The sequence below is a fragment of the Pleurodeles waltl genome, chromosome 2_1 (genome assembly GCF_031143425.1).
Source record: "Pleurodeles waltl isolate 20211129_DDA chromosome 2_1, aPleWal1.hap1.20221129, whole genome shotgun sequence".
In the NCBI taxonomy this organism is placed as follows: Eukaryota; Metazoa; Chordata; class Amphibia; order Caudata; family Salamandridae; genus Pleurodeles; species Pleurodeles waltl.
The window spans coordinates 632,120,999-632,265,177 of record NC_090438.1 but is presented as its reverse complement, the minus strand read 5'-3'; the positions used below and the strand labels follow the sequence as shown (position 1 = coordinate 632,265,177).

The 144,179-nt window shown below is 45.1% G+C and overlaps 1 protein-coding gene across 1 annotated transcript; it reads left to right on the top strand.

Moving 5' to 3' along the window:
• The first annotated feature begins 67,796 nt into the window (after positions 1 to 67,796).
• On the top strand, positions 67,797 to 134,839 carry LOC138260102 (nucleolar protein 58-like). Its single transcript, XM_069208253.1, has 2 exons — positions 67,797 to 67,909; positions 134,308 to 134,839. The coding sequence occupies exons 1-2, from the start codon at positions 67,797 to 67,799 to the stop codon at positions 134,837 to 134,839; spliced, it is 645 nt and encodes a 214-aa protein (XP_069064354.1).
• Positions 134,840 to 144,179: the final 9,340 nt, after the last annotated feature.

Genomic DNA, 144,179 nt, shown 5'->3' with positions numbered 1-144,179 from the left:
CACCTACAATATCTGCTTCAAATATTACACTAAAACAGAGTTGATTCACTGGACGTATTTTTGTTAATTTTTATTGCACTCTATGCACCCCAGGATTTTCAACACTAATGCGTCACAGGGAATGTGACCAATTAGTGTTGGAACCAGACAGAAGCTGAAGTTCCAGCTTCTTCCCCTCCCTTTGTCTCTGAATGCTTTACTAGTAGTCAACATGTCCTGTGCCAGGCTGTTCGACTCATGTTTTGAACTTGTTTCAGATTGACCAAGTTGCGGCTCAGTGCTACTGATGGCGAAAAAATAATTAAAACACAACACAGACTTTGTGTAATTGGTACATGGGTCCGAAAAAGCATGATCAAAGCCTGAATCTTTGACTTTGTATTACTTCTTTGGAAGTAATCATTCGTAGAAAACAGCCTTATGTTACCGTTTTTTTGTGTGTAATATTGTGTGAAGTTTCTGCACGTGGCATCAAGAGGGGCCCCCACATGACACTATGGATAGGTTAAATAGCACTTGAAAAATATGAAAGACTGTTCATCAGAAACATAATAGTCAAAAACAAGCTCGCCCTACAGCACACCACGCTTGTCAGAGAGGGGCAAGACTGCGGTGGCCATAAAATACAGAAGTGCTTTAAAACATGTGCAATATAAAAACGTGGAGGAGATATGGCCTATCGGCCAGAACTTCTCACTTTACAACTGGGAAACCAAGCTCGGGTCCCTATCTCAGTTTAACATCCAAAATACGTACTCTCCTCGTGCCTCAACAACAAAAGTGTAATGTAATCTGGTTGTCATGTAAAGTGTCCTAATGCCCTTCTACCAAGTTTGTGTGTGTAAAACAGCAAACACGTTGACCGTGTTTTAAATTGTTTTTACAGTACTTTTTCAAAACGCTAACTGAAGTGAACGATATTAGTTAAAAAGGTGCACCTCAGTGAAGCCCGATGCATTTTTAATGAAGTCCCCTCCAGCTGGATTGTTCCCATGATGCAGAGGCGCATATGGATGCCAATTCTTCCCATTCGGATGTGTGCGGGGATGTTGTTCTCCCACTGATCAGAGCAATTGGTCAATAATTGCAGCACTCAGTAGAGCCTTTGTCCGCTGCAGGGATTACTCTTATCAGTGCCCCTCCCATTGTCGTGTAAGTCCTCTTTTTGTTTGGCCTCTGTAAACAGTTTTTCGAGCAGTGCCGAGCAGTCTTTAACTTGGGATTTGGTTAAATTGAGCCAGCAGGCACTTCCTGCTGATTCATTGATGTAGACGAAAGTTTTTGAGAACCTTGGAGATTTCCTTCATTTCTACGAATAGATTCAAACTCTTACCCTAAAAAGTCTCTAGAACATTGTAGTGTGACTGGAAGGCATTTCCATCCTAATTCCCATGTGTCCTTAATTTTTTGGTGTTATTTGGCGTCGAGATAAATCTTGCACCGAACCCTGGGAAACTGGGATTCTGTACAACGTTGTAGTGCTGATAACGTCTGATATATATGAAGTAGGTAGAAAAAACACACACATCAAATAAAAACATTTAAATGGAGAATAACGGGTTAATTAGAATCCGGTAACTAGTTTCATATGCTTGGTGAGAAGGCCTCAAATGACATTTCAGAAATATGTTTACAGCTCGACATTAACTTTGTGCACTCGTTACTTAGAGGCGTCTTGGAAATATCTTAAAAACAATACTATTTATAATCTAAATAAATATATAAAACATACTTAGCTAGCTATACATGTAAGTGTAAACGTGGCTGGATTCTGAGGCAGGTAAAGGCCAGAAAAGAAGTGCGTGGCCGGACAAACGATAACACGTGAACACCTGTTTTGCTCCCCAAAACAGAAAGACTAAAATCAAGTGGTCAGTTCAAGAACCAAGTTTCTATATTAGCTTCCAAGAAGCTGACAAAACTCTTAAAATACAATTAATTGTAACAACTCATTTACTTTTTTAAAAACATAATAATGTATGCAAACAATAACAGATGTGTAATCCTATGTTCTACATAGTATATGATTTGCAGCACCTACTATTCTCAGATTATGTTTAAAAAACGTTCATTAAAATCTTACAAAGAACCTAACATTCTACCTTTTGTAACACATAAGACAATAGTCTTTTAAAGAACTAATCTGCAATTATATAGTACATTAGATAAACCAATTATAGTAAAAGCCCCCTTAAATAATTGAAAAAAATAATGACAGCAACATATTTTGGATGTAAGAAATTATGATACAAAAAAATATATATTTTAAAAACAAAAAGATAAGGGGGAAGAAAATGGGTAAAAAAGCTAACCGTTTTGTACAATATACACTAAAATATTAAAATATTGTAAATAGAAAAAAGTTCCTGAGGAAGTCAAGAGCATTCCAGTAAATGCATCATTTATAGAGGCATGTATACCTCCTCAATTTAATAGGGAATGGTCCCCTGAATTATAATCACAAAAAGGTTTAGTTAAATACGGTGTCAAAGGTGGTGAAAATAAATTTGTTTTAATTGCCAAAGCTAACAAAGAGACATTTACTCTGTCTAATTTGTAAATGTGGCAGATTCCATTCCAGAAAGTGCACCTGGATTTTTATAGTGCATGTTAATTAACTGCAAAAGAATAGCTATCAATAAGTCAAGAAGTTTATAGTTACAACAGGAAGCAATGCAGTTCCCTGACAAAAGACATAACAGTATGGTAAAAAATGAGAACGGAAGAATAGAATTGAAAATCCAAATCTCTTTCATTTTTGCTCAAATTCTCACCTAAAAGTTAAAAACACAAAGGCAATGAAATAATATAAGACCTGACGACACATTCACGTTTGAAAAAGACCAACCAACAATTGCTATTATGCAGTATTTCGTTTTACATATCATAACCTATCTCATCCACTCAAAAATAAACAAAAATTGGAAATATAGACAAATATGGAAATATAGATGAAGCGTCTCACCATCTCTAAAACGAGGACTACATTTTGAGGCCATGTGCCGTAATGGCTGCCCCTTAATGGCACATGGGGTGGAACCCACCAATAACAACCGCCAGCTGTTCTTTTCAGTAAATTCGCTAATAGCCTGAATTGGGTTAAGGTAAGCTATTTAGGGCTATGTGTAAGTAGTCTTTTTGTGGTCACAAAGGGTCTGATTTGCAGAATCTGGCACTTTGCAACCGCAACCAGGCCATTTCTGATTTAGATTTCGGCAGACGGGTTACTCTGTTGCAAAGATGATGGATATACCGTCCACCGAAATATAAATCCCATAGTAAATAATGGGATTTATATTTCGGCAGACGTGATGTCTGTCACCACTCAGACGGAGTAACCCGTCCACCAAAATCTAAATCAGGTCCTAAATTGCAATTCGGTAACATATTATCGAATCACAATTTAGGTTTGCAACCAATTACCGAGTCGGTATTTGGAAGAGGCATTGTTAGGGCGTCTCTTTCAATTACAGAATCAGATTAGTATGTATTGATATTTTGTGCTGAAATCTGATTGCAAAACATTAACTCTTTGCAAAATACAAACATGTAGTGGTAAACCATTCACAAACTGTAAGGGGTTCCTTACTGACTGAAAGAAACATTTTTTAGGAGTAGCCGACTGCTACTCTTAAAAAATGTTAGTAATATTTTTTTTTACACATATATAATTTTCCTTTACAGAAAACAGAATGCGTTTAAGCATGTTGTAAGGAAATGCCTCCTTGGCATGTTTGCCCCCTGACTTTTTGCCTTTGCTGATGCTATGTTTACAATTGAAAGTGTGCTGAGGCCTGCTAACCAGGCCCCAGCACCAGTGTTCTTTCCCTAACCTGTACTTTTGTATCCACAATTGGCAGACCCTGGCATCCAGATAAGTCCCTTGTAACTGGTACTTCTAGTACCAAGGGCCCTGATGCCAAGGAAGGTCTCTAAGGGCTGCAGCATGTCTTATGCCACCCTGGAGACCTCTCACTCAGCACAGACACACTGCTTGCCAGCTTGTGTGTGCTAGTGAGGACAAAACGAGTAAGTCGACATGGCACTCCCCTCAGGGTGCCATGCCAGCCTCTCACTGCCTATGCAGTATAGGTAAGACACCCCTCTAGCCGGCCTTACAGCCCTAAGGCAGGGTGCACTATACCATAGGTGAGGGTACCAGTGCATGAGCATGGTACCCCTACAGTGTCTAAACAAAACCTTAGACATTGTAAGTGCAGGGTAGCCATAAGAGTATATGGTCTGGGAGTTTGTCAAACACGAACTCCACAGCACCATAATGGCTACACTGAAAACTGGGAAGTTTGGTATCAAACTTCTCAGCACAATAAATGCACACTGATGCCAGTGTACATTTTATTGCAAAATACACCCCAGAGGGCACCTTAGAGGTGCCCCCTGAAACTTAACCGACTATCTGTGTAGGCTGACTAGTTCCAGCAGCCTGCCACACTAGAGACATGTTGCTGGCCCCATGGGGAGAGTGCCTTTGTCACTCTGAGGCCAGTAACAAAGCCTGCACTGGGTGGAGATGCTAACACCTCCCCCAGGCAGGAGCTGTAACACCTGGCGGTGAGCCTCAAAGGCTCACCCCTTTGTCACAGCACCGCAGGACACTCCAGCTAGTGGAGTTGCCCGCCCCCTCCGGCCCGGCCCCCACTTTTGGCGGCAAGGCCGGAGAAAATAATGAGAATAACAAGGAGGAGTCACTGGCCAGTCAGGACAGCCCCTAAGGTGTCCTGAGCTGAGGTGACTCTAACTTTTAGAAATCCTCCATCTTGCAGATGGAGGATTCCCCCAATAGGATTAGGGATGTGACCCCCTCCCCTTGGGAGGAGGCACAAAGAGGGTGTACTCACCCTCAGGGCTAGTAGCCATTGGCTACTAACCCCCCAGACCTAAACACGCCCTTAAATTTAGTATTTAAGGGCTCTCCCTGAACCTAGAAATTAGATTCCTGCGACAACAAGAAGAAGGACTGCCCAGCTGAAAACCCCTGCAGAGGAAGACCAGAAGACAACAACTGCCTTGGCTCCAGAAACTCACCGGCCTGTCTCCTGCCTTCCAAAGAACTCTGCTCCAGCGACGCCTTCCAAAGGGACCAGCGACCTCTGAATCCTCTGAGGACTGCCCTGCTTCGACGACGACAAGAAACTCCTGAGGACAGCGGACCTGCTCCAAAAAGACTGCAACTTTGTTTCAAGAAGCAGCTTTAAAGAACCCTGCAACTCCCCGCAAGAAGCGTGAGACTTGCAACACTGCACCCGGCGACCCCGACTCGGCTGGTGGAGAACCAACACCTCAGGGAGGACCCCCGGACTACTCTACGACTGTGAGTACCAAAACCTGTCCCCCCTGAGCCCCCACAGCGCCGCCTGCAGAGGGAATCCCGAAGCCCCCCCTTGCCTGCCTGCAGCGCTGAAGAGATCCCTTGATCTCTCATTGACTAACATTGCGAACCCGACGCTTGTTCTAACACTGCACCCGGCCGCCCCCGCGCCGCTGAGGGTGAAATTTCTGTGTGGGCTTGTGTCCCCCCCGGTGCCCTACAAAACCCCCCTGGTCTGCCCTCCGAAGACGCGGGTACTTACCTGCAAGCAGACCGGAACCGGGGCACCCCCTTCTCTCCATTGAAGCCTATGCGTTTTGGGCACCACTTTGAACTCTGCACCTGACCGGCCCTGAGCTGCTGGTGTGGTAACTTTGGGGTTGCTCTGAACCCCCAACGGTGGGCTACCTTGGACCAAGAACTGAACCCTGTAAGTGTCTTACTTACCTGGTAAAACTAACAAAAACTTACCTCCCCCAGGAACTGTGAAAATTGCACTGTGTCCACTTTTAAAGTAGCTATTTGTGAATAACTTGAAAAGTATACATGCAATTGAAATGATTCAAAGTTCCTAATGTACTTACCTACAATACCTTTCAAACAAGATATTACATGTTAAATTTGAACCTGTGGTTCTTAAAATAAACTAAGAAAAGATATTTTTCTATACAAAACCTATTGGCTGGATTTGTCTCTGAGTGTGTGTACCTCATTTATTGTCTATGTGTATGTGCAACAAATGCTTAACACTACTCCTTGGATAAGCCTACTGCTCGACCACACTACCACAAAATAGAGCATTAGTATTATCTCTTTTTACCACTATTTTACCTCTAAGGGGAACCCTTGGACTCTGTGCATGCTATTCCTTACTTTGAAATAGCACATACAGAGCCAACTTCCTACATTGGTGGATCAGCGGTGGGGTACAAGACTTTGCATTTGCTGGACTACTCAGCCAATACCTGATCACACGACAAATTCCAAAATTGTCATTAGAAATTGATTTTTGCAATTTGAAAAGTTTTCTAAATTCTTAAAAGACCTGCTAGGGCCTTGTGTTAGATCCTGTTTAGCATTTCTTTTAGAGTTTAAAAGTTTGTAAAAGTTTGAATTAGATTCTAGAACCAGTTTTAGATTCTTAAAAAGTATTCCAACTTTTAGAAGCAAAATGTCTAGCACAGATGTGACTGTGGTGGAACTCGACACCACACCTTACCTCCATCTACAGATGAGAGAGCTAAGGTCACTCTGTAAACTAAAGAAAATAGCAATGGGCCCCAAACCTACCAAAGTACAGCTCCAGGAGCTTTTGGCAGAGTTTGAAAAGGCCAACCCCTCTGAGGATGGCAACTCAGAGGATGAAGATAGTGACTTGGAGGGAAATTCCCCCCCTCCAGTCCTACTTAGGGAGAGCAGGGCTTCTCAAGCCCTGACTCCACAAATAATAGTCAGAGATGCTGGTTCCCTCACAGGAGGGACCAACAACTCTGAAATCACTGAGGATAACTCCAGTGAAGAGGACATCCAGTTAGCCAGGATGGCCAAAAGATTGGCTTTGGAAAGACAGATCCTAGCCATAGAGAGGGAAAGACAAGAGATGGGCCTAGGACCCATCAATGGTGGAAGCAACATAAATAGGGTCAGAGATTCTCCTGACATGTTGAAAATCCCTAAAGGGATTGTAACTAAATATGAAGATGGTGATGACATCACCAAATGGTTCACAGCTTTTGAGAGGGCTTGTGTAACCAGAAAAGTGAACAAATCTCACTGGGGTGCTCTCCTTTGGGAAATGTTCACAGGAAAGTGTAGGGATAGACTCCTCACACTCTCTGGAAAAGATGCAGAATCTTATGACCTCATGAAGGGTACCCTGATTGAGGGCTTTGGATTCTCCACTGAGGAGTATAGGATTAGATTCAGGGGGGCTCAAAAATCCTCGAGCCAGACCTGGGTTGACTTTGTAGACTACTCAGTCAAAACACTAGATGGTTGGATTCAAGGCAGTGGTGTAAGTAATTATGATGGGCTGTACAATTTATTTGTGAAAGAACACCTGTTAAGTAATTGTTTCAATGATAAACTGCATCAGCATCTGGTAGACCTAGGACCAATTTCTCCCCAAGAATTGGGAAAGAAGGCGGACCATTGGGTCAAGACAAGGGTGTCCAAAACTTCCACAGGGGGTGACCAAAAGAAAGGGGTCACAAAACCTCCCCAGGGGAAGGGTGGTGAGACAGCCAAAAATAAAAATAGTCAAGAGTCTTCTACAGGCCCCCAAAAACCTGCACAGGAGGGTGGGCCCAGAGCCTCTTCACAAAACAATCCTGGGTACAAGGGTAAAAACTTTGATCCCAAAAAGGCCTGGTGTCGAAACTGTAGTCAGTCTGGACACCAAACTGGAGACAAGGCCTGTCCCAAGAAAAGTTCCACTCCAAACTCCAATCCAGGTAACACTGGAATGGCTAGTCTCCAAGTGGGATCAACAGTGTGCCCAGAGCAAATCAGGGTCCACACTGAAGCTACTCTAGTCTCTGAGGGTGGGGTGGATTTAGCCACACTAGCTGCCTGGCCTCCTAACATGCAAAAATACAGGCAGCAGCTCTTTATTAATGGGACAAGTGTAGAGGGCCTGAGGGATACAGGTGCCAGTGTCACCATGGTGACAGAGAAACTGGTTTCCCCTGGCCAATACCTGACTGGAAAAACGTATACAGTCACCAACGCTGACAATCAGACTAAAGCACATCCCATGGCAATGGTAACTTTAGAATGGGGAGGGGTCAATGGCCTGAAACAGGTGGTGGTCTCCTCAAACATCCCAGTAGACTGTCTGCTTGGAAATGACCTGGAGTCCTCAGCATGGGCTGAGGTAGAACTAAAAACCCATGCAGCCATGCTGGGTATCCCTGAACTGGTGTGTGTAAAAACAAGAGCACAATGCAAGGCACAGGGTGAAAAAGTAGAGCTGGAGTCTGGAAAAATGGCCCAGCCTACCAAGAGAAAATGAAAGTCAGTTGGGAAACCAACTGCAACACAGTCAGAAAAAGGGAACCTCACTTCCCAGGAAGAAGTTCTGCCCTCTGAGGGAACTGAGCCTTTGGAGCTTGAACCTTATCAGGTTGAGCTCTTAGGCCCAGGGGGACCCTCAAGGGAGGAGCTGTGTAAGGGACAAGAAACCTGTCCCTCTCTTGAAGGCCTTAGGCATCAAGCTGCTGAAGAGTCCAAGGGCAAGAAAAATGGAACACATAGGGTCTATTGGGAAGATGGACTCCTGTACACTGAGGCCAGAGACCCCAAACCTGGTGCCACTAGGAGAGTGGTAGTGCCTCAGTCGTTCAGAGAGTTTATTCTGACCTTAGCCCATGATATTCCCCTTGCTGGGCATTTGGGACAAACCAAGACGTGGGAGAGGTTAGTCAACCACTTCTACTGGCCCAATATGTCCCAGAAGGTTAAGGAGTTTTGCCTCTCCTGCCCCACCTGTCAATCCAGTGGTAAGACAGGTGGGCACCCAAATGCCCCCCTCATTCCACTTCCAGTGGTGGGGGTCCCCTTTGAAAGAGTGGGTGTGGACATAGTTGGTCCACTGGAACCTCCCACAGCCTCAGGAAATATGTACATCCTAGTAGTAGTGGATCATGCTACTAGGTATCCTGAAGCTATTCCCCTTAGGTCAACTACTGCCCCTGCAGTAGCCAAGGCCCTCATTGGTATCTTTACCAGAGTGGGTTTCCCTAAGGAGGTGGTGTCTGACAGAGGTACCAACTTCATGTCAGCATACCTAAAACACATGTGGAATGAGTGTGGAGTGACTTACAAATTCACTACACCATACCATCCACAAACTAATGGCTTAGTTGAGAGATTCAACAAGACATTAAAAGGCATGATCATGGGGCTCCCAGAAAAACTCAAAAGGAGATGGGATGTCCTCTTGCCATGTCTGCTTTTTGCTTACAGAGAGGTGCCACAGAAGGGAGTAGGATTCTCACCCTTTGAACTTCTGTTTGGTCACCCTGTAAGGGGACCACTTGCTCTTGTTAAAGAAGGCTGGGAGAGACCTCTTCATGAGCCTAAACAAGACATAGTGGACTATGTACTTGGCCTTCGCTCTAGAATGGCAGAGTACATGGAAAAGGCAACCAAAAACCTTGAGGCCAGCCAACAGCTCCAGAAGTTTTGGTATGACCAAAAGGCTGCAATGGTTGAGTTCCAACCAGGGCAGAAAGTCTGGGTTCTGGAGCCTGTGGCTCCCAGGGCACTCCAGGACAAATGGAGTGGCCCTTACCCAGTGCTAGAAAGGAAGAGTCAGGTCACCTACCTGGTGGACCTGGGCACAAGCAGGAGCCCCAAGAGGGTGATCCATGTGAACCGCCTTAAGCTCTTCCATGACAGGGCTGATGTAAATCTGTTGATGGTAACAGATGAGGATCAGGAGGCAGAGAGTGAACCTCTCCCTGATCTTCTGTCATCCGACCCAAAAGATGGCTCAGTAGATGGAGTGATCTACTCAGACACCCTCTCTGGCCAACAGCAAGCTGATTGTAGGAGAGTCCTACAACAGTTTCCTGAACTCTTCTCCTTAACCCCTGGTCAGACACACCTGTGTACCCATGATGTGGACACAGGAGACAGCATGCCTGTCAAAAACAAAATCTTTAGACAGTCTGACCATGTTAAGGAAAGCATCAAGGTGGAAGTCCACAAGATGCTGGAATTGGGAGTAATTGAGCGCTCTGACAGCCCCTGGGCTAGCCCAGTGGTCTTAGTCCCCAAACCTCACACCAAAGATGGAAAGAAAGAGATGAGGTTTTGTGTGGACTACAGAGGGCTCAACTCTGTCACCAAGACAGATGCTCATCCCATTCCTAGAGCTGATGAGCTCGTAGACAAATTAGGTGCTGCCAAATTCTTAAGTACCTTTGACTTGACAGCAGGGTACTGGCAAATAAAAATGGCACCTGGAGCAAAAGAGAAAACAGCATTCTCCACACCTGATGGGCATTATCAGTTTACTGTTATGCCCTTTGGTTTAAAGAATGCCCCTGCCACCTTCCAAAGGTTGGTGAATCAAGTCCTTGCTGGCTTGGAGTCCTTTAGCACAGCTTATCTTGATGATATTGCTGTCTTTAGCTCCACCTGGCAGGATCACCTGGTCCACCTGAAGAAGGTTTTGAAGGCTCTGCAATCTGCAGGCCTCTCTATCAAGGCATCCAAATGCCAGATAGGGCAGGGAACTGTGGTTTACTTGGGCCACCTTGTAGGTGGAGGCCAAGTTCAGCCACTCCAACCCAAGATCCAGACTATTCTGGACTGGGTAGCTCCAAAAACCCAGACTCAAGTCAGGGCATTCCTTGGCTTGACTGGGTATTACAGGAGGTTTGTGAAGGGATATGGATCCATTGTGACAGCCCTCACTGAACTCACCTCCAAGAAAATGCCCAAGAAAGTGAACTGGACTGTGGAATGCCAACAGGCCTTTGACACCCTGAAACAAGCAATGTGCTCAGCACCAGTTCTAAAAGCTCCAGATTATTCTAAGCAGTTCATTGTGCAGACAGATGCCTCTGAACATGGGATAGGGGCAGTTTTGTCCCAAACAAATGATGATGGCCTTGACCAGCCTGTTGCTTTCATTAGCAGGAGGTTACTCCCCAGGGAGCAGCGTTGGAGTGCCATTGAGAGGGAGGCCTTTGCTGTGGTTTGGTCCCTGAAGAAGCTGAGACCATACCTCTTTGGGACTCACTTCCTAGTTCAAACTGACCACAGACCTCTCAAATGGCTGATGCAAATGAAAGGTGAAAATCCTAAACTGTTGAGGTGGTCCATTTCCCTACAGGGAATGGACTTTATAGTGGAACACAGACCTGGGACTGCCCATGCCAATGCAGATGGCCTTTCCAGGTTCTTCCACTTAGAAAATGAAGACTCTCTTGGGAAAGGTTAGTCTCATCCTCTTTCGTTTGGGGGGGGGTTGTGTAAGGAAATGCCTCCTTGGCATGGTTGCCCCCTGACTTTTTGCCTTTGCTGATGCTATGTTTACAATTGAAAGTGTGCTGAGGCCTGCTAACCAGGCCCCAGCACCAGTGTTCTTTCCCTAACCTGTACTTTTGTATCCACAATTGGCAGACCCTGGCATCCAGATAAGTCCCTTGTAACTGGTACTTCTAGTACCAAGGGCCCTGATGCCAAGGAAGGTCTCTAAGGGCTGCAGCATGTCTTATGCCACCCTGGAGACCTCTCACTCAGCACAGACACACTGCTTGCCAGCTTGTGTGTGCTAGTGAGGACAAAACGAGTAAGTCGACATGGCACTCCCCTCAGAGTGCCATGCCAGCCTCTCACTGCCTATGCAGTATAGGTAAGACACCCCTCTAGCCGGCCTTACAGCCCTAAGGCAGGGTGCCCTATACCATAGGTGAGGGTACCAGTGCATGAGCATGGTACCCCTACAGTGTCTAAACAAAACCTTAGACATTGTAAGTGCAGGGTAGCCATAAGAGTATATGGTCTGGGAGTTTGTCAAACACGAACTCCACAGCACCATAATAGCTACACTGAAAACTGGGAAGTTTGGTATCAAACTTCTCAGCACAATAAATGCACACTGATGCCAGTGTACATTTTATTGCAAAATACACCCAGAGGGCACCTTAGAGGTGCCCCCTGAAACTTAACCGACTATCTGTGTAGGCTGACTAGTTCCAGCAGCCTGCCACACTAGAGACATGTTGCTGGCCCCATGGGGAGAGTGCCTTTGTCACTCTGAGGCCAGTAACAAAGCCTGCACTGGGTGGAGATGCTAACACCTCCCCCAGGCAGGAGCTGTAACACCTGGCGGTGAGCCTCAAAGGCTCACCCCTTTGTCACAGCACCGCAGGACACTCCAGCTAGTGGAGTTGCCCGCCCCCTCCGGCCCGGCCCCCACTTTTGGCGGCAAGGCCGGAGAAAATAATGAGAATAACAAGGAGGAGTCACTGGCCAGTCAGGACAGCCCCTAAGGTGTCCTGAGCTGAGGTGACTCTAACTTTTAGAAATCCTCCATCTTGCAGATGGAGGATTCCCCCAATAGGATTAGGGATGTGACCCCCTCCCCTTGGGAGGAGGCACAAAGAGGGTGTACTCACCCTCAGGGCTAGTAGCCATTGGCTACTAACCCCCCAGACCTAAACACGCCCTTAAATTTAGTATTTAAGGGCTCTCCCTGAACCTAGAAATTAGATTCCTGCGACAACAAGAAGAAGGACTGCCCAGCTGAAAACCCCTGCAGAGGAAGACCAGAAGACAACAACTGCCTTGGCTCCAGAAACTCACCGGCCTGTCTCCTGCCTTCCAAAGAACTCTGCTCCAGCGACGCCTTCCAAAGGGACCAGCGACCTCTGAATCCTCTGAGGACTGCCCTGCTTCGACGACGACAAGAAACTCCCGAGGACAGCGGACCTGCTCCAAAAAGACTGCAACTTTGTTTCAAGAAGCAGCTTTAAAGAACCCTGCAACTCCCCGCAAGAAGCGTGAGACTTGCAACACTGCACCCGGCGACCCCGACTCGGCTGGTGGAGAACCAACACCTCAGGGAGGACCCCCGGACTACTCTACGACTGTGAGTACCAAAACCTGTCCCCCCTGAGCCACCACAGCACCGCCTGCAGAGGGAATCCCGAGGCTTCCCCTGACCGCGACTCTCTGAAACCTAAGTCCCGACGCCTGGAAAAGACCCTGCACCCGCAGCCCCCAGGACCGGAAGGACCGGACTTTCACTGCAGAAGTGACCCCCAGGAGTCCCTCTCCCTCGCCCAAGTGGAGGTTTCCCCGAGGAAGCCCCCCCTTGCCTGCCTGCAGCGCTGAAGAGATCCCTTGATCTCTCTTTGACTAACATTGCGAACCCGACGCTTGTTCTAACACTGCACCCGGCCGCCCCCGCGCCGCTGAGGGTGAAATTTCTGTGTGGGCTTGTGTCCCCCCCGGTGCCCTACAAAACCCCCCTGGTCTGCCCTCCGAAGACGCGGGTACTTACCTGCAAGCAGACCGGAACCGGGGCACCCCCTTCTCTCCATTGAAGCCTATGCGTTTTGGGCACCACTTTGAACTCTGCACCTGACCGGCCCTGAGCTGCTGGTGTGGTAACTTTGGGGTTGCTCTGAACCCCCAACGGTGGGCTACCTTGGACCAAGAACTGAACCCTGTAAGTGTCTTACTTACCTGGTAAAACTAACAAAAACTTACCTCCCCCAGGAACTGTGAAAATTGCACTGTGTCCACTTTTAAAGTAGCTATTTGTGAATAACTTGAAAAGTATACATGCAATTGAAATGATTCAAAGTTCCTAATGTACTTACCTGCAATACCTTTCAAACAAGATATTACATGTTAAATTTGAACCTGTGGTTCTTAAAATAAACTATGAAAAGATATTTTTCTATACAAAACCTATTGGCTGGATTTGTCTCTGAGTGTGTGTACCTCATTTATTGTCTATGTGTATGTGCAACAAATGCTTAACACTACTCCTTGGATAAGCCTACTGCTCGACCACACTACCACAAAATAGAGCATTAGTATTATCTCTTTTTACCACTATTTTACCTCTAAGGGGAACCCTTGGACTCTGTGCATGCTATTCCTTACTTTGAAATAGCACATACAGAGCCAACTTCCTACATTGGTGGATCAGCGGTGGGGTACAAGACTTTGCATTTGCTGGACTACTCAGCCAATACCTGATCACACGACAAATTCCAAAATTGTCATTAGAAATTGATTTTTGCAATTTGAAAAGTTTTCTAAATTCTTAAAAGACCTGCTAGGGCCTTGTGTTAGATCCTGTTTAGCATTTCTTTTAGAGTTTAAAAGTTTGTAAAAGTTTGAATTAGATTCTAGAACCAGTTTTAGATTCTTAAAAAGTATTCCAACTTTTAGAAGCAAAATGTCTAGCACAGATGTGAATGTGGTGGAACTCGACACCACACCTTACCTCCATCTACAGATGAGAGAGCTAAGGTCCCTCTGTAAACTAAAGAAAATAGCAATGGGCCCCAAACCTACCAAAGTACAGCTCCAGGAGCTTTTGGCAGAGTTTGAAAAGGCCAACCCCTCTGAGGATGGCAACTCAGAGGATGAAGATAGTGACTTGGAGGGAAATTCCCCCCCTCCAGTCCTACTTAGGGAGAGCAGGGCTTCTCAAGCCCTGACTCCACAAATAATAGTCAGAGATGCTGGTTCCCTCACAGGAGGGACCAACAACTCTGAAATCACTGAGTATAACTCCAGTGAAGAGGACATCCAGTTAGCCAGGATGGCCAAAAGATTGGCTTTGGAAAGACAGATCCTAGCCATAGAGAGGGAAAGACAAGAGATGGGCCTAGGACCCATCAATGGTGGCAGCAACATAAATAGGGTCAGAGATTCTCCTGACATGTTGAAAATCCCTAAAGGGATTGTAACTAAATATGAAGATGGTGATGACATCACCAAATGGTTCACAGCTTTTGAGAGGGCTTGTGTAACCAGAAAAGTGAACAAATCTCACTGGGGTGCTCTCCTTTGGGAAATGTTCACAGGAAAGTGTAGGGATAGACTCCTCACACTCTCTGGAAAAGATGCAGAATCTTATGACCTCATGAAGGGTACCCTGATTGAGGGCTTTGGATTCTCCACTGAGGAGTATATGATTAGATTCAGGGGGGCTCAAAAATCCTCGAGCCAGACCTGGGTTGACTTTGTAGACTACTCAGTCAAAACACTAGATGGTTGGATTCAAGGCAGTGGTGTAAGTAATTATGATGGGCTGTACAATTTATTTGTGAAAGAACACCTGTTAAGTAATTGTTTCAATGATAAACTGCATCAGCATCTGGTAGACCTAGGACCAATTTCTCCCCAAGAATTGGGAAAGAAGGCGGACCATTGGGTCAAGACAAGGGTGTCCAAAACTTCCACAGGGGGTGACCAAAAGAAAGGGGTCACAAAACCTCCCCAGGGGAAAGGTGGTGAGACAGCCAAAAATAAAAATAGTCAAGAGTCTTCTACAGGCCCCCAAAAACCTGCACAGGAGGGTGGGCCCAGAGCCTCTTCACAAAACAATCCTGGGTACAAGGGTAAAAACTTTGATCCCAAAAAGGCCTGGTGTCGAAACTGTAGTCAGTCTGGACACCAAACTGGAGACAAGGCCTGTCCCAAGAAAAGTTCCACTCCAAACTCCAATCCAGGTAACACTGGAATGGCTAGTCTCCAAGTGGGATCAACAGTGTGCCCAGAGCAAATCAGGGTCCACACTGAAGCTACTCTAGTCTCTGAGGGTGGGGTGGATTTAGCCACACTAGCTGCCTGGCCTCCTAACATGCAAAAATACAGGCAGCAGCTCTTTATTAATGGGACAAGTGTAGAGGGCCTGAGGGATACAGGTGCCAGTGTCACCATGGTGACAGAGAAACTGGTTTCCCCTGGCCAATACCTGACTGGAAAAACTTATACAGTCACCAACGCTGACAATCAGACTAAAGCACATCCCATGGCAATGGTAACTTTAGAATGGGGAGGGGTCAATGGCCTGAAACAGGTGGTGGTCTCCTCAAACATCCCAGTAGACTGTCTGCTTGGAAATGACCTGGAGTCCTCAGCATGGGCTGAGGTAGAACTAAAAACCCATGCAGCCATGCTGGGTATCCCTGAACTGGTGTGTGTAAAAACAAGAGCACAATGCAAGGCACAGGGTGAAAAAGTAGAGCTGGAGTCTGGAAAAATGGCCCAGCCTACCAAGAGAAAAGGAAAGTCAGTTGGGAAACCAACTGCAACACAGTCAGAAAAAGGGAACCTCACTTCTCAGGAAGAAGTTCTGCCCTCTGAGGGAACTGAGCCTTTGGAGCTTGAACCTTATCAGGTTGAGCTCTTAGGCCCAGGGGGACCCTCAAGGGAGGAGCTGTGTAAGGGACAAGAAACCTGTCCCTCTCTTGAAGGCCTTATGCAGCAAGCTGCTGAAGAGTCCAAGGGCAAGAAAAATGGAACACATAGGGTCTATTGGGAAGATGGACTCCTGTACACTGAGGCCAGAGACCCCAAACCTGGTGCCACTAGGAGAGTGGTAGTGCCTCAGTCGTTCAGAGAGTTTATTCTGACCTTAGCCCATGATATTCCCCTTGCTGGGCATTTGGGACAAACCAAGACGTGGGAGAGGTTAGTCAACCACTTCTACTGGCCCAATATGTCCCAGAAGGTTAAGGAGTTTTGCCTCTCCTGCCCCACCTGTCAATCCAGTGGTAAGACAGGTGGGCACCCAAATGCCCCCCTCATTCCACTTCCAGTGGTGGGGGTCCCCTTTGAAAGAGTGGGTGTGGACATAGTTGGTCCACTGGAACCTCCCACAGCCTCAGGAAATATGTACATCCTAGTAGTAGTGGATCATGCTACTAGGTATCCTGAAGCTATTCCCCTTAGGTCAACTACTGCCCCTGCAGTAGCCAAGGCCCTCATTGGTATCTTTACCAGAGTGGGTTTCCCTAAGGAGGTGGTGTCTGACAGAGGTACCAACTTCATGTCAGCATACCTAAAACACATGTGGAATGAGTGTGGAGTGACTTACAAATTCACTACACCATACCATCCACAAACTAATGGCTTAGTTGAGAGATTCAACAAGACATTAAAAGGCATGATCATGGGGCTCCCAGAAAAACTCAAAAGGAGATGGGATGTCCTCTTGCCATGTCTGCTTTTTGCTTACAGAGAGGTGCCACAGAAGGGAGTAGGATTCTCACCCTTTGAACTTCTGTTTGGTCACCCTGTAAGGGGACCACTTGCTCTTGTTAAAGAAGGCTGGGAGAGACCTCTTCATGAGCCTAAACAAGACATAGTGGACTATGTACTTGGCCTTCGCTCTAGAATGGCAGAGTACATGGAAAAGGCAACCAAAAACCTTGAGGCCAGCCAACAGCTCCAGAAGTTTTGGTATGACCAAAAGGCTGCAATGGTTGAGTTCCAACCAGGGCAGAAAGTCTGGGTTCTGGAGCCTGTGGCTCCCAGGGCACTCCAGGACAAATGGAGTGGCCCTTACCCAGTGCTAGAAAGGAAGAGTCAGGTCACCTACCTGGTGGACCTGGGCACAAGCAGGAGCCCCAAGAGGGTGATCCATGTGAACCGCCTTAAGCTCTTCCATGACAGGGCTGATGTAAATCTGTTGATGGTAACAGATGAGGATCAGGAGGCAGAGAGTGAACCTCTCCCTGATCTTCTGTCATCAGACCCAAAAGATGGCTCAGTAGATGGAGTGATCTACTCAGACACCCTCTCTGGCCAACAGCAAGCTGATTGTAGGAGAGTCCTACAACAGTTTCCTGAACTCTTCTCCTTAACCCCTGGTCAGACACACCTGTGTACCCATGATGTGGACACAGGAGACAGCATGCCTGTCAAAAACAAAATCTTTAGACAGTCTGACCATGTTAAGGAAAGCATCAAGGTGGAAGTCCACAAGATGCTGGAATTGGGAGTAATTGAGCGCTCTGACAGCCCCTGGGCTAGCCCAGTGGTCTTAGTCCCCAAACCTCACACCAAAGATGGAAAGAAAGAGATGAGGTTTTGTGTGGACTACAGAGGGCTCAACTCTGTCACCAAGACAGATCTCATCCCATTCCTAGAGCTGATGAGCTCATAGACAAATTAGGTGCTGCCAAATTCTTAAGTACCTTTGACTTGACAGCAGGGTACTGGCAAATAAAAATGGCACCTGGAGCAAAAGAGAAAACAGCATTCTCCACACCTGATGGGCATTATCAGTTTACTGTTATGCCCTTTGGTTTAAAGAATGCCCCTGCCACCTTCCAAAGGTTGGTGAATCAAGTCCTTGCTGGCTTGGAGTCCTTTAGCACAGCTTATCTTGATGATATTGCTGTCTGTAGCTCCACCTGGCAGGATCACCTGGTCCACCTGAAGAAGGTTTTGAAGGCTCTGCAATCTGCAGGCCTCTCTATCAAGGCATCCAAATGCCAGATAGGGCAGGGAACTGTGGTTTACTTGGGCCACCTTGTAGGTGGAGGCCAAGTTCAGCCACTCCAACCCAAGATCCAGACTATTCTGGACTGGGTAGCTCCAAAAACCCAGACTCAAGTCAGGGCATTCCTTGGCTTGACTGGGTATTACAGGAGGTTTGTGAAGGGATATGGATCCATTGTGACAGCCCTCACTGAACTCACCTCCAAGAAAATGCCCAAGAAAGTGAACTGGACTGTGGAATGCCAACAGGCCTTTGACACCCTGAAACAAGCAATGTGCTCAGCACCAGTTCTAAAAGCTCCAGATTATTCTAAGCAGTTCATTGTGCAGACAGATGCCTCTGAACATGGGATAGGGGCAGTTTTGTCCCAAACAAATGATGATGGCCTTGACCAGCCTGTTGCTTTCATTAGCAGGAGGTTACTCCCCAGGGAGCAGCGTTGGAGTGCCATTGAGAGGGAGGCCTTTGCTGTGGTTTGGTCCCTGAAGAAGCTGAGACCATACCTCTTTGGGACTCACTTCCTAGTTCAAACTGACCACAGACCTCTCAAATGGCTGATGCAAATGAAAGGTGAAAATCCTAAACTGTTGAGGTGGTCCATCTCCCTACAGGGAATGGACTTTATAGTGGAACACAGACCTGGGACTGCCCATGCCAATGCAGATGGCCTTTCCAGGTTCTTCCACTTAGAAAATGAAGACTCTCTTGGGAAAGGTTAGTCTCATCCTCTTTCGTTTGGGGGGGGTTGTGTAAGGAAATGCCTCCTTGGCATGGTTGCCCCCTGACTTTTTGCCTTTGCTGATGCTATGTTTACAATTGAAAGTGTGCTGAGGCCTGCTAACCAGGCCCCAGCACCAGTGTTCTTTCCCTAACCTGTACTTTTGTATCCACAATTGGCAGACCCTGGCATCCAGATAAGTCCCTTGTAACTGGTACTTCTAGTACCAAGGGCCCTGATGCCAAGGAAGGTCTCTAAGGGCTGCAGCATGTCTTATCCACCCTGGAGACCTCTCACTCAGCACAGACACACTGCTTGCCAGCTTGTGTGTGCTAGTGAGGACAAAACGAGTAAGTCGACATGGCACTCCCCTCAGGGTGCCATGCCAGCCTCTCACTGCCTATGCAGTATAGGTAAGATACCCCTCTAGCCGGCCTTACAGCCCTAAGGTAGGGTGCACTATACCATAGGTGAGGGTACCAGTGCATGAGCATGGTACCCCTACAGTGTCTAAACAAAACCTTAGACATTGTAAGTGCAGGGTAGCCATAAGAGTATATGGTCTGGGAGTCTGTCAAACACGAACTCCACAGCACCATAATGGCTACACTGAAAACTGGGAAGTTTGGTATCAAACTTCTCAGCACAATAAATGCACACTGATGCCAGTGTACATTTTATTGCAAAATACACCCCAGAGGGCACCTTAGAGGTGCCCCCTGAAACTTAACCGACTATCTGTGTAGGCTGACTAGTTCCAGCAGCCTGCCACACTAGAGACATGTTGCTGGCCCCATGGGGAGAGTGCCTTTGTCACTCTGAGGCCAGTAACAAAGCCTGCACTGGGTGGAGATGCTAACACCTCCCCCAGGCAGGAGCTGTAACACCTGGCGGTGAGCCTCAAAGGCTCACCCCTTTGTCACAGCACCGCAGGACACTCCAGCTAGTGGAGTTGCCCGCCCCCTCCGGCCCGGCCCCCACTTTTGGCGGCAAGGCCGGAGAAAATAATGAGAATAACAAGGAGGAGTCACTGGCCAGTCAGGACAGCCCCTAAGGTGTCCTGAGCTGAGGTGACTCTAACTTTTAGAAATCCTCCATCTTGCAGATGGAGGATTCCCCCAATAGGATTAGGGATGTGACCCCCTCCCCTTGGGAGGAGGCACAAAGAGGGTGTACTCACCCTCAGGGCTAGTAGCCATTGGCTACTAACCCCCCAGACCTAAACACGCCCTTAAATTTAGTATTTAAGGGCTCTCCCTGAACCTAGAAATTAGATTCCTGCGACAACAAGAAGAAGGACTGCCCAGCTGAAAACCCCTGCAGAGGAAGACCAGAAGACAACAACTGCCTTGGCTCCAGAAACTCACCGGCCTGTCTCCTGCCTTCCAAAGAACTCTGCTCCAGCGACGCCTTCCAAAGGGACCAGCGACCTCTGAATCCTCTGAGGACTGCCCTGCTTCGACGACGACAAGAAACTCCCGAGGACAGCGGACCTGCTCCAAAAAGACTGCAACTTTGTTTCAAGAAGCAGCTTTAAAGAACCCTGCAACTCCCCGCAAGAAGCGTGAGACTTGCAACACTGCACCCGGCGACCCCGACTCGGCTGGTGGAGAACCAACACCTCAGGGAGGACCCCCGGACTACTCTACGACTGTGAGTACCAAAACCTGTCCCCCCTGAGCCCCCACAGCACCGCCTGCAGAGGGAATCCCGAGGCTTCCCCTGACCGCGACTCTCTGAAACCTAAGTCCCGACGCCTGGAAAAGACCCTGCACCCGCAGCCCCCAGGACCGGAAGGACTGGACTTTCACTGCAGAAGTGACCCCCAGGAGTCCCTCTCCCTCGCCCAAGTGGAGGTTTCCCCGAGGAAGCCCCCCCTTGCCTGCCTGCAGCGCTGAAGAGATCCCTTGATCTCTCATTGACTAACATTGCGAACCCGACGCTTGTTCTAACACTGCACCCGGCCGCCCCCGCGCCGCTGAGGGTGAAATTTCTGTGTGGGCTTGTGTCCCCCCCGGTGCCCTACAAAACCCCCCTGGTCTGCCCTCCGAAGACGCGGGTACTTACCTGCAAGCAGACCGGAACCGGGGCACCCCCTTCTCTCCATTGAAGCCTATGCGTTTTGGGCACCACTTTGAACTCTGCACCTGACCGGCCCTGAGCTGCTGGTGTGGTAACTTTGGGGTTGCTCTGAACCCCCAACGGTGGGCTACCTTGGACCAAGAACTGAACCCTGTAAGTGTCTTACTTACCTGGTAAAACTAACAAAAACTTACCTCCCCCAGGAACTGTGAAAATTGCACTGTGTCCACTTTTAAAGTAGCTATTTGTGAATAACTTGAAAAGTATACATGCAATTGAAATGATTCAAAGTTCCTAATGTACTTACCTACAATACCTTTCAAACAAGATATTACATGTTAAATTTGAACCTGTGGTTCTTAAAATAAACTAAGAAAAGATATTTTTCTATACAAAACCTATTGGCTGGATTTGTCTCTGAGTGTGTGTACCTCATTTATTGTCTATGTGTATGTGCAACAAATGCTTAACACTACTCCTTGGATAAGCCTACTGCTCGACCACACTACCACAAAATAGAGCATTAGTATTATCTCTTTTTACCACTATTTTACCTCTAAGGGGAACCCTTGGACTCTGTGCATGCTATTCCTTAATTTGAAATAGCACATACAGAGCCAACTTCCTACACATGTGCTTTATTTAAAATGGATCACAGATATAGTGGTCTGCTGACCTGACCAGACCACTATCATTGTAAGGCTGTGACCTACCTCATTGATATTGAAGAGAATGTCAAATTGTGACCCACTAGGAATCAGTATTTTGCAAACCAACCTATCAGTATATAGGTCTGTTCAGAAAATATAGCACTGGTCACAAGTGTACTAGTCACAAGTTGGGACCAGGATTTTGTGACCAGGGCTACGTACATCTGGCACTTAGTTACTACTAGTGCTGAATGTGTACTGGTAGTTGGAGTGTGTCACTTTCACAACCAGCCACATGGACTGCGTCCACATAGTAGGGCAGGCTAAGGTCAGTGATGGCAGTTTTGTCAACAGTGATGTTGCTTCAAGTTCTCAAAACTAGGCCCTTTTGTCCATGGTTAAACAATTTTTATCTACCATCTCTGAATGAAGGAAGGAGATCTTTTTTGAACTACGGATTAAAATCTGTTACTCTTTTTGTAAGTCTAGTGCCTTGCCTAACTAAGTCACCATCCGTCCCTATGGCATTCATTTACCAGTCACAGCCTTGCACTGGTCCTTACCTGACTTTCAATCAAGAGTTATTTCCTTGTGAGGCCAGGTGTGCCACAGTTTTGTACCATGTGGTTCATATTCCCAACCTATAAACTAGAAACAGCTGTGGGTGCAGAGCGTCTGGTTTATCAAAGATGCTGCCAGGTATGTGAAGGTGTAGATTTGTGTATGTGTATGCCTGAGCATATTTGGGCATAACTCTATTTATAAATGTGTGTATCTCTATGTGTGTTTGTGTATATGTGTGTGTGCATATGTGTTTGTATGTATGTATGTATGTGTGTGTGTGTGTATGGACATATATATCTGTAACTCTACTTGCCTGACATAAAACTGGTAATAATTGAAATGTTTCCAGTTTCTAAAATGGTAAATCCTGTGCTGCAGGATTATCCGCCAGTGGCAAATGCTGCAGTGAAACTACCTCTACCTCTACCTCTGCCATATTAGCTCTGTGGCAGAAATAATTCCCCTGGACAATTCTCCACTACCAGGGTGTGCTTCCTTGGGTCACTGCATCTCTGCATAGACCTGAAACACTTCCTGACATTTGAGACTATAGTTGGGCATATGAGGCTATGAAAGGGCTTGCAAGACTGTAGAGGGATTATAAAGAGAACGTACTACATTATTACATGAGTCTGCTCCTGCAATGTTTTCTTTGTAATTATGTATTTAGCACATTTTCAACTAATATATGAGATGCTCCAAAATGTGTGTTAAAAAACAAAAATGTAGTTCAAAACAGACTATGGCATGATTGGATGAAACTGCAATATTTTCTAAAATGAATATGCGTAATTTTCACAGAAATTATGCCTATTACTCAATCAGTGATGAGTGCAAAAAATATATATAAGGTGTACCCCCGTGTACAAAAAAGTCTCAGGAAGTACTGATTCAACATTTTCTCCTATAGTTTTCAAAGTAATGCAAACAACTTGTTTGTGCCCAACATGCCACATTTGCACATGTCCTGTTTCAAAATTCCCACAAGACATTTTCTGTTGAAGCCAGTCTCCTGTGGGGAACAATTTAATTACAAAGTGTAAGCCAGAGAAAGCAAGCATTATGCAAATTACTCAAAACTCATCAATTTGGATTTACATCAGATTATGCTAAAATAACATACATTTCTTCCAGAACTAATCCAAAGTTACCATGAGGGCAATTTAGAGTTTAAGGGGCTAAGGAATGGAAAAATTCACAGCTGACATTTCGGGCTGGTTTGTTTCAATTGGCGCAGGGTCAGGGCTGATTTGCATATGGCAAAATCTCATCTGAGACGCCATTGTGGAGACAAAAAATATATGGTCTGGGATGCAGCCCCAGTAATTACCAGTGACTCAGATTAATTCAAATGTCCAGTACATCACTTGTTCATCTACTTCAGTTTGATGCCCTAAGTGCGATGGGTATGTCAAGATGTGGATATCATGCTCACTTTGCTACTGGAACCAATCTTCACCCAGTAGAACAGCCTCCACTAGGATGAAACAGGTCTTGGATGTCTTGTGCTCCGGTTCGAAAAAGGACATGACTTGGCACTTTGGGCTGGACTATTTCTACTGGAGCAGGATCAAGGATGTATTGCATATGTCTGGATCACATCTGAAGATGCACTCTAGGAAATGAAATAGTGGACTGGGGTGCAGCCTGAGTAATTACCAGTTGCTGAGAGTAATTCAAGCATTCCATCCACCACATTTTTGTTTATTTCATTGTAGGCAGGTAATGGAAAACCCACAAGTGAAAGCTTTGTTTTGGAACCAGTGCCCTCCGAACACAGACGGGAGCATGCCTGGTGAGCACCAAAAGCAAGGTTCATCAGAAGAGAATGCCCAGTTCCCAGTGGCTTCTGCACATGGAGTTCTGTGCCCTCTGCTTCCAGGGGTCAGTAGGCCCATTCCTAAGACCATTGACACAATAAAAAAGTGGTTTCCAGTGGTACTGGACACAAAGCTATCACTTGTGCTCTTATGTCCAAACCCCAGTGTCTGCAGGGCATGGTAGCAGTCCATGCTCTGTGACTAGCATAGTACACAAGGACAGATATACTGTAGTGTAGACACATGTACTGTGTAGATGGCATGCTAAAGGGAAATTGATGTTCTCAGCACCTCCCACCTTCCTAGTGATGTAATCAATGATGTCATTTCAGGTGTCATCAGTGATGTCATAAATCATGTCATACAACATGTCAGAAGTGATGTCATATGTGAGGTCATTAGCAGTGAATAGCGGGGTGCAAGTCATTGTTATCTCGGCTAACTGTAACTGGTGAATTTCTGTGCTTTTTCTTTTAGTTCAAAACGATGTTGTCCCATCCTCCAGGGCAAATAAGGTAAAATAGTGGAGGGGGGCCGCATGACTCTCCTCTCCAAGCCTCGTTAGGCCATGGGGACCCCATCCCCTGGGCTGTTTTTTTTTTTAATTAAACAGTAGGGTGGAATGCAGTCCACCTCCCCAAGCCTTTTTAGGGCCTGGGGACCCTATCCTCAGGACCACCAGTAAAAATAAAAGAAAGAGGGCCATGTAACCCCCTTCCAGAGCCTTGCTTGGCATTTGTGAAGCTCCCACTGGCTGGGACCAGACTTTGTTTTTGCTCCTGCGTGGCGGATGTTTTGAAAATCCTCCCACCAAGCAGGAGAAAGCACAGCTCTCCCTGCTCTCACCTGTGTGAGCAGGGAAACCTCTATGACCCGGGCGTGGGCTTTCAGGAACATAGCTAGTGAGCTGGCCCAGGGGGATGGGCTACCTAAGCCGTACGTTTATTATTAAAACCCACCTGTGGGGATAGCATTCCCGGGGCCTCTGGAGGATTGGGCAGGGTGTGCACACCCCTTCCCCTTTTTTTGATTATTTTAACCCGGGGGGGCTCCCTAAGGCCTTTAATGGTTGAGTGAGGGCTCCCTATCCCCTTTTTGAATAAAGCCCCGGAAGTAGGCCCCTTAAGGCTTATAATTGAACAATGAGGCCCCAGCCACCATGTTGTTTTTTTCTAATCTCACAAAGCTATTTTTGCCATTTCTTTTTGGCCCCAGAGGGTCACACTGGGTCTCCCCCATGGGGCCTAGTGGGTCTAGGTATCCCTACTCTGCCCCCTTGTATTATTTTTCTTTTATATACTTCAGGCATGGGGCTAAGTCCCCAAGACCTGTGATGGCTGCCAGCAAAATTGATCTCATGTTGCTGGAGGCCACTCAGCGTGGTCCCTCCAGCAGCGGTCTGAATTCTGCAAGGGTAATAAACGTCCCTGGGCGAATCAGAGTGCTCCATTTTTGAACTGGCGTTCCCACAAGAGTCTTGCTAGCCTCTCGCAGACCTAACTGTCCAGTTATGCAATTATTTTGGAACCTTGATTTCTCAAAAACTACTGAACGGATTTACACAAAATCACAAAATGTACAGTCTGTGGACCAAGATCTAGCTTAATGGCAAATTTAGTGTAATTCCGTTTAGCAGTTTTTGCTGTAGCTCTACTTACAGATGCCCATGGAAAATGCATGGGGATTTTGTGACCCCCTTTTTGTCTGAGCCTCTGCTTGACAGATCACCCCGAAACTTTACATGCACAAACAAGTCAAAAAGTAGCACCTTTTTGGAAAGTGTCATTGAGATTTGTCACACAGTGCCAGTGTTATTAGCAAAAAAAATACTTTTCCTATGGAACTGCTGACCTAACCATAACTACCTAGTGGTGACTGCCACTGAGTAATATATATTAATTTATAGATTAATAAAGTAATGAAATAGGTTTCTAATGCAGGTACACAATACAAATTAACTATACTATATATGGTACAAAAAATATTTGTATTTGCTTTAGAAACCAGATGCATCCAGTTGCATTATTTCACTTATCTTACACCTAATGTTTGATCTTTTGTGTATTGTTGCTTTTTTGAGTTAAACTGTGTCGCTATTTCAATGCCCTTATCAGGGCCAAAAAGTAATGTGATGTCACTTTCCATGATGTCATCAGTGGCTAAACATTTGAATGATGTCACCTCCTCTACCCCAGGCATTTTGGTGAATCAACATCAGTGTATCGTCAAATGGTCAGTATGCAGTCATTTCAAACACAGATACATGATTGTCTGCCTTCTGCCCCATTCCTAACTGGGTAGTGGAATGCCAGTGGGGTAGATGGAACTTCTTTCACCTGTTACTCTTCTCTTCTAAAACAGTTTCTTAAATCTTCCAAGCACTGTGGTGCACTGTGAAGGAAACAATGACCACCACATGATAGTTACTTTTGTTTTAGAAATGTTCACTTCCTAAGGTGAGGAAATCTCCAGTCCAAGCAGTGCACTTCAAAAATCATACTGTAAAGCCCTGCATAGGGGTGCTTTTCAGCAGCACTTTTGGTCATTTTTTGTGTGCAAGTTTTTTGATGAAGGGAAGGCCTAACAAAGTAATGCTCTTTTCATCTTCCATGCCATTCTTTTGGTGGAGGGCAGAACAAGACAGGACAATGTCTTCTTTGTTTGCTGTTTTCAGTGGTCTTACAGGAGAGAGAAAAATATGTTTAGTTTTGTACAGTATTTTTATTAAAGATGATTTAAATCAGGCACTAGACCCACAATCCCTTTAAATTGCACATTCTTTCCCAACTGTTGAAAGCAGTTTGTGGTCTCATATGTTGCTTAAACCCAATTTTACCAGGAATGTGTTCATAATGACTGATCGCGCTTTAGGACTCTTCATGGGTAATCAATGAAAGCCCCACATTCCAATGAGAGACTTCTCCCCCTGAATTTGTTGCTTGATTAATGACCTTCTCCATCTCCATTTACAACTCATCTTCCATGATAGGAGAGAAGACTAAGAATTTATAAACCCCACTTTGTGTTGTCCAGTGCCTCTAATTTGAAGATACAACTCACTGAACATTGTTGAAATGTAGTAGCCAGTCAAAGGGAGAAATCTGGAGGGACTTTCTGTCAGAAAATCTTGCCTGGCCTTCAATGTCTTCTGAGCCTGCACCAGTCCCTGCCTGCTAGGTAATGCAATTTAGATTCCAGAGCACTTATTGCCAGCTCAGTATCCTCAGTTTTGGTTCTCAGGAGCTGGGCTACAGCAGGGTTTTAGCAGGAATCCATTCTCACCCAACAATCTTACCTAAGGCTTACTAGCATGTTTTTCTCTGAATGGAAAAGTATTTGTCTGTACCGGTCAGACCTGACTAACCACAAATGTGCACCAGGAGTGCCTCCCAAATGTGCACCCTGGATGCCTTCTATATGAGCATAGTTGCTCGCAGATCATCATACTTCCTCTATCACAGCACCCTGGAGCACAGCTGAGGCACAAGGTTGTACAGATGTCATCTCATAGGTCATATAGATTAGGAGAAGAGATTATGCAAAAAAAGGTTGACTTTTATACCAACTCTATTTTACCTGCTGCAAATAGTGCCAACAAATCTTTGAAATATTCCATGACCTGTCCATCCCCCAAAGTCTGAAACAAGAAATAACCCCCTCGCAGAAATTATGTGATGAATTGGTGGTATTTTTTTAAGATAAGATTACAAGAATTCTAGAGGATTTTGATGGCTCTTTCAAGAGGGGACAGCCTCTCCCTCGTGAAGGAACCACTTTGGATGCTGCCTCCAGGACTGTCAAGATTGATATGGGGATAAGGCAAGATCTAGCCAGGAAAACTAGCTGTAAGGTTGATTGCTTTGATAAAATATCAGAGGAAACTTTTCTCAGTATTGCAATGGCCATCATGCCAAGCTCATCGCTAGTTCCTCTCCCATCTATACAGTAGAAAAAGGGGGCAAATGAGCTTATGCCATCTATAAGGTTTCTCTGTAACCAATCTTTGAGCTAAGGGCAGGTGCCATGCACCTGGAGGAAGGCCACCCATAGCAGGTCCGACAGCACTGGGTAATTATAGGCTTATCACCCTTCTCCCTTTCCCAGTGGAGATACTGGAACGCTATGTTAGCAGGATTATATCCTAATAATTGGAAGTGCACTTGTTAATTGAGGAAGAACAATTTGGATTTAGGCCTGGTCATGGCACCGAGGCAGCCTTCTTGAGTGCAATGGATGAGATGTGCAGACAATGACCAGTCTGTAGTGTTAATACTGCTGGATCTGTCGGCAGCTTTTGACACGATTAACCACAACACACTACTTGTTAGACTAGGATCTCAGGGTGTTGGTAGTACCATGTTAAAATGGATAGAATTATATTTGCAGGATTGCTGCCAGGCAGTGGCCTTGTCTTCTTCTCGCTTGGAATTTAGATATATCCAACTCAGCATACCAGAAGGGTATGCATTTATTCCGGTTTTATTCAACATCTATATGCTGCCTTTGTTTTCTGTGACAGAAGCGCATAACATCTTGGTGATTAATTATGCTGAAGATACCCAACCGATTTTGTCCTTTAATAAAAATCAGCAGGACCTCCTTCCAGGGGTGCATGACCATCATTGTGCATGAACATAAACTCCCTTAAACTAAATGGGGACAAAACGGAGTTTCTCTGTTGTTCATTTATTAAGATTCAGTTGCCTCTATCCCAAAACCTTTGGCCTTTTCTGACTGAAGTGGAGATGTGCCCCTAGGAGGTCCTGCGTAACCCTCGAAGGTCATGCGTAACTTGGGTCTTACCTTCGAAACTCATCTCTCTCTTGAGAAACATGTGAGTAAAGTGGCTGGTGTCTGCTTTGCATTACTTCGCAGCCTCAGAAAACTTTTCCCAGTGCTGCCCTTGTGCACCAAATCACTAATTGCACAGTGTGTTACACTCAGCCAGCACGATTAATGTAATGCTGTCCGCTTTGGAGTCCCTGATTTTCTGATTAAGAGACTTCAAAATGTCCAGACAGCTGCTGCAAAATTAAAATAGAATATGCCTTGAAGATCCTCTGCCTCTTGTGCCCTTAGGGAACTTCATTGGCTCCCTGTGGAACAGAGAATTATTTTCAAGTCTCTGTGCATTGTGCTCAGAGCTTTGCAGGGGAAGGGTTTTGTACAGCTGCAACATAGACTGAAATGAATGCTCCCAGGAGACACCTGCCGTCTGCCACGGCAAATCTTATGCAGACACCCAGGTTCCATAAGACTCAAAAAAAGGAAGCTGAGCGTTCTCCATTGTTGCTGCTCAGATTTGGAATAAGCTCCAGGCCACCTTGAGAACTCATACAGATTTGCTGAAATTTGGGAAAGCCCTGAAGACTTGATTCTTCCCAAAATAGTGATCTTCTGGTTATTTTACTGGTCACGCTCTCTCCAGTGAAAAAGCTTTGCAATAGTGTCAAGATACCAGTCTAGTCAAAGTGCACTTTACCAATGCTATATAGTGAAAATAATGAACTTTGAGGCTAATCTGGTACTCTGCTATTCTACGGAGGTCTCATTGGGGAGCCTTTGCAATAGATCTATATAAGAGCAGCCATCTCCAGCTCTGCAGACTTCCCTCTCCTTATCAATGAAACCTGATGTTTTAAATTCTTTATTACTTTGTTAACAGGGAAAGCATTGCTTTTCATGTTGAAAGCCTTGGTGGTGACTTCAAGTCGCAAATGGATCATGGCAATATGGAGGGGTGGCATAATCTCAGAAAGCAGTGGACATTAAGAAAACCTTGCAGTTGCTACCAGGCATTCACAATGCAATGTCATCTTTTTATTTAAACCTTTCCCCACCTCTCCGTATAGAAATATTAGAAAATCTTTTCTATGTCTACATCAGGGAGGGAAGGGGATGAGGCTTAGAAGAAAGAAAAAAAGCTTTGCTGCGAATGGCCAATCTTATTTTTTATGCCCCCAACTGGCATGTAATGCTTGGTGGAACCCAGCATGAAAATGTAATCAATCACCCTGAAATGAAAGGAGAAAACTAGACCTGGGCAGAGTTTGTGGAGTTCTGCTATGCGGAGATCCGTGAAGTGGCAAAAAAAACTCTACTGTGCTACACGGAGTTCCGCGAGCGGCGGAGTTTGGGTAAGTCACACTGTTCGTGCTGATTTTCAGTGTAGAAGTTTCTCCTGAGCTGTAAAATCAGCACGAACAGCATCATGCGGAGCACTAGAGTGCGATAACTTCTTTCTGCTGCTCCAGTAGATTTTCAACTTGAGCCACAACTTCTGCAACACAAGCAGCAGCTTTCTTATCATGTGCGGTCACTGTCTACCACTCAGGTTCAGAAATCTTGCTCCTTATTGATTTCTCTTGCTCGCCAACCTAACGTTGGGGAGGCAGAGGAAGAAAAAGAACTCCACTCTGCGTCACTTCGTGGAGTTTTTTGTGACTGCATGGAGTGGGGAAAACTCAGCGAACTCCATTGGTGAAGTGGAATTCTTCACCCACCCCTAGAGAAAATTTCATGAGTGGCAGGGAATTTTTTCCTTTGACAGAAATAACCTCATACTTTGGAGGAGAAGGGGTTTGTGATGCAGAGAAATGCTGAGCAAGCCAACATGATTTGGCAGCCTTGCCTAGTATTACATTTGTGATCAAAGTGCCTCCACTGTGTCAGTGAAATCACTTTCATTAGAAATGACCCACCAAAGCAGTTGGGACCAACAAATATGGTGGCAGGTCTGCTGTGGTGTGGGTATCTATAAGTCCTACCTGGGCTTGTATTTCTTTACATGCTTTATTAAAATGTTCACTATCCTACTGGGGCTTGCTGTAGTTTTACTTGCCTGAAGGATTTAAACATCGAACTTCTCTATGAAGTTGAATGCTTCTCTGCATATACTGCAGACTAAAAAGTTTGAGACATTAAACTAGACTGCCCTTTGGGCCTTCACTTCCCTCACAGAACCTTGGTTCCGTTCTTTGCTAATTCTCCCTAGTCCCTTTTTATATTCAAAAGAGCTTCCCTGCCCATCAGCAGACCTGTACACCACATTTTACTCCCTCAAAGGAGCAGATTTATCAAGACTTTGCTCTAGGCCAGTTGAGGCTTCTTCATCAGAAAAGGGACGCAAACCTGTGCAAAGTTTTGGTAAGCTATTTACTTTCCAGTGCAAAACTAAAAGTAATAAAAATAGTAGTTTACACAACTTTACACCACTTTGCATCAAAAGGGTGTTTCATGGGTGGAACATTGAAGTTCCCATTGAAGCCCTACCTACTAACATTTATAGGCATGGCTCTATGTAAAAAAAATATACCTTTTGGAGGAGAAAGGTTTTTTTCTTCTTGCTACGTACATTTAAAAATGTACATGTGTGCTCCACTGTACAGCACACATATACAGTGTTAAAAATATTTAAGTATGCCAGGGCATAGTATTTTGTAATGGAAGGCTACTTTTCCCATACAAAACCTATATTAGACATCATCCTCAAACCTTTGCACTACGGTGCAAAGGTGATTGTGTGGCTCTTGACAACATAATTGTGTGCAAACATTTGGGAAGGGTGCGTCAGTGCTATATAGATATGGCACGAGCCACCTCTCTCCCTCTCATGTAACGCAGAACAGCATATGTGGTGGCTGTGCTGCATTGTGTGTAATATTATTTAATCAGCCTCTAACGTCTGTGATGAAAACAAATATGATCATAGATCTACCCCTTGAGGTCATGCTCCGTGGACTCCTGCCACTACTTTGTCTACAATGAGCAGATGTAAAAGATCATTGTCTACCTGAATGAGTTGTGCAATTAACTCTCTTGTGATGACGTGAGGGGTGAGGGTAATATTGCTACTGCATGACTGACAAGGAAAAAACTGTTTCGGGAAGGTGCTAGTGTCTGCTGAATGGGAAATGTCCAGCTCTTGGCATTTAGTCAGATGAGCAGCGCAGGTCCTCCAGTTCATAGATTTAAAATATTTTTCCATTCATTGGAGGACTTTACAGAAAACCCTCTAGCCGTCCCTGCAACAAAGCTAAAAAAAGAATACATAGTACAATGACTGTAATCATCATGCTACGTTTGATGTAATTCCATTCTGTTTTGCTTTTCCCATCAGTGATTAAACTGCCCTTTGCAAATTTGAGTAGGAAAGTAACTTTCTGGAACCTCTCCATAACTTTTACTTCCCTTAAGCAATGGCACTTCCAAGGATTGGCCTTTGTTGGAAATAACATCTATTTAAAATGAATTCCTCAGATTTATCAGAGAAGCCGAAGTTATTAGCAAAACTAAAAACGTATTTCCTGTTGTGTAAACAACTGCAACAAATAGAGTCGCTATTGCAAGCTCCAAATATATCCTTTCTCACCATACTGTCCCACTGTCACAATTTATTTAATTCATGTTGTTTCTCACACTTTCCATCCTCCAGTTTTGTCTTTTGTGCCCAATCTTATATTAACAATTGAAACATAAGCTCCTGCTGGAATTACCTCAGCCCTGTTAATAGTATGGAAGGGTCAATTTCATCAGAACATTCTCCACTGATAGATACTCCCCTCTTAACGGGTTTACTTCTTCCTCAAGGGAAAGGAGGATTTTCCATTACAGACCAACTCTAAACCGTTGCCTAAGGAATGGGCACATCACTATAGGCATCCTTTGTGGGAATAGCAAGACTGAGGTGTTAAGAGCCTGGTATACAATCACAGACAGGTTGGATGTCACACCTGCGTATAACAAGTGCCAGAGGATATTTTGCACTTTTAACATGGCGGATGGGATATCCATCACGTTTGGATCCCACCCGCCAAACTCCATATCATATCCATAGTCTGGTAGTCTTGGTTCCACCATATCAGAAGACTGACTTTCCTGATATGTCTTAGGCTAGGAAGTTAGAAATGAGAGTGGCGAATGGGTAATAAATACATGTTATGCTGTTGAGTGCATGTAATTTCAGTTTAGACAGTAAGATGTGTCTGACACTTTCTTCTTTCTCTTACCACATTCATCCTCCTTCCAACTTATTGTGTCCTGTCCACTTCTTTCTTTCCTCGTAGTCCATTATGCTGCCATTTTAGAAACCGTTTGCCGCTCCGTGTTTCTTGATAGGCCTAGACAAATGCCCCAAAACTTGACCTGCAAGTATTGCTGACCAATCACAGCTCACAATCCCAGCAGCAAATGTGCTGGAAAATGTGAGGGCCTGCACAAACATTGACTTTTTTGCAATTTTTTTTTTTTTATCCCTGTTGGGAACTTCGTGCGGCAGTGCAGGTGTTTTCCTTTAAATTCTCTAAGTCGTGCGAGTTGTATGTTTCACACACATTTTTCTCAGTGGCTTCACTTTATAAGCATCGAAGAAGAAAAACATTGAATGCTAAAAGTGCGATCACAAATGCAACCCTCCTCCCTTGCTCTGAACACAGAAGGTATTACATCCACTTTTTAATACAATCCATAAAGAGTTGTAAACAGAAAATAAACGCTATTTTTTGTGCTTGAAATGTGAGCACAGTGCAGCCAAATAGAATGAGAAATTAATGTAACAAGCATTAGCAAAGCCAATAGGTTTCGTCTCTGGTAGATCTATTGACGCTGTGAGCCTGCATTGGTGTGCAACATCTTAAAAAACATTAACAAACCCAAAGAGCTCTGCACCAGCTATTTGCTTTTGTTAATGTTTAATTAAAGGGAATGTGGCTTTACTGCCAGAACTGCCACTTGTGGACCTGGGGAAAAAGGTTCGAGTCTCGGTGTCGGCACAACATTCTGAGAATGTGGGCAAATCAGTGCTTAATTTGTGCTTGTTGTTTCTGGTGCTGAGCACTGGCACTTATTTTTGAGGGCCGGCGCTTATTCTTCTGCCCCAAGCATTTGCTGGGAGCAAACGACACATATGGGAAAGACAGAGGAAGAGAAAAACAAAAAAGCGTCACAATGGGAGAAAGAAGACAGCTGCAAGAGTGAGCTGAAGGGGCAGAGAGTGAGTGTAAATGGATTGAAGAGGCCCGAGATGGCTTCAGGATTACGCTGTCTCAGTATTCTGTGGTCCCACATTTAATTGCAGCAGCCGCGTGTTTAATAGGAGGACTTTGACCACCGGCACATTTTTATTTACGAATTAAGCACTGGGGCAAATCACTAAAACTCCCCATGCTTAAAAATGAATGTGTACTTTTGTAAAGTAAATAGTGCTCATGTAAAGCACTCCAATGCTTTAAATCGAGTTTGTGTTATGTACCTCTTCAAAAAACAAGATTAAAAAAAAGCTACGAGGGAGCAGCGCGGTGGCGGGGCGAGAGAGTTCAAAAGAATTATGGGCTGATGAAAAGTAAATTTAAAAAGAGTTCCTTATGGGGGCTGTGGCCACTGGAAGGACACTGGGTACAGGAGGCAGCGCTTGACCATGCTCCCCTTAGGGACAAAGACTGAAGCCGGAGGAGAGGATAGGAGGAGATGCCAACCAATAGGAAGCAAGGAAATGAGGGTGATGTGAGACCCAACCAACAGTGATTAAAAATAAGTAATAGTGAGCTGCAAGCCCTGCTAAAACTTTTTTTTTAAGGACAGAAGCTTTCGCTGACAGTGCATGTATGCAGTAGACAAAGTAACCATCAACGCAGATGCTTGCACTCTGAAAGTGACTTCCAAAAATTCAGACATTTGTCTGAACAGCCTCTTTATCCCTTGCTGGGCTTTGCCATTTTTAAATGCGGTTTGCAGTAATCTGAAAACCCTAAACATTTAGATGACACTGAGTTTGTCGAAACTCGTGCACCCAGGTCTGTTTTTGAACCTTGCAAGCAAAGAACCAAATTCGGAAATTGATTTGGAGTACATAAAGTAGTACTCCGGAGATATCATTCACTTGCTACAAAATTACATTCTCAAACCTCTAGTTGCATATCTACACCTCTGCATCTCCTAGCTTTTCTCTTGCCATCTTTGCCACATGTAGGGAGATCTCTGCACACATTGGTATACATTTCTGTATTGCCTGGCAGAGTTTTGACTAAAGACTTGAGATAAAAGCATTTCATGATAAATGCAGAAATTCTTTGTACTGTTATGAAAACCATTTCTTGTATAAAGGACATCAATTTCTTGAACATCATTGCCCTCACGTACTGTGCGCCTTTGCACATACCAGATATCCATGGTGATTTTCAATTATGATTTGTCTGAGACTGTGCTTATCCATAATATGACAAATGATGCCCCTTAATGCGTATGAGTTGTGAGCAAGAACTGTCAAATCTGGTACTATTGGTAGACCCCTGTAAAAATCTAAAGCATTCAAGAATCTTCACTACAGTATTTTTCCACAAAACAACTTGGACCTCCTGAAGGTGGAGTAGTACGACGAAGATATCCACTGTAACGTGCGTAGGGGTGTTTTTAAATGTGCATTGTTACTTGCCTTCCGACGAGGATTCAAAAGTATGGCCTTCTGTTGCCCAAATACTTTTGCTATACAACAGGGACGATGCTTTTAATAAGCAAAAGGGGACAACTTGAATTATTTTTGGGGGGTTTGGTTTTGGGGCTTCTTTTGTTGACTAATTTGATTTGGTGAAACATGGTCTTTTATGAAATTTAGGAAACAATATATTTATTAAATATATTTTTGTATGGTTATAAGCGTGTAAGGCAACAATTTAATTATGTGAGTTTTAGAATCATGTAGTGAATCATCAAATGAAATAACACAATATATTTCTGATTAGTATGGCACTGCCGTCTGGTATCGCTACATAGAGCGGAACTACCGAAAAATGAGAAATAACTACTACAAAATGTAATAGGTTTAAAAGGGTTTTAGGGAGGGATATGCTAATACAAAAACATATCAACAAAAGAGTAAGGCAACTGCTATTCACAAAATACACTTCTAATATTACTATAGCTCTAACAGTGAAAAAACAGACTTAAATGTACTCCAGGCGTTGCCTGGTTTAAGGTAAGTGCCACGCATGTCTAGCACTGGTACTGAAACACATTCCCACAAAAATCAATGAAGTCAGAAAATAACACCAAGGAATACAAAAATAGAAGGAAAATTAATTTGTATGGCTTAAACATAAATTTGCATTGATTTAATGGATAAATATCATTAGCTTTCCAACACACAGAACACATCATCTAATGCAATGGGGGAGTGTGTGATGACTCATTACAACACCAACCAATCACATGCAGGCTGACCATTTAAAAAAATCAAGTCACACCCCAAACCTCTTTTTTCAGTTCACTGCACTGGGGAATTTCTTTGTAGATTTGGCCCTCATTTTGAGAAACAATTATTAGAGGAGGTGATAGAGGGTTTATAAGCAAAGGATCAACATCTTTGGCGTGTCCTGGGTAGCAGCCATTGCCAGATATAGCCTCTCACCTGAAGAGATTCTGGATGCATGGTTGCAGCCAGGGAGCAGGGACTTGTTTCACCTACAAGGCTATCCCGCTCAATGTTAAAATACTGATGTGACTCCATTTTTTGGCCACCAGATGTTTCCGGGGGAGGGGGGCACTTCTCACAATACAGGCATCTCGTAGGTAAGCAAATCATGATGCTTGCAATAGGTATTGAGATGCATCACCAGGAAAGTGCATCATTTTACCACTATACCTCAGTCACTAGAGGAAAGCCAAAGTTTGACAAGGGAATTCTCCCCCTTTGCCCACTTCCCTCTTGTATTAAGTGCCATTGATGGTATCTATGGGGCACTTCAGCCACCAGACCACAAGTAATACCTTTTCTGGAACTGACACAGCACATACGTAATCAACCTGCAAGCTGTCTGCGATGCCAGTTGCTCCTTCACTGATGTGTACAGTGCCTTTCCTTGTTTCACACATAATGGCTATTCCTTCTGTCAGTCACCACTTGCACTTTGGGTCTTTGGTGAGGATTTTGGTGATGTGTGGCTCATAGGTAAGTTATAGCATCTTGCACTGGGGCTGCATAAAGATATGAAGGGGGAGTATCATATCTAACATACACATTCCTTAGTTATTACAACACAATAGATACATAGGGGGTGCCGCCAAGCGGGAACCGCCAGAAGACCGTACCGCGGTCAAAAGACCGCGGCGGTCATTCTGGGTTTCCCACTGGGCTGGCGGGCGACCGCCAAAAGGCCGCCCGCCAGCCCAGCGGGAAACACCCTTCCACGAGGAAGCCGGCTCCGAATGGAGCCGGCGGAGTGGAAGGGGTGCGACGGGTGCAGTAGCACCAGTCGCGAATTTCAGTGTCTGCTAAGCAGACACTGAAATTCTAAGTGGGGCCCTCTTACGGGGGCCCCTGCATGCCCCTCTTACGGGGGCCCCACGACACCCCACACCGCCATCCTGTTCCTGGCGGCCGAAACCACCAGGAACAGGATGGCGGTATGGGGGTTGGAATCCCCATGGCGGCGCAGCAAGCTGCGCCGCCATGGAGGATTCCCCTGGGCAGCGGAAAGCCGGCGGGAGACCGCCGACTTTCCGTTTCTGGCCGTGGCTGTACCGCCGCGGTCAGAATGCCCAAAGGAGCACCGCCAGCCTGTTGGCGGTGCTCCCGTGGACCACGGCCCTGGCGGTTTTTACCGCCAGGGTCAGAATGACCGCCATATTGTCCTAATAATTACTGCATGTATGTATGCAGGATGTAGTATATTTACAATAGAACATATCTTAGGAATTATCACATGCCTTTCATGCAGTTGATGGCTGTTATACTCTCTCCCTCGCCATCTCCTTACACCCTTCTGATGTCTAAAAAACCCATTATTGAACACACTTTTTATATCCTTAATTCATACTTCAGATGCCTTGACCATAGAGGGGATGCTGCCCTACACTCCACAAGTTGTGTACAGGATAGTAGTAGCTTGTACAGAATTGCACAATATTGCCTGGTAACAGTGTTTACGTATAGGCATAACCACTGATCTGCATTCATATACAGGTTCCTAGGGTGTGGCACGGAGCAGAGGTCAGGATCTGCAGGTGCATGCTCAGCTAGTTGCTGCATTTTCACATGAGCTACTAATTTGGTTACTGCATTATTTTGGTTGACAGTGTCTTGTCAATATTGAATGGCAGACTATTATACCATCCACATATACAATCCTGAGACAATACTACTGCACTATCGTAAAGTCACAATAAAACATATCATGCTCAATTTAATACTACCCTTATATTTCACTTTTACATTTATTCTATCAGTTTTACATCTGTAAACTGAAATGACATAATTCACATAGTTTATAGAAGTATGGAACTTGTCTTAACCTTGAAATGTGGTTTCACAATTTCGTAATCAACGTCCTTTCAATTATTGTCCTTCTCTCCCAATTTTTAGAGTTCTCTAAATGTGGGGCAGAGACATCCATTCTCAGTGCCTGCTGTTGCAAACAGGAAATTAGATAACAAAATAGGAAGTGAACCACTTTCTGGTCATTCGGAGCTAACCCTCTCACCACAAAATCCTCTTCCTCCATGCTGCTCCTTCAAGAATTAAATCTCTCAGAATGACTGATGGGCAAGAACTGAGCGCAGGCAGCAATTTACCATAATTAGTGAGGGCTTCCTCTAGAATTCTTCTCCTCTCTATTGGGTTGCAGAGACCCAGATAAGCAGTGAAGCATAACCCCAGATTTAGCAAGAAATCTGCATGCGCTGGAGGGTAGCAAGTGTCAGCACACTCAGAACAAATAAGTACTGCAAACATTAGGAGGACCTTCAGCATTGTGCCTGTGGAAAGGCTCAGGATGTGTTCTGCCTGTCCTTGTACCCAACTTCACAGCATCCTTGAATGACATCAGTGTGCAGGAAGAGCCTGAGAACAGACTTTGTGACCCTCCATACTCACCTGGAAACTCTGGAGCAGCAGGGAGGCAGTAAGTATAATATATGAATTATAGTAAATATGCGTTTTGAAAGTGTTGTCCAGTCAAGACACCAGTCTAATATTTTCCTATAATTTCCATGTTGCCAGTATCACATTTTGGCGGTCATTCTGACCGCCGCCCGCCATGCGGTCACCGCCATTTGGCCACTCCGCGGTCAAAAGACCGCGGCGGCCATTCTGGCTTTCCCACTGGGCCAGCGGGCGCCCGCCAAAGGAGCGCCCGCCGGCCCAGCGGGAAAGGCCCTGCAACATAGAAGCCGGCTCCGAATGGAGCCGGCGGTGTTGCAGGGGTGCGACGGGTGCAGTTGCACCCGTCGCGATTTTCACTGTCTGCTAAGCAGACAGTGAAAATCATGCTGGGGCCCTGTTAGGGGGACCCACGACACCCGTTCCCGCCATCCTGTTCCTGGCGGTAAAAACCACCAGAAACAGGGTGGCGGGAAGGGGGTCGGAATCTTAGCGCCGCCATGGAGATTCAGCCCAGACAGGGGAAATCCGGAGGGAATCCGCTGGATCCCCTTTTCTGACCGCGGCTTTACCGCCGCGGTCAGAATGGGCAGGGAAGCACCGCCAGCCTGTTGGCGGTGCTTCCGTGGTCCTCCACCCTGGCGGTCGATGACCGCCAGGGTTGGAATGACCCCCTTTGTCTTCTTAATTGAATAGTTTCAAAGACTGTTCATTGCTTGCATATTTTTGCTTGTAAAACTAATCCCGTTTGCAAAGTAATATTATGTTGCTACAATGGAAAACAATTCTGGCCTTAACACATCAGTGCATATATCAATAGGGATGTATGACAGAACCACACATGCATTTCCAATGCATGCCCTTACAACGCGGTCACTACAACGCATGGCCATTACCACACATGAATTTACAACAATTTTTTTATCAAATCAAATTAGGGTTTATAAAGCACATCTACTCACCCGTAAGAGTCTCAAGGCACTAAGGGGGTTTGTTGAAAAGCCAGGTTATAAGGTCCTTCCTGAATTGAGAGGGCGATGGTGACTGCCTGAGGTGCAGGGTGTTCCAGCTCTTTGCTGTGAGGTAGGCAAAGGGTCTTCCACCAGCCGAGGTCTTCCATATGCAGGGAACGGTGGCTAGTGCTTGTTGAGCAGAGTGGAGAAGTCTGGTGGGGGAGTAGAAGGTGATGCTGTGGTTGAGCTAGGCAGGTCCTAGTTCATGGGGGGCTTTGTAAGCATGGATGAGGAGCTTGAAGTTAATTCTTTTCTTGATAGGAAGCCAGTGGAGGTCTTTTAAGTGATTGGAGACATGTTCACAGCAGGGAATATCCAGGAGGCGTTTAGGAGGTGCTGTAGTTTCTTCAAGTTCTTCTGGGTGGTACTAGCGTAGAGGGCATTGGCGTAGTCGAGTCTGCTGGTAACTAGGGCATGGGTTATGGTTTTGCAGCAGACCTTTGGGATCCATTTGGAGATCTTCCTGAAAAGTTGGAGTGTGTGAAAGCAGGAATATGCAACAGAGTTGACTTGGTGGGTATGGTGAGCAATGAGTCCATGATGGAGACAACGTTGCATGTGTGGTTTGTTGAGGTGAGGGAGAGTCGATGGCCACCAGGATACATCCCAGGCTAATGTGGATGTTCCCAGGGTGAGGATCTCAGTTTTGACAGAGTTGAGCTTGAGGCAGCTGTCCTTCATCCAGGTGGTGAGGCTTCCATCCCATTGTGAAAATTATTCTTGGAAGTAGTGGGGTTTAAGGTCAGTGAGATTATCAGCTGGGTATTGTCAGCGTAGGAGACCATATTCAGCCCATGGTCCTTGATGAGGGATGCAAGCGGGGCTACATAGATTTTGAAGAGTGTGGGGCTCAAGGAGGAGCCCTGTGGAACTCCACAGCTGATCTCTATAGTTTCTGAGGTAAGGTGGAAGTCTGACACTGTGTTCTGCCAGACAGGAAGGAGCATATCCATTTTAAGATCTTTCCACAGATGCCGGCTGCATGGAGACTGGAGTAGAGGGTGAGGTTTGAGACCATGTCGAAGGCGGCCAATAGGTCCCGTAGGATGAGGGCTGCTGTATGGCTGCAGTCGAGGAGCGAGCGGATGTCATCTGTGGCAGCGAGTAGGGCGGTCCCTGTGCTGTGATTGCTCCTGAAGCCTGATTGGGAGGTGTCCAGGATTATGTTGTCATTGATGTGCTTACAGAGCTGAGCGTTGATGGCCTTTTCGATGAACTTGGCTGAGAAAAGCAGCAGAGAGATTGGGCAGTAATTCCTGAGGTCCAGGTGGTCGGCCATGGGTTTCTTCAAGAGCAGGTGGATCTCAGCATGCTACCAGTCCTCTGGGAAGGTGGCTGTCTCTATGGAACAGTTAATGGTGTGTCGGAGCTCGGGTGTGATGAATGTGTTGGCCTTGTTGAAATTGTGGTGAAGACAGAGGTCCGTAGGGGCTCCAAAGTGGATGCTGCTCATAATGGTGCAGTCTCGTCTGTAATGAGGATGGTCCAGCGGTGCAGGGTCTGAGTTGTTTCGATGAGTCAGGTCTGGGAGTTCTTGGAGGGCTCGGAGGATCTTGGGTCCAAAGCTATCATATGTGTCTTTGATTTTCTGGTGGAAGAAATTGGCTAGCTTGTCGCAGAGGTCTTGAAATGGAGGGTTGCTTGCCATTTCTGACTGGGGTTCGGCAAAGATCTCTTGAGTGTTGTGAGCAGTGACGCTGTTATGGTCCTGCAGGGCGGCTTTCCTGATGACTCACATGAGGTGGTGGTGGGATTTGGTGGCACCTTCCAAGGCCTCGAAGTCTTCCAGAGACCTGCTGTTCCTCCATCTTTTCTCTAGCCGTCTGCAGGTGCAGGGGAGTGCAGGGGAAAACCAGCTGGCCTTCTTACCAGGCATTCCTTTACCACAAATCTTTCTTTGTAAAGGCATGGTTGGTAAAGGCATATGCATGGTAAAAAGTTAAGTGGTAGGTGTATCCCCCGCACAGCTTTTTCTTAAAAATCTGATGGCTAGTGTTTCATTTATACTTTTAAGGATGATATAGAAGTTGTCATAACTGCTGTAATATCTGGGGTAATTAGCAGTGCATGGCAAGGGTGCAAGTTATAGTTACCTTAAGGCACGACTTATATTTACTTAAAAGAACTCTAACTATAACTGCAGAATCTCTATGGTTTTGGATGAATAAATTCAGAACCTAAATATAACGTCCCTGCAACTTTCGTTTTTTCAGTCAATATATAAATATGTAGTGTTTCTTGGGTTTAAGGTGTGTAATGTTTTTTGGATGGTAAGGGTGTTTGTAGGGTTTAGGGTGGGTATACGTTTTTGGGTGGTAAGGGTATTTTTAGGTTTTAGTGTGGGTACGGGTTTTTGGGTGGTAAGGGCATTTTTAGGTTTTAGGGTGGGTATGGGTTTTTGGGTGGTAAGGATATTTTTAGGTTTTAGAGTGAATATGGGTTTCGGGGTAGCAAAGGTTTTAGGCCGAGGATGGGTTTTTGGGTGGTAAGGGCACTTTTAGGTTTTAAGGTGGGTATGGGTTTTTGGGAAGTAAGAGGTTTTTAGGTTTTAGGGTGGGTACGGGGTTTGGGTGGTAAGGGTTCTTTAGGGCTTAGGGTGCATATGGGATTTAGGGTGGTAAGGGGTCTTTAGGTTTTTGGTTGGGTATAGGTTTTTGGGTGGTAAGGGCATTTTTAGGCTTTAAGGTGGATATGGGGTTTGGGGTTTTAAGGGCATTTTTAGGTTTTATGGTGGGTATGGGATTTTTTGGTGGTAAGGGCATTTTTAGGTTTTAAGGTGGGTATGGGTTTTGGGTAGATTCTGACCCCTTATGGGTTTTTTCACTGATCATTACCCACCCCCAAGCCGATGCGACAAAAGAAAATGGCGGTCACAACTTTTCTGTCAGGTTGTGGCCCACAAATCAGGGAGTTGCTTTTTCCCTAGATCCGTGGATCTGAATTGGCAAATCCAAATTGAATCCGCTACCCTACATATCTATATTTTTTTAACTCTAACATCTCAGAAACTACTGGACTGATTTACACCAAATCACAAAAAGCATGCGTTCTGGACCAAGAGCTAGCTATCTGCTAAATTTGGTGTTATTTCTGCCAGCGGTTCCGGCTGTAGTTGTGTAGTCATTAACTTAAAATTGGGGAAAAGTGTTTGGGAGATCACCCCGAAACTTTCAAGACAGCAGCTAAACTGAGCAAAGTATAGGTTTTGAAAATTTCACAAAGATTTGTTAAGCGGGGCCAAAGTTATTGGCAAATCAAAAAACGCTCCATCGATGGTAAAAACAAAAGTCATAACTATCACTACCTAGTAGTGATTGCCACTAGGTAATATATATATGTACATATATATGGCAATACTCCAGTTTGTCCCACCAAACCATAACCCCAGGCACAAACACCAATTCCTTCTCTCCACATTTTATACCATCATGTCTGCCATAACCTATTTTGGCCACCCCTGGCCTTGTTCACATGCACACTGCATTACTAACACTCATTTAAATAGTGGTCATAGCTATCATACTTCAGTTCAGTTCATTACTGCAAAACTTGTCAAAATGTTGTAGCAATACATACATGTTCATAAATACATAACTTCAATGACCAATGCTCTCTTATTATACTATTTAACCTCAATTCTGCCCATAGTGGGCAAACTTTGCTAAGGTAAATTACTCTACTATAGCACTGCAGCATACTCAATATTGCACTGACCCATGTATAGTTCTTGCACAACAGTTCTGCCCATAAAGGGCATGGCTTTACCATAATACATTGATCAACTCTACCAACATAATATCCATTCTATTGCATATCCCTGAATACCATATTATTTGTATATTGCACAATCCCATGCCTAATAAAAATAAACGTTAACATAATCAAACCCATTGCAACTTATAAATAACTTCCCTAATATCAAGTAGTACAGGTATTACTGACCATTAATCTAAAACTACCACTAAAACTCAGAATGTACAAAAGGGAAAGATAGAACTAAACCTGTTACATATACTTACATATATATATATATATATATATATATATATATATATATATATATATATATATATATATATATATATATATATAAAACACACAAAACACTTGGGGGCTGACTGCCACATTACGACCCTGGTGGTTGGACCGCCACCCCCACCAGGAAGATGGGGACCCTGCCATTAAAAGGCTGGTGGAAAGCCAGTGCCGGGGGCCACAAGTGGGTCCCATGCACTGCTCATGGCATGGGCAGTGCAGGGGACCCCTGCCCAGCACCATCTGTCTGCTTTGCAGACAGTGTGAATTCCGATGGTGCAGGAGTGTAACACTAGTGGCCTCGTCTACCTTAAAGGAGCCAAGGCCAATTGCGCATTCCGATGTTGCTGGAGTGTAACATTAGTGGCCCCGGCTACCTTAAAGGAGCTGAGGCCAATATTGTAGCTCTGTACCTGTCAGTCAGCTTGATAGGAACATGTAATACAATGTTACCACTGTTCAGCCCAACGGGAGCATTGTAATACACTTGGGGGGGGCCCACAGCTTTGGAGGCCCGCTTTTAGGACCACCAAAGTCGTATTGAGGCCCTTAATACTTACCTGTCCTTACCTGCAAAACCTTTATCACACATACACACAGTTACCATTCACACCTTGTTTTAATGTTCTTGAAAAGATCGTTTTATGTATGTGAGATAGTAGACATATGTATTCATCATTTTTTATGTGTTTTTCTCCATTCCTTTTCCATGAACAGAGATGGCCAATGAATTTCAGAGCAGGACCTGGGGTGAGGAACAACAACCATGGCTGCGAGTCTAGTAGCAGGGAGAGTCAACTCTCAGGAGGACAGCAGTTGATAGATGAAATTAAAGTAATCTAGGTGATGTTATCTGATCATCATATAAATGTTTGTAGCCTCCTGATCTCCTTGATTGCAGGCATTACATCTAGTCTGCCTACAACATTCACTACATCACTTTGTCAGGTTTCTCAAATTGTGCTAATTGCTTCCTCTCTACTCCTTGTATCTCGTTGCTTGGGGGCAATAGGGGGAGTCTGATCCTGACATGGCCAGCCATGTAAGGTCAGCATCTGAGGAAACGAGAAATGTTTTGATGCCAGAAGGTGAACCCTGAGCGTGGCCAGGAATTTTGCTCTCAAAACAGGAACAATCCAATTGCACTCGTTTTGGTTTGAGGGAATGACTTTTTTGTGTAATTTGGAGTATTGACTTTCAGTTGAACTTTTTTTCTGGAACCTCTTCCTTTGTTGTTGCCTGTTAGATTGCACTGTTTTTTCTTTCTTTCTTTCTTTCTTATTCTTTATTCAGTACAAATAAATTGATCACAAAAGAGCAATGTATACAATGTCAACCATAAAAAACAAGAGAGTATATAGAAGAATTGATATCTGACATAAAATCCTTTTTACATAATCAAACAATTAATTATTAACAGAGATAAATACTTGAATAAAATACTCAGATAAAATCACTACATATTACTTATAAAAATAATACTCTTCCTGATGTTCACCGCACCCCATATAAATGACACAACACTAAAACACAAGGATAAATCTGTCAGAGCACACAGGTATTTTAATGCAGTTTTGCAATCCCTAACATTGTTCTTGATAAATTGAGGTTTCAGGTAAAATCGTCTCAATCCTTCCTAAAGTCCACAAAAAAGAATAAAGTGCTGAGTGCTCTGCTTATCGACACCATCACATGGACAAAATGTCATCTCTCCAAGTTGTTGTTTCATAACAGGGAAGGCCACTAAAAAATGCACAATTCCCAGACGTAAAGAAGTTAAAACAAATCGATCCTGGGGGCGTGTGGCCATAGACAAATAGGGTTGGAAACCTTCACTAAATGAAAATGACATATATGAGCTCAGTTTTCCCCCTTCTGTAATCACCAGTTTTTAACATAAAGACCCCAACAAGAGGTCTTTCAGGTCACATTTTTGCAGGCCCTGTAGTCCATCAGGTAATTTCCCCATAAGGGGTTAGCTGAGTTTCTTTAGGTTATTATTAATATAAGAGGGTCATGGAATATTGAAGGGGGAATCAAGAGCAAGGCAGTCCTTATTAATAATTTTTTTTAAACTTGTTTCGGACTAAGCCCAAATTAATTGCCAAAGCAAAATTGGTCAGAGTAAAAGATGATCTTCTAAATAATTAAGCCCAATCTTCTTATGGGTAACGTATGTTGAGACTAAGGTGAGAATACTCAACAACTGTTTGAGGGAGGTGTTCTCCTCTATCTGTGAGGGGCCACTCTTTGCATAACCCCAGATGCCTCCTCCATACATGGCAATAGGCAGTGCTTTTGTTTTGTATATTTTAATTCAATCTTTAATGGGGCAACTACAGAGCTTATGCAAAAATCTAAAAATACCTTCCCAAGCCCTGCTCATTTTAAGGCTGGCACCTTGGATGTGTTTACCCCAAGAGCCATAGCTGGCAAATGATACACCCAAATAATTAAAAGTTTTGACCCTGGTAATTGGGGATCCTTTAATAAAAAAAGTTAGGTTAATCTGTTGCCTCTTCCCACATACCATTATAAAGGTCTTGGTAGTGTTTATCATCAATTTCCTCCCTTCCATAAAGTCTATAGAGGCGTCCATCAGCCTCTGCAAGCCAACAGCTAATCTGGACATTAAAACAGTGTCATCAGCATATAATAACATAGGGATTGACTGTCCGGTGACAATAGGCATGTCAGCCTGCAAGGCCCTAAGGGTGTCATCAACCCCATTAATATAAAGCAAGAAAAATAGCAGGGCCAAGACACAACCCTGTCTTATCCCCTCCTTAACTCTTAAGGGGCTGGTCATTCCCCATTTGGGCCAAAATGTACCTTACCAGTCAACTTCCTATATAGACTAGCCAGAAAGCTAACAGTATTCTCAGGTGCCCCTAGCAATCGAGCGGTCCACCAGATCGAAGGCACTACTGAGATTGGCAAAACATAAATTTAATGATCCGGACTTATCCTTTGTGTATTTCCCAATAAGTAAGTCCATATTAACGCACTCCTCTACTGTCCCCAACCCTTTCTTGAAACCATACTGAACTTCAGTCAGTATAGAATTATCAACAGGCCACTGCGCCAGTCTTTGTAAATGGACCCGCCCCATCAATTTAGCTGAGGAGTCCAATAAAGATATTGGACGATAACATTTGGGGTCCAATCTTTCTCCCTTCGTAAAGATAGGGACTATGATTGAATCAGCCCAACTGGAGGAGGCCTATGCTATACAGCTGTGTTAAGTACACAGGTAAGAATGGGGCCCCAAAGTTCTCCCACCACCTTAAAGGCATCAACTGGGACACCATCTGGCCTGAGCGCTTTATCCCCTGCACTGCATTCTATAACAAGAAGAACTTCCTCCAGAGTTATATCTAAAGATTTGCTCTCTTTAAAGCCATCGGTCTAATTTATATCGCCCATTAAAGAACCAAAATGCCAGAATAGTGCTCAACCCATACATTAGATGGAACAAATGAGGTGAGCATAGGGCTGCATCGTCTTTCAGGAATGGGGCATTTACTATATTCCAAAATAAAATAGCATAATTAGTTGCTGCTCCTTGGGCTACATTAGCCCAGGTATCTTCCCCAAGTACCCTTGTCGTATTATTTAAAGTCATTTTATAGACCTTCCTGAGTTGCTTGATAGCAGTATGATCTCATGGGGTTTATGCAGTGCTGGTCAAAATGATTTAGGAGATTGGGTACATCAGTGATCAAACCAGCCGTGCTTTATCCCAGGCCGAGACTTGGGCTTCCTGGTCAAGAGGGTATTAAGTGACCTAGTAATAACTATAAACATACAAATCAAATCCGTATTATTGACATTGTCACCTAAAGAGTAGATGAATTGCGCTTCATTTGTTCTTACCAACTTCTGGAGTATTGCTGACAGGTCTATCCCTGTCCAATATAGTGACGACTAGGCGAGTTGTGGTCACTTACAGCAGTCTCCACAATTCTATAGTCCATAACAACGATCATTAAAGGAAAGGAGACTGAAAGGTGATCCATTATCATACTAGCTCCTCTGCCAATAAGCAAGGGGATCTGGACTTTACCTGCTCCAACTGCAGTCTCTAATAATAGTAAATCATATTTAAAAATTTAGAAGCATTAAGTGACCGCCCATATCCGTTCTGTAAAAAATGAGAGGCTCCATTGCCTACTTGGTCAGTTATACCACATACTGGTTGGCTTCAAGTGAGTATTTCTGTATGTTAAAATCTCCTGTCCATAGAATAAAACAGTTTGGGAGGCAAACCTGTAAAACTATATCTAGAGAAGCAACAACTGTGCTACGTGTAGTGTCAAAAATATTATTGTAGTAATTAGGACAAAATCAGGCCCTCCCAAATAAAACAACCACACAAACTGGAAATAAGGTGAGGCACAAAAGGATCTCTTAACAGTCACAGTTGACAAATTAGAAACTAAAATTTGAAGGCCGCCCTTTGGAGGACTTAGGGCCAGATGTAGCAAAGGTTTTTACCCATTCTGTCTCTATGGGAAAAAGTGTTCGTACATATGGCCCTTAATGACATAGAATCTGTAGGTGAAAAAATAGTAAGAAAACCTTCAACATTGGAAGGAGTTACATCCCATGTTTCCTGTAAACATATAATGTGCGGAATTCCAGTAATTTGAATCCATTCAGGAGCATCTAACTTATTTTTAAGCCAAGATATATTCCATGATGTAAAAGAATATGCCCCGTTTTGTTCCCCTTAATACTGGCAAAAGGGGTACATTGTTTTTCCGGACAATCCTTAACAGTCTGATGACTAGGTACCATGATTACAAGAGATTACAACAGATCTATCGGTCTGCCCCTTATTAACACAGTGGGAACCACATAGGTAGTTGTCTTCTTCCACCTGATCACATAGAACCGTATTCATGTTCTGTCAATCGACATCCTGTAACTCACTTAAGGCCGAAAATCAGTTTCATGTGGGAATAGCGCATTGATAATCATTCAGCTGGAATTGGGTGGGTGGAATAGGGGCTGGTGTCCTACAACTTGGTGAGGTAAATCCATGTCTATATCACCTGTAATTGGCCCACAAAGGGTCTGTGAAGGCCCAGATCCTGTGGTAGAAGGCAGGGATAAACGTCACTCCACAGCTTAAACTTCTTTGTTAATTGCTCCTACGGACCATTGTAAATAGTCATCTATGGTGGTGCCAGATGTGGGCTTCAGTGGAGCAGTTCTACGCTTCCCCATTGCAGGGACAAAAAAAGTGGAGGGGTACAGAAATATAAATAATTTAAGGTGTGTCTCCAGTTAGCCTCACTATCCCTCACACAGAGAACATGCGCTGTTACATAACCCTAGTAATAAATATCTAAAGTAAATGTCCACAGTACCTTTTTTTCTTGCTGCAGTCCAAAGGGTTCAGGAACAATAAGAGATAAAGAGGTGGCTTGTTAGGGTGGCTGATGGCTGACGGATGGCCACATTCACTACATACTCGCCCTGCACGTCAGTTGTGTGTGCACTAGTGCTCCCACCTGTGTTGCTAACTGAGAGCTGTGCTCGAATCCCAGGGTGTGCATGTGTGTAGTCTGGCCAGTATAGTCCAGGAGGGCGGCAACTCTACAGCCCAGCTGCACCTGCAGGCAGGTCTATTTCCCACGATTCTCTGCAGCAGCGGCGGCGCTCACTACTGCACCTGTTCACCAGATTCCCTAGTCCCATCAGGGTCATGGAAACTCCTACATGCCCTCGTTCAGATAAATACGTGGTTCTTATTCCTCTGAGAGGTCTTCTCTTTCTGCCCTCTCCGAGGCTGCAGCTCCCGCTTTTTCTCCGACCTTAGGCACTTTTCCGCTTGACTGATGAGACTGTGGCAAACTTTTGGGATCTGCTGCTGTTCAGCGCTCACTGAGAGAGTTTGTTGCCCATGGCAGTGCAGGGCTGGGGCTGTCGTCAGCGTTATTAGACAGTGCTCAGTCCCGAATGAGAGGCAGTGAATCTGTCATGTGCGCAGTAGCGTGCATGAGGAGGGTCTTGTCTGACCAAGCATTATTGTTTTCTAAGCTTTCAGAATAATTCACTCTCTCACCAATCACCAAAGAAGAGCGCCATCAAATTACACATTCACTGTGGGGCCCAACTACGAGGGAGTGCGTAGAGACACACCTGGGTAAAGAAGTGTACATGATCCTGTTCACAAATGTGCAGATCTCTCAAGTTTCCCAGACCATGGGTCAGCGGCTAATGCAGTTCCCTGTTTTTTTTATTGATCTGATTATTATATCCATATGTAAATAGACTTGGAGCATGATTTATAATTTGGCAAATATGACTAATATCCAGTGTGCATTATTACAAGTGCATTATATCCTATGGTACTTGAAATACTGTGGACCGAATGCCAGCCACTATGCCGCTCACCAAACTCTTAATGAGGCATTTGATCCCTTACATTCCCATTTTATAATTTGGCTACCCTTCCATGTTTCACATTTACCTATGATTGAAAACATTCTTTTTATTTTGTTTTAAATCCCAAGTGCTCTTCGCATTATTTTGGATAAATGTGCATTCTGATGTATTAATACATAACATTTAAAATTAAACACATTTAACATTTGATGTTTTGTTGCTATTTTCTCAGTACGTATTTGTTGATTGAATAATAGTCAAGTTTGTTACCTGACTGTAAAGTGTTTAGGCATGTAGAGAGAGTTATATAGTCACTTCATTCATTTTAGAATCTCTTAACATTGCAACAGAAACATGAACTTTTGCAGGACTTCGGGTTAGGTTTCATATTGTTTTATTTTCAAATTTGCTCATGGTGAGTTTTTCACAACAGTGAATGGTGCAAACAACCATTAGTTTACTGTAAATGTGTGTTTGAGTGACTGATTTGTTAAAAGAGTATTTAGGTGAATTGTTTATTTTTCCTCTGGGAGTGAGGGTCCTCCATATGTACACCTGTGCAGTACTAGCTGTGATTCTGGATGTGAGTCTACTAATGGTGGTACTTGTGGTGATGCTTGTGGAAGTGCCAGTTGTGGTTCTTGCAGTGGTGGTTGAAGTTGAGTTGTGTAGTTGAATAGATTTGTAGGTGTTGAAGAAGAAATAACATCAGGGTTTGTGGTGTTGTGGGCCTCATAGGTTGTGGTGCTTCAGTTGATTCCTGTGCATATCTTAGCTCTGCAGATTGACATTGTCACTTCCTTGTTATTGCCTACATCATCCTCATGGTCAAGTCATCTTGCCTTGCACTCTCTTTGCTCACATTAAGAAGTGTTAATGGTGCATTTTTTCCATGGCCTGGTAACATTGCACAATGTCTTCTGTGGTTGTGATTGAGTTCTTTAAGGTGGAGTGGAATCTCACCAAATAACCCTCAAAAATGTCCCCCCACGTAGTGGACTGCTGTTGGGAAATTGATCCTCCTAAAGAGAGAATTTGGCCATGTCAACCCCTCATCCATGGCCATCTAACACAGCCAACAAGTTGCTGAAGGAGGTTGCCATTTGGGAGAATATTGGGGAGACTGATCAAGGGATGATAGTTCACCCTCATGAGGGGTGCCTTCTCATCCAGATGACTGACAGACGAAAGGGGATACACCTGCATGGGAAGAATGAGTAGGGGGTTAACTGAGTACCTGTAGGTGGAGGCAGTTAGAGGTGAGTCCTGCATAGCCAGCCAACATATCTGTCGCTGCATGGCTGGGGACTAGCAGTACTCAGTAAACCCTTGGAAGATGACTTCTGTGCGGCCTTAAAGTGGTCTTCGCTGTTGATTTCTGTGTGAGGCTTCCTCCTCCTCTTCATCCTCAACCATTTCCTGCTCCTCCTCTTCTTCTGCTTTTAGCTGCTTGGAGGAGGATTGGATTTTCACGTTGGATTGTCTGCCACCCTCTGCTTGTGGAGGGCGCATCATTAGTTTCCCCAGTACCTACAAGAGGAAGATGATAAAAGTTTAAATATGTAAAATAATGATTATGCTCTATACTTGAGCAAACATGTTTCACAATAGACTTCTTGGACCCTTTGATATGAGCTGATGATTCAGTGTCCTTGAAGCTCATGTTGGTAAATTATCCCTTAATCCAGCAGCTGGGGAGAAGATTAATGTAAACTGTGAGATAAAGAGTTCTGAATTCAAGGATAACAATGCTATTCAACACAAAGGTGGTCATTATGAGTCTGGCAGTCACTTGACCGCCAGACTTGGGGTGGCAGTCGGACCGCCACCAATGCGGCAGTCTGAGCGCCACATTATGACCACGACTGTAGTGCCGCGGTTGGACCACCAGCACCACCAGGAATAGAGATCCCAGGGGTGCTGGTGGTTGTGGCGGTCCTAATCCGCCAGGGCAGCACTGCAACAGGGTTGCCCCAGGTATTACAACCTCATTCTCTGCCAGCGATTTAATGGCTGTAACACCTCCATGAAAAGGCTGGCGGAGATCACTTGGCATGCACAGTGCAAGGGTCCCCCTGCCGAGCACCCTCGCTATGCTCACTATCTGCTTTGCATCCTACAGCATTGCCACCGGCCCTATCACAAGCCAGAGACAATGCTGTAGGGTGTTTGTCTCTAGGCAAGCGGCCAGAAACTCAGGTTTCTGACTTCCGACATAGCAGGAAACTCTTAATGGGCCCGGCTGGGAGTTAGCCACTATGGCGACAACCTCCCCGTATGAAGTTTGGCAGACGGCCTAAACTGTCCGCCGAACTCGTAATCAGGCCTAAAGTGTAGTCAAAGCAGAAAGCTATACATGAAAAATAAGCAATGAATCACACCAAATAAATAAAAAATACAAATAAGGCATTTATAACTACACTACATACAAAACATGCTGAGAAAGCACAAAAATGAAGTATAAGAGTGAATGTCACAGCTGCCAAGATGTCCCCTGATGTTATCTTTGGTGTTGATCACAATGTGGACACTAGAGGCTATTGTTTCACTGTAGCTGACAAAAGAGTCATATATCAGGAAAAAGAGATCCAAAGACGCGCATTATTGTGGTATGTGTTGGATACACAGTACAACAAACACACATGGTACTATCTTGAATGCTATCAACTGTGTGAAAGGAAAGACATTTGTGCTGCAATTGCAGTGCCATGTCATAGAAGTACGAAAAATTAAAACAATATCACAATGATTAATTTAATTAAATGGGAACATGGAAGGATATATGGGCATGGGAGAGTATGCATACATATTTCCTGGCATGAAGAGAAAGATGCTTGACCAAAACCCCAAACAAACACATGGTATACGTATCACTGCCTCATTCATTTGTTTTGTGGAGCCAGTCCTGGTTTTGTTTCAGCACTAGGAGCAGAAGTAGAGATGATGAAAAGGACAATATAATGCACCCTTTAAAGAGGAGCAAAACAAGAAATGTATGAGCAAAATAGTGATAGAAACGTGACAGTATATGTTTCAGTTGAGTAAAGTAGTTCATCAAAATGGAACAACCTTCACATAATGCTGTCTGTGTGTTAGATGCTGTGTACAAGGAATATGTGTGTGGTGCTTGCATAACAGTGTAGGGTGGGGAAAGAGAGAGTTGCATCAGTGATGTAGGATAACTTTAGAGACAGAGAGGGGATTTGTTTTTTACCCGATCCTATGTTAGGGTTGTCTGCAACAGACAGGCCATATAGCAGGTGAAGCTGGATTGTGGGGAGGACAGACTTCTCAGAGGTAGCAGTGAGACCTGGATACAATCTAGGTGCACTACAAGGAAATGCCTTTGCCACCTGAATCCTAGAGAATTTCCTCTTCACCCACCTCCTCTCATCCTGGCACTTCTTTTCCTCCACAGTGAATTCGTACCATAAAGGTGCTTTCTGTGCTCCACTGATGTTGTAAGGAGACAGACCAAGCTGTTGCTTGTAGTGCTTGACTACAAATTTAACTACAATGACTGTCTCTTCCTCAGTGATACTCATCTTCCTCTTTCACCATCGAGGCTGGATGTGATTCCTGATAGCTGCAGTTTCACTTAGTCCAAGGAGAACAGGGCAAAGCCTATGGTGTGGTCTTTATTTCTGTGTTTTAAGTGAATGGTTTCAGGTGTGTGATTACGGTTTTGTGTGTGGTATTTACCTATTCACTTCAATTTGAACGTCTCTATCGAGGTGGTGGAGGTCCCCACCTATGTGGCAGACGTCTCCACCTCATGTTCACCAACAAGGCAGGAAAGAAATTATGATTGTAAGGTTACTTGCAGGAACTTTACAGTCAGAAATTCATTTGTAGGAGGCTCCACCCCAATTGAATGCGATCGAAACATGTAAGTTTACACCTAGGTGTAAATCTCTACTCCGAAATGATAAATAACAAAAAACTGGAGAGTAACACATAGGTATAGGAGTAGATTTCCACATATGTAAATCCACATATATGGGTTTACCTTTGTGGAACGGGCCCCGTACATTTATCTTGTGAAAGCAAGATTTGGTAGCAGGACAACAGTCGCCTTACATCAATGAGTGAAAGCACACTAGTTCCACCTTGTCTTCACATTTCCTTATATAGTGAAGTAACTGAAGACTTTACTTAATCCCTGGCTTTACCCTGGTTATTAACCATCATAAAATATTCAAATTAAATGCATTGCTTCCTTCAAGACAAAGATATGGACTTCAAAATGTTTCTAAATGTCTGCCTCAAAGTTTAATAGCTAAAATTATTTATTAAATATCAAACAGAGCCTAATTTAACATTGGGTATTGATCACAGAAACGTTCTTTTAAAATAGAAGCATAGTTGTCAGTAGTTGAGCAGATGCACTATCATCTGGGTCCAGGAGTTGTAAGGGTCCACTGTACTCCAATTATTGCTGGTTTACAATATGAAATCAGCATATGGGCAGTCCATTATTTTTGCATGCATTAGGTCCCCTGTTATCACTGTTCTAAAGCAAGAATTATTTTTCCTTACAGTGCAGCTTGCTGGAACAATCCTCATGTGCTTGTGTGCAGGTCATGTGTGCTCTCTTAAATAAAGGTCATGCTAGGGATCTATACATGTGACATATATTCCTCTAGTGCTTCGTTCTACTTTCCAATAACAGATCAATCCTTCTTGTAATGATGTCAAAGCCAGAGGGGCGATAATGTGCACCCACTAATTGACGTATGATCCGTTTTTGCAACAGGAATTTTCTACAACATAACCTTGACCTTCTATTGAGCCTTCAATTGGGGCTTTGTGTATATTTGTGACACAATACCATGAACTTCTATTGATCCTTCGATTGGGGCTTTGCATATATTTGTGAAATGACACCATTGAGGTTCTCTAACATCTTTTCTGGTCATCAACTGATACACCAGTTGATATTGTAGCATCGACATTCATGGGTGTCAAATAGGAATGCTAGCAGTTGCTACTCCTGGCTTGTGATTTGGGTAACCCTGGGAGTACTCTTGCTAGCCCTAGACCCAGGGATATAGAACACAGATCCTCAAACAGTCCAGTTTACGTTCTGTACTTTCCACTTCTTTCCCTTGCCCTGTTCAACAAACAACAAATTAGAATCTGTTGAGTGGCCTAGTGGGTGCCAAGAAACAAATACCCGAAAACAGCTAATCACTAGGTAAATATGGTACTCTCTAGCAGCAATATTTAATTGTTCCGGAGCACCGTGGAGACAGTGGGTCTCTGGTGTTATTTAAAAAAAAAGATTCACAATTTTGCTCTTGATTACCCCAGGCACTTTGGAGACATCCTGGCCCTGACGCCAGTGCTCAATCTGCCAGTGGCAGAAACGTTAGAGGGGAACTGTTTTATTCCAACTGTGTCCAGATATAGGGTCATCAACAGCAGCAACACATTTTGCTCGTTTTGATAGATGATAGGTGACTGTGTTGGATGCAGTTCTGAATATTGATTAAATAATACCGTTCTACAATATATTGGGGTCAAAATATGTAAAAACCCAAATATTGGGATTCTGTACTTTTAATTATGACACCATAAATATTGATATTAAATATCGGACTTCACAAATATTGGAAGTTAAAAAATATTTACAGCCAAAAGATATAGTACAATACTATTGTTTACAAGACCGTTTGGCCGAAATTCAACTGAACCTATGTTAGCCATTTATAATTAAAAAGGAGCCAACAGTTTTCAGGGTGCCCTTTTTCCTTATAGCCGGCATATTTGTGTTGGCCACGTGCCCCCCTAAAAAAATGCACTGTGCCCCAAAATTGGCCTCGGGTGGTGGGACACATGCCCCCTCCCCCAAAAATATGCAGTGGGCCCTGGGGAATGGGGTCCTCGGGACCGAAAACTGCCCGGGGAGGGGACCATGTGCCCCCTCCCCTAAAAAAATGCACCAGGCCCCAAGGAATGGGGCCCCCTGGGTCAAAATCAGACCAGGGACGTGTTCTGCATGCCCCCTTCTCTTAGTTTTGATTAATGGACCTAGGTAATGGGTCCCCACTACCTATCAAAGCCTGGGGAGAGGGGTTGCATGGCCCCCTCTCCGTTATTTTTAAAAACAGCCCTGGGTGTTGGGCCCCCAGTGTCTTAGAAGGCTCGGGGAGGGGGACCATCCAGCCCCCTCCCCGTTAATTTTAATAGTGGTGTTACAAATGGGGTCTCTAGTTGGCAGTGGTTTGCACCCTGTCTAAGTAGCGACTCTCACTCTAGTCGAGGTAAGGGAGTCACACAGTTAAGATAGCCCCTGCTCACCCCCTTGATAGCGTGGAACAAGCAGTCAGGCTTCTCTCAGAGGCAACGTGTACACACACAGTAACATAGTGAAAATACCACAAAAGTACTCCACACCAGTTTAGAAAAATAACCAATATTATCTGAGTAAAACAAGACCAAAACAACAAAAATCCAACATACACAAGCAAAGAAACGGATTTTCAAAGATTAAATCTTAGTATAGCAGAACGTCAAGAAGGATTCTAACTTTGTGGAGTCAGAGGTCCAGTACTTATACACATTTTAGTCTTTGAAGTAGGCAAACTTCAAAGAAAAGTCTTTGTAGTACCCAAGACCCTGCCTTTAGTGCCCTGGCCCCAGACACACTCCAGGGGGTTGGAGACTGCTTTGTTTAAGGAGAGACACAGCCCTTTTCAGGTGCAAGTGTTTCCTCCTCCCACCACTCTAGCTCAGGAAGACCCATCAGAATATGCAGGGCACACCTCAGCTCCTTTTGTGTGACTATCTAGAGTGAATTCACAAACAGCCCAACTGTCATCCTGACCCAGATGTGTATTCCACAGACAGGCAGTGGCGCATCATGGTTAAGCAAGAAAATGCCCACTTTCTAAAAGTGGCATTTTCAAACTCACAATTCAAAAACCAACTTCACCAAAAAGATGTATTGTTAGATTGTGAGTTCAGAGACCCCAAACTCCAGATATCTATCTGCTCCCAATGGGAAATTAAATTTAAAACATATTTCAAGGCAACCCCCATGTTACTCTTTGCGAGACATAGTGCTTGCAATAGTGAAAACAGAATTTAGTAGTATTTCACTATCAGGACATGTACCTACCTTTTACATACACTGCACCCTTTGGTCTGCTTTGGGGTGGCATACATGTAGAAAAAGGGAAGGTTTTGCGCTACCAAGTGGATGCACTTGCCAAGTCAAAATGGCAGTTTAAAACTGCTGACACAGATATTGCAGTGGCAGGTCTGGAACATGTTTACCAGACTATTCATATGGGTGGCACAATCAATGCTGCAGGTCCACTAGTAGCACTTGATTTACAGGCCCTGGGCAAACATGGTGCACTATACTAAGGACTTACTAGTAAATAAAATATGCTAATCATGAATACACCATCACCAATACAATTCAGACAGAGAGCACTTGCACTTTAGCACTGGTCAGCAGTGGTAAAGTGCCCCGAGTCCTAAAGCCATCAAAAACAAAATTTAGCACCGGATCAAAAACAGGAGGTCAGAAGCAAGACGTTTGGGGATAACCCTGCAAAAAGAGTATTTTTCCAACAAGTGGCCCAGGGGGATGTATGTATGTATTTGCACTTAAACAAACAAAGATTAAAGTAATGTTATAGTTAGGTGAAATGTTCAGGTTTAAATTCTAAAAGTGAGATAAATTTAGATTTATCCCAGGTACCTATAAATTGTGGCCTAAGGTAACAATAACTCGCACCCTTGCCATGCAGTGCTAATTACTATACATATTACATCACTTATGACATCTTCTTTGAGATCATTGACAATATCACTGTGCAGGCGGGGCGTGAGGCTTTAGGTCATGTATTAAAGTTACTTGAGATAACTCTGAATTTCAGTGGTTTTTAGAGCTTAAGACTGAACATTTCACCTAGCTAGCTATAACATTACTTTAAACTTTGTTTCAGTGAAAATACATGCATGCACATATATATATATATATATATATATGTATATATATATATACATGTGTGTGTGTGTGTGTGTGTGTGTGTTTATAAAAAAATATAAATATACCTCATGTATATAAATCCATTCCAAATCGTTCACATTGATAATTTTCGAAGAAGATTTGCAGCACTCCAAAGGTTTAAACATCCATTTGCATTCTTTATTTAATTAAAGTAACGGTTACACACATGCCAGCCAACGTATTTCAACTAGGTCTTGCTCATGGCTGGCAAGACCTTTCCTATGTCCATTTTATACTATTCCATCCTGCCCATTATGAGGCATTCTGGTTCTCGTATTTTTAAAATAATATGTGCTGCACAAAGTTAAACATTTTTGTATATGGGCTAATTATACAATCTGTATCGTGAATTAACTCTAGAACATTTGATCTATTATCATCTGTCAGTGAGATTGTTCTGAAATCTCTTTTCATAAGTGAAGTTATATGGCAAAAAATAATTTATCATATCACATTACGTCAACACTTTCTAATAGTTCAGATTGAGCACTGTTCTTTTCATCTCTAAGTGAGAATTACCTGTCAAGCTACTGATCTGAATTCTATCTCTTTTGTTTAACATTACATTAATTAAAGTTCTTTTCAATCAGTATGGTTTTTGCAAATTTTCAATAGCAGTAATTCTAATGGTCCTTCAGGACTGTAAGTCTTAATTCATGGTTAGTCATTCATGTTATTCAGTTATTCATGATAAGTCCTGTATAGTCAATTCCTATTTTCACATTTTTTCAATTATGTTAATATAAAATACTGGTCCAAATGTATGTGCAGTTCTTCATCATTGTTTAAACCATCAGGGATCTTTGTCTGCAATCTTATAAAGTTTCAGGACTCCTGCTGTCGTAACAATCTTGTTCTATCTCCACCTTTTTTTGGTTTCATAATATGTTCAATCCATATTATTTGATTGATTTCCAATTGCCTTCTTCATGAGATCTTATTAGATATTTTGCTACAGCATATGGTCAAACTTTGTTTTCTATTGCTCCCATATGTTTCAGAATTTGTTTTTCAGCAGGCAAGTAGTGCTTTCCACAGATCTCCAGCTACATTTGAATTCCAAAATGAATAAAACGCAGGTTACCTCATATGATAATCTCTGATTGAGCTTATTCTGGCTATTTTTGTCAACTATTTCCCTCACATTTTTGACAATTTTACAGGCCTTGCACGTTGTACATTTCATGAAGCCTTTGTCTGAATTGTCCAACCATGTCAGATGTTGTTTGTCATCAAAATGGCTAATTTACTTATGCATTCACACAAACATTCATACATACATACATGCATACACACATACCTTAAATACACTTAATTCGCATTGTGAAGGCATGGGTGGTAAATGTATATGCATGGTAAAGGCATGTGTGGTAAAGACATTGGGGGTTATTACAACTTTGGAGGAGGTGTTAATCCGTCCCAAATGTGACGGATATACCACCAGCCGTATTACGAGTTCCATAGGATATAATGGACTCGTAATACGGCTGCTGGTATATCCGTCACTTTACCGTTACTTTTGGGACGGATTAACACCTCCTCCAAAGTTGTAATAACCCCCATTGTGTTTTAAAGACATTGCATGGTAAATGATGCATGGTAAAGGCATGCGTTGTTGCATCGTACATCCTTTTAAAGATGTCTCCATTAATTTCAAATAAAACTTGATTATGTCCAAAACATCATTTGATTTAAAAAATATATTTTAATTTATGAATGCAAAATGCAATTGTGCATACATTTAAATTTTAAAATTATTTGAAAATATTACACACAAATAAGCATGTTAAAAACAATATAAATATTAATATAGGAAATGTTTATTAAAAAGATCATCAAAGAACATTTTATAAATTATTTTAATAATTCCACTAAAGATATAATTATGTGAAAACGACATTTGATTACAGTTTTGCAAAAACAATTACATAAACAAAAATGCTACTTATAGTAAAAGGCTATCCTCACTATTCACCATTAAAAAAACCCTACCCCATTAAAAAAATCAAACAAATAGAAATTAATACAATACTTAAAATTATTTAAAAAAATTAAAATAAAAGCTTAAAATATCAAAAGATTGCAGAAATATAGAAAACACTATCTATCCAACGGCCAATGAAATCCAATCATACTTAAAAAAACATTTAACAACTTATAATATAGCCTTAGAACCTCCACAGCGGGCTCTACCGGCTATTAAAGGCCTGCTCCCCCGTTAAAGGCCCGAACCGAAGGCGAGGGCCTTTAACAAGGGAGAGGGCCTTTAATAGCCGGTAGAGCCCGCTACGGCGGGTTCTAAGGCTATTAGAACATTCTGCCACTCAGGGCAGAATGTTCTATTGAATACAACAAATTCCTCACGAAGCCCGAGGGGATTAAAATCCCCTCGGGCTCCGTGAGGCTTTGTTCACAGCTCTTGCTGTGAACAAAGAGAACATTGGAATGTTGGCGCTGCGGGCTTTTACCGGCCAGTAAAAGCCTAGAGCACTCCATTGTTTTCAATGGAGCTGCCAACGTTCCAATGTTCTAATATATATTAAATAACTATTCTAACTTTAAAAAACAAAAAGCTAAACAATGTAAAAAAGATATTACATCATATGCTATATATATATATATATATATATATGTATATATATATATATAGTCAATATTTCAAACTTCAATATTAATGGACAAACTATATACATACCCTTGATGTACCCATTTTCAATATTTTTGTACTCACAAAATTTTGATCTCTATTTTGTACCATCAATATTTTTTAATCAATATTCAAAATCTGCATCACTGTGTTCCAGTATCCTGCTTCCCTTCACTAGCTAGAGCTGAAGTCATCGTCTCCATTGATTCCTCACTTCCTCTTGTACATGGCTGGGAAAATTCCCTCAGCTCGCATTGCTTTGCTAAGTGAAATAACCTTCAGCTCTACCATCTCTGCATCTAGTAGTCTGGACTTTACAATCACCTAACTTTGTCATCAAATCTGAAAGGTCAAGGAAATGAATCAAAATAAACAGGTAAATCATTGTCAAAGGAAGCTGGGGATGAGGTACCTCAAAGCCAGATCTTTGGCAAATACCAGTGATAGACCTAAAGAATGTTTGGAAGCAGATCCTGAGAAATAACATGGAATTGACTAATCTAGTAACCTAGCAGAAGACACTAGTTACAGAATAAACTGAAAAGGATATGGTGACTAAATCAAAAGCCAAATACATCATAAATCTTTTGCTCCTGAACTATATGGCAGATCTGCCATGTGTTACAGTAGACACAACTGAATTACAATGCAGTGTTATAGAATTATGGTGCCAATTTAGCTGGAGGTAACCCCATCAATGACAAATTTATTGAATCCTTTGACAATTTTGCAGGTGTCATAGGTCCAACAATCTCATAATTTTGGTTCTGAATCATGTATAATGTTGACACTAAAGCCCATATTTATACTTATTTAGTGCCGCATTTGCATAGTTGTTTTACGCAAAAGCAGCACAAATGTACAAAATACAATTGCATTTTGTGTGTGTGTGGTGATTTTGTGTAAAAAATGATGCAAATGCGGCGCTAAAAAAGTATAAATATGGGCCTAAGTCTGACTCAAAACTGAAAGTCAAACATACGGATGATAAATAGGTAAGTAATGCAATTGTCAGTCAGCGAGCTCTGCACGCAAACAGTTGTGATTCCTGTACTGCACAATCTACATTAGAGCTTGATTGGAATTGTTTTAAAAGTTCTTTTCAAACAGTGTTTTAGCTTGAAACTATAATGAAACATGCCACAAGGAGTAGAAAACAATCAGACCTAGGTTAGTGCTATCACATTAAAAGGGAATAGTCCCTTCATGCACAGCTTCATAATTGTGAAGATGTAGTCCTCATTACCCATTTCAATTTCGAATGTTATCATTAATTACAAGTTCCCTTTTATTCTACCAGTTTTTCTTTTTCAAAACAAAATGATCCATTTTCGAACACTGTATGCAGAGTTTGATTTCCTAGCAGATGGTGGTCATTATGGGTAAACCTTCTGGACCCAGTTATTTATTAGAATAATTGAGAACTGGTTGAGTAATAAGGAGAATATATTTTCTATCATTCAGAGGTGTATAAGGAGACTATTCCCTTTTCAACTGATAGCAGGAATCCAATCTAAGAATCTGCCCAAAAGCACAATTCTCCCACTCTTTCAAAAAGCATAGTTAAAGACTGATTTTGAGTTGAATTTCGATGGTAATCCACTCAACCCGAAATTAGATCCACCCAATTCTAAACTAGAAAGTTACAATGAGAACAAAATCTTACAAAAGCACCTCAAACACCAAGCAATACTTTTTGAGTCGGAGGGGGAGATTGTTTGGGGATAGTTATAGGTGTGGTTCTATGAATCTTGGAGCATATCATTAGGCATAAAACTCATATATATATATATATACATTATTTTTTTTGTTAACGATGCTTCTGCTTGGTGGAGGGAGTTTTTCACTATTGCTCAGCTAGGATGGTATAATGTTGCTGCACTTATGCTGATTAAAGATTGCCAGTCTCCCCCCTCCAAAAAAACAAAAAAACAAAACAAGCAATACAGTGTCAGATAATTTTGCATATTATAATCACACCATTACACTGTTGAAAAATATTATTTAGAAGAATAAAATTCCAGGTTGGTGTTCAAACTCTTCTGGGACATTATAATGTCTTTCTGAAAGCCTTGGAGTCTCCTTTAGAATTGGGTGGTGATGTTCATCTAGTTTCAGGAAGAAGTGTTAAATTTCAATGTAAATAATCATTGAACTCTCCTGCACCATAGTATGGGCTCACTCTGAAATTTGGTGCTAATAAAAAGTCCTATTCCAGGAGGAGGTGCAAAATCCAGAAAATAATCTACTGGGAGTGTTTCATGTGCCATAGTTCTGGTTTATGGGGGAGGTTTCAGTGGTAGTTTCTCATCTGTGTTTAGTAGATGTTAGAAAATTGAGTCTCTAGTTGGCAGAGGTATGCACCCTTCAAAAAGTGACCACAATCCTAGTCAGGATACGTCACAACACAACCTAAATTACCCTGTGTTCACTCTCCGGTAGCTTTGTGATATCACTTTTTAAAGGTTTAAACAAGACTTATGCCCTCATTACAACACTGGCGGTAAATCCCGCTTACCGCTGTGCAAAAGACCGCCAACACACCGCTGCAGCAGCGGAATTCCGCTACAGCTATTATGACCCACAGCTCGGAATCCGCCATAATCCAGACACCCACACAAGTCCACCACACCAAAGGTCAGTGATAAATGGTGATAACAAAACCTCCACCGTCACGCCAACAAGAATACACCCACACTATCACGACCCACGAATCAACGCGGCGGTCTTTCAACCACGGTATTCCATTGGTGGTACACACCGCCGCGCTCAAAATACACACACATTTACAAAACACAACCACATTGGACAATTTGAAATACACACACCTGATACACATACACACACCACTCCCACACACCCAATCCAATATAAAACACACACCCACATCACCCACAAACCCTTACTACCAAAATTTCGAAAGAAGGCCAGAGAGAGACACCACCAGAAACAACACTAGCATCCACAGACACTCAACATCATCACTCACACAACATCCACACACCACAAACAACACACAACAACACATCCCCTCACACATCACAACACACACCACCTCACACATCACCCACACCACATCATGGCACCTCAACAACACCCCAGGTTCTCTGAGGAGGAGCTCAGGGTCATGGTGGAGGAAATTGTCTGGGTAGAGCCACAGCTATTCGGATCACAGGTGCAGCGCACCTCCATTGCTAGGAAGATGGAGCTATGGCGCAGAATCGTCGAGAGGGTCAATGCAGTGGGACAGCATCCAAGAACTAGGGATGACATCAGGAAGAGGTGGAACGACCTACGGGGGAAGGTGCGTTACGTGGTCTCCAGACACCAGATTGCAGTACAGAGGACTGGCGGTGGACCCCCACCTCCTCCTCCACAACTAACAACATGGGAGGAGCAAGTCTTGGCAATACTGCATCCTGAGGGCCTCGCAGGAGTAGCAGGAGGAATGGACTCTGGTAAGTCAACTCTTAACTATTATATCCCCCACCCTACCTGCATGCCATCACATACCCCCACGCTCACCCCCATCACTCCAACACCTCACATATGCCCCACTGTCACAACCCACCCATCCCAACACCAAGCCCTGCATGCAACACCAAAGCATGGACACCCATCACCAAAGCATGTCCACCACAGATACCCACACAGACCCCAAACCAAATATCACACAAGGACCTAGACAAGAATGCAAACACAGGAGTAGAAGGTCACTCACCCATTGCACACGACGGCACACACAGATGCAATAATCATGCCTTTACCCCCCAGCAGGACTCCTACCCAACGTCACTGGACACGAGGTTCCAGACATATCCAGTCCCCCCACAGAAGAGGCCCACAGTGATGACAGCAGCTCTGCACAACTGGATCAAGATGACCAGCCCGGCCCATCAGGGACCTTGGGACAGTCGGTTCCCCTGACACAGTCACAAACCACCACAGAGCCTCCCCCCTCAGGAAACACCAGCACAGCACCCACGCAGCAGGCCCATCCCTCTGTCCCCAGGACACGTCAAGCAGCAGTGTGTCCACCACTACAGGGAACCCAGGCAAACCCACCAACCCAAGAAAATCAGGGACCTGGGGGCAGAGGCAGTGGGCACACGGTTCAGGGGCCAAAGGAACAGGAAAACAGGGGAACTGGGAGGACTGCTGTGCGACAGGGGAGGACAGGCCCAGGGAACCCACTCTCCATGACGCCCTCTCCAACATCATGGGAGCGTACCATCATTTCCAGGAAATGATGGCAATGGTACTGGCCAACTTTCAGGAGACTGAGCGGCTGCAGGAGAAACACTATCTGGGGATCAGGGAGGAACTGAAGTCCATTAACACCACCCTGGTCACCATTGTAGGGGTGCTGCAGGACCTTGTGAACACAGGAGGGACACTGTGGCACAACAAGGGCCCCCTGACACTAGCCTGGATGATGAACAGCCCTCAACCTCCGCTGGGGCTAGTGGACAGAAGGCACCACCACAGGACCACGACACCAGCACCCCACCCCCTGCAGATGGAGAGCCACCCCGCAAACGTCCCTGAGTTCCAGGAACAGACAGAGAACATTGCCAAGACCCCCGCCAGGAAATCAGACCCCCCTGAATGTCACCCTTCTGTCCCACTTTGTCACCCTGTCCATCCTTCAACTGCCATTGCTCCATTTTCTATGCCCCTTTGGGCAATGCACCTGTGAAACAAATAGACTGGACTCTGCCATGGACATTCCTCCACCATCACCCCTGCCCATTTTACAACCCCCTCCACATATTTGCACAGAAATAAACACACATCAATCACAAAACAATCTGGAGTCAGTCTGTGCTTTCACAAATGTGTAATTGCAATAACTATGGAATATAGCAATGTCAATTTAATTGTCCACATACCGATGAAACACAGCTGTAGGGCTGGAGGAAATATAGCAGAGGTCACAAAGTGGGACCCACATCTGTTAAATGGAAAGGCAAAATGGCAAGTCAGGGTCCATACACTGAGTGAAAATGACAGACTTATGATAGCTCCAACAATAGTATGAGATGTGTGAGGCAGTGACATCTTCTTACCTGTGTCTCAATGTTAGTATTGCTGGATAACGTTGTTTCTGTTGTCGATATCCTCTTCTTCTGCCTCCTCTTCTTCACTGTCCACAGGCTCCACAGCTGCCACAAGACCTCCACCTGTACCATCCTCCTGCAGTAAAGGCACCTGTTGTCGCAAAGCCAGGTTGTGCAGCATACAGCAGGCCACGATGATATGGCACACCTTCTTTGGTGAGTAGTAGAGAGAACCACCTGTCATATGGAGGCACCGGAACCTGGCCTTCAGGAGGCCGAAGGTCCGTTCGATCACCCTCCTAGTTCGCCCATGTGCCTCATTGTAGAGTTCCTCTGCCCTTGTCCTGGGATTTCTCAAGGGGGTCAGTAGCCATGACAGGTTGGGGTACCCAGAGTCACCTGCAAATTTCGAGGGACAACTGTTAGACACACACTAACCCGTAGGGACAACCCCATACCCAGACAACTATTCACACTGTATAGGGTCCTTGTCCTCACCTATTAGCCACACACGGTGCCTCTGGAGTTGCCCCATCACATACGGGATGCTGCTATTCCTCAGAATGTAAGCGTCATGCACTGAGCCTGGAAATTTGGCATTCACATGGGAGATGTACTGGTCTGCCAAACACACCATCTGCACATTCATCAAATGGTAGCACTTCCGGCTTCTGTACACCTGTTCACCCCTGAGTGGGGGTACCAAGGCTACATGTGTCCCATCAATGGCACCTATGATGTTGGGGATATGTCCCAGGGCATAGAAGTCACCTTTCACTGTAGGCAAATAATCCACCTGAGGGAAAACGATGTAGCTGAGCATGTGTTTCGGCAGGGCAGACAACACTCTGGACAGCACGTTAGAGAACATTGGCTGGGACATCCCTGATGCAATGGCCACTGTTGTTTGAAAAGACCCACTTGCCAGGAAATGGATTACTGACAGGACCTGCACTAGAGGGGGTATCCCTATGGGATGGTGGATAGCTGACATCAGGTCTGGCTCCAACTGGGCACACGGTTCATGGATTGTTGCACGATCAAGTCTGTAGGTGTCTATTACGTGTCTCTCTTCCATTGTCGACAGGTCCACCAGCGGTCTGTACACCGGAGGATGCCGCCATCTCATCACCTGCCCCAGCGGACGTGGCCTATGGAGGAGAACAGCGAGCAGAGAGTCAGTCAACACTGAGGTATCACAAAATGTCATTTGCACACATTTATTAATCTGCAACATGCCTGTTACTGTGTGTATGCAAGGCCTAGATAGGTATGACGCAGTTATTATTAATGCCATGTGGCCCCCTGAAATGGCGGCTGCCTGACCTGTAAGGTGGGACAAGGGGATATGAGGTAACTGCGATGGCAGTCTACACCGTCGCGGTAGGCGGTCGAAGACCGCAGCGCAATACTGCATTGGTTAACATTGGACCCTATGGGTCCCAGGAGCCAATGACGATGTACGCCGGCGGTGACGGTACGCACCGTATCAGAAGTGACCGCCATTTTATGTCTGTTCCCTCACATGATACCTGACCTTCAACAGGAGAGGACCTACACTGCAAGTGCTGCTGTGACCTCAGTCTGGAAGCGACGATGGCTCGTGTGTCTGGGGAAAGGGCCCCTACCTTCACTTCGGAGGAGTTGGCGAAACTAGTGGATGGGGTCCGCCCCAGTACAAACAACTGTACGGTCCTCCAGACAAACAGGTGAGTACACTGTGAGCATGTTGCATGGGCAATGCCTGTTTGGAGTGGTGTGGATGGAAGATACATGGAGGGGACTGAGGCCTGCATGAGCGGACGGTGAGTGTATGTGCGTCAGGGAAAGGGTGGGAATGTTGGCCAATGAGTATGACGGTCCGGACGGGTAAAGATTTTCCTTTTCCCCTGTACTATTCCTCTAGGTCAGCGCCCACCAGAAGAAGGATATTTGGCGTGCCATCGCCAAGGACGTCCGGACCCTGGGGGTCCACCACAGATGGAGCACCAACTGCCGGAAAAGGTGGGAGGACCGCTGGAGCAAGAAGATGGTGGAGGCCCAGCTGGGGATGGCCTCCCAACGTGGGATGGGTGCCCGTCGCACCATGACCCCCCTGATGTTCTGGATCCTGGCGGTGGCGTATCCGGATTTGGATGGGCGCTTGAGGGCATCACAGCAGCCACAAGGGGGTGAGTACAGTCACATTCATCTGACTCTGCGCGCATTACGAGGTGTCTGGGTGGGGGAGGTGGGCAGTGGGTTCCCCTAGGCCAGGGCGAGCTTGGTAGGCAAGGTCCCTTGTAAGGCAGGTTTAGTGGAACCCCAACCCCACCAGTGGTTAGTGTCATCTACACCTAGTCAGGCTCTGTGACTTCCATGTGTGCAGCAATCGGGCTTAGGCCTTGTACCCCATGGGCATGTGAATAATCTAGGAACTATAAGTGCATGGCGTAGTGCAGAGGGCTGCTGTGTCTGTAGTGTCCACCAACGGTAGTGGCGTTGCATACAATGAACATGTCTTTCTTCTGTCTCCCCCACCTTTTTGTGGTCTCCCTGTTCTTGCGTGCAATAGCATCGTCAGGCAGAGGAGCAGTGGCACCGGAGCAGGAGGGAGCTGCATCCCAATTGGTCCTGGAGGGCGAAACAACGGAGTCTGAAGCCACCAGTGGGATGGAGGGCGAGGAGAGCTCGACGGCAGGGACAGGAGGTGACACCACAGACAGCGACTCCTCCTCTGATGGGAGCTCCCTTGTGGTGGCGGGCCCCTCTGTGCCCACCGCATCAACAGGTACAGCTGCCACCCCCCCTACCAGCACCCCCCTCCCAGCAGCCCCTCAGCATGTGTCCCGTGCCCGCTCACCCAGGAGGGTGGGCATCTCCTTCACCCCAGGCACCTCAGGCCCTGCCCCAGTCAGCCCTGCTGCCCTCAGTGAGGAGGCTATTGACCTCCTGAGATCCCTCACTGTTGGGCAGTCTACCATTGTGAATGCCATCCAGGGTGTTGAGAGACATTTTCAAAAAACAAATGCATACCTGGAGGACATTAATTCTGGACAGGCAGCCCAACAGAGAGCATTTCAGGCTCTGGGCTCAGCACTGATGGCAGCCATTGTCCCTGTGTCCAGCCTCCCCCCTCCAACTTCCTCCACCCAGACCCAATCCCCTGTACCTCAGCCTATCCCAAGCACACCATCAGACCAGCATGCACACACCTCAACACACAAAAGTGGCTCAGGCAAACATAAGCACCACACATCCCACAGGCACTCACACAAGCATCATACCCATGCAGACATACCAACATCCACTGCCTCTACTGTGTTCCCCTCCTCCACATCTCCCTCCTCCCTCCCATTCTCATCTCCACTCACACCTGCATGCACTACATCTTCAGCCACTACCTCCATCACCAGCACGCCCATCACCACACACTGCTCATGTGCACTCACCACACCCACTACCATTCACACATCCCCTGTGTCCTCTCCCAGTGTGTCAATGAGCCCTCCTCCCAAAGTACACAAACGCAGACACACACCCACCCAACAGCCATCCACCTCACAACAGCCTCCGGCCCAAGCACCTTCACCCAAATTCAGCAGACGTACACCTCCTACAGCCACTACCTCTTCCTCCACTCCCAAACCCCCTCCATCTACCCGTCCCAGTGTGTCTAAAAAACTTTTCCTGGCTAATATTGACCTCTTCCCTACACCTCCCCCCCGTCCGTCCCCTAGGGCCAGGCTTTCCAGGTCCCAACCCAGCACCTCAGCCGCCACATCCCCAGCCACAGTGGTGCCAGCAACTGTGGGCTATTGGAGTGCGCCAACCATCAGGGCTGCCAGTGTGCCAAGGAGCGAGGGCAAGGACATTCTGCCACCTGCCAAGCAAAAAAAGTTGCCCACATCCCGGAGGGAGAAGCCGAAAACACCTGCCACCAAGGGGTCAGGGAAAACGAAAGGGGATAGTGGCAAGACAGCTGCACTACCATCAAAGGTGGGGAAGGGCCAGAAACTGAAGGGCAGGTCAGGAGAGGGCATGGTGGCACCGACCAATGTCACACCTTCTTTCCACGTCGACGCCAACCTTTACAGCGGAGAAGACCGCCACCTGCACTGCCACCTGCACCGCCACAGACCCTGCCGCCAGCACCGCTGTCACAGACCCCGCCACCAGCACTGCTGCCACAGACCCTGCCACCAGCACCGCTGCCACAGACCCCGCCACCAGCACCACCGCGACTGACACCGCCGCAAGCACCGCTGTCACAGTGCCCGCAGCCAACACCGCTGCCACAGACCCTGCCACCAGCACCGCTGTCACAGACCCCGCCACCAGCACCAACGCCACAGACCCCGCCACCAGCACCACCGCGACTGACACCGCAACAAGCCCCGCTGTCACAGAGCCTGCCGCCAGCACCGCTGCCACAGAGCCCACAACCAGCACCGCTGCGACAGAGCCCACAACCAGCACCGCTGCCACAGAGCCCGCCGCAAGCACCGCTGTCACAAAGCCCGCCGCTAGCACCGCTGCCACAGAGCCCACAACCAGCACCGCCGCCACAGAGCACGCCGCAAGCACTGCCACGACTGACACCGCCATAAGCACCACCAGCGGCCCCGCGACATCCTGAGCCAGTGGCACCACCACAGACATGGCTGGCATCCCCAGTGTTCAGTCGCCCGAGGCTGGTGATGAGTTCCAGGAGCCTGGGCAGCTTCCATGAAGCATCACTTTCAGTGGAGAAAGGCATCAACTTCCTCAGTCCTTGGCAGGATGAAGCACTCTGGGCACAAAGCCCCCTCCAGAACCAGTGGAGAAAGGCATCCACTACCTCAGTCCTTGGCAGGATGAAGCACTCTGGGCACAAAGCCCCCACCACAACCAGTGGAGACTGTTATCCACTTGAGAGACTGTGGCTTTCCACTCCCCAGGATAAAGCAGTGGGCAACCCACCCACTGGAGAGACTTGGAAGACTGTGCCTTTGGACTCCCCAGGATGCAGCAGTGGGCAAACCACCCACTGGAGAGACTTGAGCAACTTGAGAGACTGTGGCTTTGCACTCCCCAGGATAAAGCAGTGGGCAAACCACCCACTGGAGAGACTTGAGAGACTGTGGCTTTGCACTCCCCAGGATGAAGCAGTGGGCAAACCACCCACTGGAGAGACTTGAGAGACTGTGGCTTTGCACTCCCCAGGATAAAGCAGTGGGCAAACCACCCACTGGAGAGACTTGAGAGACTGTGGCTTTGCACTCCCCAGGATAAAGCAGTGGGCAAACCACCAATTGGAGAGACTTGAGAGACTGAGGCTTTGCACTCCCCAGGATAAAGCAGTGGGCAAACCACTCACTGGAGAGACTTGAGAGACTGTGGCCTTGCACTCCCCAGGATAAAGCAGTGGGCAAACCACCCAGTGGAGAGACTTGAGAGACTGTGGCTTTGCACTCCCCAGGATACATCAATGGGCATGGAGCCCCCTCGTGGAGCAATGGCGTTGTGCGTTCATCAGGCTGAGGTGCCCCCGTCCCCCTGAGGTGCCTGTATATTTTCTATGTGATGCCCCTCCAGTGTTCTCTCCATTTGGAGTCAGGTATCTAGTGTGGGCCTCGCCCATGCATTTTGGACCCAGTGGTCCACGGACAATGATTGGTGCACTATCCAGACTTGTGTAGTTGGTGTACATAATTGTATATACTGGATTTTGAGTTTTGACTGATGGATTTTTTTTTATTACAATAGTTCAAATCATTTCCTTTTGTACTTGCGTTATTCAAGGGGGGGTTGTAAATGTAATGTTGATGAATGTGTTTGTGTGTATGGTGTTGTGGGTGAGGGTGGGGGTGTTGCATGTTGCATGTTTGTGTCACTCTCTTTTCCATCCCCCCTCCCCTGTGTTGTAGGTGCAGTACTCACCGTGGTCGTTGCCACGTCGTTGGAGCTCCTGATAGAGGAGCAGGAAGACCATCGCTGGCAGGATCTGCAGTTCTAGCTCCATGGCATCCTGGTTCCTCGTGGGATGTGGAGAGGTGAGTGTTTTCCCTTCTGTGTACTGTTTCTGCCATGTTTTTATTCGCGTTGGTTCCACCCCGGAAAAGATGGCGGATAGCCGTGTTGTGATAGGGTGGGCGGTACATTGTCTTCCGCCTGTCGGCGGTGTCCGCCGCGCTGTTTGTAGGTACCGCCATGGCGGTCGGAGTGTTAAAGTGGCTGTCTATGTTGGCGGTTTCCGCCACGGTCGTAATCCCATTTTTTTTGTGACAGCCTGTTTGCGGTATTACCGCCCTTTAACCGACCGCTACGGTTGTAATGAGGGACTTAGGGGGTCATTCTTACTTTGGCGGGCGGCGGAGGCCGCCTGCCAAAGTAACCCCGTCAGAACACCGCACCGCGGTCGAAAGACCGCTGCGGTGATTCTGAGATTTGCCCTGGGCTGGCGGGCGGCCGCCAAAAGGCCGCCCGCCAGCCCAGGGCAAATCAACCTTCCCACGAGGACGCCGGCTCAGAATTGAGCCGGCGTAGTGGGAAGGTGCGACGGGTGCAGTGGCACCCGTCGCGTATTTCAGTGTCTGCACAGCAGACACTGAAATACTTTGCGGGCCCTCTTACAGGGGCCCCGCGGCACCCCCTACCGCCATCCTGTTCATGGCGGGTTTCCCGCCATGAACAGGATGGCGGTAGGGGGTGTCTGAATCCCCATGGCGGCGGAGCGCGCTCCGCCGCCATGGAGGATTCAGAAGGGCAGCGGTAAACCGGCGGTGCTCCCGTGGCCGGTGACCCTGGCGGTCACCAGCCGCCAGGGTCAGAATCAGGCCCTTAATCCTTGAAAATCAATGGTTGTATCCTTTTAACACACAGTACATGGATGCTTCAAAAAGAATGGAGCAGAGGAGCTGCAGAGGAGAAGATGTGTCAAAAAGTAAAGTGATGTGTCGATTTTTCTGGCCTGGCAAAGGCGATACGTTGTTTCTTTCCATGCTGCAAGGCGATGCGTCAGTTTCCAGGAGCGCAGCCTTGGTTCTTCATTGCAATGCAGAGATATTTGGACGCTCAAGGATGATGCGTGTAAAACCTAGAACACATTGAGCAGAAGCAACAGCCGCTGCGTCAGTCTGGCAGGTGATTTTTCAGCCACGAGGAAGGTGGTGTATCGATCCAGCAGACACTGCATTGAATTTTGGAGGTGTTGCATCGATTTTGTGACGTGCTGGATTTTCTCTTCTTTGGTAAAGTCTTTGATAGCCCTGAGACCTCAGTACAGGAGGCAACCTCAATCCAGGCCCTTGGAGAGCACTTGAGGAGGAAGGCAGAGCCCTACCAGCACAGACAGGGATCAGCAGGCAGCAGGGCACCAAGCAGGCCAGCAGTCCTTCCAGCTAAGCAGTCCAGATGAGTCCTTTGGGTAGCAAGGCAGTCCCTCTGACAGAGTCCAGTTGTAGGTCCCAAAGTGTCTGATTTGGTTGGGTCAAAGACCCAGTATACATACCCAATAGTGCCTTTGAAGTAAATAAAACTTCAAAGAATGTTTTTTAAGTGCACAACTTCCCCTTTCAAACCAGCCCTGTCTGCCAGAAGCCCTGGGGGGTGTTAACAGTCATTTGTGTGAGGGCAGGCCTTTGAAGAGTAAGAGAGAGCCCTTCCACCCTTCCTGCCCAGGGAAACCCATCTGTATGCAGATGAATGCAGATGCGGCTGAGTGTCCTGTGTTTATGGCTGTCTGGGTGGAAAACACAAGCGGAGCTGTCAACCAGCACAGACAAGACATGGATTATAGACAAACTATAAGGCACAGATGCCAGTGAGTGCAGAGAAATGCTTACTTTCTAAAAGTGGCATTTCTGAAATATTAATGAAGAATCCAACTTCACCAGTAAGTAGGATTTCTCCCTACCATCCCAACCATACCAATTATGACACGTCTATTCCACTCAGATCAGAAATTACCTCCTAAAAACGTATAAGGGAATCTCTAATGCGGGCCTATGAGAGGAGCAGGCTTTACAGTAATGAAAAACGACTTTGGGAGTTTTTCACTACCAACACATGTAAAATATATAAGTACATGTCTTGCCTTTTACTTACATAGCATCCTACGCTATGGGTTACCTAGGGCCTACCTTAGGGGTGACTAATATGGAAGAAAAGGGGAGTTTAAGGCTTGGCAAGTAGTTTTAAATGCCAAGTCGAAATGGCAGTGAAACTGCACACCCAGGCCTAGCAATGGCAGACCTGAGACATGTGGGTGGCACAATCAGTGCTGCATGCCCACTAGTAGCATTTAATTTACAGACCCTGGGCACATCTAGTGAACTTTATGAGGGACGTACAGGTAAATTAAGTATGCCAATTGTATATGAGCCAATGTTACTATGTTTAGGGGAGAGAGCACAAGCACTTTAGCACTGGTGAGCAGTGGTAAAGTGTGCAGAGTCCTAAAACCAGCAAAAAGGAGATAATAAAAATGGAGGCTGGCAACAAAAAGTTGGAGGAAGACCACCCAAAGGCTGTCAGGTCTAAGAGTAGGCCAGAGAATTTTCTCTTATCACCCAACACAAAATTCACCCTCTGCTTATGGAGGGGGATTCTTTCACTGGTTCAGTGGTTCATTATTCCCTGTCATTGTATTTTCACCACAATTCAAAGGATTAATGATTACCACTGAACTCTAAATTAGACCCTAATAGTCTGTGTTGGGGATAAAATCAGGCCTTGTTTATTATACTTCACCAGAAACTAAAAAGAGGGCGGACAAAGGTCAAGGTAATAGCTCTTCTTCTGATTCCTGAGGAAGTTGTAAATCTGGAGAAACACCCATCAGTGAAATTTCCTCCAGTATACTATGCTGGGGCTAAAAATCTCCTTAACCACCCAACTCTAAATTATGCTCTCTGGAAAATAATTATACTGGCTGATTAGTACTTTTGCTTTTCCTACTTTATAAAACTCCACTGAAAGCTACATAGTCCAGAAAAAGGAGTAGGAAGATCAGCTGATATCTGAAGCCAGATCAGAAGTCAGCCTTTCTTGTAAAGCAACCAGAAAGGGTTAGTTGTCACTGAACTCACTAAATTGAAACAAAGAGATCTCATATTGGAAGCTTCTTGTCACTACTTTGTCATTTGAGGTTTATTTTGAATGGTCTGAATGTATGCAACCTAGCATGTGATTTCTCTTTTTTTTTTACCTCTGGTATATTCTCAAACATTTAAAGTATTTGGTGATGAATGCCAGCTCAGGGCCCCTCTCAATTATTCTGTGAGTACAAGCATGAGCTTAGCTCTTTCCGACCTGGCCACAAGTGTCTGAGCATTGCTTCTGTATGTTTGTTTTATTTCTCCATTGCCAGGCCTCAAACTTTCACTGGCAAGGTAAACCTGGCAGCTTGTGAGCATATCTCATGTTGACATTTGAACGGGATGCTTGATTTAAAACAGAATAAATAAATGAGGATTTAAATATTTTAAAACTGTCTGAAATTGTCAATGGTCCATTCACAGGTAATGAAAATAACAGAACTTGCGCATGGTGTTGCAAAATTGGCAAACGTGTTTGCTTTCCAAATCTGATACTGCCTATTTTCTTTTAATTTTTAGTAAGGTAGTTGTTTGCCTTACACTGTTTCATTATTAGATGCCTTATCCGTGTTACCTTATAATCCTTAATACAGCATGACAGGCCACTGTCAAGAGAGTCAATAAGGGCCTGAGTTGTGGGCTCGAGCTGCAGATAAGGGCCTATAACGAGGTAAAGTGCACATAACATCCAGTGTAGTCTGAGCCAGAGCAGTGCAGTGCTGTTAGAACATTCCACCAACTGAAGAAAGAAGCAGTGGCAAAGCCAATATGTTTCACCTATGCAAAATATATTGGCTTTGTCATTGTCTGTCTCATAGCCTGCAGGGGAAACCTAAAATTAAATAAATAATATATCCACCCAGTAGGGGATGGTGCGCATCAGTTGTGGGATATGGGATTTTGGAATATGTTTACATTCACATGTTCTGTGATAAAGATTGTCTAAATTGTTCTTGCACAGTGAGGCTGTCTTTTACTGCTTAGTAATAAAATCAGCCATGATGCGGTACATAATTCAGTTCATGCGTCTTGAACTGTGAAAAAAGGTCAAACAAGGTACTGTTCTGGGTATTCCAAAACGTGGAGAGGTCTCATCCAGCTTGAAGACACCTCTCAATTCTCACAGTGCCATGAGCCAAGCACTCAGCAAGTGCTACATATGTTGATGACTGCTGAAATCATCTTCTCAAGACATACAAGCAAAGGCTAGGACAGTCTGAGTTGAATGGTAACGTCGCCTCATTTCACAGAGAGAGCACCCTCAGGTTCACTGTCCACTAACACTAGCTTGCCCTGTGCCATTCACAGACTGCAGAGTAACACTACATCCACCTTTTTCCAAACATCCACAACGTCATTTGTTATCCTTAGTAGTGCATGTGTGACATATGTGCACGTGCCTCATGCAGGTGCTGGCATGTGTGTGGGTGTGTCTGTTAAGCAGCTTTCCTTTCCAACAGGACAGGCAGATCTTATACACTTTTCTCATTACATTAAGGTCAGATATGTCTTACAATCTGAAAGCATCCAATACAATAGGGTAACATTGGCAGTAAAACATTAACATGTTAAAACTCAAAGACGATATTGTAATTAAAACTTATATATGCCTTTCCTACTTTCACGTAGTCTGTTTCCCCTATTTCATAATGTATTGCCCTGTCTCTCTCCCAAACCCCACCTGCCCCTCAAAAGCAACATGAGCAACATAAGGTGTGGAATAGCTACAGTAATACCTCTACGGAAAATAGAAACAAAAGGCATCCTTACAAATGAACAATCATGTTTCAGTGCAGGTCTGAACGCTGTTCACCTTCCTTTCCTGTACAGGAGGCACAGTGGCCCAGGCAGCGACTAGTGCCTCTCAGTGCTGGAAATGCATGTGTGTTAGAAATCTGCATCCCTGCAGCACAGGCTAGTATATTTCAAATGGAGCACGTGCCTAAAGAGGCAAAAACCTCCAAACCTCCTCATGCACAGGCACAGTGAACCCTGAGGATAAAGCGGGATGCCGAGCATCCAGATAAAAATGTATGGGAGGAGCACGGCAAAAAGCGCCCTGGGAAGCATTTGGTATGTGGAAGGACAATGGCCAGTAACCAATGGCAGTGACCACAAGGAGTACTTCATCCCGACTCTACATGACTGCAGGGCGGCAAAGTAGCAGGAAGTGAAAGCAGACAATGTTGCTGGCCAATCAGAAGGATGTAAACTAGAATGACATTGGATTGAGGCAATAGTAAATTCAGGTAAGTAAGGGGCAGGTTTTACGTCCCTTTTAAGAATGTTTTTTAATCACAAAAGATTTTGCAAGCACAGTACTCAAGCCCACACGTGCAGACGAAACCTAACAATGTTAAGAGAAGCATTGACATTTTGATGCTGAAGGACTACATTAGCTATTTTTGGCCCTCTCACATGTTTTATTGTGCTCAATGAAGTTTTAAACATTTCTATGGTCTTACATATCTTGTACTCTTTTACTCTAGATCTTGCAATATAATTATTTCATATGCTTCATTATGTGACTTTAAGTTTTGAAAGTTATTGAGCTCAACTTGCATTTTTATACTAATTGTATTGTATTCGGGCACATGATCTACTCCCATCTTTTCTGTAAATGGTGATAACTTGCAGGAAAATGTTTCTTTTTTCTGGGATGTCGGTTCACCTGTAGCTAATGGCTGAATGTTTTTGACATTTCAAAATTAACTATAGTTTTACCTGGCATAATTTTACAATGTAATCAACATGCTCTTCAATTATCTGTTTTTCATGACTGACCATGTGTGTTTAGTGATATTGAAAGTATGGTGAAGTCAAATCCTTCACAATGTAACTTTTATATTATTGGTTACTATAATGCAAATAGGGGTGCTCACTAGCTCTGGGTGGTCACAAAAAAAGTGTGATTTTTAGGAGCACTATGGACGTGTAACTTTCTAAAATAATGGGTGTTACAATGCAAACATGTAAATTTTGAAGCACTGTGTAACAATAGATAAGCTTTCATTGGGTAGGTAGTATGTTTATGACAAAGATTAAAAATCATTTACAAAGGGAACAAAGTGGCTGGCCTGATGTACAGAATCTAAAAAAGGTTAGCCACAACATCAAACATTAAAAGAATAGATGTAATAAACTCATATAAGCAAGAACTTCTCTACAATATAAAATTGAGGTTCAAACCTTTCAGAAGCATTGTGAGAATTTCCATAGTTGTCAATACAAACAACTTCTAACCGAAACAAATAAACAATATACCTTATTAATTAATTAGACTTCCAGTGAAACAGTATGTGATGTCACCGCAGACGACTGCTCAGTCTGATTACCTGAGGATTGGAGTGGTAATTTTTTTTTCAGGAGGTCAGGAAGAAATGAACCTATGCTTATTGAATAGTCTAATGATCCTTCAGCACCATCACATAAATCACAAAATCTTTCCTTCTTGTCTATCTTTAACCAGAGCAACTGGATCTATGTGGCAGGGGAGGGTCAAATTATGCAGCAGGCTTGAAGAAATTATGTGGCAAGAAAAGCCAAATTATGGAGCAATGTGTGGCACATTTTGTGACAGTTTTACTTCATTATTTAGGGCCTTATTTAGAGTTTGGCAGATGGGGATACTCCGTCACAAGCATGATGGATATCCCACCCGTGGTATTACAATTCCATTATGTCCAAAGGATATCATAATACAGCGGAAGGTATATCTGTCACATTTGTGATGGAGTAACCCATCCTCTAAACTCTAAATCAGGCCATTAGTCATTTTTTAACTTGTTACCACTGCCTGTAATTAGTTGTACCTCATTAGTACCTGTTTAACACCCATACATAGCAATACAGAAAGGTGACCAGCCAACGCTTTCAAAGGGCCTTACTCTGCGGGGCGAGACATATTACTGCCTTTTTACTAACTTTTGAACTGTTTGGCCTACAAAAAATTGTTTCTTTGGTAAAATCCACAGCTGATGTTGCAGATGATGAATTGTGTGGCAAATCTAAAATTATGCGGAAATTGCCATGGCCGCACAATTGCATAATTCCAGTGGCCCTGACTTTAACCAAACATCTTCAATTGGAGGGTTGAAGTGTGAAATAGTCCTAAGTGCAAGCAATAATTTTATTCTTACATGAAGAGTCCAGTCAAGATAGGCCTGCTCCCTCACATAACTAGTGTGACATACGTAACTGCAATATCTCTCTGATAAAGATAGAGTCAGGCCATGTTTTTTTTAAGAAGAAGATTTTAAAATTTGTTTAGGTTCAGTGGGCAACATGTGAGAAAACAATTAAGAGTTTGGAAGGGGATATTTGGTTTGAATCATACTTGTGCTGTTAGCCAATTATAATTGGGAGGAGGAATTACTGAAAAGATTTAATTTATAAATCAAAGCTTTCATGAAATCAGGATCAGCAGTGAAAAAACTTCACAACCCCTTAGAAGGTAAATCATTCATATTTGTTCCTCCCACAAGTGACTCTGTAACAAGGTTTGCCAGCTCAGTTGATGGTGAAAGCTGTGCCACTGTAGTAATGATATCTTGACTGGCACTTCCCAAGGTTTTAACCCACTGAAGGCGCTTTTCTTCCCACAACAAAAGTACAGCCTATCTCCTACTTGATACAAGTGAATCCAGTGGGACATAAATGGCCTGTCAAAAGTGGTGACAGAAGCAAGGGAACATCATACTAACCATCAAATCTAGGCAAGGTATTTTCACAAATAACAATGTCCAGCTGAACATTGAAAGTTGATTTTGTTTGACACACTGATGTAGAAAGTGAATGTTTGAACCTTCCCCCTGGGCCCTCTGGAGGCTCATTCACAAAAGCACCCCACTGAAGTCAAATCATCCATTCTTCTACTCCCTACACACTCTACCAGTGAAGTATGCCATAGCCCTCGGCATCCACTGAATTTGAATGTGATGAACACATAGGGGGTTATTACAACTTTGGAGGAGGTGTTAATCCGTCCCAAAAGTGACGGTAAAGTGACGGATATACCACCAGCCGTATTACGAGTCCATTATATCCTATGGAACTTGTAATACGGCTGGTGGTATATCCGTCACTTTACCGTCACTTTTGGGACGGATTAACACCTCCTCCAAAGTTGTAATAACCCCCATAGTTTTCTGACACACCCATAAACACCCATGTTTCAAATAAAATCATTTGGCTAATTTTTCTCAAAATGGGGCAATTCCAGTAAGTCAGTTTTGACTCGCTGGCAAAACACTAACTTGCAAAATAGAAAAAACAAACAGTAAATCAACCTAACACTGGATGAGTTTGGGTCACCCATGTCAGATTAATCAGTCCTAGAGATGAAAAAGAACATGCTTCTTGAATGCTTAGGAAATGGTAGCAGTACGTAAAATATCTACCTTGCCTGTTGCCACAAAATAACATTGACATAACCCTAGCTGTGAATGGGGGGAGGGGGGCTGGAATCGCCGCACCGTGCACTTTCTGTAGTGCACCTGTGGAGATTCCACCCGAGTGCAGAGACTAGGCACTCCTAACTTTATTACACATCAGTCTCTTTGTGAATGGGGCCCTCAATAGTTTGTGGTGGCTTGATTCAAAAAGGAAAACTTACACTTTTTTGTAAGTTTACGATTGTTTGCTGTTCACAAAGGTATTTTAGTAGTAGCGTTTTTAGGACTTCAGAGTTTCCGCACATAAAGAAATAAGACAGACCAATCTTTTCATTTGCGGAGTCTCCGCACTCTTAAAGATGCTACTAGTAAAATACCTTTGAGAATAGCAAACAGTCATAAACGTATATAAAAGGGTCCGTTTAACGTTGTGAATCAGGTTCACGGATTACCAACATGCGGCAAGAAATAGGATGTACCTCTGGAAGGGGCGAACTTAGTTCAACTTGGGTGACAACTCAAATGAAACTGCCCTGTTCGTGGTGTAGAAGAGGAAGGCTGTCACGGTAGATGATAAGAGGATCATAATGTATACTGATTATTGAAAGTCTACTCGGGAAAGGAGGCATTACTGGTACATAATTAAGAAGGACAGTTTGCAACTGAACTTGGGGGCATGGATCTGCAACACGCCAAATTGAGTGAAACATATAGAGGAAAGGAATATTGCTATATGGAGAAGGCTACATTTCCTTTCTTCAAATGGGTACCTCCTATGCTGGACTGGTGATCTAATGATGGCTACTTGTTCCCACTACCGTATTGTAGGGACATGCTTTTGGCCTCTCCAGAATGGGGGGTGGTGTAGACGGATGGCTCCTCAAACAATTGGTTGGGGGTGGGTTAAAGTGTAATCCTTTTTCTATGGTAATTTCAGTTTTATTCCTGGTTCTTTGGACCTCATGCTTTGATGTCCTTCTTTCATTTACCAGAACCCATTCTTCCTTATTGTGGTGGCTCTCTCGAGGTAATTTACTTTTCTTAAAGGTGATGATGTGCCATTATTGGTGCAAATTTTACATTGCTGTGAATGGGGGAGTTATTTTATTTTAATAACCTTTCACCGCCATATTATGAAAGTAGTATTCTGTGGATGGTAATCTGTGACTAGAATGTTTGTGCATATTTGTGTTGTGTCACACTGATGTTATGATGATGATTTGTTTTGTAGCTTTTTGCTCTGCTGTGTTTTCGTGCTTCATTATTTCACTGTGATGTTTGTGATTTATGGATGTGTGATGCATTCCATTTTGACTGTTTTCCTGTCTTGTACCCTGTTAGGTTTTAATTATTTTGCTATTTGGATTTGTGCATGTTAACCCATGATGTTCTGTTGTTTACTTTACATATGGTGACAAATGTTGTACATTTCCATTCAAAAGCAGCACGTATTTCACTTTCCTGTGACAAACAACACGTTACCATTGTTTAATGTGGTAAAATAGTGCCTCCCCAGCTCTTCAGCTACTTAAGACACCAGTCGACCCAAAGCTGTGGTAGATTGTTTTTTAAGTTAGCGTTTACAGTGCTCACCTTATGTGATACGGCCTATTGATGACTCACAAATTTACTCTTGCAGAATATAATGCTGTATGTCTATAGGGTCTTGCATGCCCAGTCCAGGTTTAGCTCCCTACAAGAGGCATTAGTTAACACTTCCATCTCTTTTCACTCCCCAGCAGAAATAGTTTAAAGTACCAATTATGATCACACTCAACATGGGAAGCTGCTATTTGCCTGCAAATGTGAAGAAGAACGTGTTCTTGGCAGGACATAACCGGATCTTGTTCCAGTTTCGTGGGCTTTCAAGAAACAGCTAACTAAGGAAAGCGGCAATGTGAAATTGCAGTGACTTGACACTGTTGATCAGTTTGAGTACTGAGCTCTCTTGGTACATCAATGACATCCAGTCTTTAATGTTTTATTATTGCGTCTTGAGTGTTTATGTTTTTTTGTGTTTGAATTTCAAGGAAGAATCAGACATCTGGATGGTGTTGAGGTGCTTCTTTTGGTAAATTACATCATGTCGGGAGGACATCTTTTGGAAGATCTGTGTTTCATCTGGATATTCATGGATAGGACTCCCTTGTAGGCTAGAAGGGCTCTTACGATCTCCCTGTACAGATTGAAGAGCACCTGACAGATAGTTGAGTATTATGATAGACTGCATGTCCTATGGTTATGACCCAATTTTGAGGTGCCAATTTCATGAGCTGGGTGTGTTCATTGAGTATGATTTGAACCACTGCAGTATGTGTCCTTTAAAGACCATTATGCTGCAGATAGTGATGAGTAGGATTTGGATCCAGATTTAATATTTGTTTGTGTGGATGTTTGGAAGATTCACAGCTGATCTGCATAATGCAGCACAAACTCCAGTGTCAGTCAGCTTTTCCATGGAAAATACATTTTGTGCAGGAAGCTGACTCTAGTGCAATGACAACTGAGCTAGCAAATGAAACCAGGTTCAAACAATGGGCATGCACGATATTGTGTGATATTTCCAAGTGAGACGTCTTATTTTTTTTAAATCACACATTTATCCAGCTGACCCTTGTTGTCACTGTGGCACTTTGTTGTTGTTTCTTCTGGAGGGGGCTGGGGTGTAGCTACAATAGTAACTGTATTATTATATGACATCACTTTTGAAATTTTGAAGGAGTAACGTGTAGTGGTAAAAATGCTTTGAGAATTATATCTTTATATTCTCAAGGTCCGGAATAGAACATTTGGAACATATTTGTGAAGTATGTAAAAGGTTAGAAAATCATGGTCTAACCTTGGAAAGAAGAAAGTGTAGAGTACGTAGGCCAGACCATGCCTGGAAATGGGGTGGGCCCTAATACATCTTTGGCAGATGCTATAGTTAAGACACAAGTGCCGTATAGTAAGGAAAAACTGTTTTTCTATTTGGGGTTTTGTGTATGCTAATGTACGTTTATTAGAGATATTGCACCCAAAATGCTACCTTTAAAAGAATTGACAAGGGAAGATGCCAACATTTTTGGGTCAGAGAGACAGCAACAAGCATTTCATGCTTGGGTGGTGGAAAGGAACAAAGAAGAATGTGCTGAGTGAAAAACACACAATAAACTACATGTGTTTTTAAAGGTGATAAGTGACAAGACATTTGACAGCAATTTAATGTCTTTCCCCTCTCTGACTCCCCCACTTCCCAACTGTCTTATCCCTGCAATAATTTGAAAGCAGTGGGTAGCAGCCTTTCTGATAGCAAAACCACTGCTGGTTCCACCATCAGGAAAACACTACCAGTGGTGCAAATGCTTAGGTATATTGCATCGAAATGGCAACCCAAGGAGAGCAGCCAAGATAATGGCTTGTGCTCCAGATTTGTTCCTGTTCAGGACAGCCATATGCACCATTCTGGTCACAGAGATCAAAACAAAATTTAATATTTCCCTTTGGGAAATGTATCCTAGCTGATCAGCAACAAGTTTCTTATTGCTGAAATCGTTCTGGGGGGTGTTTCTTAAGAAGATAAAAACCCTGCTAGGTAAACTGTGCCACAATGGCACAGTAGACCAGTTGGCACTCTTTTTCACCAAAGTGGTTTGTGCCATGGAGGTGGGAGTTGTGTAAGTTGAATCTCTAAATGTAGCTTGGTGGATAAGGTGGGATCTCTGCCACCCTAGCCATTTGGCTGCTTACTATTCAAACCTCACATGGGGTCCTAAGTATTACAACCCAAAAAACAAGGCAGTGGTGCAGTATGAAGTTGTGCTCAAACCTAACCCCAGCAGGAGAATTTGTGATCTATTAGGTAGCAACTGCTGACTCTAAGTGGGACTCCATATTCAGTTGTCGCTGCTAGGTTATTCTGGAGGATGTTCAGAGCGGGAATCACTACTCATATCTGTACATGATACATGGAGACTTAGGCTGCACCAGGAAATATTCCTTCTGCGTTCCTCTGACTACCTGCAGGCATTGCCTTCATAAAGCAGACACCCACACTGTGGCACAGGCTCCGCATATGATGTGTTTGTGAAGACAACTTGTACACCAGCAACTTAAGAGGTCCTTGTAAGCCACCATAAGATGGGTGAAGTCTTTGACTTGATCTATTTTACCAGTGAGCTTCATGACTCACTCAAAAGGTGAGAGGCATTGATGAATAACACTTGATTGTGGGTGAATGTCAACACAGTGTTTCTATGTTGCAGTGTCATTTGTGTATTTACTAAATACACAGTGCAGTGGTGCTCCTCCACAGGGACTTCAGGGTATAGCCCTGCCACCTGTGAGGTGCCACATAAGTCTCTGAGCCTCGGCAAACACTATGGTAGTTATTTATTTAGCAGTGTTCATGAAAACACATCTTTCGTATTTTCATGGCTACTTTCAGTGTGAAGGTGTCTTGATGTCATCTCCAGGTTCTTAATGACAAGAGGAGGGGGATAAGAGATAAATCTTCTACAAAGTGTTACATGAAAACACAGTACACTGTAGGTGGAAGTCTGAAATACACATGTGAGTGCCGTAGTTCAAGTATGATCTCCTCACACACGTACCACCTATTTAATTTAGCAGACTTACTGAGCATTCCTTAGATAGAACAGTAAATCTAATAAAAAAGTGACTGTGAGGGCACACATCAGTGCATCCCATGGGCAATGAGGAACCACAAAAAGTGGCAGGATACCAAGCACTGTGCCAGTTCTTGATAGGGATGGGCTTCCAGTCCTATCAAGAAGACTTAGAATATTTTCTGCTTCAAAGACATCAGGAAGACTGGGACCAGCCTACCAAAGATGGTGCATTTCTTTTGGGCCAAAAAATCAGTTTTCTGCCAAACTGAGCGTTTGTGCAGCACCAAATCAAATTGTGTAGCCTGCTGCTTTGAACTACTTAAATACTTCACACATTGCCTCTAAATTAAGCCTGTTTGCTCTGTGCAATAGGATCCCCTGACAAGGGTTGTGTTTATTACCGAGATGGGTACTCACCCACCTCAATCTATTCCCCAATCTCCTACAAGGAGTATATAAAAAATGTTGACTTCTTTCAAGTTATTTCCAAGGTGTTATTACCAAAGCCAAATATGTTTATAGTTTTGAAATGTTATATGCGAGTTTGAACAATTATTGTAACCATATTTAAATATGGTTTCATAAATATCAAATTCTATGTCACAAGATGGATGTTTAGGTCTGGTGCTAGCTCAGAAGACCATTTGATTTGACTTAAACTATACATGTAATACACTTAGTACTAGGGATTTCAGGCTGCCCTCTTTATTCATTGGTGTGTTATGTCATTCACATTTTTCTCCTGCCCATTACGGCATGCATGCAGTGTGGGGAAGTGGGTCTGCACACTTCAGCCACTAGCTAACCTCACAGTAGGTGACAATATTGTGCCCTTTCACAAGGAACACACAAAGTAGTTCTGCTAAGTATATGTTTTGCCTTTTAGACAATTTTCTTTTTTAGAGGACAGCTTCCCCAGCAACAGTTTATTCAAAAACCAAGAGAAAACAAAACATGCACTAACAAAACCTGGTGTGGCCAACTACAGACCTATTGGCTTTGCCAATGCTTCTTTTTAATGTAATTCCCAAACAACTGAAATTAGAGTTTTGTCCCCCATCTGTCCAGAGGGATATTCAACAACCCACAATTATGCAATACTAACCTACACAACATAGGTACATCATGAGCAACAGGAGTGCAAAGCTCCTTAACACACAAGTAAATAGGTACAGCACAGGAAGCAGCAGTGCCAGCTAACCTCACTTACACTGAACAGTTACAACACAGGCAGAGCAGGCTTCTCTACCCACACAGACAAAGGCAGCAAAAACATCCCTCGTCCTTGGGTATACTTGTAGTCTCATAATGCAAGCGTCATTTGGGAAAGTACACAAACTTTGTTAGGACACACAAACAATCCAAGACACAAAATTATCACATGGAGGAGGTCAGTAAAGCAGTCGGGAGTTTGGAAGAGGCAGTGGCAACATCTATCACAAACATGTATGTATCAATTCCTGATTTCCTGTTTGCGGTTTGCTGATAACCCTCCCCTTCGGCCCATAATAATTTTCTCTCTGAATGGAGTCCTAGATGTAAGAGTTGGTCAGAATATCACCCTAAATTGTTGGATTCCCCAAGCATGGCATTTGATTGTGGTGTTACATAGTGGATCTTTCCTCATTTACCCTTCGTGCAGTCTATTAGGTATGCTGTTAATGAGGTCAATGGGTCTTTTCACCCAGCTGAAAAGGTGGAAAGATTAGGCATCAAAACTCAAATGGCAATTCAAAATGACAAAATGCCCCATTTGGCCATCCAAGGAAAACTCCAGTTGGGAATAAAGTCAAGGATTTTATTACAAACTAATGCTCAAGTTTATGTAAGTGATTCTCTAAGCAAGACTATAGAGTTACAGAATCACAATGTGTTGACCAAGGTGAAAAAACGTTTCTGCGAACTAACATCAAAAGGACTAAACACTCAACAATAACAATGCAAAACATCAACAGAGTTATCTGATGATCTGAAAACAAGCGTTGTTCAGTTCTTTTGAGCATGAAAGCATTTTGAGAGTTATCTAAATTAGCTAGCTAGGATAAGGGAAATCCCTACAATTTTGCAAGTCACAAATTAGCATGTGCTGAGCTACAGCACATAAGGTCAAAAAGTAAAAAGAAAATAGACAACAAAAAGAATTTGGAAAAATTACACCTGGGGCAAAATGCCACTAACCAAGGTTGTCAAAAAGTAGGTAAAAAGGGAAGGTGTCAGCATTTCAGAAGCTTGGTCAATAGTCTTCTCCTTGGGTCAGGGAAAATGTTGAAGTCTCAGAAAAGTAGTCAAAATGAAGGGTAAAAGTAGAGATGTCTGTACCTCACAAAGTCAAAGGGAATCAAGAAAAGAAGAATGCTCAAGTGGGGCATGGGGCTAATCTAGCTGGGCAACGGTATATTAAAGTCCAAAATGCACAATGATTTGTCAGTCCATCACACACATTAATCGGAAGGTTAACTGTCTAGTCATAGTCCACCATATGACAGTCCCTTGAAACATCAGGAAAGATTCCCATTACCAAAGAGTTTCATTTGAGTTGGTGGTTTCCAGTGCAGGGCACCAGCACTTATGTCTGAGAGTCAGCACTTATTTGTCTGCCCCAAGCATTTACTGCGGTGCAAAAGACACATTTGGAAAAGATGGAAGAAGAGAAAAATGAAAAAGCCTCACAAAGAGAGAAAACAGAAAGTTGCAAGAGTGAACTGAATGGGCAGGGAGTGGCTACAAATGGATTAAAGAGGCCCGAGACGGCTTGAAGATTATGCAGCTTCAGTGTTCCGTGCTTGCACATTTAATTGCAGCAGCCGCATGTTTCAAAGGAGAGAATTGGTAACCGGCACATTTTTATTTTCAAATCAAGCACTGCATTACCAACATGGGAAAGGTATCCAGCTTAGCTCCTCAGTAAGATTTGAAACAATTGTATGTCGCCCATTTCCACAGTTCCTCAAAGTACTGGGTTCAACATTACTTTTTCAGGCTCACTGTATGTAAAACAATAGGAAATCTATTTCCAAGCTAACATTCCATGGAAAGGAAATCTGAAAGAAATGTCATATTAGCAAGAATGTCTAAACATTTTTTGCACGTTTTATGAAACAGAACCTTGCAGGCCTCACATAGGCTAACTAAAGCGAATTAAAATGGCACATTCATTTACATCAAGCAAGGCACATATAACATTTAGATCATGAATTCATCATTAATAGGTTTCTCAGTGTTCATATTACTGTGGATTTGAACCAAAAAATAACCTTGTCAATACATTTCAGGGAACATAAGGCAGAATTACATTTTTCAACATTGCATGTGTCATTTAAAACATTTCTTTTTAGAAATTCTTTATGATGTTAGTGAAATCTATTAATTAACATCAGGAAGAAACACATGAAATCAAAATAAATAATTATGCTGATACCACATCACTTTAGATGACTAGCCTACAGTGAATGCACCTTAACATAGGCTTTCAGTGCACCACTTTCCACTTTTTAAAACTTCAATTAACAAAGTGCAACAATTGTTACATAAAGATGATTATTGTGACATCAAAGGCAGTAATAATACTTCTTCTACAAAACCCTTCACCCCCTATCTGGAAATCTGGGAACATGTCTTCATCCATTGGGAGTACAGCGTAGGAAGCGATTGAAAAGCAAGATGATGTATTTCCTTTGTTTCATATTCAAGACTCTCATCTAGCGTTTTACTAAAGATGCCACATTGTAGTCAGTCAGCTGAACCTTGTAACGGCAAAGGTCAGAAACACAATAGTGTACTTCGCTCTCCAAAAACGGGTTAACATGGGAAGTAGTAGAAGAGATCATTACACAGGTGTAAACATATAACTACTACCAAATATCCATGGTGTGTAATAGGTACCATCGATGTTCACTGCAAACACACAGTAACTGCTTGAGCCACTGTTTCCTGCCGGTCCGCTGCCAGGCAGACAGAATGCAGCAGCCAAAAAAGAAAGAAAGCCAGGTTTGTGGGATGAGAGAGAGGTGATGAGCCATCCTGGCAGACCCTGAGCTCTCGCAAAGAGGAGTGGACTGGCACAACGTCAACTGTTTCGCCTGGAAATGCAGCGTTTTAGAGCGCATGAGAAAGTCCTACTGCCCACTGTGATGAGATCGTGCATTCCCAGGTCAAACATGATTACTTCATCTAGCCCAGTTTTTCCATTCTAGAACTAGTAGTCTTGCCATTATAATAAAATGATTTCTTACCTTGTCGTAGGGGTGCTGTAAACACACTCGTGATGATTTAGAAAGCTTATGAATGGTTGCAAAGAACAATTTACTTTAACCATTTGGGTTCCCTATGAAATGCCATAATTATCAAGAACTACTGGACATAAAAGAAAAAATAACAACACCGTCTGAACTGGTAACATGGCTGGTTAAACCTGTAGTTTTATGTCAAGTAAATTGCAGTTCTTCACTGTAGTACTAGCACCTGTAGTCAGGTGGTTGTTGGCAGCAACTTTACAATCTCTCACACACAGAAGCCTGAAAAGGGGAGAAGTGACAAGTCCACAATGCCTACTTGCAGTTCAAGACAAGGCTTCCAAACCTGGTCTGACAAACCTGCACAACACAAAAGTAAGTACTCATGAAGGGAGGTGAGTCAAAGGGACTTGGAAGCAGGTAGCATCTTTCACTCATTGCACGGAAGTAGAAACACACTTTCTTGGACGCTCTTTACTGTGTCCCTCACCTGCTCAGAGTGTATCTCGCTTGAGGACTTTGTCTACTGAAAGTATGGGTGTTTATTTTATCTCTAGAAATCTCATTAATTCACTGCCAGAATATCAGGATTTAAAAATTTACATGCCAAAGTATTATAGTTGCAATTTCAACAGCCAGAATATCATGAAAGCATGTATACAAAGGTAAGTATGGGGTTACCTTACTTAACTTTACATACGTGCACCATGACACCTTGAAGATATATGTATCTAACTTCAAGGTAGATGGACGTGGAGTTAGGAATAGTATTTCTAACCTATATAGACTTCACAATATTTAATCAGGGGCAGCTCCTCCATAAGGGCAGATGAGTGTTACTCTCCCCCTGCCCCCCACACTCCTGCCAGCTACGGCAGCTGCAAACCTCTTCCCAAAGAACGATAATAAGCTGTGTTTATTATCGTTTGGGAAAGGGGCGGGGCTACGGGGGTGACAAGCAATGAGGAGCACATGTGTGTTTGCCCAGCTGTATTGGGTCGGCCAAACACACATTCACACAGGGCTCTCCTCAGCCCAGGAACACAGTTGCTGGGCCAGAGAGAGTCTGCACAGGCTCCCAGTCTGCCAGGGAGAGTCCTGGCTGTGCTCTCCCAGCCAATCCTAACTCTGCTGTAAGCAGCGTCAGGATTGATGCAGGGCAGGCTGGGAGCCCGTACCTGCCTGCAGCGAGGAGACGGAGGAGCGGCGCACGGTAGGAAGGTAAGTTTTTAATTTTTGTAAAATTATTTTTAATTTCATTTAATACCCCGTGCATGCTGCCCCTCCCCTTTTGTTTTCCCCGACTGTATTTAATATTTTGGAAGTCAATATTTCCGTCACAGTCTATTGTCAGGTTGATATTTTTGTCCTCCACATTCTGAGAGACAAGCAAGCTGAACAAGTCTGATCAAGTACATTAGCAAATTTGTGAAGTTGGGTCCAGAAGTGTATTTGTTGTACCCTGAAAAAAGTGATACTCACATCTTCATAAATCCCTTGCTAGTAAAGGAATAAAGGTTATATATAGTGCAAATGTAAAGCTGTAGAGAGGGACAAACTAGGGGCCTGATTTAGAGTTTGGCAGAGGGGTTACAAATGTGACGGACATCCCGTCCGCTGTATCACAAGTTTCATAGGCTAGAATGGAATTGTAATACGGCTGACAAGATATCCATCATGTTTGTGACTGAGTAACGCCTTACGCTAAACTCTAAACCTAAATTCTGACTACATAGGAGGTAATGCTAGAACATCTGGCACCAATGGGATGCATTTGGAATCTAGAAGGTAAACCATGAGAGGAAAAAGACATATCTCATAGAATTCCTTAGAATTTAGTTTTTGAAGCCAAAATCTAGTGGCACGAGGCTCTTTCCATCCTCATTGAAAGAGAAGAGGAGGAGGAGGTGTGGCCTAAAATAGAGAGCTGCTGACTTTGGAAGTGAAGAAGTAGGTTTGAGTCAAGTCCTTGGCTCATCCTGTGATTCTGGGCAAATCACTTAGGGCCAGATGTCTAAAAATAAGAAATTGTGATTTCTCAATTGTGATTCTTACCGAACCACAATTATTAAAACGCAATTCCTAATGTACTAAAGAATATACTTAAAAAGTGGGATTCCAAGTGTCATCACAAATTGACCTACCTCATGAATATAAATAAGGTAGGTTGCAATTTGTGACCCACTACATCACAGAGATGGTAGCCGGCTGGGGTCAGCAGTTTGTGATTGATTTTAAATAAGAATTTTTTTTTAAATGTAGACCGTTTTCTGTTAAGGAAAATTGAATGCGCTTAAAAAAAAGAAAATGATCTTTTAAGTTTCATTGTTTAAGTGTAGGCAGTGGTCTGTGGGACAATTACCTGCTTTTAAAAAACGTATTTCTATTTTTTTTGCATTATCAAAGGGGAGAGAGGTTCCCAGGGTAAAATTGTGATATTTTGCAACTGGAATTTGGTCCCAAAATTTTAATACATACCACTGCAAATTGGTATTTGAAAGGGACGCCTTAAACACACCACTATCAAAAATTGATTCTCAAAGTCAGATTGCGATTTATTAACAAGTTACTGAGGTGCTATTTGATTTTTGCACATACAAAAAAAAAATTAAGTCGCATACGGTCCGGTTCTGAGACTCAGGCAAATTGAAACCTCAAAAAAATCTTTGTACATATTGCCATTAATCTATCCATGCCTAAAAATGTGTAATATTATCTGGCTCTCTTATAGAGTGGTCTAATGCCGTTCAGCCACATTTGCATTATATAAAGCTGTGAAAAATAAACAAGTATTAGAAAAGCCAATAGGCCTGCTGTTGTCAGCCAGCCTTTGGTCAATTTTTGTTTTGTTTATGATGGTTTTTGCAAACCTTTATTGTTTAGGAATATACATGGCCCTCATCACTTTTAAAAATAATTATTTGCCACAGGCAAAAACGTTTTTTGGTCTCAAAAAACACATGACTATAATACTACCTAGCACTGAAGGGAACTACTTTGTGTGTGGATATGTTCCTTTTGAAGGGCTGTATGCCATAACTCGTATTGTGTTCAGCCAATGGCTAAGTGGGCTGATACATTACCCTGTAATGCATGCTGCAGTAAGTGGAAGAAAAATGTGAATGACACCATCCACAGACGAATGTATGAAGTCTAGCTAAAACCCCTATTAGTATGTTATATGCATAATGTTAGTAAAATCAAAGGTCTTCACTAACACAGAACTAAAAAAGTCAATGAGTCTGGCAGTGGCTGCCAGCCTCTTGTAAGAAAGAAAGAAAGAGGGAAAGAAAGAAAGAAAGTTGAATGAAAGAACGACAGAAGGGAAAAGAGATTGAAAGAAGGAATGAAAGAAGGCAATAACAAAATAATGAGAGAAGGAAGAAAGATGGATAGAGATAAATGATTAAAGAACCAGAGAAGGAAGAAGGAATGAAAGAAGTCAAGAATAGAATTGATGGAACAAGAGAAGGAAGGAGAGATGGAAAGAAAGGAAAGATAAAAGGAATGAAGGAAAAGAAAAGAGAGAAGGAAATAAAGGAAGGATGAAAGAATGAAAGAAGGAAATCAGGAAAAAAGGAAAAAAAACACATGAGAGAAACAAAAGATAGAAAGAAAGAAATGAAAAAGACTGAAGGAATCAAAGTGGAAGGCAAGAAAGATGCAAGAAAGAAAGAAGACAAGAAAGAAAAAGAAAGTAGAAAAGAGAGAAAGAAAAAATAATACAAGAATACAAGAAGGCAAGAAAGAAGTAAAGAAGAAAAACAAAGAAGGAAAGAAATTAGGGAATAAAGAGGAAAAGGAAGGAAAAAGGAGGGAAAGAAAAAAATGAAAAAGAGGATAACTTAATAAAACTCAATTTCCAAATGAACACAATCTGTTCTGGTATGCTGTGAAATAGCAGCTGACAGGTAAGCAAAACACTCCAAGAGGAACTTACAACAGTATTTGTAGGAGATGAAATCTGATAAAGATGGAATGGGCATCAAAAGCGTCCTGTTATCAAATCAGGCTCAAAACCCAAAGGCAACAGTAAAGTAATTCTAAAATGAAAATAAAAACACTGGCACTGAAGGGAACTAGCTTGTGTGTGAATGTGCTCCTTGTGAGAGAGCAAAATGCAGTCAAAGTGAAATTAACTAGTGGCCTAAACTGGCTGACTCACTGCCCCATTCAATATGCTATAGTGGGTTGAAGCAAAATGTGAATGACACAGCAACAGACCAATAGATGAAGAGAGGTGTCTTAAAGCCCCTATGTATAAATATATTTATTTTAGTTTAAACAAAAAGTCCTGGCTAATGTTAGACCTAAAAAGAGAGAATACAGGACATCTGTCACTGCTGGGAAGCATTTGAGATACTGAAGAAGGAGGGGAAGTCTGCAACTACATTAATGATATTGGAAGGGCCCTTTGGTCGTATCATGCTAGCATTCTACCAAGAAGCTTCCTGGGAAACTATTGAAGGGCATCTTGAAGGGGAAATTCAGGCCACTCAATTATTGGTATTGCAAAGTGTGAACTATTAAAGCCAAACAACTGTGATGAACAATTTGGCCTAAGGGAGGCTTGTCAAAGCTCTTGCCAGAAGAGTTGTGCCCCTACTATTGCAAGAGAAGCATGAAATGGCTGCAGGGGGCCTGAGGTGGGTCAGGGACGCAAAGCACTGTACCAATAGTGGTAAAACATAAGTTCATTTGACAGAGAATAATAGGGATTGGCTATGAGAATAATTGTTGGCTATGATGGAATCCTCAATTATCCAGAATAGCCAATAGAACACATGTGGATGTAGCAGAGGTCAAATTGCTGGTTTTGTACCTTATTGTATTGGACATTAATTTGACAAAACTCTATCTATGAGAGCAAAACGGGTGAGGTACAGGTAAGGGGCCCTGGGGCTGGGTGTCTGTGGGGAAATGATTAAGAAACCGTGTACAAGGTCAGGAGATGAAGCAAGGGTGTTCTCTTTTTTGGTGAGGTAGAGTGATTTGATAGTGTCTTAGGACTCTTACCATGGGGGAAAGACTGCTTGGTTTCATGTGGCAGCACCATTGCGTGTAGGGGACTGAGTCAATCTCTCTCCAACTGGAAGCTGACCTAGCAGCACCTCCCCTAAACCTAGCCATAAAGGTGATTTGTGGCAGCCTAAAAACATGACACTCTGACTCCTCGTGGAAGTTGTGGTGGAGCAGATCAGACCTCTTTCTTTCATTTGTCCACAGTCTCACGCATGCGAAGGCAGACAAAGGAATGCAGGATACGTTTCAGAACATTTTATTGCAGCAATTGTTTTCTGTGATATTCTATGATAAAAAGGATGCAATTATTAGGAAGATGAAACATAACACAGTGATGATCGTGACAACTAGAGTGAAACATATAAACAGTCCCAACATCCTGACATAATCATGAATCTGAAAATGTCCTAACTATACTTCTAGCGTTAAACATGAGATCATAGCAGTGTTAGTTCTTCTGTCATACTATTCTATGGAAGGAGCCCCCTGACCACATTCTTCAAGAGCAGCAGGTGTCTGCCTGTTGGTCTGCTGGCAGTCCTCCTGTTTGGCTGGACAGACAAGACCAAGATCAGCAAAGCTGCAACGAAGTGGCACATAGCGTAGAATGGATGGCTAGAATGTCCCCACTACACTTCTTTGGCCTGTGTGGTGTTTATATAACAAAACATGTTGTGATAATATGTCTATGGTTAGAAGGTTTACTCCGTAACTCTTGAACTGGCAATACCAAGTATACAACTGTGTACAATGACAGCCTTGAGTAGAGCACTGAATGAAATGTCATACAAAGGAACTTACATCAATGTTTTCACTGAAAGGAAGCTGATTAGAATATAAAAACAACCCTGCTAAAAAGCAAGCTATACTAAAATATAATAAAATAAATAAACAAATAAAATGTGTACATAGGTAAAAGGGCATGGGCCGCAAGCCGGAAGCTAAAATGAGCTAAAATACAAGTGGCCAATCTAAGCACTACAAAGAACCCAAAACCGCCTTCCCATTGTTGGTAGAAAGGTGCAGGGTCAAATACCTAAAATGAACTATACTTAAAACTAACTGCTGAAAAGTGGGCTAAACATTTACATAAAAGAGTTAAAAATGTCCAAGTATACAAGCAGACCAGGCCAAGTTATGCAGTCAAATTCAAAGCAGGAAAATTTAAGAAATTTTGAAAAATATCCAAATGACAAATTAACAATAATCACTATCCCGCAGGAGGTCTCCAATCGTATCCATGAAAAGGAATCCAGGATGGACCCCACTTCAGCAGGCAATAAATCCACCAGCTTCTCAGAAAAGGGTGGAAGGAGCACACGTTCTGTTGCCTCAGCCACAGGTCTGGCATGAGGAAGCAGCATTTCACACAGAGCTAGATGCTGAAGCAACAGGAATCAGCAAATCCATGAAGGGTGGCTCATAGAAGGCATCCTGCAACAACCGTATTCTCATTGGACTAGTCCTTATTGAGACCATCATCAGATTTATGTCCACAGATGGCACAGGCTGTAAGGTACGACACACCTCTAGCGCAGTTTCAAAAAAGCACCACAAGCTACTCCACAATTGAGAACTGGTTGAAATGACAGTGACTAGTTCCTGTTTAGCTCTTCCAAGAGCGATACTCCAAAATATTGCATCATTTGATCACGACACAGGTTGGATGGTGGAAGCTCCATCATTCCTCCTTGTTGAGATGGGGCAGCCATTGCAAATCAAAAACAGCAACAGCAGGATACCGTCAATTAATGGCAATGTAATTGGAAATCCTCCAAAAACACTCGAAAAAAGTGAATGGGTGGCTGAAGGTATAACTCCAAACACGGTCTGGAAAGTGCTGACAAAACCAGAACCTACAGCCTTAAAAAAGTGTACAATCCCAGCTGTGATAAGCATATTAAAGATGCAACTTATGAATTCACCAAAATGTTTTGGAAAGTTGGTATTTGAAAGGGACTGTATCCCTGCGTATTCATCGGCTGATGTGAGAGCCACATGTTTTTGAAACAAAAGAGCCTTCAGTCTGCTCAGCTTGTCAAAATTTACATTATGAGTAGCACCGTGAGGCCACATATCTACTACTTTTATCTCATGTGGGGGGAGGAGTATGTTCCCACAAGCCACAAATTTAGGGACCACAATTATATGGGAAACACCTGGCCTCATTCCAAAGCAGCCTTGATTGCTCAGCATTGAGTAACTCCCATGCGAAAGCAACTGAAACACTTGGAGAGTCAAAGGGACAGGAATACCCTTCAGACAACAAGCTAAATTCATGGCAGAAGCATTGCATGCTCCATGCAAGGGCACCTGTTTAGAAATAATTGAATGGCTTATAGAAGTCTAGCATTTGCTATCGCTAAGAAGGACCTCTTTCTCGAGTTAAAGCATTTGTAATTGAAAGGTTACGCCCACACCTCATTAATGTAATTGTCTCCTAGCTATTAAAATCTGTCTACAGGAAAATGTTTTAAACACAAAGTAAATTGAAAGGTGGAAATGGGCAGATTAATCACTCCATGTATTAACCACACTGACAATGGTATTTCTGCCACAGAAAAAGGCCACTTTTCTAACTTGGGAAACATCCTTTATGCCGACTTTTTTATAACGAAGTCCTGGTTAACGAAAGCGGAACAACGCTTTCTTTAACCACGACTTCGTTATTTTGTGCCTTAACCACGCATGTCCTGAACAACGAACATGCATGGTTAAGGTACAAACAAGGGAGTCGGCTGAGGAGGACGACGCAGATGACGAGGTGACGACTCAGGTAAGTGGGGTTTTTAGGTTTTGGGAAGGGGGTGGGGGTTGGGGGGTTTTAGGTTTTGGGGTGGGGTTGGGGGGTGGGGTGTTTTTGGTTTTGGGGAGGGGGTGGGGGGTCGGGGTTTTAGGTTTTGGGGTGGGGTTGGGGGGGTGGGGCGTTTTTGGTTTTGGGTAGGGGGTTTTAGGTTTTGGGGTGGGGTTGGGGCGTTTTAGGTATTGGGGAGGGGGTTGGGGTTTTAGGTTTTAGGGTGGGGTTGGGGGGGTGGGGCGTTTTTGGTTTTGGGGAGGGGGTGGGGGGTTGGGGGTTTTAGGTTTTGGGGTGGGGTTGGGGGGGTGGGGCGTTTTTGGTTTTGGGGAGGGGGGTCGGGGTTTTAGGTTTTGGGGTGGGGTTGGGGGGGTGGGGCGTTTTTGGTTTTGGGGAGGGGGTGGGGGGCTCGGAGGTTGTAGGTTTTGGGGTGGGGTTGGGGGGGTGGGGCGTTTTAGGTTTTGGGGAGGGGTGGAGGGTCGGGGTTTTAGGTTTTGGGGTGGGGTTGGGGGGTGGGGTGAGGCATGCAGGATCAATGGGTGCCTGTTACTAATGACTTTACCAGGAATGCCTTTACAACGAAATATCGTTGTTAAGGCATTCGTGGTAAAGGCATTAGTAGTAACAACGAGGTCGGTGTTCCGACCTCGTTGTTTAGGCACCTGTTGTTTTGTCAGTCGGCATTCCGTCGTACAACCTTCTAACTTGTCAATATTAACCATAATGTAACTAGCTTCTTTCTTAGCCATTATCTGTTGTTTCCATGTCAAATTAAAGGCAGCAAATAACTCCTCAGAGTTCACATGCTTATAACGACACGTGGCCATTTTTAAGAAGGGTCCAACTCAACTGCATATTGAACCTAAGTTGATTTTGTCCATGATTAAATAGTGACATATAATTTTGAATAATGTCAAATGCAGAAGACACAATGGCCCTCATTACAAACCTTGCGGTCAAAGACTGCCAGGGCTGTTTTGTCGATTGAAATCTTGGGAATTCCACCCTGGTCGCACCACCAGGACGGGCGGTTTTCCGCCACGTTGGTCCCGGCGGATTTAATCCTGCAGGGCAGCGCTGCCGAGGGGATTACGAGTCCCCCTCCCGACAGCCTTTTCATGGCGGTAGGAACTGCCATGAAAAAGCTGGTGGAAAGGGGAGTCGTGGGGCCCCTGGGGGGCCCTGCACTGCCCATGCCTCTGGCATGGGCAGTGCAGGGGCGTCCAGGCACAGTCCAATGGAGCTTTTCACTGTCTGCATAGCACTGAGCAGTCAGGCTTAACTTAGAAGGCAATGTGTCAAGTATTTGTGCAATAAATCATTCAATACCACCAGATAGCACCACACAAATACACCACACAGGGTTTCGAAAAATAAATAATATTTATCTGGATAAATGCAGATCAAAATGATCAAAGATGCAATAAGTAAATGTAGAGCTATCACTGAAAAGTGATACAAAGTGGCTTAAGTCTTTTAAAAGCAAACAAAGTCTCTTTCAAGCACAAAGTACCTGGTTCGCATGAAAAATCTCCGCAAAGGGCCACAGAGGAGGAGAAGCGTGGAAACAAAGGGGTGTGCGTCAATTTCTTGGGCCACACACAGCGATGCGTCATTTACTTTCCACGCAGGGACGGCTGTGCGTTGATTTCTGGCGCACGGTCGTGGATCCTCTTCAGGTTGTGGGGTTTTCAGATGCCCCGGGGACGGTGCGTGGATTTCATGCACTGGCAGGACAAAGTCACAGGAGCTGCGTCGATCTGGTGGGCGTTGCATCGAACCTTTTACCGCACGGCAGGTGCTGCGTCAATTCCTCTCTGGAAGTTGGGCTGCGTCATTTGGCTCGGCTATGTGTCGATCCAGTGGGTCATGCATTAAATTTCCAGTCGCTACACTGGCACTGGGTCGATCTTCTCATTGCGAAGTCAGGCTGCATCATTCCGGTTCGGCGTGCAGTGAAAGTTTCACAGCGGTGCAGGCTGTGCGTCGTTTCTGGCAGGCTGTGCGTCGAATTTCACCGCACGAGGAGTCCTTCTTGAAGAGATGAAGTCTTTTTGGTCCTGAGACTTCAGGGAACAGGATGCAAGCTCTACCCAAGCCCTTGGGGAGCACTTCTTCACCTCAGCCAGAGAGCAGCAGGGCAGCATGGCAACAGCAAGGCAGCAGTCCTTCACAGAAATCAGTCAGTTGAGTCCTTTGGGCAGCCAGACAGTTCTTCTTGGCAGGATGCAGGTTCTGGTTACAAGTTTCTTCTCCAGGAAGTGTCTGAGTTGGTAGAGTCAGAGGCCCTGTTTATATACCCAAATGTGCCTTTGAAGTGGGGGAGACTTCAAAGAGTGGCTTAGAAGTGCACCAGGTCCCTTTTCAGTTCAGTCCTGTCTGCCAGGGTCCCAGTAGGGGGTGTGGCAGTCATTTGTGTGAGAGCAGGCCCTCCACCCTCCCAGCCCAGGAAGACCCATTCAAAATGCAGATGTATGCAAGTGAGGCTGAGTATCCTGTGTATGGGGTGTGTCTGAGTGAATGCACAAGGAGCTGTCAACTAAACCCAGCCAGACATGGATTGTAAGGCACAGAAAGATTTAAGTGCAGAGAAATGCTTACTTTCTAAAAGAGCCATTTCTAAAATAGTAATATTAACTCCATCTTTACCAGTCTGCAGGATTTAATGGCACCATTCTGGCCATACTAAACATGACCTTCCTACTCCTTTCAGATAAGCAGCTACCACTCAAACAATGTATGAGGGCAGCCCCAATGTTAGCCTATGAAGGGAGCAGGCCTCACAGCAGTGTAAAAATTAATTTAGGAGTTTTATACTACCAGGACATGTAAACTGCTTAGGTACATGTCCTGCCTTTTGCCTACGCAGCACCCTGCCCTATCGGGTACCTAGGGCATACCTTAGGGGTGTCTTATATGTAGAAAAAGGGGATTTTTAGGCTTTGCAAGTACTTTTAAATGCCAAGTCGAATTGGCAGTCAAACTGCACACAAAGGCTTTGCAATGGCAGGCCTGAGACAAGTTTAAGGGGCTACTTAGGTGGGTGGCACAATAGGTGCTGCAGGCCCATTAGTAGCATTTAATCTACAGGCCCTGGGAAGACATAGTGCACTCTACTAGGGACTTATAAGTAAATTAAATAGTCCAATGGGGTATGATCCAATGTTACCATCTTTAAAGGGAGAGAGCATATGCACCTTAGCACTGGTTAGCAGTGGTAAAGTGTGCAAAGTCTTAAAACCAGCAAAAACAGTATCTAAAAAGTGGAGGGAGGCAGGCAGAAAGGTAGGGGTGACCTTCCTAAGGCTGTCAGGTCTAATAGCTATCACACCCCACATGGTTAAAATACAGCGTTGGTGCTTGCGCCACTGCCCAATCTGTGGTGTAAGCTTATTTTACTGTGTCTGGAGCAAGGATCGGGAAAGAAGGCAAAATTACATCTTCCCCTTGTAGAAGCATATGGACAAATTCAGGTGGCCTCGCTTTTTCTGCCAATAGTATGTTGTAATTTAGCGTTCATCTTCGCCAGAAGATCCCTTTGGTGGAGCACTCTATGTCTCCTCAATTTGAATTCTTAGTTTGTAAACCCAAAAGGGGGAGGGAGACGCCCCTGTCTGCAATTTTGACTTCAAGGAAGTCGTTAGTTGGTGTCAACTTCCAGAAGTTCTGGAAGAGTCTGGCAAACTATTTTGACCTCTGCTGCACTGTCTAGCAGAGTCACTGCCCACGTCCTTTTCTTCAGTAATGGTCGCAATATGTGTGGCATGTTTAGCTGAAACTGCTGCAACCTTTTTCTTTTTGAATTTTTTTTTTTTGTGGAAGTTTCTCTTCCTTATCAACCAAAACTTCAGATGAGCACTGGGACTCCTTTCTCAGTTTCACATACTTGTTTCAGTGATCTGAACACCCTCCTCTCTCAATGTGTTTGTCGGGTGAGTCCTGAAATGAACGAGATGGGCAAGTGTCAGTACATTGGTATCTGTAAGGAGTTTTGAAAGTTTCCCTATTTCTAATGTTGTAATGCTTCTCCGAGGTCTCGGAACACAGACATTCTCCTCTTTGTTTTTGTTTATCTTTATTATTTTTCTGTTTATCCCAGCATTTTTTAGAACCCTCTTGTGCTTGCTTGGTGTTAGCCTTATTGGATTTACCTTGTAATTGTGGTTTACCTGGTTTGGCTTCCAGACTATTCGACCTATACTACTATAATTCTCTGTAATAATCTTAGGCAGCTCGCGTTCCTGTTCTTGTTGAGGAACGTTCCAGAGTCGCTGGCGTACTGCCAATGCTACTGCTTCCCCCGTAAAGTCACTTATTATAATTGAGGGCACTGTGGCAATATTGCCTATTAATTGCATCCCCAGGTCCAGAGCTGGGGCTGCCCCATACACTTCAGAAAGATTTGCAAGTGTTGGTGTACTGTGTGCAGTAGTATAAATTGCAGCAAATATGCACCCCAAGTGGCACAGTTATCTACAGAGGGAACCATCCCAAAGGGCAAGCACATTGTGAGAATTCTATGTTTGTCCTGGGGTCCCATATGGGGAACCACTGCTTCCAGCATTTTTACTTTTTGTGCTAACCAAAACAGAATTTCTTCATGTTTGTTGGGTACCTTACCCATTATTGAATGCACAGTTGCTGGATTTATCCTGGCTGTGGCCAAATGTGGTGCTGCCGAAGCAGTCCTGGCTAGGGCGGTGTTTAAAGTCCGCAGTGCAAATTGTATTAAGCTTCTATACATATTATATTTGCTACATTAGGGTGTGGTGTGTATGTGGCTAGTTCTGGCCATGTAGGTCCTTCATTACTTAAGGGACCTAGTCTGCCATTTTGTATAACGTGTGATAGGGTGCCTTCAAATCAATTTTGGTGTTCTTGATAAGATAGTGGTATTTCTAAATAAGCCTAAGCTCTATAATGTGGGGTGTGTTTGCTATTGTGTAATTGTGAAAAAAATAAATTTTCCATTTACTACTCGAAAGGTGACCCAGGAATAGAATATTTCTGTTCTGTACGCATTGTGTGCCTCTAAAACAAATATAACACCCCACCCTCATTTGTGACTCCATGAGCTATTAGATATTGTATGAAAGATTGTCTTATATTTACTGTAATTGTTACTTGTTTAAGCTCCACCATATTTTAAAATTGCAAGTTCAAAGAGAGAAACACCAATTTGGGAATCCTTTTAAGGTTCAAGCTTGAACAAACTACAACCTCAGATTGGTACTACCTATTTAGCTGAGAAGGATATTTCCCTAACACCTCGGACGTCTCTGTTGAAGGTAATTAGGGTGCCTGTACCATGCGAGAGATAGAGATACTCAGGAGATCTGTTAAGTTAGTCCCTGACCAACATTGGTGGCACCATGTCATAGAAGTCTTACTAAGGGTATAAGCCTGCTTGGTTTTGGATGGCAGCACCTCCACGTTTGGGTGATTGAGTCAGTCCCACACCGACTCAAAGCTGACGGCCTGACCTTCTCAGCTACCTAACAGCATCTCACCCAAACCTAGAAAGTAATGTTGATCTGTGGCAACCTAAAAATATGACACTCTAACACCTCAGGAAAGTTGTGATGGAGCAGATCATACCCCTCTCTCTTGTTTGCACAAAGTCTCATACATGAGAAGGCAGACAAATTAATGCAGGATACGTTTCAATACATGTTATTGAAGCAACTGCTTACTATGATAAAATGCATTGGCTGCTATTATTAGGAAGATGAAACATAACACAGTGATGATCGTGACCATTAGAGTGAAACATATAAACAGTCCAAACAGTCTACATATAAGACACCCCATTTCTAACACTACACATAAGCATGCATCTAAGAATTCCTCCCTATACTTCTAGCATCCAACATGAGAGCATAGCAGTGTAAGCCCTTCTGCCCCTACTAGTTTATGAAAGGAGCACCCCAAAACCATACCTGGGGAAAAGCAGGGGTCTGTCTGCCTGTTGTCCTGCTGGCAGTCCTCCTGGTTGGCTGGAAAGACAAGACCAAGCTCAGTAAACCTGCAACAAAGTGGCACACACCATAAAATAGCTGGCTGGAATGTCTCCTCTACCCTTCTTTGGACCGTGTGGTGTTTATATAACAAAAAGTGTTGTGTTCTGAAAACAGGCCTGACATGATATATATATATATATATATATATATATATATATATATATATATATATATATATATGGTTGGAAGGTTGACTCTGTAATTCTTGGACTGGCAATACCAAGTAAATTATTGTGTGCAATGACAGCATTGAGCAGAGCAAAGAATGAAATATTGTGTAAAGGAACTGACAACAATGCTTTCAGAGAAAGGCAGCTGATTACAATATAAAAATAACCCTGCTAAAAAGCAAGCTGTACTAAAATATAATAAAATAAATAAATAAAATGTTTATATAGGTAAAAGGGCAGAGGCCGCAGGCTGAAGCTAAAAGGAGCTAAAATAAAGGTGCCCTTTCTAAGCGCTAAAAGTAATCCACAATAGGTTAGGCCAGTTGACACTGATTAGTAGAGATGTTGTTTGGAAGCACACGCTTGGAATCTGTACAGTTGTTTCGTTCATGTTGAAGTGGTAATAAAGTACTTACCCTCCCAATGTTTACTCTGAAAAGGTAAGAAGTGAATCTAAGGAATTACGGTGTGCCGTTGATTATATATAGTATATATTCCTCTCGAAATAATGGAAGAGTAGTAATAGTTCAAAGCGGAAATAACTCAGAACTGACTCATCTCTGTTCTTTTTTCTCTGAATGATCATGCAATGATGGTTCTACTGTTAAAATAGCAGAATTTCCTACTGAGTGAATGTTATTTCCATCATGGGTGCAACATTGTGAAAGCGCCTGTATTTTTTTAAAATCATGATAATTATCATGTTCTTCATATTGTTCAATATTACAAAATCACAGGGACTAGAAACAATCAGTTCATGACCCAGACCATTGAACATGATGGCGCAAATACTTTCACAAGATGCATCAGAACCTAATTATGCATCAAATTTGCTCCAAATGTGGTCAATGTTCTCCTAGACCAATAATTCAACTGGTTTCTATCCTATACTTCAGCTGTGTTGAAATTACTTAAGGTTTAGTTCATCCAGGGAAATGAAAATCACATTATGCCAAAATATATGTCTGTGGTGCAAAGAAAACTGGGAGCATATGTATGAAAGCTTTCTCCAATAGAGACAGAATGGGTAAAATCCTTTCGTACATCTGGCCCCTAGTCTCTTGATCTGTTTATGCAGAAACTGCCTAATGGAAGGCTGCCTACTTTGTGTAAGAGCCACGCTCGGAAAATTAAAATTCCTTAATATTAAATAAGCACACTGTGTTTTTAACATTCCTAGTTGAACTACCAGTCTTAAGAAGATCGTTAAAATGCATTTAATGAAGGAAACGAGGAGGCACTATAAAATGGCAGTCTTTACTTGACTATTAATACCCCATATCCCCCTCTGATTATTTCATCATACAAATCTGCTCCAGCCAATTCTGGGAGACAGCCATCTATTGTGCTGGGAACCCAATAATGACTGTAACTTTGAATGCATTTCAGATCTAAAATACACTCCAATGTTAGCTATCCATACGAACTGAAAATGTATAAACTAATTAAAACGGATGCATACTCATCTACTTTTGCTTAGTTTTGTCCCATCAGTCCCAGCACCATTGTAATAGAGACCCACTTCGGGTCTATTTGGTTCAAAAGCTAAGGTTATGAGACCGGGCATCTTCTTAGAAGATGAAGTGTCATCTATGGGGGTGATTCTCACCCTGGCGGGCGGCGGAGGCCGCCCGCCAGAGTTCCCCCCTCCAGAATACCGCACCGCGGTCATTAGACCGCTGCGGGTATTCTGGGTTTTACACTGGGCTGGCGGGCGACCGCCAAAAGGCCGCCCGCCAGCCCAGTGTAAAACAACCTTCCCACGAGGACGCCGGCTCCGAATGGAGCCGGCGGAGTGGGAAGGTGCGACGGGTGCAGTGGCACCCTTCGCGAATTTCACTGTCTGCAATGCAGACAGTGAAATTCATTGTGGGGCCCTCTTACGGGGGCCCCTGCAGTGCCCATGCCATTGGCATGGGCACTGCAGGGGCCCCCAGGGGCCCCAAGACACCCCATACCGCCATCCTGTTCATGGCGGGCGAACCGCCAGGAACAGGATGGCGGTATGGGGTGTCTGAATCCCCATGGCGGCGCAGCTCGAAGGGCAGCGGAAAACCGGCGGGAGACCGCCGGTTTTCCACTTCTGACCGCGGCCGAACCGCCGCGGTCAGAATGCCTTGCGGGGCACCGCCAGCCTGTTGGCGGTGCCCCCGTCATTTTAGCCCTGGCGGTCGACGACCGCCAGGGTTAGAATGACCCCCTATATGTGGATAATCATACCTTAACATTTCCAATGTATACTCTTAAGTATACATTTAATGTATTACACATACAGAAGATATGAATCCTACAAAAATGTTTTCTAGATGTCCAATTCCCAAACATTTTGGCACCTCATAGACAAAAGAGCAATCTAAGAGCAAAAATCATAGATTTTGGTTATGTGTTTATGGATGGTGAAGACAAAATGGGTATTTCCTGCAGACTGGCAGGGTGGTAGCCATCAAAAGGCAGTGACGTGGTGGACACACAACATTCCTAATGGATTTCATAACAAATATACTGGGGCAACTTTGCTTAAATTTCACGCAACACATGGCAGCAAGCAAAGTTGTTGTGTTGCAATATGTGAAAGAGAGCAGAAATGCTCCATATCGATTAAGATATGACACGCAATTCTTCTGCCTTCTAGCCATAGCACACTGTGTGCTGCCTACCAACAATGCATGCACCTTTGCATTTGGTGCACAGGTGCGTGTTTACAAACAGGATCATTGTTTTGCGAGAAGGAATACCTTTCTATATAAAAACAATACTTAAAGGCATTTTCTTCTTTCTATGTGTGCTGCAGAATGCAGCTCGAAATGAAGAGGAAGTATCAAGGAAAATTAAAGATTTTTCTCCTTGTTACATCTAGTAAGGGAGGCGTAACTTCTTGCTGCATTCCCAGGTTCACTAGCTTAGTACATCTGGGAATGGGCCAGTAATTTAGGGTGGATACCTGGCTCCATCAGTGGAACTATGCGCTTATATGCGCTGCCTTGCATTGCGTTACTTTATGGATAAAATCCCATGCAAAGTCAGACAAATTTGATTTGGTGTTTTTTTAAATCACAAATAACAATTTTTTGTTGTGGCTGCGCATTCAATAAATGTTAGTAAATCTGCCCACAGTGTCGCAGTTAGTGACAGCAAATGTTGGACTCAGTTTTTAACTTGGGTGTGAAAAACACTTGCAGAGGAAGGCTCTTTTTCGACAGGAAGACAAAATTCCCACAGAGTAAAACAATACAAAATGTTGTTTGTACATTTGTACTTTAAATGCAACTGTAAAGGAGCAGATATTCCAGCTGTGGGTATCTTCTGGTAAGGGTCTGTCATTCACGTTGAAATCGGTAACTTGGATAGATTTCCTTTGTAATCCTGAAGGTTTTTGTGAATTTCACATCAAGCAAATCACTAGTAGACATCTTTGATTTGTGGTTCTGACCTGTTAGCTTAATACGTTGTAAATCACATCTATTAACTATCGGATTACAGGTGCAATAAAGCTCTTGCTCTAGTTATATATTTCATTACTTTAGTGTAACCGCCTCCAAAATGATGTTTGAAAATATGCCAGTAATTCTGTGGCATTCACAAATACACATAGGGACAGATTTATACTTGTTTTGCGCTGAATTTGTGTCATTTTCTTTTACCCACATTCAGTGCAGAACTAACTCTATATTTATACTTTGGCGCTACACCCGTCTAGCGCCATATTTATGGAGTTAAAGTCATTTTTTGGACGTGGAAACCTACTTTGCGCCGATGAGATGCAAAGTAGGTGTTCCCGTGCAAAAAATGACTCTATGGCCTTAGCGCCATATTTATACCCCAGTGCTATAATCATGCACAGGAGGGGTAAAAAAATGGTGCAAAGCTTGCTTTGCACAATTTTTTAACACGTGGGTCAGGGCAGGCGTTAGGGGACCTGTGTGCCTATTTCCATGGTGGAACACCATGGAATAAGCCCACAGGTGCCCTCCACAGGCCCCAGGGACACCTCCACCCACACCAGAGGGACAGCGGAGGTTGGGGGACTCCATCCCAGGTAAGTAAAGGCAAGTACAAGTAAGTATTTTTTTTTAAGTGCCATTGGGGACCCTGAAATGGGCCCCCCTACATGGCACTGGGTGCAATGGCCAGGCCCAGGGGACCCTGGTGCCCTGTGCTGGCCATTGGGCTGGTTGGCATGCCTCCTGTCTTTTCTAAGACAGGAACCATGTGGTATGGATGATTTTGAACCGGAAAATGACTCTAGGCAGGTTAAAGTCATTTTTTTTACTCTAACCTGCCTAGCGTCATTTATTGGTGCAAAACCCCCTTCTTCCATACCGCCAGCCCCAACCAACTAATGTCTTTTTTTTACGCTAGCCTACACTTTGCACCGGCTTGCAGCATTCCATAAATATGGTGCCTCCTGGTGCACAGAAATGGTGCAAGCCGGTGCTAAACCTTTTGGTGTAAAACTGCATTAATGCAGTTTTGCACCAAAAAGTATAAATCAGGGCCATAGTGTGAGCAGTCAAAAAGCAGTCTTCAGAAAGAGACTGTTTGTGTAATTGACTCCTGGTTTTACATGTCCCTTTTTATGAAAATATAACAAAAATGACAATATAATTTATTTATCTATTTCTTTGTTTTTTCTTTTAATTATTTAAGAATTTCACTGCAAACTTGAAGCTAGTGTTTGAAAATTCTGGCCTACTAGCACACTTCCAGTAGCCTTTGACTTCCAATATCTGTTGCTGCCAGGGTTCACTCGAATAACCAGGTCTTAAGTCCTCTTTTGAATTCCAACAAGGTGGGTGAGGTCTGTAGGTGAAGTAGGAGGTTGTTTCAAGATTTCGTGGTGAGGTAGGTGAAAGAGCATCCTCCCCTGTTGCTGCAATGTATGCAGAGTGTGTGGGCGAGGAAGAGGGAGATGGAGCGCAGTTGTCTGGACGTGTGGTGAAAATTCATTTGGTGGTTGATGTATGCAGATCTTAGGTTGTACAGGGTTTTGAAGGTGTAGATCAACATCTTGTACTGGCATCTCCTCTGAACAAGGAGCCAGTGGAGCTTTCTGAGGTGGACGGTAATGTGGGCCCACATGGGCAGGTCAAGGATGAGTCTGGCTGCCTAGTTCAGTATAATCTGTAGTCTCGTGAAGATTTGTACGATGATCCCTGCATAGAGTGCGTTGCCATAGTCCAGTCCACTGGTAATCAGGGGCTGAGTGACGGTACATCTGGAGTTGACGGGAGCCACTTAAAAATCTTGTGGAGCTTGCGGGAGTGTGAGGAAGCAGGAGGAGAAGACTGCGTTGATGGTCAGTCTATCGTCCAAGATGATGCCAAGGTTGGGAGTATGACTGGTTGGTGTTGGTGGATGTCCTAGTTCAGGGGGCCACCATGCTTTATTTCATGGGGAGGTGTTTCAGAAGATTATTGGTTCTGACTTGACTGTGTTGAGTCGGAGGCAGTTGATTTGCATCTAGTCAGCAATGTTCGTCATGCACTTGTGGAAGTTGGCGTTGGGGTCTTCAGATAATGAGAGGATGAGTTGGGTGTCATAAATGTAAGAAATTATGTTTTGTCTGTGTGATTTATCAATGTTGGCCAAGGGAGTCAAGTAAGTGTTGAACAAGGTGAGGCTGAGGGATGAGCCTTGAGGAATGCTGCAGAGGTTGCTCTTAGGTTCCGAGGTGAATTCTCTGGTTTCTCCCTGTGAGGAAGGAGGTGATCCACATGAGGGAGTCTCCTTGGATTCCAATGTGGTGTAGTCTTTTGATCATGATGTTGTGGGATGCTCTGTCAAATGCTAGTGAAAGGTTGAGAAGGATCAGGGCCATGATTTTTCAGTGAACTACGAGTGCTCTGATGTTGCCCCTGCTGGCCTGCAGGGCAGTTCCGGAGCTGTGATTGGGTGTGAATTTCTGATTGGGAGGTGTCCAGAACACTGATTCTCCAGGTGCTCCGTGAGTTGGCAGTTGATGGCCTTCTAGAGGACCCTGGTGGGGAAGGGTGGCAGAGAGATGGGGCGGTAGCTCTTGAGTTTGCAGGGGTCTGCAGATGGTTTGTTGAGTAGGGGCTTGACCTCTGCATGCTTCCATCAGTCAGGGAAGGTGGCTGTGGTGATTGATGCATTGAGGATAGGGATGAACTCGCTGCTGATCATCTTCCTCTTCAGCTTGAAAATGTGGTAGGGCATGGGTCCATGGGTGCTCCCAAGTGGATGGAGCTCATAATGGCCTTGGTGTCTTGCTTGGTGAGCTGGTCCCTGAAGATGAGCATGAGGTCTTGTTCTTCATCTGTGGGGTCAAACTAGCTGGGGAGGTTGGTGGGTTGGGGTTAGAGGTTCCTGTAGATGGTGGTGATCTTGTTGTGGAAGAAGACTGCCAGGGAGTTGCAGAGTTCTTGTGAAGGGGTGATGTAATTGCTGGTAGTTGATGAGCTGGAGAACTCTCTGATGATGTTGAAGAGTTCCTTGATGTGGTTGGAGCTTGCTTTGATGTGGCTGGTGAGGGATCTTCTTTTTGTCCTTTACAGGAGTTGGTGGTTGTTAGAAATGGGGTCCTTGGTTGACAGTCAGGTTACCCCCTGTTCAAGCAAAGACCCTCACTCTAGTCAGGGTAAAAGAGAATCACCCTCAGCTAACCCCTGCTTACCCCCTTGGTAGCTTGGCAGAGCAGTAGGCTTAACCTCAGAGTGCTAGGTGTAAAGTATTTGTACCAACACACACAGTGACTTAATGAAAACACTACAAAATGACACAACACAGATTTAGAAAAATAGGAATTATTTATCTAAACAAAACAAGACCAAAACGACAAAAATCCACCATACACAAGTCAAGTTATTAATTAAAAATCAAAAAGAGTCTTTAAGTAGTTTTAAAAACACACTAGCGCTGCTAGAGTGAAAATGTACCTGGTGTGCGTCAAAAATAACCCCGCACGGGCGGGTGTGCGTCGAAAATAACTCCGCACGGCGGTACTCGAGTCAAAAATCCAGCCGCACGATGAGTTGAAGATCCCGCCGCGCAGGTTGCGATCTCCCAGCCTCCGTCAGCGATGCTGCGCGTCGTTTCTCCTGCTCCGTGCGTCAATTCTTCGGTCGCGTTTCCTGCGAGCGTCGTTTCTCAGCTGCGGAGCTGGCGGCGCGTCGTTTTTCAGCCGCAGATCGGATTCGCGTCGATCTTTTTCCCGCACGGCGCTCTGTGCGTGGATTTTCTTGTCTTTAGGCTGCCAGCTTCTCCTTTCAGGGTCCCAGGAACTGGATGGGCACCACAGGGCAGAGTAGGAGTCTCTCCAGAGACTCCAGGTGCTGGCAGAGAGAAGTCTTTGCTGTCCCTGAGACTTCAAACAACAGGAGGCAAGCTCTAGATCAAGCCCTTGGAGATTTCTTCTCAAGATGGAAGGCACACAAAGTCCAGTCTTTGCCCTCTTACTCTGGCAGAAGCAGCAACTGCAGGATAGCTCCACAAAGCACAGTCACAGGCAGGGCAGCTTTTCTTCCTCAGCTATTCAGCTCTTCTCCAGGCAGAGGTTCCTCTTGGTTCCAGAAGTGTTTCTAAAGTCTGTAGATTTGGGTGCCCTTCTTATACCCATTTTAGTCTTTGAAGTCACCTTTCTTCAAAGGGGACTCACACCTACTTGTGAAATCCTGCCTTGCCCAGGCAAGGCCTCAGACACACACCAGGGGGTTGGAGCCGGCATTGTTAGAGGCAGGCACAGTCCTTTCAGATGAGAGTGACCACTCCACCCCTCCCTCCTAGCAGAGATGGCTAATCAGGAAATGCAGGTTACACCCCAGCTCCCTTTGTGTCACTGTCTGGGGTGAGGTGAAAAACAACCCAACTGTCAAACTGACCCAGACAGGGAATCCACAAACAAGGCAGAGTCACAGAATGGTTTAAGCAAGAAAATGCTCACTTTCTAAAAGTGGCATTTTCAAACGCACAATCTTAAAATCAACTTTACTAAAAGATGTATTTTTAAATTGTGAGTTCAGGGAACCCAAACTCCACATGTCCATCTACTCTCTAGGGGAATCTACGCTTTAATCATATTTAAAGGTAGCCCCCATATTATCCTATGAGAGAGACAGTCCTTGCAACAGTGAAAAACGAATTTTGCAGTATTTCACTGTCAGGACATATAAACCACATTACTATATGTCCTACCTTATCCATACACTGCACCCTGCCCTTGGGGCTACCTAGGGCCTACCTTAGGGGTGCCTTACATGTAAGAGAAGGGAAGGTTTAGGCCTGGCAAGTGGGTACACTTGCCAAGTCGAATTTACAGTGTAAAAGTACACACACAGACACTGCAGTGGCAGGTCTGAGACATGATTACAGAGCTACTTATGTGGGTGGCACAACCAGTGCTGCAGGCCCACTAGTAGCATTTGATTTACAGGCCCTGAGCACCTCTAGTGCACCTTACTAGGGACTTACTAGTAAATCAAATATGCCAATCATGGATAAACCAATTACATACGGTTTACACGGAGAGCATATGCACTTTAGCACTGGTTAGCAGTGGGAAGGTGCTCAGAGTCAAAAGCCAACAGCAACAGGTCAGAAAAAAAAATAGGAGGCAGGAGGCAAAAAGACTGGGGATGACCCTGCATAAGCAAAAGTCCAACAGTGGTATTGGTTGAGGGCGGTTTTGAGCTGGTGCGTTCTGCGGGATCTTTTCTGGTATGCCATCTCTTTTCCAGTTGTTTGCAGGTGTGCTTCGAGGTTCTTAGCTCAGTCGTGTATCAGTTGGCCTGTTTGGAGGATCTTTGGTGGATTTGTAGAAGGTGTCTATGTTGGCTCAGTTTCTGATCCAGGTGGAGAAGTTCTTGACTGCTTGTTCGTGGTTGGCTGCTGTACGTGGGTGGGAGGTTTTGCAGGTGTCAGTCTATTGGCACTCTGTGGTCTTGCTCCAGCTGTGGTGTAATGTGATGGGTGGAGACGAGGGTGAAGTGGAGGCGGTCAGTAATGGTGAAATGTACAATGGCGTGGCCCACCCAAGTAAGCTTGGTGACTTGGCTGTATTAGATTTTTTTGCTGGCCTAGAAGAATAGGTGGAGTGTGTGTCCTCTGATGTGGGAGGTCAGTGACCAGTTGGGTGGGGTCGATGTTGTTCATGCTCTCAAGGAGGTTGGCAGAGTTGGTGTCATTGAGGTGAAAGTTTAGGTCTCTGAGGAAGATGTAGTTGGTGGACTCTATGGAGAGCGAGACGATGAAGTCAGAGCTATTGTCGCAGAAGCTGGGGCAAGATCCTAGGGGTCTATATGCGAGGGTGACTCTGATGGTGGTCTTGGTGAATGATCTTGTAGGGGGCCTGCATGGCTGTGCTATGTCAGGTGCAGAGGCAGCGTTGGGCCAGGGTTTGATGAGAAGAATGACATCATGGTGAGGGAGGTGATGGTGTCCCAGATTTTGGTGGCATGTTTGTATAGGGATCGTACATTTAGCAGGAGGAAGTAGAGTTGGGCTGTAGTAGCTGCGGTTGGCATGGAGGTGATCCTAGCATGTGCTGGGTCTTTGGTGTTGCAGGAGAAGCAGCAGTGCTGGCAGGTGAAAGGTCCATTCATGGAGCAGGGGGAGGTGCTGCAGCAGCTTTTGTTGCATAGTGCTAGACTGGGGGCTTTGAGCTTGGCAGCGGTGTATCATTGCGGGTAGTGCTGCAGCAGTTATTGTTGTGGTGTCCTGTGCTGAGGTCTTTGAGCTTGGTGGTGGTGTATCGCTGGGGGTGGTTGGTCCAGGGGTCCTGGTGCTGGGTGCGATCCAGGCGCGGAAAGGCACGGATGGGCTTGCCTTTGGCATGCCTACAGTGCACCGGTGGCACGCCCGCTGTGCGTGTCTGCTGCACATCCTCGCTGTGGCTGCCATAAGTAGTCTTGGGAGTTGGGACTACCTCAAGAATTTTGAGTGGGCAACCTGACAATTAAATAATCCTTAAGGGTACTTTTAGCTGTAAATGAATGTGGGTAGTCACGGAGCAGTCAAAGAAAAAAATGTGTATGTATTATTTACATTTTCAACAAAAATGAGCCTAAAATCTATCAGTGGAATTTTCATTCCTATTATAGATTCTTTGTGCTATTCCACTACATTTTGGCATTCTACAGTGCCTGTGTCAAGCAGGAGATGGAACTAGACAGCTAATCAACGAATCTTACGTGAGCATAAAAACGAATGTCTTTAATAGAATGTTAATTTTATCTGAATATCCATGCACACCAATGAGAGGGGGAGTATTTTCAGCACCATTGGATTGGAGGAGTGATTAAAAATGTAATCACAATTACTTCACTGCATTTCTTACACTTTTTTCATTCCGGGACGTTATTTAATATCTTACATATTGACACTCTGCCAGAATACGCTTATCTTTCAATAACTCTGATCGCGCATATTTATCACAGACTGATATCAAAGATATTAGTTATTCCATTCATCATCTTCGCTATTCCGTTTAGGTTTTAATTGCACATCAAATGTAGTCCAAATAAAGTGTGTTCTGAGAAACAACCTCTGTAAGGAAGGCATCTTAAACGGCATCGTGTGTACTACTTCTGTGAAAGGTTAAACATACAAAGAAATTAGCCTCACGGAGTGAAGGAATATAGCCTGCGGCCCATGATACGAAATAGGTTTGTGAATTAAAGAAGCTTGCCAGAATTATGGCCATACGTTCATTACGCATGCTGATTATTCAAAAGCTTAACACAAAGCATGATCACCCCTTTTCACATAGTTATGAAGACATCTCCCTGTTACCTGATAGAAATATTTTTTGTGGAGTGAAGTTGCAAGTGAGACAACGAACTACGTTCAATAGCGACATGTCTTTCCCAAACGTCGGCTACAATGCATTGCTTTTTCTCAAACAAAAAAAGCTCTGTCGTTAGCAGTGCCATTTATGAGCTCTCTTTCGCACATTCCTTCATTCTTATAATTATTTATTCTTCCATTCAGTCGTCTAAACAATGGCAGTACTACCTGGTATTATGGACATTGGCCGTGATTGACAAAGGAAAACTTAGATTAAAAGTAGACGTTTAGACCAAAAGTCTAAGTTTTGACCTAAAGTCTAACTTTACTCATAGTCTAAACTTAAGCCCTAAACTTAGACCAAAAGTCTAAACTTAGACCAAAAGTCTAACTTTACTACTCGTAAAGTTAGACTTTTGGTTTAAACGTAGACTTTTGGTCTAAGTTTACCTTTGTGAATCGGGCCCACTATCTGCAACCTATGTCCCTAAACTATTTATCACCTATTTCCTCTCACCCATACATCACCATGAAACCCTACCTTTGTTATCTATACTGTTTGCCAGTGCTTAATTTGTGCTTGTTGTTTCTGGTGCAGAGCATCTGCACATATTTTTGAGTGCTGGCACTTATTTTTCTGCCTCAGTGTTCCGCGTTTGCACATTTAATTGCAGCAGCCACATGTTTAAGAGGAGGGTTTTGGGCACGTTTTTATTTACAAATTAAGCACTGCTGTTGGCTCACCCACATTAGTCATTCTTTTTCTAAAATACCTTAAAACATCCTTTACCACCACTCCGTCCATGAACATGTTGTCTTCACCCTTGTTCATACTCTGTTGTCCTAAACTCATGTGTTACCCTGTTGTCTGCCACTTCAAAGTTTTGATGCCTTTATTATATGTGCACTTCCATTTCTGCCATCATTATCCACTTTTCTTGTGCTAATGTGCCTGGCTGCACCCCTGAGAGCAGGGCTTTGAGTAGGGCATAGCACACAACCTCGTAGGTACAGTTAGTAAAAAGCATTCATCTGTTAGAAAACAACAAAGAAAAAAAGATCTCTGCCTTGGTGATACCACACCAAATGGTAACCCCTCAATCATAGGGAATCACACATATCACAACACAGTGCCCAACATTGTGTTGCAAATATGGTGACACAGTTGTCTTTCTCCCTGGATGCTGTCAGCAGATCTCATGTCAATAGGCACTCTCACTCATTGTACACTAATGTATTTATTCCCATCCCACATGGCCTTGCAGTACTTTCCAGCACATAAATTAGCCCTGTAAATAAGAATAGCAAGCATCCTTATAGAACTACACATACTATATGCCAAGGTGGGATGAAGGCATTATGCACACTTGTAAGCAGGCACAATATTTGCACAATTGTGCAAAATACCTCTGAAACATATTAGTCTGCAAACAAAGCTAGCATGCACTTGTCCTTCAGTAAGTGACTAGAAATATGGAGAAACAAATGTGTCACAAAAGAAGGGGGACTTGGTACAGTACAATTGTCTCTATAGAATCTTTTTGCTTATTTTGTTCTGTATGAGTTATGAAATAAGTCATGAGATTTAGCTCACAAGCCCATAGATAGGAGTTCCTCTTGACCAGCAACTACAGAATGGGCAGTTCATCCCCTCCTTTCATGGAAAATAGTACTTGTTTTCATAGGATGCATAAAAATCAGACTTTTTGTCCCAAGACATTGTTGGAAATATCCCATTGCCTTTATGATGGAAGAACTCCAAATAACGCTTAGCCTTGGCATAAATTAATATGTAAATCTACAAACTAAATATAAAAAAACAGGAAATTGGAAAACTTGACTTTTTTGTTCTCCACGACCATTCCTCTCTTAATATTTGCATGGCAGTTGATATGGTCTCACACCCCATTCCCATCAGATGGCTGCTCGCAATTGATATCCAAGGACCTGCTCTCTATTAATGGATGGAATACAAGCTATCAGTCTGACACCTTACTCCTGAGAAGCCCACAAAATGATCTGTGGTGTCCCTCAAGGTTTATCCTCAGCCCCACCCTCTTCAATGTATACATGATTCCTCTGGCCAGTGTAATTCCTGAACACAACATTGACATCTGTTCCTATGTAGATGACATGCAACTCATACTTTACCTCTCAGAAAAGACCCCCATCACAAGAAGCAAATTCACTGCCTGCATGACTGAAGTTGCTAACTGGATGAAAGCCAACTGTCTCAAGCTCAACACGGACAAGAGAGAAGTAGTGATCTTCAGCAAGAACACCTCACCATGGGACTCCAACTGGTGGCCGATTAACTTGGACCCATACCCAGAACTCATGTCAGCAAGTGTTTGGACAAAATATTGTTTTAAAATTATCAGGAGACAGACATATCAGAAATTCAAAATCGTAAGACACAAATATTGTAATGGACAAATATAATTGATAAAAATATAGTTTTCTAAGGTAAACAATATTGTTGTAAATACTATTGATGTTTTTAATATTGTTTTCACTAATACAGGAGTAAAACATGCCATTTGTAATTATTTTAATGTGTTTTATTTGATATATTAATTTTATGTTATTGTTTTTAAAATATAGCTTGTAATTTAACTGCATTTTAGTTGCAGGTTGCTCTGTTTGTAATGGTGCAGGGTGGGGCATTAATTACATAATAATTAATTAGCAATTTATTATTAACTGGTTATTATTATTTAATTGCCTTTTAATTATGTAAAATATGGAATATTGATTTATTTTACTTATATTTTAGATGCAGGATACTGGGTTTATGGGGGTGTAGGGAGGGAATTTAATTAGGTAAATAATTAATAATTATTATTTGTAGATTAATAATTTAATGGAATGTTATATATGTACAATGTGAAATACATACTTAATTTCATTTCATTTTAGTTGTGGGGTGCTTGATTTGTAGGGGTTAATGGTGAGAGGTTAAGTAATATTTAACTAACAATTAATCATTATTTTATTATTTTATTTATTTTATATGTCTAAGTTATACAATAGTTTTTTTAGTTTATTTAGCTGTGGGTTGATAGTTTTGTACAAGGCGGGAAGTTAATTATTTAATAATTAAATAACAATTATTTATTGATTGATACATTTTTTATTTAATATTAATTGTATAAATTAATTATTTTTAGTTTTTTAATATATATATATATATATATATATATATATATATATATTAGTTAAAAAATTATTAAGAGTTGAATATTATTTCTACATCATGCGGTTACTCATATATGTAAAGTGTTTGGAGTGAAGTATTTTTCCTACTCTTGTAAATAAAAAGAGAAGCGGGCAGGGAAGGAATACCCGATGCACTAGGCTTGGGGGTGGGGTCCCTAAGGGACCCCACCCATACCAAAAAGCATTTTATTTACATTTTGGCCACAATATTTGTGGGAGATCTGTGCCCTAAGGTAACCATAACTCATGACCTCGCCATGCACTCCTCCTTGGACCACATATTACATCAGTAATGACATCCTCTATGGTATTGTTTATTATATAACTGCAGAATTTGCAATAACATTATTGATGAGAAAATTGTGCATAGCCGGGGCACGAGTTACAGTTACCTTAGGGCATGAGATATAGTTTCTTGAGATAAGTATAATTATAACTGTTGACTTTCTATGTTTTTGTGTGTGTGAAATCTGAACCTAACTATACACCTCTCTAACCTTTTTTTAGTGAATTTACATATATATATATATATACATATATATATATACATACACTATTGATCACTTCATTTGAGGAAGATATGAGTAGGGTGGTCATGTGGGTCTGTTTTATTGACAACCTGTTCCTCAGATGGCAGGTTGATGAGGCACAAACCAAACTTTTTGTGCATCGTCTCAACATCGACCCTAACCTTGAGTTCAGTAGTACCATGAGCAGAAGTGACATTATCTTCCTTCATGTAGAAGTAAGGGTTCGTGGAGTTATGCTCAAATCCAAACTGTACAGAAAACCCACTGCTGGGAACAGCTTCACACAATGAGCAGTCATCCAGCTCAACTTAAAGTGAGCATACCCCACAGAGAGCTTGTTCGAGCAAAACACAACTGCAGCATTGAGGAAGATTTTGTTTTAGAGCACGGTTATGATCGAAAGATTCAGTGAATGTGGATACCATTCATGGGTGCTCAATCAGGCCATAACCATAGCAGAAAGGAAATCTTGAGATTTAGGGGGTCATTACAACATTGGCGGTAAAAGCCGCTTACCGCCGTGCAGAAGACCGCCAACACACTGCCGCGGCCGCAGAATTCCGCCACAGCTATTATGACCCACATCTCGAAAACCGACAAAATTCAGACACCCACACAAGTCCGCCACACCAAAGGTCAGTGATAAACTGGCTATAACAAAACCGACAGCATCACGCCAACAGAAAAACGCCCACGCTATCACGACCCACGAATCCACGCGGCGGTCTTTCAACCGCGGTATTCCATTGGCGGGAAAACACCGCTGCGCTCAAAATACACACACTTCTACAAAACACCGCCACATTGGACAATTCAAAATACACACACCTGATACACATACACACACCACTCCCACACACCCATTACAATATAAAACACACACCCACATTACCCACAAACCCCTACGAACACTATTACAGAAAGAAGGCCAGAGAGAGACACCACCATCCACAAAGTAGCATCCACAGGCACTCAACACCATCACCCACACAACTTCCACGTACATAACACACACCACTACATATCACCACACTTATCACCACACACACCACCCCACACATCACCCACACCACCCCATGGCACGGCAAAGACATCCCAGGTTCTCTGAGGAGGAGCTCAGGGCCATGGTGGAGGAAATCGTCCGGGTAGAGCCACAGCTATTTGGAGCACAGGTGCAGCACACCTCCATTGCAAGGAAGATGGAGCTATGGCGAAGAATAGTCGACAGGGTCAACGCAGTGGGACAACACCCAAGAAATAGGGACGACATCAGGAAGAGGTGGAACGACCTACGGGGGAAGGTGCGTTCCGTGGTCTCAAGACACCACCAGGCGGTTCAGCGGACTGGCGGCGGACCCCCACCTCCTCACCCACAACTAACAACATGGGAGGAGTAGGTCTTGGCGATTCTGCATCCTGAGGGCCTCGCAGGAGTCAGTGGAGGAATGGACTCTGGTAAGACAAATCTTAACTATTACATACCCCACCCTACCTGCATGCCATCACATACCCTCACCCTCACCCCCATCACTCCAACTCCTCACAAATGTCCCAATATCACAAACCACCCATCCCAACACCAAGCCCTGCATGCAACAACAAAGCATGGACACCCATCACTAAAGCATGCCAACTGCACATACACCCCCCTAAACAATCATCACAGAAGCCCCCACATAGGAATGCAAGCACTGGGGTACACGGTCACCCACCCATTGCACACCATGACACACACAGATGCAATAATCATGCTTTTACACCCCTGCAGGACCACTACCCAACGTCACCAGACAGGAGGGTCCAGGCATCTCCACCCCACCCACAGAAAAGGCCCACAGTGATGACAGCAGCTCTGTCCAACTTGATCTAGATGACCAGGCCGGACCCTCGTGGGCCTCAGGACAGTCGGTTCCCCTCACACAGGCACAGGCCACCACAGACCTTCCACCCTCTGGTAAAACCAGCACAGCACCCACCCAGCGGGCCCATACCTCCGTCCCCAGGACACGTCAATCAGCTGTGTGTCCACCACTACAGGGAACCCAGGATAACCCACCACCCCTACAACAACAGGGACCTGGGGCCAGTGGCAGTGGTCACACGGTCCAGCAGATGGAGGCCCAGGAACACAGGGGAACTGGGAGGGCTGCTGTGCGACAGGGGGCGGACAGGCCAAGGGAACCCACTCTCCATGAGGCCCTCTCCTCCATCATGGGAGCATACCACCACTCCCAGGAGACGATGGCAACGGTCCTGGCCAAGTTTCAGGAGACCCAGCGCATGTAGGAGGAACAGTATTTGGGGTTCAGGGAGGAACTCAGAACCATCAGCTCCGCCCTGGGCACCATCGTAGAAGTGCTGAATGAAATACTCAACACCAGGAGGGACACTGTGTCACTACAAGGGACCCCTGACACTAGCATGGACGATGAACTGCCCACCACCTCCGCCGGCGCTAGTGGACAGGAGGCACCGCCACAGGACCACCCCACCCCCTGCAGATGGAGAACCACCCCGCAAGCGGTCCCTGAGATCCAGGAACAAGACAGAGCACGATGCCAAGACCCCCGCCAAGAAATGAGACCACCCTGATTGTCAACCCACTGTCCCACTTTTTCACCCTGTCCATATTGGAACTGCCCCAGCTCCACTTCCTATGCCCATATGGGCAATGCACCTATGAGACAAATAGACTTGTCTCTGCCATGGACACTCCTCCGCCATCACCCCTCACCATTTAACTTCCCCTCCAATATTTTGTATGTAAATAAACACACCTAAACCACCAAAAGATCTGGAGTCTGTCTGTGATTTTGAAACAGTGTATTTGCAATTACAGTGACAAAAGTTCCAGGAAATAGTAATGTCAATATACCTATGTCACACAGCTCTAGTCCATGAGGAATCTAAGCAGATGACACACGTTGGGACCCACACCTGTGAAACCGTAAGGGAAAGTGACAACTCAGTGACCATACACTGGGTGAAATCGACAGACAGGAGAGAGGTAGAAGTGTAAAAGCACTTGTAGTAGGCAGGAATGTATTCTCACCTGTGTTTCACTGGAAATATTGCTGGATGACTGAGTCCCTGTTGTCAATGTCTTCTTCCTCTGCTTCCTCCTCATCACTGTCCACAGGCTCCACAGCTGCCACAACACCGCCATCTGGACCATCCTCCTGCAGAAAAGGCACCTGTCGTCGCAAAGCCAAGTTATGAAGCATACAGCAGGGCACGATGATCTGGCACACCTTCTTTGGTGAGTAGAATAGGGATCCACCTGTCATGTGGAAACACCTAAACCTGGCCTTCAGGAGGCCGAAGGTGCGTTCGATCACCCCCCTAGTCTGCCCATGGGACTCATTGTAGCGTTCCACTGCCCTGGTCCTGGGATTCCTCACTGGGGTCAGTAGCCATGACAGGTTGGGGTAACCAGAGTCACCTAATAGCAACACCCGGTGCCTCTGTAGTTGACCCATCACATAAGGGATGCTGCTATTCCGCATGATGTAGGCGTCATGCACTGAGCCAGGGAACATGGTAATCACATGGGAGATGTACTGGTCTGCCAAACATTCCATCTGTTCATTCATGGAATGATAACTCTTCCGGTTCCTGTACACCTGTTCACTCCTGTGGGGGGGGACCAAAGCCACATGGGTCCATTCAATGGCACCTATGATGTTGGGGATATGTCCCAGGGCATAGAAGTCACCTTTCACTGTAGGCAAGTCCTCCACCTGAGGGAAAACGATGTAGCTCCGCATGTGTTTCAGCAGGGCAGACAACACTGTGGTCAATACGATGGAAAACATAGGCTGGGACATCCCTGATGCCATGGCCACAGTTGTTTGAAAAGACCCACTTGCGAGGAAATGGAGCACTGATAGCACCTGCACTTGAGGGGGGGATTCCTGTTGGATGGCGGATTGCTGACATCAGGTCTGGCTCCAACTGGGTACACAGTTCCTGGATTGTGGCACGGTCAAACCTGTAGGTGATGATCAAATTTCTTTCCTCCATTGTCGACAGGTTCACCAGCGGTCGGTACACCGGAGGATTCCGCCATCTCCTCACATGTCCCAGCGGACGGTGCCTAGGAAGGACAACAGCGAGCACAGAGTCAAACAACTCAGAGGTTTGTACCCACAGTCTAAACAGAACACGATTCATACACAAAATCTGGCCTGAATGTTTGTTGAGAGTAGGCCTAGGTATGTGTGACGCAGTTGGTAATTAGGCCATGTGGGCCCCTGAAATGGCGGCTGCCTGACCTCTAAAGCGGGACAATGGGATGTGAGGTAACTGCGCTGGCGTTGTACACCGTCGCGGTAGGCGGTCGAAGACCGCGGCGCAATGCTGCATTGGTTAACATTGGACCCTATGGGTCCCAGGAGCCAATGACGATGTTCGCCGGCGGTGATGGTACGCACCGCCGCGGACGTGAAGGCCGCGGACGTGACCGCCATTTTCTAGCTGTTGAATCACTCAATACCTGATCTTCGACAGGAGAGGACCTACACTGCAAGTGCTGCTGTGACCTTGGTCTGGAAGAGACAATGGCTCGTGCGTCTGGGGAAAGGGCCCCTGCCTTCACATCGGAGGAGTTGGAGAAGCTCGTTGACGGGGTCCTCCCCCAGTACACGCTACTCTACGGTCCTCCAGACCAACAGGTAAGTACACAGGGAGCATGCTGTATGGGCTATGCCTGTGTGGAGAGGGCTGGTTGTAAGAAGGAAGGGGGCAGAGTTCTGCGTGCATGAAAGACGGTGGGTGCATGTGCCACATGGCAAGGGTAGGGATGGGGGCCACTCACTTTGACGGTGCAGTTGTTAATGACTTCTCTTCTTCCCCTGTACATTTCATGTAGGTCAGCGCCCACCAGAAGAAGGATATTTGGCGTGCCATCGCCAAGGACGTCCGGACCCTGGGGGTCCACCACAGACGGAGCACCCACTGCCGGAAGAGATGGGAGGACATTCGCCGCTGGAGCAAGAAGACGGCGGAGGCTCAGCTGGGGATGGCCTCCCAACGTGGGAGGGGTGCCCATCGAACCATGACCCCCCTGATGTTCCGGATCCTGGCGGTGGCCTACCCTGAGTTGCATGGGCGCTTGAGGGCATCACAGCAGACACAAAGGGGTGAGTACACTCTCATTCTGCTGACTTTGCGTGCAGTGGAGGGGTCTGGGTGGGGGAGGAGGGCTGTGGGTTTCCCTAGGCCAGGGCGAGTTCCGTAGGCTAGGCCCCTTCGTAAGGCATGGCCCTGTGGCCCCCCACCCCACCTCTGTAGAGTGCCAAGTACAGCTATTCATGCACCTGTGTAATCTATGTGTGCAGATGTCGTCCATAGCCTTGTTGGCCATTTCCCAGGAATTGCACTGTAGAGCCCAACAGCGCGACGTAGTGCAGGGGGCTGCTGTGTCTGTCTTGTCCGGCTACGGTAGCGGTAATCCATGCACTCAACCTGTCTTTCTTCTGTTCCCCCCCCTTTTTTTGCGGTCTCCCTGTTCTTGTTTGCTTTAGCATCATCAGGCAGAGGTTCAGTGGCACCGGAGCACGAGGGAGCTGCATCCCACATGGGCATGGAGGCCCACACTACGGACTCTTGATACACCAGTAGGACGGAGGGTGAGGGGAGCACCACGGCAGTCACAGGATCTGCAACCAGCGACGCAGACTCGTCCTCCGATGGGAGCTCCCTTGTGGTGGCGGCAAAATCTGTGCCCCCCACTTCAACAGGTTCAGCCGCCACCCCCCCCTACCAGCACTGCCCTCCCAGCAGCCCCTCAGCCTTCGCCCCGTGCCCGCTCACCCAGGAGGGTGGGCATCACCTTCGCCCCAGGCACCTCAGCCCCTGCCCCGGTCACCTCTGCTGCCCTCAGTGAGGAGGCCATTGACCTCCTCAGGTACCTCACATTTGGGCAGACAACCATTTTGAATGCCATCCAGGGTGTAGAAAGGGTGTTACAACACACAAATGCGTTCCTGGAGGGCATTCATTCTGGTCAGGCTGCCCTTTATCGAACCGTTCAAACTCTGGCCTCAGCACTGATGGCAGCCATTGTCCCTGTGTCTAGCCTCCCCCTCCAACTTCCTCCACCCAGACCCAATCCCCTGTACCTCTGCCTATCCCAAGCACACCATCAGACCACCCTGCACACACCTCACCACACAAGGGAAGCTCAGGCGAACATAAGCACCCCACATCCCACAGGCACTCATGCAAGCATCACACACATACAGACACACCAACATTCACTGCCTCCACTGTGTCCCCCTCCTCCTCGTCTCCCTCCTCCCTCCCAGTCTCGTCTACACTCACACCTGCATGCACTACCACTACAGCCACTATGTCCCTCTCCAGCACACCCACCACCACACCCCGCTCACGTGCAGTCACCACCCCCACTACCATTCACACGTCCCCTGTGTCCTCTCCCAGTGTGTCTGTGACGCCCCCTCTGAAGATACACAAACGCAGGCACACACCCACCCAACAGCCATCCACCTCACTCCAGCGCATGCACCTGCACCCAAATCCACTAAAGTTACACCTCCTACAACCACCACCTCTTCCTCCACTCCCAAACCCCCTCCAGCTACCCGTCCCAGTGTCTCCAAACAACTTTTCCTGTCCACCCTTAACCTATTTCCCACCCCCCCCGTCCAACTCATAGGTCCCGTACTAGCACCTCAGCCACAAAATCACCGGGACCAGAGGTGCCTGTTGTCACAGGTATGTGGAGTGCACCGGCCACAAGGCCAGCCAGTGTATCACGGAGCCAGAGCACAGCCAGTCCCCCCCCCCTGTGAAGCACCAGAAGTTGGCCAGTGCCCGGCGGGAGAGGGGGAAGACTCCAGCCACCCAAGCCGCTCACAGGGGTCCCGGGGGAGTGTGGACTCAGCTGTGACTCCTCCCAAGGTGGGGAAGGGGCAGAAGAAACCTGCAAAGTCTGGGAGGAGCAGCACAGCGGAGAAGACCGCCATCATCCCCGCTGGCCAGGAGGCCACCGCCAGCCCCATCGTCGCTGCCCAGGAGGGCCCCGCCAGCCCCATCGTCGCTGCCCAGGACGCCACCGCCAGGCCCATCGTCGCTGTCCAGGAGGACCCCGACAACCACAGCCCAGCTGCCCAGGAGGGCCCCGCCAGCCCCATCGTCGCTGCCCAGGACGCCACCGCCAGCCCCATCGTCACTGTCCAGGAGGGCCCCGCCAGCCCCATCGTCGCTGCCCAGGAGGGCCCCGCCAGCCCCATCGTCGCTGCCCAGGACGCCAGCCCCATCGTCGCTGTCCAGGAGGGCCCTGCCAGCCACAGCCCAGCTGCCCAGGAGGGCCCCGCCAGCCACAGCCCAGCTGGGCAATGAAGGACCGCCAGCCCCAGCCCAGCTGGGCAATGAAGGACCGCCAAGTCAAGCACAGCTGAACAGGGCAAGCAACGCTGAACAGGGCAAGCACCGCTGAACAGGGCAAGCACCGCTGAACAGGGCAAGGACCGCCAAGTCAAGCACCGCTGAACAGGGCAAGCAGCGCTGAACAGGGCAAGGACCGCCAAGTCAAGCACCGCTGAACAGGGCAAGCACCGCTGAACAGGGCAAGGACTGCCAAGTCAAGCACCATTGAACAGGGCAAGGACCGCCAAGTCAAGCACCGCTAGCCCATGAGCGGCAGGGGCAGTGACGCAACAGGGACCGTCACGGGGTGAGTGATGCACTCTGGGCACCAGTCCCCCTCCAGAACCAGTGGAGACATGCATCCACTACCTCAATCCTTCACAGGATTAAGCACTCTGGGCACCAGTCCCCCTCCAGAACCAGTGGAGACATGCATCCACTACCTCTGTCCTTGCCAGGATGAAGCACTCTGGGCACCAGTCCCCCTCCAGAACCAGTGGAGACATGCATCCACTCCATCTGTCCTTGCCAGGATGAAGCACTCTGGGCACCAGTCCCCCTCCAGAACCAGTGGAGACATGCATCCACAACCTCAATCCTTCACAGGATGAAGCACTCTGGGCACCAGTCCCCCTCCAGAACCAGTGGAGACATGCATCCCCTACCTCAATCCTTCACAGGATGAAGCACTCTGGGCACCAGTCCCCCTCCAGAACCAGTGGAGACATGCATCCACTCCGTTTGTCCTTGCCAGGATGAAGCACTCTGGGCACCAGTCCCCCTCCAGAACCAGTGGAGACATGCATCCACAACCTCAATCCTTCACAGGATGAAGCACTCTGGGCACCAGTCCCCCTCCAGGACCAGTGGAGATATGCATCCACAACCTCAATCCTTCACAGGATAAAGCACTCTGGGCACCAGTCCCCCTCCAGAACCAGTAGAGACTGTTATCTACTTGAGAGACTGTGGCTTTGCACTCCCCAGGATACAGCAGTGGGCAAACCACCAGCTGATAAGACTTGAGAGACTGTGGCTTTGCACTCCCTAGGATAAAGCAGTGGGCAACCCACCCACTGTAGAGACTTGAGAGACTGTGGCTTTGCACTCCCTAGGATGGAACAGTGGGCAACCCACCCACTGTAGAGACTTGAGAGACTGTGGCTTTGCACTCCCCAGGATACAGCAGTGGGCAAACCACCCACTGAAAAGACTTGAGAGACTGTGGCTTTGCACTCCCCAGGATACATCAATGGGCATGGTGCCCCCTCGTGGATCTGGCGTCGTGCACTCATCCCACTGAGGTGCCCCCCATTCCCTTCCCCCTGAGGTGCCTGTTGTGTTTCTATCTGATGCCCCTGCAGTGTTCTCCCCGTCATGTTCGGGTATCTTGTGTGGGCCTCGCCCATGCATTTTGGGCCCAGTGGTCCACGGACTATGAATGGTGCATTACCTGGACTACTATTCGTGGTGTATATTTTGTTAATAGTGTATATATGTATATTTTTACTTACTCTATTTTAACACATTACAATGGTTACACTCATTTCCTTTTGTCTTTGCATTCTTCCAGGGGGGTTGGGGGATGTTACTGTAATGTTTGGATATGCATTGGTGTGTGTGTTGTAGTGGGTGAGGGTGGGGGTGTGGGTTGGGGTGTTGCGTGTGTGTGTCCCTGTTTTTTGCCTCCCCTGTGTCGTAGGTGAAGTACTCACCGTGGTTTTCGCTGCCGGCGTTGGTGCTCCTGGTACAGGAGCAGGAAGACTAGCGCAAGAAGAATATGGAGTTCCGGCTCCATGGTGTCGTCGTTCCTCGTGGAGTGTGTAGAGGTGAGCGTTTTCCCTTCGAAATGCCTATTTCCACCGTGTTTTTATCCGCGGTGAATCCGCCCCGGAAAAGGTGGCGGATTGGCCTGTCATAATAGTGTGGCCGGTACATTGTCTCCCGGCTGTCTGTTGGCGGTGACCGCTGCGCTGTTTGTCTGTACCTCCGTGGCGGTCGGAGTGTTAAAGTGGCTGTCTGTGTTGGCGGTTTCCGCCACAATCGTAATTCCAAAATTTTTACCGCTGGCCTGTTGGTGGTCTTACCGCCGCTTTAACATCGTCCGCCAGGGTTGTAATGACCACCTAAATATTATTTGGTACCACAGCTAAACCCCTTAATGAGGAAAAGGTACCCATCGGGTTTATTACCACATTTAATAGTGAATCCAGTATTGTGAATAGAATACTCGCTAAGATTTGGAATCTCCTGAACTGTGACTCTATCATTAGTAATTTAGTAGGAGACAAGTCTGCTGTTATGTACTGTAGGAGCAAGTCTTTGAGGGATGTCTTGGTCCATAGTGACATTACCACCAGAGACAGGGATCAACTCAACCACAATCTAACCGGGCTCTACATCTGTGGCAATTGCAAAGTCTGCTCTAACTCCCAAATTCAGAGTGACTATAAGGTACCACACACTAAAACGCAGAGAACGATCATGCAGTTCATAACCTGCAGTACTAGCTATATCATTTATGTACTGGTATGCCTGTGTGGTCTCCAGTATGTGGGCAGCACAGTGCATCCACTGCATAAAAGAATATTGGAACATGTCCAAGAAATCACTAATTACAACAAACATTATCCTGTCGCAAGGCATTTTGAACAACATAATTGTAGTGATTGAAACAAGCTCAAGTTTTTTGGCATGGAGCAGGTGGGAACTGACACAAGGAGAAGGTACAGGATTTTCAAACTGAGAAACTGTGCCTCATGTCACATTACTGAACATAACACCAAAACCCCGTTTGACCTGAGCTCTGACGAAAAATTGTTTGTTCACTTTGTCTGAGCATCTGAGTGGTTGTTCATGCAAAACTGTTTTTAATGTGTTTTTAACTTCAGTGATGTGAATTAGTGTGGATTTTAACATTATCTTTACTCTTTGCTATTGCAGGAGGAGAGGAAGGGACTCTCGACACCAGGCATGCTCGGGTGTTGAGAGGCTGTCCAGGCGTGAGCTCTCTACCCTACTCTTTCAGAGAGGAATCGAGAATTCACACTTTGAGGATTTGATTTCACTTTCACTTTTATTTTGGTTCCTATGCACAGTGTCACTACATTTGTGAACATCTATTCCAAACAATTATGACCTAAAATGATGACCTATTCACATGCTTTGCCCACTTGGGCTTGATGAGAGAGATGACAAATGGGGACATCCTGTCCACTAGGTGGTGGGGCTGGCCCTTGACCATATGAGCATAAATTGGATCTAACATTGGGTTCTGAGAGCTCACTGTAGCAAGACCGTGAGTACCTATGTGTATTGATATGCTACAGCAGGGGCTGCATTGTTCCCCCCAAGATTTGTATAGTGTGCCCACTTGGGCAAAGTTTGAGCCTTGGATTAGGATACATGACTGTCCAGTACATTGTTTAGTTATACGTATGTTGATTGTTAGAAATGGGGTCTCGAGATGGCAGTGGCTTGCAGTCTGTCCAAGTAGGGACCCTCACTCTAGTCAGGGTAAGGGAGTCACACAGCTACGATAACCCCTGCTTACCCCCCTTGGTAGCTTGGCATGAGCAATTTGTCTTATCTCAGAAGGCAATGTGTAAAGTATTTATACAGACACACAAAGTAAAACAGTGAAAACACTACAAAAGGACTCCACACCAGAAAAAGAGCCAAAATTTATATGAGTAAAAGACAACCAAAATGAAAAAAATCCAAGTACAGATGCTCTGTCGATTCGCCTGCAGTGTGGCAAGCGCTGCGTCGATTCTCCAGCCACGGGGCAAGCAATGCATTGATTCTTCAGCTGCAAGACAAGCGCTGCATTGATTCTTCCAGTGCTATGCATTGATGCATGGATGTTCTCCTTCAGATGTTCTCCTTCAGATCCTTCAGATCACCCTCTTGCATTTCCAAGAGCCCAGGAACTGGAGGCACCACTTGGCAAGTAAGGACTATCAGCAGAAGAGCCCAGGCACTGGCAGATTAAGGCGGTCATTCCAACTTTCCCGCTGGGCCGGCGGGCGACCGCCAAAAGGCCGCCCGCCGGCCCAGCGGGAAAGCCCTTGCAATGAGGAAGCCGGCTCCGAATGGAGCCGGCGGAGTTGCAGGGGTGCGACGGGTGCAGTGGCACCCGTCGCGATTTTCACTGTCTGCTAAGCCAGGGGCCCCATGACACCCGTTCCCGCCATCCTGGTTCTGGCGGTGACAAGCGCCAGAAACAGGCTGGCGGGATGGGGGTCGGAATCCCCGTGGCGGTGCTGCAAGCAGCGCCGCCATGGCGGATTCCCTGGGCCAGGGGAAAACTGGCAGGAAACCGCCGGTTCCCCTTTTCTGACCGTGGCTTTACCGCCGTGGTCAGAATAGCCCAGGATGCACCGCCAGCCTGTTGGCGGTGCTTCCGCTGCCCTCCGCCATGGCGGTCATGGACCGCCAGGGTCGGAATGACCTCCTAAGTCTTTGATGTCTATGAGACTTCTTAACAGGAGGCAAGCTCAGCCCAAGCCCTTGGAGAACTTTTGAAAGCAGGATGTAGAAAGCCAAGTCCAGTCCTTTCACTCCCAGAACTGAAGCATCAAGCAGTAGGTCAGCACAACAAAGCAACAGGCAGAGTAGCAGTCTCTTCTAAGCATCCAGCTCTTCTTCCTGGCAGGCTTTCCTCAGTCCAGAAGGATTCTAACTATGTGGTATAAGAGGTCCAGTACTAATACCCCTTTCTGTCTTTGAAGTAGGGAAACTTAAAAAATAAGTCTTTGTAGTGCACAAGGCCCTGTCTTTCCCTGTCCTGGCCCCATATATACACCAGGGAGTTGGAGACTGCTTTGTGTGAGGACAGGCACAGCTCTGTTCAGGTGCAAGTGTCAGCTCCTCCCACCGCTCTAGCTCAGGAAGAACCATCAGCTTGATGATGGACCATCAGGATATGCTTCTCAGCTCCCTTTGTGTGACTGCCTAGAGTGAATGCACAAACAGCACAACTGTCATCCTTACCCAGACATGTATTCAGCAGACTGGCAGAGGCACATAGTGGTTAAGAAAGAAAATGCCCACTTTCTAAAAGTAGCATTTTTAAACTCACAGTTAAAAAACCAATTCACCAGAAGATGTATTTTCAAATTGTGAGTTCAGAGACCCCAAAATCCAGATACCTAGTTACTCCCAATGGGAAATTACATCTAAAAATGTTTTCAAGGCAATCCCCATGTTACCCTGTGGGACAGATAGGCCTTTCAATAGTGAAAACTGAAACTAGCAGTATTTCACGATCAGGACATGTAAAACACACCAGTACATGACATGTAAAACACACCAGTACATGTCCTACCTTTTAAATACGCTGCACCCTGCCCATGGGGCTGCCTTGGGCCTACCCTATTCATGACGTACAGATAATAAAAGAGAACATTTGGGCCTGGCAAGTGGGTGCACTTGCCAGGTTGACCTGGCAGTTTAAAACTGAACATACAGACACTGCAATGACAGGCCTGAGACATGTTTGCAGGGCTACTCACCTGGGTGGCACAATCAGTGCTGCAGTCCCACTAGAAGCATTTGGTTTACAGGCCCTGGGCACACATAGTGCAATTTACTAGGGATTTACTAGTAGATCAAATATGCCAATCATGAAGAAACCCGTCACCAATCAATCAATCAATCAATCAAAGCATTTATAGAGCGCGCTACTCACCCGCGAGGGTCTCAAGGTGCTAGGGAGGGGGTGGGGGGGTTACTGCTGCTCAAAAAGCCAAGTCTTGAGGCGCTTCCTGAAGGCGAGATGGTCCTTGCTTTGGCTGCCAGGTAGGAGAAGGATTTACCTCCTGCGGTGGTTCTGCGGATAACAGGGACGGTGGCGAGGGCGAGGCTGGCTGAGCGAAGCTGACAGGTGGGCGTGTAGAATAAGAGGCGGCTGTTGAGGTATTCGGGCCCATGTTGTGGAGAGCTTTGTGTGCGTGGGTGAGGAGCCTGAAGGTGATCCTCTTGTTGACGGGGAGCCAGTGCAGGTGTTTCAGGTGGGCGGATATGTGGCTGTGGAGCGGTATGTCGAGGATGAGGCGTGCGGAGGCGTTCTGTATGCGTTGAAGACGTTTCTGTAGCTTTGCGATGGTCCCTGCGTAAAGGGTGTTTCTGTAGTCCAAACGGCTTGTGATGAGGGCATGGGTAACTGTCTTTCTGGTTTCGGCGGGGATCCATCGGAAGATTTTTCGGAACATGCGAAGGGTGTGGAAGCATGATGACGAGACGGCGTTGACTTGCTTGGTCATGGTGAGGAGGGGGTCCAGGATGAATCTGAGGTGGCGTGCGTGGTCCTTTGGGGGTTGGTGCGGTGCCCAGAGCCGTGGGCCACCAGGAGTCGTCCCAGGTGGACGGGGAATGTTCGAGGATGAGGACCTCCGTCTTGTCTGAGTTCAGCTTCAGGCGGCTGAGCTTCATCCATTCCGCGACGTCTTTCATTCCTTCCTGTAGGTTGATTTTGGCGGTGGTAGGGTCTTTGGTGAGGATCAGCTGGGTGTCGTCGGCGTAGGAGATGATGTTGATGTTGTGTTTGCGAGCGATGTCGGCGAGGGGGCTTATGTAGATATTGAGGTACGCCGCAGATGATCTCGGTGGGTTCTGAGCGGAAGGGCGGGAGTTAGACCCTTTGGGTTCTGTCAGAGAGGAACAAGATGATCCAGTCAAGGGCCTGTCCTAGGATTCCAGTGGAGCGGAGGCGGGTTATTATGGTACGGTGGCACACGGTGTCGAAGGCAGCCGAGAGGTCTAGGAGGATGAGAGCGGTTGTTTCTCCGTTGTCCATCAGAGTTCTGATGTCGTCGGTGACTGCGATGAGGGCGGTTTCCGTGCTGTGGTTGGCTCGAAAACCAGTTTGGGAAGGGTCGAGCGAATTGTTGGCTTCAAGAAAGTTGGTCAGCTGCTTGTTGACGGTCTTCTCGATGACCTCCTTCCCAGGAAGGGGAGAAGAGAGATGGGGCGGAAGTTCTTCAGGTCGTTGGGGTCAGCCGTGGGTTTTTTCAGGAGGGTGCTGACTTCCGCGTGTTTCCAACTCTCGGGGAAGGTGGCAGAAGAGAGCGAGCTGTTGATGATGCTCCGGAGATAGGGGGCGATGATGGAGTCGGCTTTGTTGAAGATGTGGTGGGGGCAGGGGTCCGAGGGGGAGCCGGAGTGGATGGTGTTCATGGTGATTCTGGTCTCTTCAGAGCTGATGGGGGACCAGGCGTTGAGGGTAGTGGTGGGGGCAGTTGGTTCGGTGGTGGGCGTCAGGGTCTGGGGTCCGAAGCTGTCGTGTAGGTCTGCGATCTTTAGATGGAAGAAAGTAGCGAGGGAGTTGCAGAGTTCTTGTGAGGGCGGGATGACGTTGGAGCAGGCGCTGGGGTTGGAGAGCTCTTTGACGATGTTGAAGAGTTCTTTGCTGTTGTGGGTGTTGTTGTCTAGTCTCTCTTTGAATGATGCCCTTTTGGTGGAGCGGATCAGCTGGTGGTGTTCACGGGTGGCGGTCTTGAGTGCTGACATGTTTTCTGCGGTGCGTTCTCTGCGCCAGGTTTTTTCGAGGGTACGGCAGGATTTCTTGGATTCTTTGAGGGCGTCCGTGAACCACGGGGGTTTCCTGATGCTGGTCCCGCTTGGGTGGCTTTTAAGTGGAGCGAGGTTTTCGGCACAGTTGGTGATCCATTGTGTGAGGCAGCGGGCTGCGTTGTTGGCGTCGGTGGTGATGGTTGGTGGGTTTTGGTTCAGTGTTGAGAGGAGCTGCTCTGTGGAGATTTTGCCCCAGAGTCTGCATGGGATTTGTTGTGTGTGGTGGTGGTGGGTCTCCCGTTTGAAGGTGAAGTGGACGCATCTGTGGTTGGTCCAGTGTAGTTCCGAGGAGTGACTGAAGGATATGTGGTTGCTGGCGGAGAAGATGGGGTCGAGCGTGTGGCCAGCGGTGTGGGTGGGGGTGTTCACCAGTTGCTTGAGTCCTAGGTTGGCGAGGTTGGCGAGCAGGGTGGCGGTATTGTAGTCATTGTTTTTCTCCAGGTGGAAGTTCAGGTCCCCGAGGAGGATGTAGTCTGGTGAGACTAGGGTGTGCGGGCTGATGAAATCGGTGATGGTTTCGCTGAATTGGGCGCGTGGGCCCGGGGGCCTGTAGACGAGAGTTCCTCTGAGGGTGGTTCTGGGGTCGGTGTGGATCTGGAAGTGCATGTGTTCGGCGGCGAGGGGGGTGTATTCGATGGTGGTCGTGATGTTGATGGAGTTCCTGTAGATGATGGCGATTCCTCCACCGGATTGGTTGATGCGGTCCTTCCGGGCGATCTTGTAACCGTCGGGGATGGCTATGGCGATGTCGGGAGCCGAGGAGGCGTTCATCCAGGTTTCTGTGATGAAGGCGACGTCTGGTGCTGTTGTGTCCAGGAGGTCCCATAGTTCGATGGCGTGCTTGTGTACGGAGCGTGTGTTGAGGAGGATGCACTTGAGGTGGTTGTTGGTGCGAGGGCCGGTGGGAGGTCTGCAGGCTCAGTGGAAGGTGTACTTGCAGGCTTGACAGGTGAAGGGTCCATGAGTACGTTTAGGGCTGGCTTGGTAGCAGGTGGCTGTTCGTCCGGGTTTGAGGGCGGTGTCGGGTGTTTTGAGTGCGGTGGGGGCCAGGGGTTCTGGCGCTGGGCGCGGTCCAGGCGCGGACGGGCGCAGACGGGCTTGCCTTTGGCGCGGCCGCCATAAGAGGGAAGGGGGGGGAGGAGGGGTCAGCTGGGAGGTGGGAGGTGGGAGGGAGGACGACGAATGGGAGCAGGGGGGGTGGGCCGCATGGGTGGCAGCGGCGGGAAAGCGGGAAGCGGGAAAGCTGAATGCGGGAGGCGGGAGGGCGGGAAAAGCGAAATAGGAGAGAAAATAAGAAGGAATTCACTGGAGAAAAGCGAGATTGAAAAGACAAATAGGACGGAATTCACAGGAGGAGAAAGCACAATGGAAAAGAGAAAAATAAGAAATACACAGGAGAAGAGCCAAATGGAAGAGAGAAAAAGAAGAAATGCACAGGAGAAGAGCCAAATGGAAGAGAGAAAAAGAAGAAATGCACAGGAGAAGAGCCAAATGGAAAAGAGAAAAGGAAGAAATACACAGGAGATGAGCCAAATGGAAAAGAGAAAAAGAAGAAATACACAGGAGAGGAGCCAAATGGAAAAGAGAAAAGGAGGAAATATACAGGAGAAGAGCCAAATGCAAGAGAGAAAAAGAAGAAATGCACAGGAGAAGAGCCAAATGGAAGAGAGAAAAAGAAGAAATGCACAGGAGAAGAGCCAAATGGAAAAGAGAAAAGGAAGAAATACACAGGAGATGAGCCAAATGGAAAAGAGAAAAAGAAGAAATACACAGGAGATGAGCCAAATGGAAAAGAGAAAAGTAGGAAATACACAGGAGATGAGCCAAATGGAAAAGAGAAAAGGAAGAAATACACAGGAGGAAGCGCAAAGGAACACCTATGAGCTACAAAGAAGTGGCAGGGGGCCTGGGCAGGTGGAGCTGCAGTGGCGGGGAAGGGACCTACCCGAGGGTCAAGGGTCGCTGTCTCTGCCGCGCAATACAATTTAGATAGAGAGCATATACACTTTAGCACTGGTTAGCACTGGTAAAGTGCCCAGAGTCCTAAAGCCAACAAAAACAGGTCAGAAGAAATAGGAGGAAGAAGTCAGAAACTTTGGGGATAGCTGTACCAAAAACTAGTTATGGGTATTTGCATTTTGAAATGTATATCGCAGAGCTGTTCTTTATATTCACTTGTATATGGCCATTTCTTAAACCAGGTGATGATGGTAACCTGATGACAATGAGTTATGCATATTTTTGCTTTACAATTTATTTTTCAGAGATGCTCCTTGCATCTACACATATATGTAACATTTAAAGCCAGGTGCGCAGCCATTAACCGCATGTAGATTGATATATTTTATCTTTTAAGAATGTATTTCCTGGACTTAGCATGTTCATACATTGAGATATACGTATTATAAGATGGCGCCATAATGCCTCTGGATTAGGTATCAGTTATGCCTGCAGTCCGTCATCTATTTCCATGCTTGTATGCACTGGCGGAAACCTGAATTGTAATCAGTGCAACCACACTGAGATAAGAGTCGTCGTGGCTGAGTACAACTTAGACCGTCGTCAGCCTGTCGGGAACAATGTTCCTGGTGGTAACAGTGATCCCTTGGTGGGTCCACCTGCCAGGGTTGCAATGTGGCTGTTGGCCCATGTGGAATGTGGCATTCCGACCATCACCTCGAGTGTGGCGCCGTCACCACAAATGTGGCGTTCCTCGGACCAACACACTTGTAATGAGACCCTTAATGCAAGATCAAGGCCAGGAAGGCCGAAATGCGTTGCATTTTGCTGGTTGCACCCTTTGAAGCACTGCTCTGGGTGCACGTGAAGTCTTTTGAACGAAACATCAGTATTTTGTAAAAAGTCGGGTCCACTCACGACCAACTTCCGCCACCACCGAAGGGAGCAACAGCCCTGAGTGGAATTTTTTGACTGTGTGATATATACCCATATATATGTTCACAATAACACATTTAAAGTATGAAAAAATTATATAATGTAGAATAAATCTTTTTTATAAGTATGCTACACTATGGCCCTCATTACAACCCCGGGTGGTCGGTGCAGAAGTGGCGGTAATACCGCAAACAGGCCGGCAGTAAAAAAAATGAAATTGCAAGCATGGCGGTTACTGCCATGCCAAACCGCCACTTCTACACTCCGACCGCCAGGGTGGTAACGACCGCTGGGCTGGAGACTTCGGTCTCGAGCCCGGCGGCGGACACTAGACCGCCGGCGGTATCACGACCCTGCATACCGCCATGGATTTGGTGGGGTTCTGTACCGCCACAAAATCCATGGTGGTAGGCACTATCAGTGCCAGGGAATTCGTTCCCTGGCACTGATAGGGGTCTCCTCCACCCCTCTCCCCCTCCCGAGAGTCCTCCCCCCAAACCCACAACCCCCCTACCACCCCTCAAAAGGTGGCAGGACCCACCTTACCCCCCCAAACATTGACACACACCCCCACTCCCCTACACGCACACTCACACAAGTACTACACATACACGCACACATACATGCACACATGCACACAGACATAAACGCACACATTTCCCATACACACAACGCACACCCTGCATGCATACACGCACTCACACACCCCCTCTACACACTCACACGCACACCCCCATGCATGCACACAACACACAACACCCCCCCACCCCCCTCCCCTAACGGACGATCACCTTACCTGGTCCGGTGATCCTCTGGGAGGGAACGGGATCCATGGGGGCTGCTCCGCCGCCAGCTCCCCATCACCAGAACACCGCCACACCAAATCCTGGGTTGTGATTTGGTGGGCGGTGTTCTGATGACGTGGCGGTGGAGGTGGAGCAGCCTCCACTTCACCGCCGACCGCCAGTATGGCTGCTGGCGGCTCTCCATCCGGAAAAGGGCGGAGGGCTGCCAGCAGTCATTATACGCTGTGCGAAAAACCACCTGCAATGGCGGTCTTCAGCACGGCGGTACCCTCAGAGGTCCAAATGAGGGCCTATATATAAATACATATATTTATATTAATACAAACACATATATATGTGTTTGTATATTTATGTAAGTATATATTTATAGATAGTATTACATATTAGTAGAATATGTTTAGTTTACATTACATTAACATTATATATTGAAGTATATAAAATTAACAACTTCAACTCCATGCATGTTAAAAAAAACAATATTTTTGTCTATCTTTTGACGACATTAGTGTCAACTATATTTTTTTCACTATTTTTGTACTGACCATAAGTGTAAGAGAACTATATTGTGGTGTACAATATTTTGCACACTATGGGGGTCATTATGACCATGGCAGTCTATTGACCGCCACGGCTACGGTGGCAGTCTGACCGCCACATAATGACCACAGCAGTAGCGCCGAAAACCGCCAGCACTGCCACTCCTTGCAGACGGTGAACAACACGATGGCTGCTGGTGCACCCCACACACTTTGGCATTGCCGCTGGCTCGATTACGCTGGCTATGGACCACTGCCTACTCTGAAAAAAAACGAAACAAAAAGGTTTCGGTATTTTTTCTATTTGCAGCACGTTTTCCTTTAAGGAAAATGGGCTGCAAAAAAAAAAAAAACTGCTTTATTCAAAAGCAGTCACGGACATGGTGGTCTGCTGTCTCCAGCAGGCCACCATCCCCGTGAGTGCCTAGACTCGCTATGGGGTCGCAAACTGCGACCCACCTCATAAATATTTATGAGGTGGGTCTTTGCGACCCCATAGCGAGTCGCAGAAGGTGTCTGAGACACCTTTCTGCATAACATTTTGCGAGGTGCAAATTGCGAGTCGCTGGTACTCGCAATTTGCACCTCGCAAAATGTTTTCTTCCTACATCTGGCCCTAAGATACTGTTGCGGATGATAGTGCGCTTTACAAATAGAAATAACATTACATGACATACTACTTGGTAGCAAATGTGGAAAGGACCAGGGGAATGGCTAGAAAAGGGGTCATGCTTACTATTAAATGGGAGGGGTTTAGTGAGGGGTAAGGAGGAGCGTAGGTGGGCTTGGCAAGGTTCTAGGGAGGGATCTGTATCCACCCAGAAAAGAGTAATCCCGTTGCTATTTACAAACTGCACTTTTAAAATTATTACAGCCAAAAAGGGACCCAAAACATTAGTTAAGCTCAGAACTGGAGTAAGTCCAGCACCACACATGGCCAACCACTGGTACGGCAACACCCTTCTATAGAAAATAAGAAAGACAAGGACTTATAGTAAGTCTGATGGTAAATAATATTAAATTAATTTAGCTTATTTAAATAAGTTAAGAATATAAATAAATATAAATTAATGTTAACAAATATCTAAAAATTAAACATAGATTATTTGAATATAACATAGTTTCCCTTTTTTAATTTGAAAATGAATGTAACCTCATTTTTAATAGCTTATATTTAAACTGGTTTTAATTAATTCAATGCATCACCTTTAATCATCAATACTACATAATACAATTATATTTTTCACATTAGGTTTCAATGTATTTATTTTATTTAAACTGAAAAATATATTTTTAATTTAATTTAATGTATGTAATTCAAATGAAGCAATTATTCAGTTAATAGTGCTGTAGCATTTTTCTCATTTATTCTACATTTAAAATAAATATATAGAAATAATTTAGAGTAATATTTAACATAAAAATATTTTACTGTTTTTTCCCAATTAATTATCTTTTTAATTTTCCCTATACTTCAACATTAAAAAGTCTGACACCGGGGTGGAGGTTTCCCTGTGGCAAAGCATAGGGAAATAATTTGTATACATTTCATTAAAAATAATGGTACATTAAATGTTTAATTCAAATATTTTTATTAAAATAAAACATGTTAAAATACAATAAAACAACTTATTTTTTTACACTAAATTATATTTATCTATAGTTTTAATTATTTAAAGTATTTTATTTTATTTTAACATTATTTCTTATGGGGTTGTATGTTAAGTCCCTGCCTCCATTATATCCAATTAAAGGTCGCCGTAGTACTTGTGGTTAGCCATGTGTGGTGCTGGACTTTATTTTTCAGCTGCAGTAATTTACTACCATTTTTGGTTTAATTTTGGCTGTAGTAACATTAGAACGGCAGTTCGTGAATGGCAATGGGCTTATCTCTCACTAACTCCCTAAATCCCTCACTATCCCTTCCAAAACTGTTGTGAGGACCTCTTGGACCCGAGTTGGTTCCCCCATTGCTTAGCTTCATTTTACATTTCATATTTTACATGTTTTAGCTGCATCACATTTAGCAATTACCTTTTACACACTTCAATTGTGTTCATGATATTATTCTAGGAATGTACTGTATGAGTTGCTTGTTTTAGTTACCCTTTTTTCATCATGTCCTCAGTGCATTCTGCCCAAGGCTAGGAACACAGCACACAATATGCTGGTGCTTGTGTTGCCTATTCAGGAGACAGCTTCTAATATCTAGACATAGAATTGCATCACAGCTGTGCTTCTAACACAGTGTGGTTTTATTACATAAATGTTGCAATGCCGTGGAAGGGGCAGAGGGGCGTTCCACCTGCAACCATCCTTGGACGAATGCTGTGTTCGACATGCAACTCTGCTGGCACTAACCTACCAGCTTCCTGAGAGGACTGCCATCCATGCTACAGGATATGTCCTGACACCATTTTCAAGTATGGGACTAAAGCTAATACTATAGATCGGGCAGGCAGAAGGGCACACCTGCTATGCTCTCAGTATAATCTTAGTGTTAGGTAGGAACCTCTAGAACCTCTGGAACTTATTTATCATGGTTGGATTGTTTATTACCTTTGCCATATTCATAATGCTGGTAACTTTGCTCTGTTTCATCTGCCCAATTATTGCAGCTCACTTTCTCTATGCAAGATGACGATTGCCTCAATAAGTGTACTTATTTTGTAGCTCTCTTTTGTTTTGCCTAGGCATGCATGAGTAATACAATAAAATGGTGAGCTTGGTTTCCACAACTTCCCTGAGGAGTCATAGGGGGTCATTCTGACCCTGGCGGTCCATGACCGCCATGGCGGAGGTCGGCGGAAGCACCGCCAACAGGCTGGCGGTGTTTCCTGGGCTATTCTGACTGCGGCGGTAAAGCCGCGGTCAGAAAAAGGGAACCGGCGGTTTCCCGGCGGTTTTTCCCTGGCCCAGGGAATCCACCATGGCGGCGCTGCTTGCAGCACCGCCATGGGGATTCCGACCCCCTTCCCGCCAGCCTGTTTCTGGCGGTGTCCACCGCCAGAACCAGGATGGCGGGAATGGGTGCCGTGGGGCCCCTGGGGGCCCCTGCAATGCCCATGCCAGTGGCATGGGCAGTGCAGGGGCCCCCTAACAGGGCCCCATAAAGATTTTCAGTGTCTGCTTTGCAGACACTGAAAATCCCGACGGGTGCCACTGCACCCGTCGCACCCCTTCAACTCCGCCGGCACCATTCGGAGCCGGCATCATTGTTGAAGGGGCTTTCCCGCTGGGCCGGCCGGCGGTCTTCTGGCGGTCGCCCGCCGGCCCAGCGGGAAAGCCGGAATGGCCGCCGCGGTCTTTTGACCGCGGTGCGGTCTTTCGGCAGGAACCGCTTGGCGGGCGGCGACCACCGACCGCCGCGGTCAGAATGACCGCCATAGTGTCATCTTCAGGTTATCATAATCGCCTTCCATCCAGATCAATTTACGGGTGTAATGGAGACAATGTGAGGTAGCCAGGCAGACAGTTTCTGATGGTGTGGATGGATTCAGTTCCCCACATTCTGAAGTTCTGCTATCTTAAATGCATGGTCCTATTATCATAGTAGAAACCGAATAACAAACCTTTTCCTCAGTCCTCCCTAATGCCATTCCCTTTATTCACAAGTATTCTGTTTTTCAGCTACTGCCCTCTGCTCATACTAAATATACTACTAAAACCTATACTTACATGTGCAGAGACTCGCAGTCAGGGCGAAGGTCCCCACACAGAAAAAGAGCCATAAACTCCGCACATAGGCTTCTGAATAGAAGGTTATAGTATGTTTATAGTCCTATTATAGTACTGAAAAATGTACTACAAAATTCAGTTTGTGGATAAGCTTTACAGTGTATTGATGGGTCCCACTGTTCGTATACTGCTGCATCAGCTAGTTGCACAATTTACCCATGTAAATCAGTTCGGTAGGTTTCTTGCTGCTCTGCGGTGTTTGTGTCTGTCAGGAGAATCTTCAATCTTCAGGTCCAGAAAGTAGCCTGGTGGATGAGAGACCCTGTGCGTTGCAATTGCCCACTTCGATAAAGGTGAAAGGGTGGACATTCTCCCCAATAGTGGAGTTGATATTCTTAGACATGAGCCCAGAGTTTGCTGTGAAATGGGTCACAGATGAGGGCAAATAAAGCCAAAAATTGTTCGCTTTCATGGAGGATGTGGCTTTAGAGTCTGAATGGCACTTTTTCTTTGGGGTGGGGCACATCTGTTTTGCATATAGTTTGGCCATGTATGTAATAGTATAGATTATCTAAAAGCATTAAAATTGAAAGCTCTAATTTTAACAATTAAGTTCTCACTCATCAAGCAATTATACACCTTACTTTTATGCTTTTTTAAGTAAGTCATCCTAAGTGGCAGGTGCATGTCCAGATATGGGTTTCGATGGTCTTGCTATAGGGACTCGTTAGAGGTCACTAGTAAGGCTAAAGAAGCCTGATATCTTTGGAGGGTTGCTTGGGTTTGTATTAACAGCAGGTGGGCTATCTCCTGTTTGGTGCGATCAAGGCTAATTTGCATTTATCTTGCCCTGTCTATAATATCACAATTAAGCTAAAATGATGGACTGGAAGACAACCAAAGTAAATAACAATAAGTATGACTTATTAAAAAATTATAGTGCATTTATTTTGTGTTTTGTAATTGTCCCTTTCTTCCTGTACCCTGAGGTATGCAAACAATTAATGGTAAGATTTTGTTTTGTCTGGAACCACTGAAAATTATACAACGTAACAACAAACAATATAAAAATTTGGTGAGCCTCTACCAGAAGACCAACATGAACCATGTAACTTTTAATGAACTGATCCAAAATACATCCTCAAAAAAGCTTATAATAATTATGCATACTGTATTATTGATGGCTGTTAATAGTTTTTTATTACTTCTGAGTGTAATGCTTCCCATGTTACAGAATTCAGAAGAAGGAAATTCTGAGTTATGCGTAAGGAAATGCAAAATATTTTTGAAGGGTTAAATGCAGCTGTTTGTCGCAAATGCATAACAGACTGGGCTAATTACCAGGATACGAATTTTCATCTGCAGTTTACACAAGAGTTTGCACAATAAAATATATATAAGGTATACTATGATTAATCAAATTTGTGGCAAACTGATTACACACAGGTTTCTGTAGCAGGTGCTTTAAGGAGTGAGCTACATAGATCTCTGCAACAAATACTCAAAAATGAGCGTGGAACCCTGGAAGCAACCTGCAGGAGTGGCTATTCCATTATGACATTTGGGGGGGTCATTATGAGTTTGGTAGTGGCGGTGGTGGTCGTACCGCCAACAAGCTGGTGGAGAAGACTGCCAAATACTATGACCATGGCTGTACTTCCAACAGAATACAGCCAAACCACTGCCTGCACAGCTAGTGCGGTCAGGCTGCCACAGACCATGGTAGCTACCTGCAGGCCAGCAGAGACCATGGTTCTGCCAGACAGATTACGGGGCTGCAAAGGGCCAAAGTTTCTGCCACGGTCGCACCACCATGGAAACCCAGGCAGAAGCCAACTGTATAAAAGTAGACACTCACCTCCAGGAAGCCATACTCGTCTGGAGCCGCCATGGAACCAGAACTACATATCTTCCTGATGCTCCTGCTCGCCCAACAACTTCGGAACCAGCGACAATGACAACAACAGCAACCATGAGTACACACACTTGCCTGTCACTGTTGTAAACTGTCGAAGCACCTATGCACACACAACATACAAATCGGCAACGGGTGGTGTGGGCGACACACACACACACATAACCTCACACCGACATGCACACTTACACACAGCCACATACACACCACACATATATAGTAAACACGCTACGGCCATCACACACGCACGTCAAAAACACACACCAATCCCCAGATACACAGCACTGGCAAAATCACACACAACAACACACAACACCACCAAACAACACTAATACAGCACAATCGCAACATCATCAAACCATTGGCAAGCACCCACAATAGACACTATCCCTTGACAAATCATACATGCAACACTACGTACCAACACCAGAGAATGAATACACAATCACACATCCACACAACGCAGCATATGACATACCCTGCAAACACACATAACAATTCCACACACACCCATGCACACAGTCCAACCACACACAGGCATACAACACTGCAACTAACACATGTCAACACAAACACGACTCCATACCATCACAACAACATGTCCCCAACATACACATACCCATTACACAACACACACCCATCACTGGGTGACAAATGCTCTGTAGACAACCGCACATGCTGCCCAGACAAAACAGGTAGCACAAACAACACTGATACACAAATGTTCACACACAAACAAAGTCAGCCAAGACCAAATCTGCCCTAAGTAAAGAAATGCAGGACATAGATATAGTGTTGCAATCAACAACAGGTTGGTCCAAATATATATTAATTGTATATAAATACTAATTAGACTGGTCAGAGACCAGTCCAATATATCAATGTGCAACATGCACACAAAGCACATGTGTGTGCCCCCAACTTGACTCCCGACTGCCATGTAACCTCCACAGGTAGGAGCAAGAAGGAAGCAGGCAGGCGCCTCAGTAATTAGGGGCATGGGGGGTTTGGGATTTGGATTGGGAGGGAGACCTTTGGTTTTGGGTTTGGGAGGGGGGCTTAGGTCGAGGCTTAGGGAAGGGTTGGGCACTCTTGGGAGAGGTTGACTTCTTGGCAGAGGAGGAGCATGGGTACTTGAAGGGGGGCAAGGGAAATTTTGGAGGTGGAAGGCCCGGACTTGGGGAGGGACACAGAATGTTTAGGGATATTACGGGTGGGAGAGGAGTAGGGAAAAGGGCAAACTCCAAGAGGAAAGCTTCGTTTGACACCCGGGGACGGTCATGACAAAAAGCGTTTGGGTGTGGAGGGAGAGGGAGTGGTTGTCTGAGGTGTTGTTGTGGCTGTCTTGGGTGCATGTTTGTGCAAGGTATGCTTGTGGGTGGTGGGTGTATTT

Coding starts and splice junctions, on each gene's coding strand:
- LOC138260102 (XM_069208253.1), top strand. CDS start 67,797: ATGGCTCGTGTGTCTGGGGAAAGGGCCCCTACCTTCACTTCGGAGGAG. Junction 67,910..134,307: donor ACGGTCCTCCAGACAAACAG/GTGAGTACACTG, acceptor CGGAATTCACAG/GAGGAGAAAGCACAATGGAA.